This window comes from Ictidomys tridecemlineatus, chromosome 1, assembly GCF_052094955.1.
Source record: "Ictidomys tridecemlineatus isolate mIctTri1 chromosome 1, mIctTri1.hap1, whole genome shotgun sequence".
NCBI lineage: Eukaryota > Metazoa > Chordata > Mammalia > Rodentia > Sciuridae > Ictidomys > Ictidomys tridecemlineatus.
In genome coordinates, this window is record NC_135477.1 from 184,943,051 (window position 1) to 185,087,229 (window position 144,179).

At 42.0% G+C, this 144,179-nt stretch overlaps 4 protein-coding genes and 1 long non-coding RNA gene across 7 annotated transcripts; 3 read left to right on the plus strand and 2 right to left on the minus strand.

The window, feature by feature from the left end:
- Positions 1-39,310: 39,310 nt before the first annotated feature.
- On the minus strand, positions 39,311-40,255 carry LOC144367214 (olfactory receptor 14A16-like). The gene has a single exon (XM_078022782.1). It carries the CDS (start codon positions 40,253-40,255, stop codon positions 39,311-39,313), a length of 945 nt encoding a protein of 314 aa, XP_077878908.1.
- Positions 40,256-42,240: 1,985 nt separating this feature from the next.
- On the plus strand, positions 42,241-43,166 carry LOC144367216 (olfactory receptor 14A16-like). Its single transcript, XM_078022787.1, is given in 2 exon segments — positions 42,241-42,670; positions 42,673-43,166. Coding segments are annotated over 2 exon segments (924 nt in total).
- Positions 43,167-60,495: 17,329 nt separating this feature from the next.
- LOC120888258 (butyrophilin subfamily 1 member A1-like) lies at positions 60,496-88,242 on the plus strand. Its single transcript, XM_078022793.1, has 9 exons — positions 60,496-60,829; positions 61,447-61,632; positions 64,763-65,044; positions 67,576-67,689; positions 79,765-79,785; positions 84,598-84,618; positions 84,707-84,733; positions 84,840-84,866; positions 86,035-88,242. Exons 1-9 carry the CDS (start codon positions 60,496-60,498, stop codon positions 86,589-86,591), a joined length of 1,569 nt encoding a protein of 522 aa, XP_077878919.1. The 3' UTR covers positions 86,592-88,242.
- Positions 88,243-99,644: 11,402 nt separating this feature from the next.
- Positions 99,645-119,274, plus strand: LOC120885692 (butyrophilin subfamily 1 member A1-like). 3 transcript variants are annotated; one of them, XM_078052940.1, is made up of 12 exons: positions 99,645-99,830; positions 102,681-103,025; positions 105,414-105,695; positions 107,761-107,877; positions 109,061-109,081; positions 111,204-111,224; positions 112,495-112,515; positions 114,247-114,267; positions 117,182-117,202; positions 117,287-117,313; positions 117,406-117,432; positions 118,495-119,274. In XM_078052940.1, the coding sequence occupies exons 1-12, from the start codon at positions 99,764-99,766 to the stop codon at positions 119,022-119,024; spliced, it is 1,500 nt and encodes a 499-aa protein (XP_077909066.1). In that variant the 5' UTR covers positions 99,645-99,763; the 3' UTR covers positions 119,025-119,274. The 3 variants fall into 3 exon arrangements, with proteins under 3 accessions (XP_077909066.1, XP_077909068.1, XP_077909071.1); XM_078052942.1 differs by having other exon boundaries at positions 118,498-119,274; XM_078052945.1 differs by lacking the exon at positions 102,681-103,025.
- A 13,143-nt stretch (positions 119,275-132,417) lies between these two features.
- On the minus strand, positions 132,418-138,568 carry LOC144378566 (uncharacterized). Its single transcript, XR_013440375.1, has 2 exons — positions 138,370-138,568; positions 132,418-136,479 (listed from the first exon to the last, which is right to left on the minus strand). It is a non-coding gene; the product is annotated as an uncharacterized LOC144378566 (long non-coding RNA).
- Positions 138,569-144,179: the final 5,611 nt, after the last annotated feature.

Here is a 144,179-nt window from a genome sequence, read left to right on the forward strand (position 1 = left end):
TGACATGATTATCAATTTTACTGCAGATGTGCTTTTAAAAAGGAGGGGCTTTGGCTATAGCTCAGTGTCAGAGCGCTTGCCTATCATGTGTGAGGCACTGGGTTCAATCCTCAGCACCACAAAAAAAATAAATAAACAGAAAAAATAAAGGCATTATTTCCATCTACAACTACAAAAAAAATAAAGTTTTTTTTAAAAAGAAGAGAATAGAATAAATGATTCTCTGGGTTTTTTTACAAAATAAGGACAAATTAAAAGAAAAAGTAAATTAAGATAATAAAGAGATTTTTTAAATGTTAAGGTATAGAGTAAATAGATTTGAAACTAGTTAAATATTTTGTTTAAAAATTTTTCACAATTGCATTTATACCTGTATTTAATAAATATCTTTACTCTTTGAGGATTTTTTTTCTGTCATTTATGCAGTTTAAATTTGAGTAATTCATGTGTGATAAAGATTTATGTGCTTTAATAATCTACTTCTTTTGAATGGTTATTTATTTTGAAGATACCACTGTTAAATAAGCTTTTAGACTTTTTACTCCCTACTGAGATAAGGACAAAACCTACTGAAAAATCTCTAGGTCTCATCAGAACAAAATGACACCTATAGGTAACAGTTTGCCCGAATTTACAAAATGAGATTCCAGCAAAACATCTTTGGAAACAAAAAGTGATAAATATGGCCAAAACTGAAATCAATTGTTTTTCTCTGTTGTTTTCAAGGGTGTCTGTGTGTGTGTGTGTGTGTGTGTGTGTGTGTGTGTGTGTGTGTGTGTGTGAATAGTAACTGTATCCATCATGAAAAACATAAATGTATAACCAACCATAAGGTGCATATTTAGGGAGTGAGGGTGTGGGCATTTTTGTCCCACTAAATTAAGTAATGTTATTATTCAATTCCCTTCGTCTGCAGCACTCCAGTGGTGGTTTTCACAGTGTCCTGTTTCAGAGAAAAGACTTTTAATATTTTTCACAGGATTTGATGATTTTTCTAGGATCTCAAAACCTCGATTCTAACAATAGATTTTCTGGTTTGGGGAAGTGATTTTTCTCCCTTGGTATGTTAATGAGAAGATGTTTTTTTTACTATACCACTTTTAAGTAAGAAGGGAAAATGTGGCTAGCAGAGATCCTGGTTTTTGGATATCATTTCCTCACTTTTGACAAGAGAAATACTTTGCATCAAGTAATCTTCTATTTTATATAGAACACTTTGGTAAATAATCATATACCATGATATGTACACAGTGATAACTTACTGGTATAAGAAAAAACTGTGTCAGTTTATTTTTTCTATTTCCCACTTACTATGTTTCAAACTTCATTAAGGAGAAATAAATAATACTGAGCAGCAACTTAATTATTTTTTTGCCATTAGTATCTTGCAACACAAGCCTTCTCTGATGTTTATACATTCACAGGACAGAATGGTGGATGGGCATTAGAAGCAGAGGTGGAAGGCTTGGATAAAATCTCACAACTTGGGGCTGGGGTTGTGGCTCAGAAATAGAGTGCTCACCTAGCACAGGTGAGGCCCTAGGTTTGCCCCTCAGCACCACATAAGTAAACAAATAGATAGATAAAGGTATTAAAAATCACTACTTGCCTATTATTTTTGGCCCCACCCTGATTTCCAGAACTGTGTTTATTGATAAACATACATATTCTAAGTGCTGACCCTAGTTCTATCATTTATTAATGTGTGCAAATCTCATATCATAACTGGTATCCTGATCTTCCTTCCAAAGGTTTTACAGCTGGAAATGACAACCAGTGACCTAGAAAATGAAAGTGATAATCTCAGAGTAAGGATTTTGGTTTCAGAACAAGAAAAAAGACATACATATGAAAATGAACAAAGAGAAATGAAAGAACACATCAGAAAGCAGCAATCTATTAGAGAGAGGAGAATATGTAGACTCCAAAGTGAAATTACACAGCTTCAACAGGAATTTCATGACATTAAAAACAAAGTTGAAAATCAAATGGATACATTCACTCATAACCAAAACCAATCTTATGACACTATAAGACGATTGCAAGATGAGAATGAAACATACCGACTGTTTCTGGAAAACAGAAATATGAGGTTAATCCATGAAAATAGTCTTTCACAAAAAGATAGCACTATAAAAAGAGAAAGCAGAAAATGAAGTAAGTATCAAGCAAGTAAACTATTTGAATTGTCTTTGAAGGAGCACTCAAAGTGATATTTGTGTATGGCTAAATGTTGCATCTAGGTGAATGTTAAAATTCAAATATTATAAACACATTTTCTGTCTCAACACAGAAACATAACTGATTTCCAGCAAATACAACTTAGACCTCATTGAAGTGATAAGTCTTCCAATTTCCCTGATTTGATTGTTATACAGTGTGTGCCCATTTTGAAATAACACTCTACCTCATAAATGTGTACAGTTATAAGCCAATTAAACACAGAAGACTTAGAGTTACATAGAACTGATTTTAAAATTTAAGAAAGAAAAAATATTGAAAACCTTGGACCTAGTAGATGCTTCATTTTGAGTAAAGAATTGTAAAGTTTTAAGAGGTTGAATTATAGATTTTTAGTAGCTATATATGCTGACATTCATAATACATTCTCAATAATGTTGAAACAATATTTATATTTGTTGCTGATAATTGAAACCCCAAAGCTTTGCACATGGTAATCACAGGATCTACCACTGGAATACACACCATCCCCACGTCTTCCTATTGCCATACTTTAATACCATGAGAAAATAGATAAATGGAAATGCTTATACCTAATTGCAATTAACATTTCATTACAGATTTCCCAGCCTAACTGAAATGCAGATGCTCTATTTCATTATATATTTCCTTCACTAAATGTTATATATTTCTAGTTGGTAGATTTAATTGTATTCATGTCAAATTGATTTAAATAAAAAATAGCTGTCTAGATTTCATTTATCTTCATGACCTCTCAACTATTTAAAAGCATCTAATTCTCATGATCATAAATTGAGACAAATGTGATAAATTGCAGCAAAACCATGGTTGATTAAATCTGTAATTTATTGATTATGTCCACGATATCTTGATCAGACTATTCTTCAAAACTCAATTGCTATCATGAAAAGGATATAGACTCATCCAGTACAAAGATAGTTGTACTCATCTATGATTCATTAATTTGAAACTGAATCTCCATTTCTAGACTATGAGGATGGCAGAATTCAGATACATTAGGAAAAGTATGAGGACAAATGAGATTTTTTTAAAAAAAATGCATGTCATTTAGGAAAAGATTGAAATACTAAATAATTGGCTTGTGTAATCCTCAAAGAATCAAAAAGAGCCTACAGAAGGGTAATGTAATACTAACAGATTCCTGATGGAGAAACAGCAGTGCCAAATGGCATATTGTCCTCTGTGAAAAAGTTCTTTCCCAATGTACCCTTGGATTGCATATTATTGGTTACCTCAAAAAAATTTTATGCAAAGAGAATCCTACCAAAACTGTATAGCTTCATGTCAAAGCATTGAGAATTAGCTGCTGAGATTAGTTACATTATATTTCTCTTTGGGGTTTCAGATTTTATTTCTGGTAATCTTGTTCTGTTTTGATGAAATACTGAGTTGTTAAGTTTTGAATGTTAAGTAAAGGTCATGTTAACCTATATTAAAAAAAATATCTCACATATTTTCTTTAAAAATCACTGGAGGTCTCATTTTCTTTTTTTAACCTCAAATTTATTTATTTTATTAATTTTTAATTGGTGGTTCAAAACATTACAAAGCTCATGACATATCATCTTTCATACATTTGATTCAAGTGGGTTATGAACTCCCATTTTTCAGTTTTTCTCCATACAAATAGCAGAATCCGGTTACCCATTCACATTTTTACATAATGCCATATTAGTGACTGCAGTATTCTGCTACCTTTCCTGTCCCCTACTATCCCCCCTCCACTCCCCTCCCATCTTCTCTCTCTACCTCATCTGCTGTTGATCAATTCTCTCCCTTGGTTCCCCCCCCTTTTCCCCTCACAACCTCTTATATGTAATTTTGTGTAACATTGAGGGTCTCTTTCCATTTCCATACAATTTCTCCTCTCTCTCCCTTTCCCTTTCCCCACTCGTCTCTGTTCAATATTAATCTTTTCCTCATGCTCTTCCTCCCTGCTCTGTTCTTAGTTGCTCTCCTTATATCAAAAAAGACATTAGGCATCTGTTTTTTTAAGGATTGGCTAGCTTCACTTAGCATAATCTGCTCTAATGCCATCCATTTCCCTGAAAATTCCATGATTTTGTCATTTTTTTATTGCAAAGTAATACTCCATTGTGTATAAATGCCACATTTTTTAAATCCATTCATCTATTGAAGGGCGTCTAGGTTGGTTCCACAGTCTAGCTATTGTGAATTGTGCTGTTATGATCATTGATGTGGCAGTATCCCTATAGTACACTCTTTTATAGCTGGGTCAAATGGTAGTTCCATTCCCAGCTTTCCCAGGAATCTCCATACTGCTTTCCAAATTGGCAGCACCAATTTGCAGTCTCACCAGCAATGTACAAGTGTACCCTTTTCCACAAATTTTGCCAGCACTTATTGTTGTTTGACTTCATAATGGCTGCCAATTTTACTGGAGTGAGATGGTATCTTAGGATGGTTTGGATTTGCATTTCTCTGACAGCTAGAGATGGTGAGCAGTTTTTCATGTACTTGTTGATTGATTGTATATCCTCCTCTGAGAAGTGTCTGTTCAGGTCCTTGGCCCATTTGTTGATTGGGTTATTTGTTATCTTATTGTTTAATTTTTTAAGTTATTTGTATATTCTGGATATTAGGGCTCTATCTGAAGCATGAGGGGTAAAAATTTGTTCCCAGGATGTAGGCTCCCTATTTACCTCTCTTATTCTTTCTCTTGCTGAGAAAAAATCTTTTTAGTTTGAGTAAGTCCCAATTGTTTATTCTTGTTATTAACTCTTGGGCAATGGGTGTCCTATTAAGGAATTTGGAGCCCGACCCCACAATATGTAGATCGCAGCCACCTTTTTCTTCTATCAGGTGCAGAGTCTCTGATTTTATATCAAGCTCTTTGATCCATTTTGAGTTAAATTTTGTGCATGGTGAGCGAAAGGGGTTCAGCTTCATTTTGTTGCATATGGATTTCCAGTTTTCCCAGCACCATTTGTTGAAGATGCTATCCTTCCTCCATTGCATGCTTTTAGCCCCATTATCAAATATAAGAAAGTTGTAATTTTGTGGATTGGTCTCTGTGTCCTCTATTCTGTACGATTGGTCCACCTGCTGTTTTGGTACCAGTACCATGCTGTTTTGTTACTGTTGCTCTATAGTACAGAGGAATGAATTTCCATTTTAAAACTGCTTTCATTGTGTCCCATAGATTCCAATATGTTGTGTCTGTATTTTCATTTATCTCTAAGAATTTTTTGATTTCCTCCTTTATGTCTTCTGTAACTCATTGATCATTCAGTAACATATTATGCATTTTTCAGGTGATGTAGGATTTTTCCTTCCTTCTTTTATCATTGATTTCCAGTTTCATTCCACTATGATCAGATAAAATGCATGGTGTTATCTCCACCCCTTTATATTTACTGAGGGTTGCGCTATGGCATAATATATGGTCTATTTTTGAGAAGGATCCCTGTGCTGCTAAGAAAAAAAGTATATCCAGTTGATGATGGTTGATATATTCTATATATGTCAGTTAAGTCTAGGTTATTGAGTGTGATATTAATTTCTATAGTTTCTTTAACTTTTGTTTGGAGAATCTCTCCAATGGTGAGAGAAGTGTGGTGAAGTCACCCATAATTATTGTGTTGTGTCTATTTAATTCTTGAACTTGAGGAGAATTTGTTTTATGAAAGTTGCAGCACCATTATTTGGTGCATAAATATTGATAATTGTTATGTCTTGTTGGTGAATGTTTCCTTTTAACAGTATATAATGTCCTTCCTTATCCCTTTTGATTAACTTAGTCTTGAAGTCAATTTTATTCAATATGAGGATGGCCACCCCTGCTTGCTTATGAGGACTGTGTGCGTGGTATATTTTTCCCAACCTTTCACCTTCAGCCTGTGTATGTCTTTTCCAATCAGATGTGTCTTCTAGAGCCGGCATATTGTTGGATTTGTTTTTTTAATCCATGTTAACAGCCTATGTCGCTTTATTGGAGAGTTTAAACCATTGACGTTTAGAGTTACTATTGATATATGGTTTGTACTTCCAGCCATGTTTGATTATTTATCTTTGTTTTTAAATTTAGTTTGTTTCTCCATGATTAGCTTTCCCCTCACCCTCTGACTTTACTGAGGCACTTCCCACTGATGGTTTTTGTTATTGTTTTTCATTTCTTCCTCATGTAGTGTTTTGCTCAAGATGCTTTGCAATGCTGGTTTTTTGGCTGCAAATTCTTTTAACTTTTGCTTATCATGAAAGATTTTTATTTTGTTGTTGTACCTGAAGCTTAATTTTGCTGGATACAAAATTCTTGGTTGGCATCCATCGTCTTTCAGTGTTTGAAATACGTTGTTCCAGGATCTTCTCGATTTCAGAGTCTGTGATGAGAAATCCATTGTTAACTTTTATTGGTTTACCCCTGAATGTAATCTGACTCCTTTCTCTTGTAGCTTTTAATATTTTCTCTTTGTTCTGTATATTGGATATCTTCATAACAATGTGTCTTGGCATCGGTCTACTGTGATTTTGTATGCTTGGTGTCCTGTATCCATCTACAATTTGTATATCTGTTTCCTTTTTTATTTCTGGAAAGTTTTCTATAATTATTTCATTCAGCAGGTTGCTCATTCCCTTGATTTGGACCTCTATACCTTTCTCTATCCTGATGACTCTTAAGTTTGCTTTTTTTATGTTATCCCATATCTCTTGGATGTTTTTCTCATGATTTTTTACCAGCCTTTATGAGTTGGCTAGACTCTTTTCAAGATGATATATTTTGTCTTCATTATCTGATGTTCTGGCTTCTACTTGCTCCACTCTGTTAGTGATGCTCTCATTTGAATTTTTAATTTGGTTTATAGTTTTCTTCATTTCTAGAATTATTGTTTGATTTTTTTATAATCTCTATCTCCTGATAAAGATGCTTAATTTCTTCTTTTATCTGTTTATGTAATTCATTTTCAATGTGTTCTTTCACTGTTTGAATTTGCTGTCTCATATCCTCTTTAAGGTTCCATTCCATCTGTCTAAGGTATTCCTTGAGTTTTTTATTTGACCATTTTTCTGATGTCTCTAGGTCCAGTGAATATTTAGGCTGTCCTGCATTGTTTGTATTCCTTTTCTTCTTTGCTTTTTCATGCTGCTCATGTTACTTCTTGTTCTGTTTGACTGCTGAGTTACTGTTTACTCCTGTAAATTTATTTGATGCTTGGGAGGAAAGGTATTAGAAGGGAAGGGAAGAAGTCACTAAAGAGAATGAGAGTTAGCAGGTAGAATTCAAGGAATGGGGAATAAGAAAATTGAAAAGACATAAAAAGACAAAAGAAAAAAATAGAAAAGAAAAAAAGAAAAAAATTTAAAAAATAATAAAAAAATTTAAATTTAAATTTAAAAAATAATAAAAAAATACTTTTTAAAAAATTTTAAAAACAACCAAAAAAATGAAAATGAAAAAGAAACAAATTTAAAAAATTAATAAATGCAGTCTTAGAGTTTGATTAACTTCTCTTCCAGTAGGTGGAGCTGTGCCCACCAGGCCAAGCTTCTCCTCTCAATAAGCGGAAACCAATCACTATGCAGCAGCTCCTCCTCCCAGACTGGGCGGTTTCTAGTCCTGAGTGCCTAGGGCCTTCTCTTGGGTCTAGTCACTTCCCCAATTTTCCTCAAGCCAGGCCCTGCTCACCGGTGATACTCAACACAATACTGGCTACACGCCAGGTCTGCTGCTCCCAGGAGCCCTATTTTCATGAATGGACTGGGCACACTTTCCCTGTTTGCCATTCCCTCAGACCCTAAGTTTGTAGAGCTTGGGGCTTAGAACCTTCAGCGAATTTTGCTTGCCCTCTGGTAGCCACGGCCATGGTAGCTGGTGCAAGAGACCTCAGATGTCAGCACTGGTGGGAGCAGTAGCCAGAAGTTCCCCGCTGTGGGTCCCAGGCTACTCCTGATTCCCTTGATCTGGCTATGGAGCTCACAGGAGAGCTGGGAGGGGCCCTTAAGGTTTCCCTGCTGTGTGAGGGAAGGCTAGGGGATTACACACCTGTTGCCAGTGGTTTCAATGAAGTTATCTCCTCCGCTGCATTCTGATGACGTCAGTTCTCTGCCATGGTGGTATCCCATGCAAATAGCAAGAGTTCGTTCCCTTTGCCGGTGACCAATGCAACAGGTGGGTCCTGACTGTCTCTCCCAAGCCCCGTTTCAATCCTGTGGCTACTGCCTATGAAGGCTCCATTGGCATTAACCTCCGTAGGATCAGAAGGGCCTACCAGTTGTTCCAGTGGGATCGTTTAGTGCTGAGTCACAGCAGTTTGTCTGTGAGAAGCAGGCAAACAGGAGCTTGAATTAAGCCGATTCGGGCTCGGTGTGTGTTCTGAGAGGCCCAGACTGTTTTCCCAAGATCCATGTCAGCTCAGCATTTCCTAGTGATCCTGAGCAAACAGCATTTAGACAGTTTACGACTCCCTATGCCCGTGCAGCTGAAGAGGTCAGAGACTTGATCTCTCCGCACCCGCCACCATGTTGGATCCACTAGACAGTTACTTCTTAACTGTATTCTTAACTGTATTTAACTGAACTTATAATTTGGACTTTCCTTAAATTAATTTTTAAAATAAATATCACTGTCCATAATTGAAAAGAAATATTGAAGTGATTGACATCACTTCTGTGTGATTTTAGTTTGTCTGTGCTTTTAAAACTTTTGTTTATCCAGCACCACCCCCAAGGTTTCCACTCAATCAAAAATGCATGATTGATACTCAAGAATTTCACCAATATGGATGTTTTTAATGTAAAGGATTATTAAATAATTTTATAAATTAAATAAGCTTGTAACACTAAAATTATTTGATTTCTGCTTTTGCTAAATTGTTTTGAAAGTTTTTAATAAAAATATATCCTTAGTTGTTTTTACTAACATAATCTTTATCATAGTTATTATAAAATATGTTTATTGCTTCACTGTTACTGCTATTATAATATATTTAAACTAGTTTAATTAAGCATTTATTTAAATTTGTAAAACAAAGAGCCCATAGTTTCATACAGAACTGTCACTGTGGATGAGTATTAGGGCTTCAGATTTTCCATCCCTCTTTATGAATACAATAATCATTTACTAAGGTACTATGGAAAGCACTGGGATGACAAGATGGAGATGATAAAGGCCATTTCTCAACAATCATATACTGGTAATTTTGATACAGGTTAATGGGCAGTATAGCAGTGCTATACTAAGTCCACTTTTATGTATCTAAGAATTTTGATGACTGGAAACAGTCTAAAGTGGCAGTGATATCAAGAGTCTTTGAAAAACAACCATTATAAAACAGAGTCAATTATAACTTTTCTTTCATCTTATGTACATTGAGCACTGATCCCATCTTCCTGGAGTTATAGCAGGAACCTTGCAGTCCCACCATGTGATTTCCTAATACTTCTTGCAAGATTTAAATATTATTCCAAAAATGATGAGCTCTATTTAAGAGTTAATAAGAAAAACAATGTTCAACTATGTTGGACCCATTTTAAGATATTTCTATAATGTTTGACCATTTTTTATTAGGGGGACTCTTACAACAGTGAGATATCTCTTAGAAAATCATATAAATAAAAGATAGCATCTTGTTTTTATTATGACTCATTATTGTTAAAATATCAATTTTATCACACATTGTTTTAGAGCTTCAATGGTATTTTGATGATCTTAACTCCTATGTTAAAAAGAGGCCTCACTTTTTGTTTGGCTTTGAGTTAAAAAAAATTATAGGAATCAAAAAGAGCCTAGAGGAGGGTAATACTAGCAGACTCCTGATAAAGAAACAGCCCATCTAAGTTATATAAGACACCATTGCAGTAGAATACTTGAAAAGGGAACATTGAATACATAAATTAAAGGTCAAAGGTAGGTGATATGTATTTTTTTAACTGTTTCTTAGATTATATGCATACTTTTTTCTGGAAAAATTGAGAGAAATGGGCCTGATTGCTTCAGAGTCATAAAATTGGATGACTGTGTACAAAAAGAGAATAAAAGTTAAATATTTCTGTGATTTATTAAGCACAATGCAAATATAAGGTATCCTCATTAGTTCTTACCAGAAAAATCATGTAATTGTTTTACAAGACAATCATGAATGAGTGTGTAAATGCAGATACAATGCAAAGGAAGATTTTTTGGGGGGGGGGATCAACTATATTTTGTAGAGAAAGTTATGTTTGTTATTTACTTCCTTATAGGCTAGTTTATTTGAAATTCAATCTGGTAGTCTGTAGATTTCCCTGTGGAGGATTAATTTTTCAAATCATGCTCACCTTAATGAGAGGCTTTACAAAGCACTCCTCTATCAAGATAGAGGCACCTCTCCTTAATCACTGCAGAATGCGTCCAAAGGTGAAGGCAGGAGAGGAAAATGGAACTGGGAAGAAAGAGAGATAAAATTATTTTATGTGCATCTTTTAATAGTTCATAATTAATACCACTTCTGTGTATAGTTATACTACAGTAAGAATTTTAAAATACTTTCACTTAAAAAAGAAGGATGGCCTTCAGTGTCACCAGTTGGTGTGTGTGAAGAGGACCAAGCTAGCTCTCAATAAATGCCTCTTTGCTGCTTACATAGATTTATAAAAAAGAAGAAGGATAAGACTAGAAATCTATCAAAATCATTTACTTTCACATGTGAAAAAAATGTAAAGTCATTAAACATCACATCATTATTATCACAAAATAGTACTTATTATGTTTATTAATCTACTTTAGACCCTGTTTGTAGAATTAGCAAGATAATTGATTTTATACAAAAAAAATCCCGCACAAACAAACAAACAAAAAAACTAGATGGCCACACTTAACAAATAGTTGAAAGTATTTCCACATATTTTTAATCAAGTACATAAACTATTGAACTGCATGTTCCAAAAATGTTGCTCCTACCTTATGAGTAAAAATCAATTAAAATGAAAGAGCTATAAATTGTTTCCAAATCTGAGAAATGAACAAATCAGAGTTCTTAGATTTGAAACTGCCTCTTTTTACACTTTTGCCCTACTTTGAAACTGTCAGCCTATACACCAAAAGTATTCTTGAAAAAAAGAAAGGCATCACCCATTTTCTGTGGTTTATGGCAGTTACCCAGACTCATCTAGCAAAACTTGGTCAAGCATTTAAAACACCACCCTGCTCATGACTTTGTCATTGGTTTACCTGTTGCTCTCAAGAAAAGTTTGAAATTTCTAAGCAAGAAGTGAAAATACCCAAACCAAAGAGTTTCTTGTCAAGGTGTTCAACCTTATCTCTTCCCATTCACACTACTGTCACTTTGCTCTAGCTTCTAGTCACACAGGACCACTTACAGTTCCACAAATATTTTTTTCTCATATCTCATTGTCTCTATGCATCCTTTCCCTCTCTGTCATAATTTCCCTGTATCCTTCAGGTGTCAACTCATGTAGAACCTTCATGGAAGGACTTCTAACACTGCCACAAAATTGGAACAGAAATCCCTTCTCTGTGTTCAGTAGTACCTTGTTCTATACATGTCATAGTGCCCGTTAATCTGTATGAAAATTATGATTGTTGAGGAGTGGCCTTTATCATCTCCATCTTGTCATCCCAGTGCTTGCCATAGTACCTTAGTACATGATTGTTATATTCATGAAGAGGGATGGAAAATCTGAAACCCTGCTACTCATTTACAGTGATAATTTTGCACAAAACTATGGGCAAACTATTTCATAGTAACTTTGTATTGTGTTCGTACAAATGTAAAAAAAATTATTTTATGAAAAATAATAATTTTTCAACTTTTTGTTTACTGATTGATGCTTATGAAACCTTTGAGATAAAAAATATAATTATTTTTCTCTCCATTTGCTACAGAATTTGAATCTAGACTAATGGGAGTTTCTTCCATAAGATTTACTAAAAAGCCAAGACAAGATCTATTTGTGGAAGCATCAAAAGGATAACACCGATATTTTTGAAGAAAAATAGATATGAAAGATAGTATTGCATATTTCAAACTATTGCCATGTTATTTTAAAAACTTTATTGAAGAAAATATGTTTGTATTATTCATGTGTAAAATTCTCAAAATATGAGACTATTTCTTTGCATCTATAACAAAATTTGAAGTGCAAGTGCATAACAGTTTTTATTGAGCTCTATGTATCCAAACTATGTAAATTGTTGCATTTAAACATTACCCAATGTTGTCAATACTACTACCTTGGTATAACTAAACATCACATGTTTTAATGCATTACAATTATAGTGCCATCAGACTTATATTCCTTACAAACAAGAAAAAAAATTATTTAAATTTTTATGATTTTAGTATAAAGCACTAACTTATAATTTTTTCATGATGAGAAATACATTTGCTTAAGACATTTTGCATTTTTTCTTTGTTTATTCTTTCTTGAAAAATAATAGTCTAGCTACAACTTCTAGCATAAAGTACATTTTTCCCATGGAATAATTTTAGGGTAAATGGCTGTCATGCCATCATTCATGACTTCTTTAATATTACCTAAAAATCAGAACATGCTGCATAACTGCAATGCAACCTTCATAATGCTTTCATTATTCCGTGGGAAAAATGTACTTTATGCTAGAAGTTGTAGCTAGACTATTATTTTTCAAGAAAGAATAAACAAAGAAAAAAGGCAAAATGTCTTAAGCAAATGTATTTCTCATCATGAAAAAATTATAAGTTAGTGCTTTATACTAAAATCATAAAAATTTAAATTTTTTTTCTTGTTTGTAAGGAAATACTAAAACATTCTATCAAATGCCTTCTACAACTGAAATCTATTTTTTTTCATGTTTTGCAACTTGGCTCACGTTGTCCTTTATAACAAAATAATTTCATTCAGATCTATGAAATGAACTTAATATTGTATTTTGTAGACACCGTTAAATTCAAACATTCCTTAATCTTTCCTTGACTTTAATGGCCTTGAATCTTTTCAAGAATAATATTTGTAGAATGTGCCTAAGATGGATTTTTCTTTATGATTGAGACAAGGTTACATATTTTGGGCAAGAGTATCACAAAAGTTATTCTGTGATTATTCTCTCTAAATCCCAAGATGAAGACCTATATTTTAATTTCTCCATCATTGCTGATTATAACATTAATTACTAAAGGTCTTATCTCCTAGATATATCTTATGTTATATCATATTTTCCCTCTAATTATTTAGTTTTGTGGGGAAGCACTTGGAGACTATACAAATATTATTCATCCAACTTTCAATTTATTCATTTACTTGTACCTATACAGATCCATGATTTATTTAATTGAGTATACTGTTATTTGTTAATATTAGTATAAAAATATTTTTTCAGAAATATTGTGTTTTGACAATTTTAGATTAATAAAAGTTTAATATATTGAAGTACAGAGAAATGTTAACCCAAATGTTAACATTTTATCAACTTTAATAAAATGTTGATCTTTTCTTTCTCTATCTCTTCTCTTTCTCCTCTTTATCTCTTTTCTTTCTCTCTTTCTAGTAAATATAATTATAAGTATATAACAAAGTTTCTTTTTTCTGAACCATTTGTAAGTTGCAAGCATGCTGTTTTTCATTACTGAATATTTGTATTCCTAAAAGCAAGGAGTTACCTTACATACAGTGTAAAGACCAAAATTTTAAAAATGGTTCATTTTAAATATCTAATCTACAAATATTATTCAGAATTTGCCAATTATATCAGCAATGTTATTTATAACCAAAATAAAATTCAGTCTTGGAAAATTTCAGAATCCTTTATTCGTCCTGTTTCTTTCACCTCCTTTAATCTGGGATATTTCTTTAGTCTTTCTGGGCTCTTTATGGCACATAAGTTTTTTAATGGTATACTTCAGTACCTCTGTAGATTTTCCTTTAGTTCAGAATCACATGATATTCCCTCATGAGTGGAATCAGATTATGCCATTAGAGAAGGAATATTATACATGCAATGCTGTGTTCTTTCAATGCAGCATATTCTAGAGGTACTTGTGGACATGTCCAAGAACTGTGAACAGCTTCTAGAAATATTTGACATTGAATAGGATGAATAAATATTATACATACATGAATATGGTCTTGAATGTACATGTTGTAAGTTAAAGATTCCTATTTTTTCACATTTTGAAATGTGTAGGGCTACCCAAATAAAGCAGAATACCAAAACTGAAAGAGTCTGAGAAATTCCCTGTCTGTAGATTAGAGTTCACACCAGAAAAGAAGTTCAAGTGCCTTGGAAAAAAAAGTCATTCATATCTTTTAACATAAAATTTTATGAAAAATAAGTTTTAAAGATACTTTCCCCCCTCTAGTTTAAGCTTATCATGAATAACATTTTCTTCCAAAAAATTCTGCCTTCTAATTTTCAAAATGTTGTCATCATAGTCTAACACCATAGGTCTCAATCATTTCTGAAGATGTTTCTGCTTTCTTCCATTTAAAAGTATTTTCTTCAGATAAGTTTCTGAACTTTCCTATTGCTTTTGCTGGAATGGGGATTGAATCAGTTACCTTTTTTTTGGCCAGTAATGTGATTAACTGAGGCACACTTCTTAGAACCCAGAAGGACTCCTGGGCCAAAAAGTGCTGGATATTTGAAATATGTCCTGTTGCAGGTCAATGAAATTGGTCTTTGTAGACTTTCCTCTCAGGCTGATGGCAAGAAGAAATTCACTGGCCACACATCATTTAAAATTTCCCAGGGCTGGTGTTGGAGATCACTGTTAGAGTGCTTGCCTAGCATGTGTGAAGCACTGTGTTTAATTCTTAGCACCATATAAAAACAAAGGTAAAATAGTTCCATTATTCCATTGTTTATTTAAACTTTTTATATATATGTATATATAAATTAGTTTGAAATGGTAAGAACTTAGGCTACCCATTAATTGCTGTGCTGTAGATATGATGTGTATTTAAAAAGATGCAAGGATGATTAAAACAAATCATGAGGGGGTCTTGGCTAACCATGAAGTTAGCTAACCATGGAGTTGCTTCTTCGTTCTTAAAAGCAGCAAAAGGACATAAGGAACACAGGATATCCTCAGGAGTCTCCTTTCCAATTTGTCATTTGGCAGAATGAGATGTGAAAAATGGGTTGCTCCTGCTAGACTCTGCTTTTTAGTTTTTATTTTTAATTCTAAATGGATTTGGTCATACTTAGGCAGGAGAACATGACTGTCAGCCAAATATTCTTCTTTAGTAGAGATTTATTATAAACAGTATAAATGCAACTTGGTTTCACAATTTTCTTCTCCCTCTGAAGGAAAACATCTCCATTTTATTAACTGGTTTAGTTTATGAGAGGAGAAAGGGCACAGACAGAAAAAGAGGAGGAGAGAAAAAAGAGTTGTGACATCCCATAGCCTTGTCCATCAGTGACTTTATTTCAGTAAACGCCATGGTGTTACCCAAAGCTCAGACTTTATTCCTGATGACAATTCATATCTAAGGACAAGTTCTGGAGAAAAGGGGGGAGGTGTATTGCTTTGCTAGCAAAGTAGAAACACAGGACTATTGTCTCAGTATGTAATTCTGTCAAGTTGAACAGAAGACTTTTAAAGAGGAGGTTTACTCTAAGATATCATCTCACTCTAGTGAGAATGGCAGCTATTATGAAAATTTTTTTTAAAAAGTGTTGACGAGGATGTAGGGGGAAAGGTACATTCATACATTGTGGGTGGAATTGCAAATTGATGCAGCCAATATGGAAAGCAGTTTGGAGGTTCCTTGGAAATCTGGGAATAAAAACACTATTTGACCCAGCTATCCCTCTCCTCAATTGATACCCAAAAGATTTTAAAACATCACACTACAGGGACACAGCCACATCAATGTTTACAGCAGTACAATTCACAATAGCTAAACTATGGAGCCAACCTAGATGTCCTTCAGTGGATGAATGGATAAAAAAAATGTGCCATATATATACAATGGAATTTTACTCAGAAATAAAAGAGAATAAAATCATGGCATTTGCAGGTAGATGGTTGGTGATTGGAGAGATAATGCTAAGTGAAGTTGGCCAATCCCCCCTAAAAAAAATATTTTCTCTGATATAAGGAGGCTGACTCATAATGGGGTAGGGAGAGGGAACATGGGACGAATAGAAGAATTATAGATAGGGACGAGGGAAGGAAGAGTAAAGGAGGAGCAGGGGATTAGCAAGAATGGTGGAATGTGATAGACATCATTATCCAAAGTACATATATGAAGACACAAATTGGGTATCAACCTACTTTATAATACAGAGATATGAAAAATTGTGGTATATATGTGGAATAAGAATTGTAATGCAAAAAAGTACATGTATAAAGACATGAATTGGCATGAACATACTTTATACAAAGATATGTAAAATTGTGCTCTATATGTGTAATAAGAATTATAATACATTCCACCGTCATGTATTTTTAAAAAAATAAAATTAATTAAAAAAACTAAAGAGGTGATTTAAAGGCTACATTATAGCTGTGCCTTTTGAGGGTCATAATTCACTTTTAGTCTTGGGGAGATAGTTGTTTCTTAGAACTTCTAGAACCATGCCTGTAGTCTAAATTCTTTCATTCCTGTGGTATGTGTTTGCTTGAGGATAGATAATTTGGCCTAAGGTGGGAAGAAAGGTAATCTTACTTCTCCCAAATTTAGGAAGTGAGAGAAAAAAAAAGGGAAAAATATTGAGCCCAGGAAAGTTGAAGTTTATGGATGTTGACTTTGCTCTGTATGCTCTTCCATTTTACTCTCTGGCTTCTTGTTTCTTCCTCACCATTATTAATCATTTGACTTCAGATCTGACCAAATCATTTTTGCCCTCTAGTGGTGAAATGATGCAGAAACATAGTAGAAATGTGTTAAGCTCATTGAGGTTCACATTCAGAACTTGGGAGAAACATTTTCTTCATAGGATAATGTTGTGACCCGTGCCCACATAATTATGTAAAATGTCTCAGCACAGTATACTGTTGAAGAGGCATAAAGTATCCCATTCTGGGTGAATCAGATTCACATAGAGGCAGAAAAATCTGTTTAGGAAATATTTTTTCTGTGCTCATATTGAAGTTTCAAAGCAGAAGTAGCTACCTTTAGCTTTTATATTTTTTTCCCTTAGCACAAGTGTGCATGGTAGCACTACTTATAACAGTCATAATCTGGAAATAAGTTAGCTGTCCATCAACAGAAAAATGGATAAAGACCTTGTGATATATTCAGATACACTATAGCACTGAAAAGAATTCACAGCTACATTTGACAAGGAAATTAAACCATACTAAAAGAGTACAGACAGTATGACTCCATTCATAAAAGCTGACAAGTCATAAAAATAAATCTATCAACTGAAGTCAGAATGGTTGTAACTTCAGGATGAAAGAGATACTAAATAGAATGGAACATGAGGGAAGGTATTTTGGTAATGATAACCTTTACTTGATGCAAGTGATAATTTTATAACTTTAACTCAAACTATGCACTGATTAATTTTGCTCAGTTATGCTTTGTTGGTCAATACATGAGAAAGTTCATAAGAAGAAATAAATTAGTAGAAACATAATGTGACCTCATAAATCTATAAATTAAAACTAACAAAAGAGCATAAGAGAAACCATATTCATTTTAGCTGGAACTGGCCATAATTTATGGGACTACCTGAGTTTTGCCAGCAGCTGATGCACAGCATAGTGGGTATGCTGAAAAGAAGGCTGAGCTGACCCGTGGGGTCCTGAATTCCAATCCATCTGTACTGATGATGAACCATATATTTTTGGATTAAACCTGTGGCTCTCAGGTTTGGGGCATTTAGGATAAACACCCTCAACAATAAAATGTGAAATTCTGGTAACATTATTTTTAATTTTTCTCAGCCCTAAAATTTTCTGAGGGTCCAACACCAAACGTTTGTTAAACATCTAATTATTTGAATTTCAAACATTTCTCAAGAGTTGATGGTGAATAAAAAAAAACTAATGGAGTAAATCTAAAACAATTATTACTCTGACAACCATACAATTACCACAAAACAGGAGCATTTTGAGAATGAAATGTGTTTCTAAAACAATTTTAAAAACATAAGAAAGCTTTAGAAATATATATCAAGACTAACCAACTCTTTGTGTTATTTTGATGGACCTAAATTACAGTTATTTTCCAAAAAAAAACAATTTTTAAATATTTTTATGGATTAATGCAATGAAAAACAATTTTTACTTAGCTTGTCTTTATTTCCAAAATAACATAAAGTATTTATTCTTGGTCCATACAAAAGAACTTTAATCATGTTTTAAAATCATATTCTTCTTTAGCACTGTATCACTAATATTTTTCAAAAGAATATATTTCTTATTGCAGCATAGCATATAATTTTTATTTTACAAGAGATTGTGTTCAGTATTATATCCTAGGATTAAAACAACTAATTTTCTTAATAGAAACATTTTTTAACTTTTTTTTACTTTCTTTTAATGTGGTGTTGAGGATCAAACCCAGTGCCTCACATATACTAAGCAAGCACTCTACCACTGAGCCACAACCCCAGCACTGATTTTTTTTTAACATCTGACTCTTTATTTTCTGCAAGTACTACACACACACAGTTTGTTTATTCAGTCACTTACAGAAAAGCATCATATTTTCTCTCATGTTTAGGCAATTACAATTAAATGGAGGTATTAATATTGAAGAATATCAGGGTATTATAAATGTCTAGTTTATAAAAAGTCTTAGCAAATACAAACCAAAAGAATGAGCATACTGTGCACTAAGCATATAAACAAAGTAATCATAATTAATATATAACAATTAGAATTCATTTTTATTTTTATTAGAGATTTCTAGCTATACATGTTTGTTGCTATACAACAACATTGCAACAAACTCATGCATAAATGGAATTTGATTTCAGTTTAATTCACCTCTTTTCCCTCCTACCCTCCCTCTCTTCCCCATTCTCCTTCGTCTACTCCACTAGACTTCCTATCACTCACCTATTCATATTTCACTGGTCCTTTTTGCATAAATATAAAATTCCCTGTGGTATATTTAGATAATAAATGACATAATTTTCTTAAAATCATTTTTTATTGCCTCTAATTACTCATCCTCTCAATCTGTAGATCTCCTTCTACATTACTAATATTTGCATTACCTTTATGTTATTCTATCATTCCTGCCATCTTTTCTTTATTTTCCTCTAGCTTCTGCAAATGAAAGAAAACATCTGACCTTTGTGATTCTGAGTTTGGCTTACTTCACTTAGCTTAATATTCTCCATTTCCACAAATTTACCAGCAAATGCCATAATTTCTTTCTGGGTTGTGGCTGAGAAGAACTCTATCTATCCATCTATCTATCGATCTATCTAATTTATCTACCAAATCTATCAAATCTATCTATCTATATCTCTAATATATCTATCTATATCTATATATGTTATCTCTATCTATCTATATCTATATGCATATATATCTATATTAACCCATTTATCTATTTACAGGCACCTGGTTAATTCCATAGTTTACTATTTTGAATTTTGCTGCTATAGACACTGAAATACCTCTATCATTATTAGTATGTCAATTTAAGATCATTTGGAAAAATACTGAGAAATGGAGTAGCTGGGTCATTTGGTAGTTTCATCCTTAGTTTTTCTGAGGAATTTCCTTCCTGCTCTTCAGAGTGGTTGTACTAGTATGCAGTCTCACCAAAAAAAAATATACAAGTGTACCTTTTTCCCAAACCTCACCATCATTTGTTAATATATGTATTCAATATCCTCCTGACTGGAGTGATAAGGATTCTTAATGTAGCTTTTACTTGCATTTCTCTGCCTTCAAAAGATATTCAAAAATTTTTTTCATATATTTTTTGGTCAATTAAGCTTCTTCTTTTGACAAGTTTCTGTTTAGTTCTTTTGCTCATTTATTGATTGATTATTTGTTGTTAGCCAATGAAGAGTTGTTTTTTTCATTCTGTTGACTCACTTCTCATTTTTAATTATTTTCTTTGTTGTGAAGAAGCTTTATGCTTTACTGATAGCCCATTTATTGATTCCTGGTTTTATTTCTTGCACTTTGGGCATTTTATTAAAGGAAGTTAGTCCTGGAACCTGCTTGAGTTTTGACCACAAGTTTTTCTCCACAATTTGTAATGTTTCTGGCCTAATTTATATTTCTCCAATCCATATGCACAGGGTGAGAAATGGGGATCTATTTTCATTTTTCTACATATAGCTATATATTTTTCCTAGAAACATTTGTTTAAAAGACTTTCTTTTCTCCAAAATATATTTTTGGCACCTCTGTAAAGAACTAGATAGGTACAAGTATGTGAATTTGCCTGTCTCTTCTATTCTCTTCCTTTGGACTTTATATTTTGTTGCCAATATAATATCATGCTGGATTTTTTACTCCTGTTCTGAGGTATAATATCAGATCAGGTTTGACTGCTTCACTTTTCATGCACAGTATCAATTGGCCTATTCTGGGTCTCTCATTTTTCCCAATAAATTAAAGAATTTTTTTTTTCTAAATCTGAAGAATGTCATTGCATTTTGAGGGGATTGCATTGAATCTGTATATTGTTTTTGGTAGCACAGTCATTTTGACAATACTGAGTCTGCTTGTCCAAGAACTTTGCATGTATTTCCATCTGCTAAGAACTTTTACAATTTCTTTCTTCAGTGTTGTATAACCTTCATTGTAAAGTGTTATATAACCTCCATGGTTAGATTAATTCTCAAATATTATTTTAGGTTATCGTGAATGGGATGGCTTTCCTCTTTTCTGTAAAGCTAAATAAATGTTAGAGTACAAGAAATATATTGATATCAATATCTGGGTGTTGGTCTTATAGTCTTCTACTCTGCTGAACTCATTTATAAGCTCTAGAAGTCTTTGGTGGAATTTTTTTAGTCTTCTGGATATAGGATCATGTCATCATCATCTCCTTTTTCGATATGTAATCCTTTGATTTCCTTTTCTTGCCTGATCACTCTGGTTAATGTTTTTTGTCTTTATTTATTCTAGTTTATTATACATAACAGCAATGCATTTCAATTCAGAGTACATATATAGAGCACAATTTTTCATGTCTCTGGTTGTTCACAAAATAGAATCACACCATTTGTGTCTTCAAATATGTACTTAGGGTAATGATGTATGTCTCCCACCATCTTTCCTACTCCTATTCTCCTTCTCTTTGCCTCCTTCCCCTTTGTCATTTCTAAAGTTCCTCCATTCCTTCTATGCTTCCTGCATCCCCATTATGAGTCAACATGCACATATCAGAGAAAACATTCAGCATTTGGTTTTTTTGGATTGACTTACTTCATTTAGCATATTATTCTCCAACTCAATCCATTTAGCTGTAAATGCCAAATTTTATTCTCTTTTAATGCAGAGTAATATTCCATTGTGTATATATACCACAGTTTCTTTATCCACTCATCTAGGTTGGTTCCACAATTTAGCTATTGTGAACTTTGCTGCTGTAAACATTGATGTGGCTGTGTCACCGTAGAATGCTTTTTTAAAGTCTTTTGGGTATAAATTGAGGAGTGGGATTGCTGGGTCAAACTCTAGTTCCATTCCAGGATTTCCAAGAAATATCCATACTGCAGATTGGCTGCACCAATTTGCAGTCTCACTGACAATGTATGAGTGTGCCTTTTTCCCCACATCCTCGACAACACTTATTGTTGTTTTACTTAATAATAGCTGACATTCTGACTGGAGTGAGATACTTAGAGTAGTTTTGACTTTTACTTCTGTTTAGTTCCTTAGCCCATTTAATGATAGGTTATTTGTTGTGGTTTCTTTTTGGTATTAAGTTTTTTGAGTTCTTTATATATCCTAGATATTAGTGCTCTATCTGATGTGCATGTAGTAAAACTTTGCTACCATTCTGTAGGCTATTTACCTCACTTATTCTTTTATTTGCTGAGAAGATTTCAGTTTGAATCCATTCCATTTATAGATTCTTTTTTTGCTCCATTCACTTTCTTTTTTTAATTTTTTATTAGTAGCTCAAAACATTACAATGATCTTGACATATCATACATTTTATTCAAGTGGGATATGAATTCTTTTTCTCCACCTGTGCAGATTGCAGTATCACAATGGTTTTATAGCCACATTTATACATACAGCCATATTATTGTCTATTGTATTTTGCTACCCTTCATATTTCACCCTCCCCTCCCTTCCCCTCCCATCACCTCTCTCTACCCACTCTATGACACTTTTCTCTCTCTCTCTCTCTCTCTCTCTCTCTCTCTCTCTCTCTCTCTCTCTCTCTCTCTCTCTCTCTCTTCCTCAAAACATCTTATATGTAATTTTGCATAACAATGGGGGTCTCCTTCCATCTTCTGTTTGATTCCCCTTCTCTCTCCCATTCCCATGCATCTCTCATCTCTCTTTAATGATAATCTTCTTCTCATGCTCTTCCTCCCTGCTCTGTTTTGAGTCGCCCCCCTTATATCAAAGAAGACATTTGGCACTTGCTCTTTAGGGATTGGCTAGCTTCATTCAGCATAGTCTGCTCTAATGCCATCCATTTCCCTGCAAATGCCATGATTTATTATTTTTTAGTGCTAAGTAATATTCCATTGTGTATAATTTCCACATTTTTTATCCATTCATCTATTGAAGGGCATCGGGATTGGTTCCACAGTCTAGCTATTGTGAATTGTGCTGCTATGAATATTGATGTAGCTGTATCCCTGTAATATGCTCTTTTAAGGTCTTCAGAGAATAGTCTGAGAAGAGGAATAGCAGAGAAAGGACAACCCCGTCTTGTTCCAGATTTTAGAGGGAATGCCTTCAATTTTTCTCCATTCAGAATGATGCTAGCCTGAGGGTTAGCATAGATAGCTCTCAGATAGATAGGGTCAAATGGTGGTTGCATTCCAAGGAATCTCTATACTGCTTTCCAAATTGGCTGCAACAATTTGCAGTCCCACCAGCATTGTACAAGTGTACCCTTTTCCCCACATCCTCACCAGCACTTATTAATGTTTGACTTCACAATGGCTGCTATACTTACTGGAGTGAGATGGTATCTTAGAGTTGCTTAAATTTGAATTTCTCTGATTGCTAGTGATGATGAGCATTTTTTGTGTATTTGTTGATTGATTGTACATCCTCCTCTGAGAAATGTCTGTTTGGATCCTTGGCCCATTTTTTGATTGGGTTATTTGTTTTCTTTTTCTTTAATTTTTGAGTTCTTTGTATACTCTGGAGATTAGAGCTCTATCTGAAGTGTGAGGGGTAAATATTATTTCCTAGAATGTAGGCTCCCTATTTACCTCTCTTATTGTTTCTCTTGCTGAGAAAAAAACTTTTTAGTTTGAGTATGTCCCATTTGTTGATTCTTGATTTTAACTCTTGGGCTATAGGTGTCCTATTAAGGAATTTAGAGCCCGACTCCATGAAATTGAGATTAGAGCCAATTTTTTCTTCTATCAGATGCAGAGTTTCTGGTTTTATCTATACCTCCTTGATCATTTTGAGGTAACTTTTTTTCATGGTGAGAGAAAGGGATTCAGTTTCATTTTGTTGCATATGGATTTCCAGTTTTCCCAGCACCATTTGTTGAAAATGCTATCCTTTCTCCATTGCATGCTTTTAGCACCTTTGTCTAATATAAGGTAGTTGTAATTTTGTGGATTGATCTCAGTCTCCTCAATTCTGTACCATTGGTCTACCTGCCTGTTTGGGTACCAATACCATGCTGTTTTTGTTACTATTGCTCTGTAGTATAGTTTAAAATCTGGTATCAATATACCACCAGTTTCACTCTTCCTGCTTCGAATTGCTTTTGATATTCTAGGTCTTTTTTTCCAGATGAATTTCATGATTGCTTTATATATTTCTGTGAGTAATGCCATTGGGATTTTGATTGGGACTGCATTAAACCTATAGAGGACTTTTGGTGATATGGCCATTTTAATGATGTTAGTTCTGCTTATCCAAGAACAAGGTATATCTTTCCATCTTCTAAGGTCTTCTTCTATTTCTCTCTTTAGTGTTTTGTAGTTTTCTTTGTGTAGGTCTTTCACCTCTTTTGTTAGGTTAATTCCCAAGTATTTTAATTTTTTTTGAGGATATTGTGAATGAAGTGGTTGTTCTCATTTCCATTTAAGAGGATTTGTCACTGATATACAGGAACGTCTTTCATTTATGCATGTTGATTTTATATCCTGCCACTTTTCTGAATTCATTTATTAGCTCTAGAAGTTTCTTTGTAGAACCTTTTGGGTCTGCTAGGTATAGGATCATGTCCTCGGCAAGTACTGCTAATTTAAGTTCTCCTTTTCCTATCTTTATGCCTTTAATTTCCTTTGTCTGTCTAATTGCTCTGGCCAGTATTTTGAGAACTATATTGAATAGAAGTGGTGAGAAAGGACAACCCCGTCTTGTTCCAGATTTTAGAGGGAATGCCTTCAATTTTTCTCCATTCAGAATGATGCTAGCCTGAGGGTTAGCATAGATAGCTCTTACAATGTCGAGGTAAGTTCCTGTAATTCCTAGTTTTTCTAATGTTTTGAACATAAAGGGATGCTGTACTTTGTTGAATGCTTTTTCTGCATCTATCAAGATGATCGTATGGTTCTTATCTTTAAGTCTATTTATGTGGTGAATAACGTTTACTGATTTCCATATATTGAACCAGCCTTGCATACCAGGGATGAATCCTACTTGATCATAGTGACATCTTCCCTTCCCTTCTAATACCTTTCATCCCAAGCATCAAATAAATTTACAGGAGTAAACAGTAACTCAGCAGTCAAACAGAACAAGAAGTAACATGAGCAGCTTGAAAAAGCAAGGAAGAAAAGGAGTACAAACAATGCAGGACAGCCTAAATATTCAGGAGGACCTAGAGTCATCAGAAAAATGGTTATATAAAGAACTCAAGGAATACCTTAGACAGATGGAATGGAACCTCAAAGAGGATACGAGACAGCAAATTCAAGCAGCGAAAGAACACATTGAGAATGAATTACATAAACAGACAAAAGAAGAAGTTAAGCATCTTTATCAGGAGATAGAGATTATAAAAAAGAATCAAACAATAATTCTAGAAATGAAGGAAACGATAAACCAAATTAAAAACTCAATTGAGAGTATCACTAACAGAGTGGAGCAAGTAGAAGCCAGAACGTCAGATAATGAAGACAAAATATATCATCTTGAAAAGAGTCTAGCCAACTCAGAAAGGCTGGTAAAAAATCAAGAGAAAAATATCCAAGAGTTATGGGATAACATAAAAAAAGCAAACTTACATTACATTCAGGGGTAAACCAATAAGGTTAACAACGGATTTTTTATCACAGACGCTGAAAGCAAGAAGGTCATGGAACAATGTATTTCAAACACTGAAAGACAATGGATGCCAACCAAAAATTCTGTATCCAGCAAAATTAAGCTTCAGGTATGACAACAAAATAAAAATGTTTCATGATAAACAAAAGTTAAAAGAATTTGCAGCCAGAAAACCAGCATTGCAAAGGATTTTGAGCAAAACACTACACAAGGAAGAAATGAAAAACAATAACCAAAACCATCAGTGGGAAGTGCCTCGGTAAAGACAGAGGGTGAGGGGAAAGATAATCATGGAGAAAGAAACTAAATTTAACATAAAAGATAAATAATCAAACATGGCTGGAAGTACAAACCATATATCAATAGTAACTCTAAATGTTAATGGCTTAAACTCTCCAATAAAGCGACATAGGCTTGTATCATGGATTAAAAAAAACAAATCCAACAATATGCTGCCTCCAGGAGACACATCTGATTGGAAAAGACATACACAGGCTGAACGTGAAAGGATGGGAAAAAATATACCACGCACACGGTCCTCGGAAGCAAGCACGGGTGGCTATACTCATATCGAATAAAATCGACTTCAAGACTAAGCTAATCAAAAGGGATAAGGAAGGACATTATATACTGTTAAAAGAAACCATTCACCAACAAGACATAACAATTATCAATATTTATGCACCAAATAATGGTGCTGCAACATTCATAAAACAAATTCTCCTCAAGTTCAAGAATCAAATAGACCACAACACAATAATTATGGGTGACTTCAACATACCGCTCTCTCCATTGGACAGATCCTCCAGACAAAAGCTGAATAAAGAAACTATAGAAGTCAATAACACAATCAATAACCTAGACTTAACTAACATATATAGAATATATCAACCATCATCAAGTGGATACACGTTCTTCTCAGCAGCACATGGATCGTTCTCAAAGATAGACCATATATTATGCCATAGGGCAACCCTCAGTAAATATAAAGGGGTGGAAATAATACCATGCATTTTATCTAATCATAATGGAATGAAACTGGAAATCAATGATAAAAGAAGGAAAGAAAAATCCTACATCACATGGAAAATGAACAATATGTTACTGAATGATAAATGGGTTATAGAAGACATAAAGGAGGAAAGAAAAAAATTCTTAGAGATAAATAAAAATACAGACACAACATATCAGAATCTATGGGACACAATGAAAGCAGTTTTAAGAGGGAAATTCATCACCTGGATGTCATACCTCAAAAAAAGAAAAACCCAACAAATAAATGAGCTCACACTTCATCTCAAAGCCCTAGAAAAGGAAGAGCAAAACAACATCAAATGTAGCAGAAGGCAAGAAATAATTAAAATCAGAGGGGAAATCAATGAAATTGGAAAAAAACAAACTATTGAAAAAAGTAACAGGGGAATTGCATGGAAATGGAAAGAGACCCTCATTGTTATAAAAAAAACTACATAAAAGAGGTTGTGAGGGGAATTGGAAGAAAAAACAAGGAGAGAAATGAGTTACAGTAGATGGGATAGAAAGAGAAGAGGGGGGAAGGGGGGTAGTAGAGGATAGGAAAGGTAGCAGAATACAACAGTCACTAGTATGGCATTATGTAAAAATGTGAATGTGTAACCAATGTGATTCTGCAATCTGTATTTGGGGTAAAAATGGGAGTTCATAACTCACTTGAAACTAATGTTTGAAATATTATATGTCAAGAGCTTTGTAAGGTTTTGAACAACCAATAAAAAAATGTGATATGAAAAGAAAATTAACAAAACTAAAAGTTGGTTCTTCGAAAAAATAAATAAGATCGACAGACCTTTAGCCATGCTATCGAAGACAAGAAGAGAGAGAACTCAAATTACTAACATACGGGATGAAAAAGGCAATATCACAACAGATGCTTCAGAAATACAGAAGACAATTAGAAATTATTTTGAAAACCTATATTCCAATAAAATAGAAGATAGTGAAGACATCGATAAATTTCTTAAGTCATATGATTTGCCCAGACTGAGTCAGGATGATACACACAATTTGAACAGACCAATATCAATGGATGAAATTGAAGAAGCAATCAAAAGACTACTAATCAAGAAAAGCCCAGGACCGGATGGGTATACAGTAGAGTTTTACAAAACCTTTAAAGAAGAATTTATATCAATACTTTTCAAGTTACTTCAGGAAATAGAAAAAGAGGGAGCTCTTCCAAATTCATTCTATGAGGCCAACATCACCCTGATTCCGAAACCAGACAAAGACACCTCAAAGAAAGAAAACTACAGACCAATATCTCTAATGAACCTAGATGCAAAAATCCTCAATAAAATTCTGGCGAATCGGATACAAAGGCACATCAAAAAAAATGTGCACCATGATCAAGTAGGATTCATCCCTGGGATGCAAGGCTGGTTCAATATATGGAAATCAATAAATGTTATTCACCACATCAATAGACTTAAAAATAAGAACCATATGATCTTCTCCACCAGGGGAGAGGATCCTCAGTGCTTTTTCTCCCTTGTTCCTGCTAGCATGTATTGTGACATGATAGATTATGTTTGTGTATGGGCATTGAAACTCTTGCATTTAGGGATAAGTGCCAGTTATTTATGCTGTGTAACACTTTCCATGTGCTTTTAAAAAATGAAGCATATTATTAAGCATACTTCAATGTTTTATGAGTACAATTTAGTTATTCCTATGTTGAGGTTTATTATGACATAGTCATACAAGCATGGAACATAATTTACTCTATTACAGTCCCCAGTGCCTCCTCTTTCCCTCCTTTCTTCCCTCCCTCATTTCCCTTCCTCTCCTCTTCTGATGCTCCTTCTATATATGTATCTTTTAAATTGATCTTCATAGATACCCATAAATGTAGAATTCACTGATATACTCATATATGTAGACAGGACAATTTGATAAATTCATTCCACCATTTTTCTCCTTTCCCATTCTTCTTCCCTTTTCCTCAGCCCCTTTCCTCTATTTCACTGATTTTCCTGCTTTGTTGATGGGATTCCTAAAATTTTTCCTAATTCTGCTCTTCCACACATGAGGGAAAGCACTCAACCCTTGATTTCTGAGTCTGTATTCTTCACTTAGCATGATGTTCACTAGTTCCATCCATTTACCTGAAAGGGCCATGATCTCATTCCTCTTTATGACTGAGTCAAACCCCATTGTGTGTTTGTACTGTATTTTCTTAATCCATCATCTACTGACAGGCTTCTGAGCTAGACCATGACTGATCAGAGTGAATTGCTCTGCTATAAACATTGATGAGCCTGTTTCACTTTAGTATGCTGATTTTACTTCTTTTGGATCAATACCAAGGAGTATGATTTTTAAAATACTCACCTGGGAAATCTGTTTTGTGTTTAATATTTTTTTCCTTTGGCTTGGCATAAAGTCATGCTAGTCTCAAAAAATGAGTTAGGATATACTTTCTGTCTTTTATTGTGTAAGAGTTTTGTTAAAGTATTGAACCCGGGCACTTTATCTCTGAGCTCCATCCTCAGGTCTTTAATTTTCATTTTATGTTGAAAAAAAGTTTTGCTGTTTTGCTGAGCATTGATTTTTCTTTGTGATTTTCAATTTAGTTTTTCTTTATTTTTTTTTTCAATCTCTATTACTCCATTCTTTCCTAAGTTTTTGTCTAATTTGTTTTGCTTGTTCTATGTCTTCAATTTGTAAAGTTAATTGACTGCTGTGAAGTCTTTCTTTTTTGAATCTGAGTATATTCAAATACAAATCTCCTTTTCCCACAGGTCTCTTGGCATCCTTTCAGTTTTTGTGTGTTGTGCTTTTATTTTCATTTTTATACAGAAATTTGCTGATAGCGATGGCAATTTCTTCTTTAACTGCCTGTTTTCTCATGAGACAATGTTAATTTACACACATTTGTATTTATCATTTTTCTTCTGTCTTTCGTATGTAGTTGCAATGTGTATTTCAAGTTTATCCCTTCCCTATCACTGGGTGGAGTGCTATAGAGAGGTCTGTTAGGTCCAGGTGGTATGTGGTGCTGTTCTAGTTTTCTATATTCCTATCTGTTTCCTGTTGTAGCTTCTAGTTAAATTCAGTTGGGTTTTGAAGTATATGAATATGAGTTCAGAGCTGTCTCTCCCTTTCCTTTCTGCCATTTTTCTCAAATTATTATGAAGCTCTGATGTGTGGTGAATATGTGCTCATGATTGTTAACCCCACATGTGCATGACCTTTTATCATTATGTAACGACCATTGTATTTTTAAGTTTTTGACTTTGAATTAATTAGCATTCTGATATTTTTATAGCACCCTGGTATCTTTCAGTTGCTTTTTAAATGGAATGCATTTTTTTTATCTTTCTTATTTTGGCCTTTGTGTTTACTAAAATCTGAGTTGCTACTCTAAGATACAGTAAAAGGTTGTATGATTTTTAAAATCCAATTTGCTCACCAAGTGCAGTAACACTCACCTGTAATTCTAGCTGTTTGATAGAGACAGGAGGATCTCAAGAACAAAACTAGCTTCAGCAAAAGTGAGGCACTAAGTAACTCGTTGAGACCCTGTCTCTAATAGGGCTGGAAATGTGGCTCAGTGGTTAAGTGACCCTGTGTTCAATCTTCAGGACCAAAAATATTTAAAAATTCAATTTACTGATGTGTGTACTTTGATTGGAAAACCTAATCCAATTACATTTAATGATGTTAATGAAAAAGGACTTCTACTTGTCACTTGTTGTTTTCTATGTGTCCTTGAGCTCTTTCATTTTTATTTATTTCTTTATTGATGTCCTTTGAGTTTGATGATTATTTGTAGTGACATATTTTGATTCACTTCTTTTTATTAAGTAATATAAATACATGTTGTTTGTGAGTGTGTGAGTGTCTGGTTAGCTTGGGAATGATATCTATCAACCTAAGTTTATCTTGCTTCATAACACTCTGTTTTAAAAAGTCACAAACTTAATTTTGATCATGCACAAAATTTCTACTTTCTTAGATTTCACCTTACTGCATTAACAATGTCACAAATTATATATTAATATGTTATCTCCCAAATAACAAACCTAAAATCATTTGATTCTAAACTGTAAGAAAAGTTAAATGTGGAGAAATCAACTGAAATAACAATATTAATAGCTTTTATATTTTCCTTTATCAGAGAACTTTATTTTTATAAGATTACATATCACTGTCTATTGCCATTTTTATTTTAATTTAACCATTTCTTGTGGGACATGTATAGTGCTAATTAACTTGCTTACTTTTTATTGTTTCTGGAATATCATTATTTCTCTCTTATTTTAAAGAGTAGTTTTGCCATATATAAAATTCTCAGCTGTTAGTTTCTCTTTCCCAATGCTAAATATATCAAACCACTGTTCTCTAGCATGCAAAGTTTCTACTGAGAGACAGACCAGTAATATTCTAGAGGATTCGTTTTATGTCATGAGTTGCTTTTCTCTTGTGCCTTTTAATATTTTTTTGCCTTTGCTTTAGACACTTTGATAATAATGATGCTTGGTCTTCATCTCTTTGGATTTATTTTACTTGGAGTACATTGAGCGTCTTGGATTTGCAGATATATTTACATATATATTTATTTAAGTATGTATAGTTTTTGTATGTTTTTACAAATCTTTCTCTACAATCTGATATCATCTTGTAAGTTTCTAAGAATATTTACTTTTTTTCATTTTCTTTTTGTTAGACTTAATAATTTCAAATTAACTGTCTTCCAGTTTCTTGATTCTTCTTTTGGTGAGTTTGAGTTTGAGATTGAACATTTAAGTACATTTTCAATTCATTTCTGACTTGTGGCTTCAGAATTTTTCCATTTCCTTTACTTTACAATTTCTATATAATTGTTGGTACTTTCACTTTTTCTAGGTATAATTTTTCTCTTTTGCTTTCTTAGTATTTTCCTTTAGCTTTTTGAATGTATTTAAAGCAATGGATATTAAATCATTGTCTAGTAAATCTGGAGTTGGTGTGTTTAGTATTTGGAGATGTGTATTGTTCCTTTAACTAGACACATTTCCCTGTTTCTTTGTGTGTCATATGATCTTTTATTGACAAGGGGGCTTTTTATAAGACATCAACTTTATTCTGCCATTTAAGGCTGGTTCTATGTGTGCTAGAAACATCATTGATCTGAAGGCTCACTGAGACGCATCTTTACTCACCTTGTGTCTTCCCTTCCCTGTACATGTGTCTCCCCACAATCCTCCCAAGGTCATGGATGCTTTTATATGTATTCACTTTCCTGTGATTCTTATCTATTCTTTTTCATAGTGACTGAATGCTCTTTTATGTTCGTTGGCCTAAAATATCTTGCCCCAACATATCTGCAGGTCTCTCTCCTTTGATCTTTCATTCCCATGGTGCCTGCCACAGAAATTGGCAATTTCCAACTTTGGGAAACAATTTTGCTGCTATTGCTCTTTAAAATCTGAGTCAAGTGATATGGAAATAGCTCCTATGATGTCCTACAAATAGGACAGACTGCATCAAATTCTGTCCTTTTTCCTCCATCCCAAGGGAGGAAATTGAGAATAGGACTACTTTCTCTTGTATGTTATGATGTATAAATGTGATAAAGATTTAAAAGGGAAAAAAAAGAATATGAAAAGACGTTACAAATTTCCCTACTAACTGGATGTGAGTTTTTGTTGATTGGACATCCAGAGGGTTCATATGGGTCATTGAAGAATGTCTATAGTTCTCAAAAGACTAACCAATCTATAGATTTTCAATATTTTCATGAGGATTGGTGGTTTGTTACTGCCTAACCCACGATCTTGCTGACTTCCTATAATTTTGGCTAAAGGAGGGTTTTCCTGGTGTTTGTATTCCATAAGAGAATACCTAATTTTGTGTAATGTCTAAAGAAAGAAGAATATTTGACCATTTTGATGGCTGGGAAGTGCAAACATCATGGTACCACCATTGAATATAGTAAAACAATGGAGAATCAAAAAGAGAACTGGCCATGTGAAGAAGGGGCACTGTGTGAGCCAGGAGGCATGAGGACAGGGAGGAAGTCATTGGTCACACTTTACAAAAACTTGGTCTGACAGGAACGGATCTAGTCCTATCAGAGCCACACTAGTCTCTCAGATGGTGCTGCTCCCGTGTGGAGTCATTCAAGGCCTCACCACCTCAGGACTGTTCTTGTTCCATATTTTTTATTGGTGCATTACAGTGGTAAATAATGAAACTCATTGTTCCTATTCATACATGTGCACATACAATATAATATGCCCTCATCACTCCCCACTTTTCCACATTCCCCTCTCCTCCTCTCTCCACTGGACACTTTCCTATACTCAACTGTCTCTCTGTGATTTTTCTGAGGTCCACCCCACACACATTTTTGTCCTTTGTAGCTTTCACATCTGAGATCATATATATGACTCTGGACTTTATGCGTTTGGCTTATTTTTCTCCATCTAATTTTCTCAAGCTCCATTTATTTTTCTGCAAATGACATAATTTCATGCTTCTTTATGACTGAATAAAAAATGTGTATTACCACATATTCTGTATCCATTCATCCATGGACAGACATCTGCATTGTTTGCATAGTTTGGCTATTATGAATTGTGCTACTAAGAACATGGGTATGCATCTATCAGTACAGTATGCTGACTTTAATGCTTTAGGGTAAACACCAACCATACTGTTAAACTGGGGACCTTCCTATAGCACATAAAACCTTAAAGGAAATACTCAAAAGACATTCAAAACAGAGCATTATATGTGTTTAATTATAATATGGAAATGAATAAAAAGTAACAGCAATGTAGATGGTATTTGATAAGCACAAGACAAACCCAGCATCTTTCATTTTTAAAAAAATTTTAATTCCACATAAGAGTTTTACTTGTGCATTGTTGAATATAAAGAATGGTCATTGTGGTGTGTAGCTGGTAAAGCAAGTGAATATGAAGATGTTAACCTGAGATAAACCCATATGGAGATTGTAGTCTGAGCTTTAATTCTGCTCACTGTTGTTCCCACAACTTCCCGCAACACATCTTCTGGATGCAATATCTAAATGTCTTTTTTTTTCTGGAATTCATACATATATGTTCAAAGGAGCTGGAAGTTCAATTGAGATTGTAGCCCTCTCAGTCTTTGCCCTTAGTAATTCCTGTGATCTCATCCTCAGGGTGAAGAGAGATTGCTGTTCCAGTCCTGGGGAAACTGGGCATGTGGAAGACAGGCACTGTCTTAGAATCCCAGGTACACATTGTATTGGGCTCTATATTCAGTCATCTCTTCTTTTTGCAGATTAATCTCCAATTTGCTGTTGTGTGTGTGTGTGTGTGTGTGTGTGTGTGTAGTCATTTATCTGTATATGAGTCATTGTGGATCCCCCATTTTATTTAGAAGTTTGGTAGAATATTCTACTGATGTTCGTAAGTGAGTTTCTTCCCTGTATACTTTTATATATTGGATGTCATCTGGTCTCATTGGGATATCAGGATTCTATAGTCACATTTAATGTGTGAAGAAAGCTTTCCAATATACTGTCATGTGCAACAACACACCTAGTGCCTGTAATTTTTGAAGGAAAATCATTTGATGAAGCTCTATCACCACTGGACTGGAGCCATGGACTTAGGACATGGGATACTTCTGGCTGTCAGTCATTATCTTCAGTTGCTTTTTCTCCTGTTTTCATCTGTTGTTGCACCAGATGGATTTTTCCAGTAAAAATATAGTTTACTTTTTAAAAATCTTAGTCTGAACAATTTTGTAGTTTTCTTCTATGAACTTTTGTCTCTACTCTTTGGTTACACATGATAATTTTTTTCCACTTAATTTCCATTAGTCCTTTAATTTTCATGTATTTTTGCAAAGGTAATATTTAATATAATTGCACATTCTTTAAGGGTATAAAATGCTGTCATTTTAAATATTTGATTTTTCCAAATTTATTTCACTGTTTGAAAATATAAACATAAGTGTCAAATGGAATATGTAGTTAATGACTGGGCTATATGTGAAAATAGAGCCCTGATCACTGGTGCACATGAAGCCAGCCTGCTGAAGACCAGTCCTGTAGAGAGACACCACCACTATAGGGGTGTGGGCACTCAGCACAGGGCCTCACCTTCCCCTGCTCCCTGGGACCATGCTTTCTCACAGGAGTGCTCCAGGAGCTCCTATTTTTCTTTAGTTTTTATTTTTTGCTCAGGGAGATTATGTGGGAAGACATTAATTAAAACCACACAGAGCACCCAGAGAAGAATCTGCATAAATCTATTCAGTGCAACGGTGGCTTCAGCTGCAGTGTCTGCACAACAGTAGGTCCCCAGTCAATGACAGTTGAGGGGTGACTAACATCATTTGCTGAGGGCCCCTTCCTGGCACTTGAATTATTGATATAAGATTTATAGAGACACTGGGCTTGCTTGTTTCTAAACACTGGGGCATGAGTTTGTCACTTGGACCTCTGGGTAAAATGAGAGGCCAAGAGTAAATGGTGACCCCTATAAAATCAAGCAACCTGCGCAGTCTCAAACCACTGCTTAGAAATTTGCTTAGTGGAGATTTAGACACCAAGAAAGTCTAGGCCAATGCCAAGCTCATGCCCCATTCTGTTCATCATCAGGGTGTGCACTTTCCTCTGGGGAGGGGCAGCTCCTCATGCTTGTCAGTGGGTTACAAGGGCCTTGGTTGATGCAGGTTTGAGGATAGGACTTCTGCTTTTCTTCAAATTTTCTGGGTAAACAAATTCTGAATCCTTTGAATTCAGGATACACATGCTCATCGTCATTTATATGATCAACATATTTGCTGCAATCTTTACATCCTAGGCATTGTGTAGGTAGGGAAATTATAACATGCATTAATATTAAAAAATTATTTCAAAAAGTAAAATAAAATTTCAGTCACTTAAAAGAGAAATTTGCAATATGAGAAAAAATGTCAACATAAAATTTTTAAAAATCAAGATTTTGTTATTGTACCTATAGGTTCATGAGTGGACTTCACATGAACATTATAGTCTACATCAAAATCAGTATTTAGCTGCAAGGAAGTTTAAAGTTTCACAACGGTGTCATGGAATGGATTGCTTGAGAAGGAATTAGTATTATGTGCAATGTATTATAAATGCAATTTATTATAGGTTATTTGGCAGAGATTTTTCAGATATTTAGAAACAGGAGATAGGAAGAGATGTCTTGGACCATGCAGCATGAGGCCAGCTCTGGTCAGGATGGGCCACACTAGTGGTGCCAATGGGTGCCCACTTGCAGCTGACACTGTGTAGGAAATGGTTAGTAAGGAGGAAGCATATTTTCCTCAACTTTAGTGGGGAGCAGGCTGGAGCTCAACTTTAGTTCTTTCTTCATATTATTTAAAAGATCTGAAGTCTACATTGATCAAAAGTTTATTTTGTATGTAACTCACAGTTTTCTCCTTGTAAAATATTGAAGATAAAAAGTATATGCTTTATATTCAATTTATCATCTTAAATAACTCAAACAAGATGCTATACTTAGGATCCACATGTTCTGTGTAATTGAACTAGGGTAACACATGGAAGCTTTTTTTAAAAAAAAATTTACTTGGACACAATATCTTTATTTACTTATTTTTATGTGGTGCTGATGATCAAACCCAGGGCCTCGCATGTGCTAGGCGAGCACTCTACGGCTTAGCCACAACTCCAGCCCCCACATGGAAGCTTAAAGTGTAATGCTGTGTCTTGAATAAGCATAATGGAAACATGATGTAATGTAATATATATTAATTTCTGTTTAATACCTTAAATTACTTAGTTTCTCTTATTTGCTATAAAATGCATCATCATTTGATACATTTTATTCATACAGCGTGTGTCTTCGTAGGGAATTTCACAACCGTGCATACTTATTGTTGGCTTCCAAAATGCAATAAATGTATGTCTCAAAGTAATGATAGGATTTCCATGGGATTTTTCTAAACTATTAAATTGAAAGCCTAAACTATGATCTTATGTACATCTCATCTGGAAAACCTGCTAGGGTTAAAAGATTTTCAGACTCTATAGATCACTAGCTCACCCCTATGCACAACACTGGTAAGATGTGCTGACTGAGTAACCTGAGGTCCCTGAGGTCCGTGCTGCCCCTTGGTGAGTGGCCAGGTGCCCAGGGACACAGTGCATGGAGACAGGAAGAGTCCAGCCCTACAAACCCTGGGACCGAGGCTGCAGTGAATCAGAACTGACCTGAGCACCGAGGCTTAGAGCAACCTGTGGCATCTCCAGAGAGACAAAGTGAGGAGGCAGCAGGAGGGAAAGAAAACAGACCCTCGGGTCCTCATTGGCTTCCATTTGACACTGAGTGAGCAAAGGATCGAGTGCTGAAGATGGACACAGAGAGATACTAGGGTGTGTTAACACACACTGTGTTCAGCAGCATTGAATATGATTCCACGATGAGCATGAGCAGCTGTACATATGATAATGAACCAACATCTGAGGTGCAATGTGAAGCCTACAATGAATCCAGTAATGACCAAACCGCGCCTAAACTGACCTACTACGGATCTAAAGACGATGAAGTTCTCCATCTATGTTTAACTTTCTGCACCAAGGATATGAGTGACTGATAATAGAGGTTAAAAGTGGCCTACAGCACCACTCAAAGTCAAAGTAAACAATATTCTGCTATTTTGTGTAGTTGAATTAAATTTACTTTGGTTGATACATTAAAAGGACATTGTACATATTCTGAGGCACCATGTGATGTGTGCATTCCTTAACATTGCATAATGTTTAATCAGGATGGACACATCTATTCCTGAAATATTTGCCATTTGTTTGTAGTGAAAACTTCCAAAATCTTTCTTCCAGGTTTTAGAAATAGACCCTCCAGCGCTGTCATCGATAGTCACTGCAGAGTAGCAGGGCAGATCTTTGCTCCTGTGTAACGGCACCCACTGACCACCCTGGGCCACCCTCCTTCCTCCCACCCGACTCTCCATCCTCTGCTGACCACCCTGCAGCTCTGCACTCAGTGAAGCAGCTGTTTTTATTCCAAGTGTGAGGGCGCTGGGCAGCGCTCGCTTCTCTGGGTCTGGCTACTTCACCAAGCACAATGACCTCCAGCTTTACCCATGCTGCCACAGACTGCAGATTCTTGTCTTTCTGAGGCTCAGTTTTATTCTGTATATAAATGTACCAGCACTGTCATCCACTCATCATACATTTGGTGACACTGAGGACTGAACTTGAGTGCACTCTCCACTGAGCTGTGCAACAGGCCCCCAACCTTTGCATTTTTAATTGTGACTCAAGGTCTTACTAGGTTTCCCAGGCTGGCCTTGTGTCTTCTATCCTCATTCCTCAACTTACCTGGATGTTGGAATTGGAGGCCGCACCTCCTTGGCCTGCCCATGTCTCAAGTGTTTGGTGGACACTCTGGCATCCATTTCTAGGATGCCCTGAATGGAACTGCAGGACAGTGGTCCTGCTGACCTCCTTCTGCACCCTCATATCATTTCCTTTGCGTAGGTACTCAGCAGCAAGTCTGCTACAATAAATGGTAGTTTTATGTAAAAATAGAATGTTGATAAGATAATAAAAGCAAAAAGATAACATGATATCTTAAGATAATAAAAGGTAAAACAGAAGGCATGCTTCAACCTTCCCTTCTTCTCCAATGAACACTTATGAAGATGTTTCCTTGAAGAATTTTGTTGCCGCACATCGTTATTTATCTTAAGTCATCAGACAGAAAATGAAGAAGGTCAGTTATAATCAATCTCTCTCTCTCTCTCTCTCTCTCTCTCTCTCTCTCTCTCTCTCTCTCTCTCTCTCTCTCTCTCTCTTTCTGTCTCTCCCCATACACCCTCCTTCTCCCCTCCCATCTCTCTCTTGGCAGGTAGGAGCTGGGAGTAACTCAGCTTGGTTTGAAGCATATTTTCCCTGCAGGTAAATGGAAAGATATGAATGTTCAGTGATGAAAGAGAGATTAATGAGCACATATTTAACAATGTCACTTGGTGCAGTGGTTAATGGAATAAAATAAATATATTTGCAAAGTGTTAAGAAAAGTGAATTGTTTTAATATAGCCATTACTTTTGCACAAAAATTTTTAAAGAAATTCTTCTAATTTACCACAACACAAAATTGTGTATTGTTGTGACCAGGGGGCATTGCCAGTGCACATGCCCCCTATAGTGGTGGGAAAGCTGCCTGTGTGTGAAGAACGTGACTCCAGGTCACACCTGCCTCCTGCTCAATTGGTATTTAACATATGCTCTTCAGCTGGAGAGATACTTTATTTACTAGGTGTTGTTTTGCATCTTAAGGTACAAGAAATGACTCAGGAAACAATTGCTACAAAGGCAAAGATACAACACAACAGCATCAAGAATGTCCTTCCGTGTGAGCGAGGTCCAGACCTCCTGCCCATTTACCAGGAGACTTTGAGGTCACCCAGGGCACGTTTCCTCTTTGGCTTTCAATCAGTGACACAAGAGAGTCCACAGCCTTAGTTGAGTAAGACATTTAAACAACTAACTTGAAAATATCTGAACCCAAGATATATGATTTCATCCAAGAAGCGGAAGACAAGAGAGCATGATGGGAAGAGGGGCAGACCCCCAGTACCCCCCTGGCAGTTCTCCTGGACTGCAGTGTGTCAGACCAGGCCCCCCTTCAGTGATAACCCATCAGTGTCTTTCACTCCAGTTGGATCACGATCAGCACCAAGGTTGCAGGAACCCTGAGACAAGAACAGGCCAGCTTAGAGCAGCCTGAGACATGCACAAACATGGAGAGGGGTCTGCTCTATCCGTGGAGGAACAGGAGGATGTACTGCTTTGTCAGGAGCTTCCCGGTGACCAGCTTCTCCAATCCTGCCTTCATGGCCTTGTTCCTCAGGCTGTAGATGATGGGGTTGAGGGATGGGAGCAGCACAACATAGACCACAGAGAGCACCAGGTGAGTGGAGGAGGAGGGCCCTAGGAGAGGCTTCAGGTAAGTAGTGAAGGCAGTGGAGAGGAGAAGCACTACCACTGCCAGGTGGGGGAGGCAGGTGGAGTAGGCTTTGGCCCTCCCTGCTGTGGACGGGATCTGCCTGACGGTGGAGAAGATGAAGACATAGGAGACGACAATGCAGGCAAAGCAGCCAGTGTCCAGGATGGCACTTATGAAGATGAGCACGACTTCTGCAGTCACGTTCTGGGAGCAAGAAATAGCCAACGGCTGCGGAATGTCACAGAAGAACTGTTGAATTTGACAGTTTTCGCAGTAAGAAAAGGAAAAGGTGCTCACAGTGTGCATGGCACATACAAAGCCACTGCTGAGCCAGGACAGAGTGACCATCTGCACACAGGTGACCCTGCTCATGATGGCTTCATAGTGCAGGGGATGGCAGATGGCAGCATAGCGGTCCATGGACATCACTGTGAGGAGACTCAGCTCTGCAAATGCAGAGAAAGGAACCAGGAAGACCTGGACTACACAGCCGAGAAAAGAGATGGAGTGGCAGCGGGTGACAGAGTTGGTGACAGCTTGGGGCACCACAGCAGAAATGAGGCAGATATTCCTCAGGAAGAAGTACATGGGCAAATGGAGGCCCAAGTCCAGGGAGGTGATGGTGATGGTGAGGCCATTCCCCACCAGGGCAGCCAGGTAGGCTGCGGCAAGAGCCCCAGCTTGGAGGAGCTGAAGGCTGCATGGGCCAGGGAAACCCAGGAGAAGGAAGCCCATGAGCCCTGACGTTCTGTTCATTCTTGATGAAATGTTCTGCAATAAAAGGGCAAGTTGAGTGGAAAGATCAGGCTTGATATTTGTTTCTATTTAATGTGTGTGTGTGTGTGTGTGTGTGTGTGTGTGTGTGTGTGTGTGACAGAGAGAGAGAGAGAGAGAGAGAGAGAGAGAGAGATTGGCAGGAAAGGGGATTCAATGTTGGCTTTAACAATAAAGTTTTTCTATAAAATTCCAGTTGATTGATCACATTTTCCATGGTGTCTTATCATGTTTTCTGAGTTTTTCTTCACAAAGTCTGAATGTCCTAATGGAATGCAGCAGCACACAGACACTGTCACAGGAGCAGGGCCAAGCAGCCCGGGCCTCCAGAGAATGGTCCTGCTGAAGTGTGAGGAGTGAAGACAAGGATGTGCACTGTCCACTACTCACGTGTCCACTACTCACGTGTCCACTACTCACGTGTGAGGAGTGAAGACAAGGATGTGCACTGTCTGCTACTCACGTGCACACTTATTTCCCAGTCAATGGACTTTGATTCCAAATATTCTTCCACTGTGTCAGTTTCTGTAACAATGTGTGTGTTTCTGTCTTCTCTGTGTGAATGTGCTTTCCTCCTCCTTTAACTTTCCCGAGTCCATTTGGTCACCTTGGTGACTGATTAAATGTCTTAACCCAGATCCTGCCCTTGGCTTTTGTTTCCTCACCTTTCTTCTCATGTTTCATGTTCTTTTATTTTCCTGATTTTTGTTTCTTTCTTTTTTTCTTTGGAGAGACAGCTGTAGCCTGCATTTTGAGACTTATATTTCTACAAAAATATGTAGGCGATAGAGGCAGAAATTCCTGCCAGGCTTTAATTTAAATGCTGATTCCCAGCATCCTAATCTGTCACAAAACCAACAATAATAACTGTTCATGAATGATACTGTACCACTTAAGGTCACTGTTACTTGGTTCTTTTTAGTGGTCACATATTGGCAATTTAAACAAATATTATTAACCTCACCATTATTTTCTATCATGTCTTACTCTCTTCCTCATAAGTGAATTAAACTTTCCCTTATATTTTCAATAATCTATTCATTGATTACAGTGTTGTCAGTATCCTGTTTTGCATGATGAGATTGTTGATATTTGCTTTGAATATTGCTGTATCCTTAAGCCAAAATTCTACAATAAAGCGGAGTATTTGAAATACATCCTGAGTTCATGTTTCAGAAATTAGCATAGAAAATATTGTTTTATGCCCTGTCATCTGTATTAAGGAGACTAGGTTTAGAGCTACTGCACTACATGAGAATTTGAATCAGTTATGTTTCTATGAACAAGAATGATCTTCATAGTTGACAACATCCTAAAACCTCCAGCACTGTAAAGTAGCTCAAAGTAATAACATGCAACTAGATGCAACACTCAGTATTTTTTCTATTGTTTTCACATTTTCAATGTTTTTTCTGACTTTGCCATAATGAAGGAAGGCTGAATCCATATGGAAGTAGTATGGGTTAAAGACCTTCTTGTTCACAAACTGTTAGATATTTTATGTGCATTATTCACTTGGATCAGAGACCAGGTGGAAAAATTTACACTGTAAATTGAGGGAAATGATATTTGGATAATTTATTTGGGGTCTCAGTGTTAATAAGTGCCTCAATGAAAATTTGTATTTGGAACTGATGGCTCCAAAGCCCCTGCCTCTTCTATTTTAGTGTCAAGTATGTGGCATTTGAGTCAGGTATGGATTGTAGACCTTCGTGCAGATTGGATGACAGCCTCATGATTTGGACTAGGCTGACTTCCCTCTTCCATCATGCACACAATGTGGATATGGTGCTCAAATAGCCTCATGGAGGCTTGCTGGTGTCAGTTTCAGGTCATCTCACATTTCCTGATCCATGCACGGATGAGTAAGAGGAAGGGAATCAGGAAAACAGAAGAGTGAAGCCTTTGGGTGAAGCCTGAGGTCACACTCTCTATTTTTCATAGTAAATGCTGGGACATCCAGAGAGATGGACAACCTCACCTCTGGGAGCTCCTTCCTCCTCATGGGCTTCTCTAACATCCGGGAGCTCCAGATCCTGCACGCTGCACTCTTCCTGATGGCTTACCTGGCTGCCCTCCTTGGGAACCTCCTCCTCATCACCCTCATCACCAAGGACCATGGGCTGCACACCCCCATGTACTTCTTCCTAAAGAATTTGTCCTTCCTGGATCTTTGCCTCATCTCCATCACTGTTCCCAAACCCATTAAAAACTCTCTGACAAATTGTAACACCATTTCATTCCCTGGGTGTGTTTCCCAGGTATTTTTCTTCTTCCACTTTGCCACAATGGAAGTAGCCCTATTCACAGTCATGTTCTATGACCGCTACGTGGCCATCTGTCACCCACTCAGGTATGAGATCCTCATGAGCCGTGGAGTTTGTATGCAGATGGCGCCTCCTCCTGGGTCAGTGGAGGTGTCAATGTAATCCTGCACACAGCGGCTACCTTCTCTGTACCCAGGTCTCCTGATGTTCACCAGTTCTTCTGTGACGTCCCACAGCTGCTAGCCCTGGCCTGCTCCTACAACATTGGGGAGCTAACGGTCATTGGGCTGAGCCTGCTGTTGGACTCTGTCTGCTTTGTGTTCATGGATATTTCTTACATTCACATCTTCTCCACTGTGCTGAGGATGCCTTCCAGAGCGGGCAGGTCCAAAGCCTTCTCCACGTGCCTTCCTCACATCCTTGTGGTGACTCTATTCCTCTCTTCTGGCTTTTTTGCCTATTTACGGCCCCTGCCGCAATCTCCATCAACTCTGGATTTGCTAGTTTCGGTATTCTATACTGTAGTGCCACCCACAATGAACCCCCTCATCTATAGTCTGAGGAACAAGGATATGAAGGTGGTGCTGAGGAAGCTGCTGGAGAACAGGCATCCTCCTTCCAGTTAGAAGGGTTGATCTCACAACATCACCATCTTTTGCCCTCTGACTTAATCACCTGCACCTCTGGTAACATATTTGGCCATGATTTTGGACATTTACAGTTAGGAGCTGATGAGAATCAGGTCGTACTCATTACAGTGACACTGAGAAGCATCTCTGTGCCCAGATCAAATGGGTGGGGACCGAGGCCTCCGCTGGTGAGTGGACTGAGGTATGCTGGTCTTTCTCTTGTCATCCCAGTGGAGCTCCTTGGTCTGTGACAAGTGGCACTGGACAGGATGGTGGGACATAGAGATAGAGAAGGCCTCTCCCAGGAAAAGTGTGGTGGTCCCTGGCAAGGGTGGGGTTTGGAACACCATGTTGATGGTGTAATTTATTACCATCCTAAAGGGACTGTGTTGGAGTTGACGGCTACAGGGACATAAGGATGTAGGAAATGGCCAAGCTAAAATGCCAGTTAAAACCCCTGATTTTATGTCTAGTGAAGATTGCCCTCTTTGGTCTTCCAGCCCCGATCCATGCTGGTTTCTGCACAGTTGGTGTGGTTGCAGTCTCAAGAGAGGAGAAAGACATTAAAATTTAAATTTCCTATATACCAATACATATGCCTATAGAAATATCCAAAGGAGGCTTTGGGTCCAGGAAATAAAATCAACAAACCAGAGACTTCACAAGAGATGAGGTGAAGGAAGGCCATTGTACTTTTTTGAAAAGGGGGATATCTGGGCTTTTTTTTTTCAGGGATGAAGAGGCATGAATCCGTAGGGGAGGAAGGCAGACCAGAAAGACCAAAGTGCAAGCAGAGGCTGGAGGACAAGAAGGCCCACACAGCAGAGCTGGGAAAGGAAGAGAGTCAAGTCCCCTGGGGGAACTGCAGTGAGTTGTCTTCAAAGATTGCCAGGATTGCTGAGGAAAGAGGCTTGGGGACCCCGGGTGCAGAGAGCACCGTGAACCTGTTGCTGCCCTTCGGGAAAGCTCCACAGGCCTTTCAACCCTAGGTCACAGAGATAGGTTTTCCAAGGGAAAGTCGGATGCTTATCACCCCTGCTGGAACCTCCTCTCCAACCTGATGCCTGAGTGAGCACGCCTTCCTCCGCTGGTCCAGAGATGGTCCGTGTGATTCTGCCTCCTCGGATCCCTTCACAGGGTCACTTTGTCCAGTCAGATGCCTCTGGGCACCGCCAGCCACTGCTTCTGGGCGGTTACTTCGGTTGTCATTTGACATTTCACAAAGCTTTTGACTTCCTCTTTAGACTGTGTTATTCTTGCAGTTCACCCACATCTGCAGAGTCCTGTGTGGTAGGCATTTGGCACGTGTTTCCGTAACAAGTAAATTATTAATGCACACGATCTACATCCTTTATGTTCACACAAAACTTTGTATTGCCTCTGTTTTAAAAGTTTTTAATGTCTTGTTCACGATGTCAATCTTGAGTGTATTCTTGTGGAACAGAGTTTTTTGGTTTTTGTTTTTTTAAGATAGTGGGCAGTCTGAAAGTTTCAAATTCCTTCAAGAAAACAAGTCAAAACCTATACATTGCTAAAATTAAAATTGATTTAAAGTGCATTTACAGAGTCAATTTAATTCTCAACAGACTGAGTCTAAAAATGTTCCTACAATTGCCATGAGGTGCCTTCTAATTTGTTCTGGGAGCAATGGACCATGATAACCCTTCTGCAATAGCTCTAACCAAAGTACAAGTAGCTTTATCATGGGCAGCTGAATTTCCACAGTGACAATTAATCAAAAATTGATGGATATGTGAAATTCTATGACTAAAAAATGTGCACACATTTCTTTAAAGAATGCTTTGTGTGATTGGCTCATTCTCAATTGTTTGGTGTGTGTCACACAGATGTTAGCATTTGAGAGGATCCCCAGGACTAACATATACCCATCATTTCTCCATGTATGACATTTTTCTTTTATAGTTGTGCCTCTTTTTCCTTCAAAACCAAGTAAACCTCAATTTTGTGTGTATTGAAATTGTCGGGGATTTGCACATTCAGGGTAGTTTTCCTAGAAACTTGTGAATATGTTGCTATCTATGAAAAAAGACTTTGCAGATATGATTTAGGTAGAAGACCTTGAGATTGACCATCCTAGATGAAACAGAGTGGCCCAAATTCTCTACATAAATCCTTCAAAGCAGCAAGTATTTCTCACCTGCAGTCTGAGAAGCACAGAGATGACAACATAACCTACCAATACTGCCCTTTGAAGATAAGCAAGGAGCCCATGATCCAAGGAATGCAGAAAGCCTCTAGAAACTGGAGAAGAAAAGAGTTTGTCTCCTGGGACATACAGAAAGGAAGGTAGCCCTACTGATACCAGTTTAAAAAAAAACTATTCTAAAAGCCTTTTTCAGGACCATTGAGAGGTGTAAAGACTATCCCATCCAGGGAGGTAGATCAGGCCCAACTTTCAATAAGGGAGGATAAGTGAGGTTTATAGCCCAAGGGAGGTGGGCATAGAGCAGTTCTGTGCATAGAAAATTACTGGGATGAAATATCAGTGGTCGGGGGATTCTTGTTGGCCCAAGGGAAGATGATCTTTGCTTAAGACAGGCAGAGTGACAAGCTACCAAGGGTTGAGGATGAGAAATTTATATACACAATGGAATATTATTCAGCATTAAAAGAAAATAAAATTATGACATTTGTAGGTAAATGGATGGAGGTGGAGACTATCATTCTAAGCGAAAGTAAGCCAATCGCAAAAAACCAAAACCAAAGGCCACTCACTGATAAGTAGATGCTGAACCATATTGGGGAGGGGTGCATGGGAAAAATGGAGGAACTTTGACTGGGCAAAAGGGAGGGAGCATGAGGAGGGGGCATTGGTGCAGGAAAGATGGTAGAATGAGATGGACATTATACCCTAGGGACATGGATGACTGCACATGTGGTACTACATTGTGTACAACCGGAAACATGAAAAGTTGTGCTGTAATTGTGTACAATGAATCAAAATGCATTCTGCTGCCATACATACTAATTAAAATAAATTAATTAATTTTAAAAATGATGGTATTGGAGGAAAAAATGGGGAAAAACTGATGTGCAAGAGTACCATTGATTTTTAATATATAATAATATTTATAGTACTATTAATTTAAACACCGATGCTTTGTTAGTGTAAGTTAATGTTGTGACCCTAATAATAAGCAAATATCTAACAATTCTAACCATTTGGATTTCTGACCAGATATTGAAAAAATAAAACTTCAAATCTCTGGGGAAAAAAAAGAGTGAGAGGATAACAGGAGGGGTTGAGTTCTCTCTGTGTTAACTCAGCAGCAGAATTTTTAGGAAACCTGGGCTCTGCAGTTGTGCCAAGGATGGGCCCAGTCAAGGAAAGGGCCGTGGGAAGTGAACCAGGGCTGTGGGAAGTGAACCAGAGACTGGTCAAAGAGATCACCTATGACATCCTCTTCATCATTCAGAAGGGGGAACACACATCTTCTTTTTCTAAAGAAGATGGGCTGAAGATGTAATTCAGTGGTAGAGCGCTTGCCTAGCATACATGAGGCACTGGGTTCGATCCTCAGCATCACATAAAAATAAAAATAGATGTGTCCATATACAACTAAAAAATATTTTTTTAAAAAAAATAGGAAAGACTTTCTTATTACAACAACATAAGATCATTTATTTGGCCTCCTTTGGTTCATCAAGCATTTGGTGACCCATCTGTCGAGACTTGGCAGTAGAGGGCATTTGCTGAATGTTATGTTTTAGAGATGAACTCTCCCCCAAAATCTCATGTGCAAGGTAATGCAAGGAATTTCAGAGGTGAATGATTAGATTATGAGAGGTGCTACTTAACTGGTGGATTAATCCACTGATATGGATTACCTGCAGTAACTATAGGCAGGTGGAGTGTGGCTGGAGGATCCACCTTTGGGGTTTATATTTATATTTATATTCCTGGTGAGCAAAGCACACTTTCTCTTCTCTCTGCTCCCGGTTTCCTGAGGAAGCCACTGCCCAGGTCCTTTCATCTTTTCTCCCAGAGCCCCCTTGGCTTTCTCACCCCTTCCCCACAACCTCCTCACATGCTGTGAGGACCACATTCCCCATGTTCTAACCTCCTGGGAGTCCAGGAGTTCCCCAGAGGCAAAGGCTGCTTACTCACATGAGTGACTTTGAGATGGAGCAGGGGAGTGTGGCCCATGGACATCCTTGGGCTAACTTTCCCAGGCTATGTTCCTGACACCATTTCCACCAAGACTGATGTTTGCCTGGTGAGCAGCAGGGGGCACTGTGGCTCTTTTCAAGGTCTGTGCACTGGGGCTGCTGCTGCTGTGCAACCCTCCCAAATCCCCAGGGCTGGAATGTGGGTGCCTGACTCTGCTGACAGGGACTCACAGCTGTGCCTCTCTGGACTGAATAGTCTCCTGCTCACAGTTGTGCAAGGTCCCAGCAGCTGCTACTCCTTGACCTTCCCATGGGAAAGCTCTAGAACTAACCCATCAGCACCCTGTATGTAGACACTCAGTCTCAGCATGGAGCAGAGATCTCCAAGAGTGGAAATCAGTTGGCATGCCCAGTTCCTCTTCTTTCAGGCCACTGGGGAAGATGAGACTTCAGCCAAGCATCCCTGCTCTGGGGCTCCAGGGGGCTGATTTCACGATGGCCTGGACTCCTTCTTCCTGTGTTCCTCTTACACTGACAAGTAGGGACAGACCCCAGAGATAGGAACAGCCTCAGCCTGTGTCAGCCCCTCTGCCTCAGACCACCAAGCAGTTTACCTCTGGCCTCCATTCCATCACTCCTGAGTGTCTTTCTGCAGGTCCCTCCCCAGCCTGTGCTGGCCCATCACCTTTGAGTGTCTATCTGCAGGTCCTTCCCTAGCCTGTGCTACCCGTTACTCTGAGGTCTGCAGGTCCCTCCCAGCCTGTGCTGGCCCATCACCCCTAAGTGTCCGTCTGCAGGTCCCTCTCCAGCCTGTGCTGGCCCATCACCCTTGAGTATCTATCTGCAGGTCCTTCCCTAGCCTGTGCTCCCCATCACTCTGAAGTCTGCAGATCCCCTCCCCAGCCTGTGCTGGCTCATCACCCCTGAGGTCTGCAGTTCCCTCCCCAGCCTGTGCTGGCTCAGCCCTCCTCCCTGTCTGCATCCCCTGGAGCATGGGCCAGACTCACCTGCACCTGAGCAGTGGCCTCAGTCCTGGTGACTGAAGGACATGCAGGTTCCAGAGAAAGCCACAGAGCCCTCCCAGGTACCTCTTCAACTACACACAAGCAGACAAGGCACTTCTCTGAAGTAGTGCAGGTGAGCTCAGGTGTTGTGTCAACCTCTGGGCTCTAGATGGAGGATGAGGCCACTGTTTCTGTAGCCCTCCAAGCTGTGCTCCTAGGACGTCATGGTGCTCCAGAGCCACGGGGAGTGGGACCAGCCGCCCTGCACTCTCCTCGTCTGCAGCAGGCAGCCTTCATCGGGCTCTAAGGAGGTGATTTCTGTGACCTGGTTTCCTTGGCAGAGTAGATCTGATGACATCACAGTCCTTTAGCTCAAAATCTGGACTGTTCTATCTCCAGCACCTGCCTGATTTGAGACTTCACAGGCAGGAATTTCATCCTTGGAGATCAAAATCTCCCAAAGGACACTTTGGAGTAAAACAAAAAGAGGTGATTCCACCTACTCCTCAGTCAGCCTCGAGGAATAACCCCAAAAATTCTCTAAGTGCTTCAACTGGTTTGGGGGAAAAAATGTCAACATGAAGAAAGAAACTGTTTCCTAGAAATAAGCCACCAGCTAGTCAAAATTAAGGCTGTGTTCTCTCCAGTGTCATTGGCACCTTTGTTGGGACCCACTTGGCTGTCCATGTGGGCTTGGTTCTGGAACTCAGTTCCACTGGTCTGTGTACCTGCTGTTTGGTTGGCTCTGCTGTGTCTGGAAATGAGAGATTGTGATATTTCCCACATTCTTATTTTTTTAATTGATTTTATTTTTTTAATACACAACAGTGGAATGCATTACAATTCTTATTACACATATATACCATGATTTTTCATATCGCCATTTGTATATAAAGTATGTTGACACCCAATTCGTGTCTTCATACATGTACTTTGGATAATGATGTCTATCACATTCCACCATCCTTGCTAATCCCTGGCCCCCTCCCTTCCTCTCCTACCCCTCTGCCCTATCTAGAATTTATCTATTCCTTCCATGCTCCCCCTCCCTATCCCTCTATGAGTCAGCCTCCTTATATAAGAGAAAACATTCAGCATTTGTTTTTTGGAGGGGGATTGGCTAACTTCATTTAGCATTATCTTCTCCAATGCCATCCATTTACCTGCAAATACCATGATTTTATTCTCTTTTATTGCTGAGTAATATTCCATTGTGTATATATGCCACATTTTTTTTATCTGTTCATCTACTGAAGGGCATCTAGGTTGGTCCCACAGTTTAGCTATTGTGGATTGTGCTGCTATAAACATTGATGTGGCTGTGTCCCTTTTTAATCCAAATTGCTTTGGCTATTTGGGGTCTTTTTTGAGCTTGTATAGGAATCCTTTTTTCATATTCTGTGAAGAATGTAATTGAATAAAATAAGAAATATTTAAGAAGAAAAAACTGGAAAAAAAAGAAAGTCTCAAACATGGAAAACTAATACAAACTCACTGAGAACAATGCAAGGAGTGTTAAATAAATGCAGAGGCTGCTGTGTCAGCACAGGGCGTGGCCCGGGAAGGTGGGGGGTCCCCCTTGAGTTTCTGAACCCTGCTTGGTCTGCAGTGTGACTGAGGAGCTCGTGCTGGACCTGGAGTCCCCTGGGCTTCTGTGCCTGGGTCTTGTGCTCTGAGCTGGCCCAGACTGTCAGGACTGGCACCAGAACCGAACTCCTCGTCTCCACTCTGTGGCATGAGGGCAGTGCCCGGTCATGTTTTATTGCCAAGAGCAGAGTTTCTGCCCCGTATCCACCCTGCTGAGGGATGGGCTGAAGGCCCTGGTCCTGTGCTGCTGGGGAGGGTCTTGGAGAGGCAGGTTAGGCAGTGCCCCATTCCTTGATCCCCAAGGAAGATGGGGAGTGGGTGGCTGGACTGCGAGAGGTCTGCTGACCCCCCAGGGATTCATGTCCATCCCAGCGGGGGTGAGGTGAGACCAGCTCACATTCCACTGATGCGACACAGCACACTTCTTGGAGCCTATTTATTTTGTATTTATTTGAACAGAGTTATGTCCTATTTTTATAGATTTTTTTAATTAATAGCTCATCATTTTCAAGTTCATCTTTTATTCATTTTTATGTTCCTAGTTGATTGTACCTTTCCATCTCCACCTGTGGGGGTGGGGGAGAAGAGGGAAGGGCCTTGGGAGTGACCCTTCCTGGGCCCACACCAGCGTCCTGTCTGGTCTGTCCAAAGAAGTTTCTCTCAGGACTGGAGACAGGAAGAAGAGGGGAGAAACCTCACCATGGAGAATGCACCCCTTAGGGGGTCAGCAGCTTGTCCCCAGGAGGCCTGAGACCTGGAGGGGGAGGGGCAAGGGGAAAAATCCCGGCCATGGGTGGATGACAGTCCCAACCTTGCCTGGATGGGGAGGAGTTCTTTATTTCATCCTTTTTGAAGGACAGGGTAGTGAGATGCTCATCGTGAGCTTGTGACAAGGGGGTAGAGCTGGAGGACAGGGTGGCCACTTCCCCACCCCAGCCAGAAAGTGGGCTCTTCCCTCACAACCCACAGCTGCCCTTGCTTGGTAATGCTGGTCAGCTGGCCACTTGACATTTGCACCTGCATTCCCCAGAATGGCCTGATGAGGGCAATTTAAATAAGATGCAAAGATCAATGCAAATATTGTCATATATAAATATATAGTTATAACTGGAATTTGTCAAAAGCAGATTAAATAATTAGAAGCTGTCATTCAAAACAGCCTTCTAATAAAGTTGTTTCAAAGCTGCTGATGGAAAAATAAATAAATAAATAAATAAATAAATAAATGCAGAGGCCTGCTAGTTTATGGTTCAGGACACTAAGTGTGGTCATGATAAGGATCCACAAAACGTGAGGCCCCCTGTTCCCCCACAGAGGTCCCTGCCCAGCTTTGCCAGCTCCATTGATGTGGACCTACAGCTGAGTCCTCCCGGGTCCCAGGACCAGCCTTCTCAGGTCCTACCTCCAGAAAGGAAGCACATCTCTGTCAGAGGGAGGAAGCTGGTGGTGGGGAGCCATGAGCTCATAGTGTCCCAGGGAGCGAGGCTGTCCTGCCTTCTAGTTACTTGGGGATGCCCCGTCTTGAGGACTTAGTGCCGATGCCTGAATCTGACAAGCTTCATCGCTGAATATAAGACATTGCACTGACTTCGGGAAATGGGGAGAAAAATTTCAAATTCTTTTTTTTTCCTACTGAGAAGGAAAAAAGGGAGCGCAGAGGAGAGTGGGTGTTCAGGAGGACCCAGTGGACCTCTTCTCTTGCAGGTAATTAGTTGCCAATCCCAAAATGCTGCAAAGACCTTGAGAATGAAAAAAAAGTGCCTTTTTATTTTTGGTAAATGACTTGAGTCATCCCTTAGCAGGTTTTAGTTGATTTTTAAATGCAAACCTCCACCTGCCATTTCTGTGTGGCGAGAAGACTGTCTTCTAGCTATCTGAAATGCATGATATATTCACCCCTGAGTGCAGCAGCCCAGAACTTACTCATTCTCTGTGTCTGGAACAGTGCGCCCACTGCCCAACCTCTCTCCTCTGCCCCACCTCCCCCGCCTCTGCTCATCCTGGTTCTGCTCTCAACATCTGTGAGATCAAGTGTTTCAGCTTTCAGATAGGAGTAGATCCAGAGGTCCTCGTGATTCTGTCTCTCTGTGCCTGGCTTATTGCACTTCACATCATGTCCTCCAAGTTCATACTGTGGTCACATGTGGGAGGGCCTCCGCCTGTGACTGTGAGGCTGAGTGGGGATGTGGCTCAGTGGGGATGTGGCTCAGTGGGGATTGTTTTTGCCAGTTATGTTGTAAATTTCCACTCAGAATGACATGGGAATTGAAGTTTTTTGTCATTTAGGGGGCACAGTTACCAAAAGAAAATTCTCCTTTTGCAGGAAGACATGGTACATTTTTAGAAACAATTTGTTTTCTCAATAGGCAATCTTGTTTCACATTTCATATCTGATATGTACTTGCAAGAGTCTCACTTTCTTTATAAAAACAAATCTGAATTTCAGAGAGAAAGGATAATGCAGAACATAAGAAGGAGAATCAGAATTTGAACTTAGATAATTTAATATCCTGTACTTTTTGGTTTTTGGAACCTTAGTGTGTAATTAAACCCCGTGTATGCTGACACCATGTGCCATTCAATCATCTATTCAGAAGTTGTCTATTTAGCCTTATATGAATACTTGAGCATAGGCATTATGTACTCAGTTTACTACATTTTTCTATACATCTGGCAGGTTTAAAGCCCATTCTACATGCACATGAAACTTACTTACTGTAGAGTTGTTTCGTAATTGTTTATCTCTGCATACACCAATAGCTTCAAAGTTTAAAGAAATATGTGTCTGAAATATTAGCATCAAATTAGCCTTCTGACTCTGAGACTATTCCATTTCCTCTGAGTGTCCTGCCTCCAGAGACGGGGCTGCGTGGAGGCCAGGGGCAGGAGTAGAATATAACAGAGAAGAGCATTTGGCTAGTAGTTGTAGAGCTCCAGTCCAAGATTCTCTTTGCTTCCAACTTGGTCAAGATGCTCAAGTGTCTGAAGATCAGTTGCTCTGAAACCAATATGCAGCACTTTAATACAAGGTCCAGTGATCAATCTTCACATTTACAGCCAATGATTGTTCACAAGGCATCAAGAACTCATTGCTTAAAAAGCACCAACTTCTCCATGAATTGTGCTGGGAAAACTGGATATTCACCTGCTCAAGACTGAAATGGGGTCCTTGGGTAGAAATTCAGCTTGAAATGGGATGAAGACTTAAACATAAGACAACCAATCACAAAACTAGTAAAAGAAAGTGTAAGAGAAATACTCCAAGGAATTAGTTTTGGCAGTTTTTCAGGGGGAGGTGAGGAGGAGGATTTAATTCAAAAGCAAAGGCAGGACTAAAAACAAGAAAGAGACCAAAGAAATTGTATAGAATTAAAAAAACTTCTGCATATGAAAAGAAACAACGTGGTGAAAAGACACTACAGAGAGGGAGAACATATTTAATACAAGGCTTCGGCCCAGGATGATTGGGGGTGGTAGTACTGTGGGCCTTTGATGGGACCAGCTGGGCTCCTGGGAGTACAAGGAACAGGTCCTTGGAGACTGTGAACCTCCTCTGTCTGTCTCTGCTGTGGTTCAAGACACGACCATCTACACTCCTATTTGATAGCCCTCCTTGACAGCTCTCACCAGGAGCCAAACAAATGCAGCCAACTGACCTTGGCCTTTGTTCCTCTTAACTGTGGGCTGTAAGAGCCTTGTCCCTTCATAAGCTACTGTCAAGGTGTTTTGTATTGTAGTAATTCCAGGTTGGCCAACCCAGTTCAGACCCAAAACACACAATCATGGAAAACAATGACTCACTTGAAGTGTGGGCTGAACAGGGATCAGGAGTCCAAGTCTATATGATGAGTTCAGGGTCAAAGGTGTTGGGCAGGTGGCTTTGCTCCACCTGTTCTCTATCACCAGGTATTTCAGCATGGAATCCGAGGCCCTGCCTTATGTTGCTGCATTTGAAAGGGCAAGTCAGCAGCTCAAAGTCCCCTAGCTCCTTGGTTTCATTTTCCATCATGGGCAGAGTGGCCTCCAGCTCTCCCTCTGACGGTCCTGTCATCAGTGCTGCTGCAGAGGTGTGGCGTGAGCCAGACACCAGGGCTGCCGGTGCCATGCAAGGACGGGGTCTGACTCTCAGACACAGAGGCACCTCTTGGGATGCAGCTCTGGAAAGCAGGCCTCGGGACCCTCCTGCTCTCACTCCTGCTTACCTGGCCAGGTGCAGGTGAGTGGCAAGGGGGACATATGTTCTGTGCTTTGTCCTGGACAGTAGCCTGGAAAGAACTGTATTCAACAGGACATGGCCAGGGCTTCAGTGCTCATGTCCTCTCCCTGACACTCAGGAACTCATCTCTGTCTGTCTTCTGTTTTCCTGTGCCTTCCACCTTTTCTGCTTTTCTTTAATTTTAATTTTCAACTGGCACATCATGGCCATATGTCTTTATGAGGCACATTGCAATGATGTAATACAGGTATGTGAACGTGATGAGCAAACTCTGATGATTAGCATATTCTTTACCTAAAACATCACTTCTTCATGGTGACAGCATGCAGAGCATCTTTTCTAGCAATCTTGACACAGACCCTCAACACTTCTCACGTACTCCCCCCACTGGGCAGCAGAACACAGAACTCACTCTCCCTAATTCGTGCTTGCCTGGCAGTGTCTCCCTGTCACTTGGTCCCCACAGTCCCCGGGGCTCTGCTGAAGCCACACTGCTTTGCACTGCCCAGCGACCATCTCCTCACACCCCTCAGAGAGTGCCACCCTGTGGGGTCCATGGTCCTGTGCCTGGCTTTCCTCACTTAGGGGAACGCCCAGATTCATCCTGCGCCTACACTGCAGGATCCCCTTACCTCACTGTGGAGCCATGTCTCTGTATACACACACCACAGTTGCTGTCTGTGTCTACTTATTGATGGAGACTGAGGCTGGTCCCATGTCTAGGCCATTGGGAGTCGTGCAGCCATAAACATAGGAGCAGGCTGCCCCTCCACCATGCTGCTTTCATCTCCTTTGGTTGTGTACCTGGCATCAGGATTGCTGGATAGGAGGGACAGGATCTCACTAAATTGCCCTGGCTGGTCTGGAACTGCCATCCTCCTGCTTCAGCTGCTAAGTAGCTGGAATTACAAGCAAGCACCATTGCACCTGGCTGAGTTCATGTCTTAAATGTGAATTCATGCCAGGTGTAGTGGCGCCCACCTGTGATTCCAGCAACTTGGGAGGATCACAAGTTCAACCATCCCTAGCAACTTATTGAGACCTTAAGCAACTTAGTGAGACCCTGCTCAAAATAAAATATAAAAAGTGGGGGGAAGTTGCACAGAGGATAAGCACCCTTGGGTTCAACCCCTGCTAACAAGAACAATCAAACAAAAGTATCCCATTCAATATAAAAACTGAACATTCACAAAGGTTGTGTGGAAGTTGGATCAATTGAGGTCACATGCAAAGGGCAATGTCAACATAACTTAAAAAATATTCAACTTAAATAGAAAATTAAATAAGAAGGTGAAATATGGTACATCTTACCAGAGAAAATCCATGTTGATTTTAATGAAATACATGCTATCAAATACCAAGATGAATTTCATTCATTGCTAGCAAATGAGAAAGACAATTATAAACAAGAAAATTAACTTTGTAATAAATTTATTTCTAGTTGATACCTGGTTATTTTGTGGTGTTAAATATTTTAAAATGTATGGGTCCCTGCATAGTGAAGTGGTTAAATCAAGCTAATTAACATAAGAATTAACCCACGTGCTCATTACATTGTGAGTGTGTGGTCATTGCTATTAAATGGACTCAGGGGGTCGTACAGTGGATCTCTTGCGCTGATTTCTCCTGGGCAACCAAAGCTGCCTCCTTTGACCGACACCTCCCAGCCTCCGACCCCAGCCCCTGGAGACCCATGTTCTACTCTGGGTCTTCATGGGCTCCCCTTCTTTATGGTCCACAGGTGAGTGAGAGTCTGTGGCATCTTTCTTTTAGGTTCTGGATTATTTTACTTGCGATAATGTCTTCCAGGTTATCCGTGTTGTTGGGAATGAAACAATTTCCTTTCTAAAAGACAAGACTTAGTTGTCCCTTGTGTGTCTACACCATATTTTAACCTGCTCATTCATGGATGGGCACTGAGGCTGAGTGCACTGTGGACCCTGGGGGACTTCAGTGATTGAGGACTTCAGGTGTCCATCAGACACATGGCTTTGCTGTCCCTACCAGTGTAACTGGTAGCAGGAGTGCAGAATCACATGGTAGTTCCAGTTCTAATTTTTTGGGCACTTTGTCTTGTTACCAAGTAGCTGTGCCAGCTCAGAACCCCCTACAGTTTACCAGGGCCCATCTCCCCCGGCCTCACCAGCACCCACCTCCTGCCCTTCTGAGGACAGCCCTTTGACAGGCCAAGGTGCCTTGTGTTCAAGCATGCATTTCCTGGATCATTGTGGGTAGCGAGCAGCTTCCTAAACCTGTCAGCCCTGCCCAGAGCTTCCTCTGAGATGCTTGTTCAGGTCCTGTTCTAACTTCACATTGGGTTGTGTCCTTGCATGCTATCGACTTGAGTGGCTGTTCCTTTATTATGTCACCCCCTTACCAGATGTGTAGTTTTCAGGTTGCCTCCTTCCCATGGTCTCTCCCTTCCCTCTGTTGACCTCTATCATGGGAAGAATCCTTTTATGTGATGCAACCTCATTTTGCTTTTATCCTCTGTGCCTGGGGTCCTGTGCTGGAAATCAGTACCCAGGGGAGTGTGGGGAGCAACATTGTAAGTGTCCCTCTTCTGTTTCACAGTGTTAAGTTTTATGTCTCTTTATGGTCTGCTTGGGTTGATTTCTGCATGTGGTTGAAATAAAGGTCCAGTTCTGTACTTCTGCCTGTGTTTATAGTTGCTTTTGAAGAGACTGACTTTCCTCATGATGTGTTGTTGGAAGCTTTGTGGAAGCTCAATGGTCTGTGACCGTGTGGAGTACTTCAACTTAGATTCTGTTCCACGAATCAGCCTATGTGGTTTTGTACCAGTGCTATGCTGTGGTGTCAACTTTAGCTTGGTAATATATTTTGAAATCAGGCTCTGTGGTCCCTCTAACTTTCTTCTTTTTTGCTCATAATAAATTGGCTCCTTGGGTCTTTTGCATTTTTATGTGAATTTACATATCTTTCTCTTCATTTTTGTGGAAAGTGACATTGAAGTTTCCATAGTGGCTGCATTGACTCTGTGGATCACTCTGGGAACTATGGTCATTTTAAGAGTATTTTCCAATGGATGGCCTAGGGACCATAGTGTGATGAGAAATAAAGTCAAACTCAGAAGGTGAAGGGTCATGTTTCCTCTAACAGGCTGAAGCTAGAGAGGAAAGGGGAAAAGAAAGGTGGGGGTGGATCTCCTAAAACTCTAAAGAATAGCAATAGAGAAAAGGGACCAAGTAGGGGGAGGGAGGGGGAGTTCTGGGGAGTGATATTGGCCATACTGTGTTGTCATATTGTGTGCACATATGAACATGAACCAACACGTCCCATCAGTGTGTACAACTACAGTGCACCAATAAAAACTGTGGGAAAAGAAAAAGAATTGATACAACAAAAAATATTTTCTAATCCATGGCCACAGGATATTTTTTAAAGAGTTTTATGGCTATACATATTAGCTGGGTTCATCTTGACAAGCTCATGCATGCATGGAAATGGATTTTGGTTCATGATCCCACCTTTTCCCTCCCACCCTCCCCTCTCTCATTCTCCTTCCTCTCTCTCATTCTCCTTCCTGTACTCTACTAGACTTCCTTTAGCTTGTCTATTAATTTATATTTGATTTGGTTTTCATATCTTCCTATCCTTCTCTCCCTCTTTTCTTTATTTACTGTAGCTTCTACATATGAGAGAAAACACTCCACATCTGAGTCTCTGAGTCGGGCTTCACTAAGTTCACTTAGCATATTCTTCATTTCCATCCATTTACCAGCAAATGGCCTAATTTCATTCTTTCAGTGACTGAGCAGAACTCCATTGTGTGTACATACCACAATGTCTCAATCTATTCATCTATTGATGGGTATCTGTGTTGATTCCATAATTTACTATTGTGAATTGTGTTGCTATAAACATTGATATATTTTATTTATGTGTGAGTTTGTTGTTCAGTTTCCTTCATCATTGTTTGTAGTTTTCATTATGTACATATTTCACCTTTTTGACAAATTCACCCCTAAGAATTTTATTGTGATTTTTATGCTACTGAAACTAAGATTGCTTTCTTTATGTATTTTTTCAGGCAGCTTGCTGTTGAGAGTCTGTGTGGGAATGCACACAGTGCTAGTTGTCTCACATTGCATGAGCTTTTGTAAACTCTGGCTAGTTTATGGGAAATTCCAGCCCAATATGGCATGTGCCAAGTGTTTCACATATGGCTAGGTGTCTCTCCAAGCTCTGGTTGATCCAGAAACAGTTTGGCAGTTCAGCGACCCCTGTACTGTGAGCCTCCTAAACTATGTGATGACCATGTCCTAGCCCCGTCAATGCTGCTCTTACAGGGTGGCATGTCTAGTCCTCTTCTGGGGGTGCTGAATGACCATGGTGCAGCCCAGGTTCCATGCAGACTCAAGTTAACTATGTCATAGAAGTGTCCCCTACAGTAACAGGCAAGGCGTGTCCTGCACCTATCCCCATGTACCTTGCCCAGGTCAGAGGCCTCTGCCTTTTATGGATTAACTATCACGGTGTCCAGGTGACAGTCACGTAGGAAGCTGAGCAGCCTGGGGAATTCACAGGAGATGTGGCTTTGGGCACATAGCAATTCCTTGGGGAATGAAATGGAGGACTTCCTGGCTCAGGGTGCTGAGGGACCTCAGTCCCAAGGCAGGGTGCTCGGTCAGCATGACCATATCAGGGGCTTTCAAGGGTGCTGTGCCTTGTGCTGCTTCTCAGACCTTGAGCTCTGTGTGCAGCCTGTGGAGTGCTTAGTGCTGTTCTCCTACCTGCACTGGCTGTTTCCTTCCTAGGCCTCAGCACAACCTGCAGACTGGGGTCCCCACTCCTGGATCAAGCATCTCCTCCAAGTCTGTAAGGCAGGTTCCGCAGGTGTGGAATCCAGGCCTCCTGTCCTTCATTCTCGTTAGAAGCTTCCTGAAGTACTGAACACCTTAATGCCACCAAGACGGTCTCACCTTGCTCACTAAGAAGAAAAGACATCAGCTATTTAGAAAGAAGAAATTTCATGTTAATAACAGGAGCTTCCCCTCATGTTTATAAGAAAGGGTTAATGTTTTAAAAAATGGAGGCTGAAAGTTGTGAGTTGGCACTTGATGTGCAAGGGGGTTATCTGCACACAAAAGGCCATAAAGAAAAATATTATACTTACATAAAATCATATAACAGGGAAATAATTTAAAATGAAATATCCAACAATCTCAAAACTTCTCTTTAATGCCATAGAAAAGTATTCAGAGAGCAATGAGCCTCTCAGACCACAGACCAGTTTCACTGACTGTAACACAATTTACTCTCTGACACAAGAGCAATTCAGAAAGTAGCCTGTCCACTGATTTAGTCCAGCCAACGTGGTGCAATAATCTCACATTCTCCAACAGGAAGGCCCCTTGTCCTAAGTCAGGGTGTGTGACAGCACCACGTCCCACATCTTGTTCATCTCAAGTTCCTTGGCCAGTGGCTGTCCCCTGTGCTTCCTGACTACAGAGTTGCTCCTAACTCCCTGACAATCAGGGACCATGCTGAAAGGTGACAGAGACAAGGGTGCAGCCTCCCTCCCTGCCCACACCGCAAGGTCCCCCTCCAGGTCCCCATGCTGTCAAAGTCCAGGAGGCTGAGGCAGTTTTTAAAAAAAACACACCTGCCAAAGAGAAAGAGAAAGGGTTTACATTTCCAGAATTCTTCAAGCGAATCTCAGGGGAAAGGGAGGGAGGAAAAGACACTTTTGATTTTGCCACCAGGCAGATCAAACATTGTCTGAATACTTACATTTACATTTATCTTTTCACTTTTCAAAATTCCTAACCTTAGATATAAGCTGTGGCAATGTCTTAGACTGTTTTTGTAAAGATGCTCTCATGCCTGTTTTCTAAAATGCAATAACATTGTACATAGTGTTCCCTTTATTCGTCACACAAAATCATGGCATTTAGTTCTTTCACAGTACACATCGTTGTACGTGCTATGTATTGTATATTGAGTAGTTCAAGGTTTAAACAGAGACCTTCAGATTGCTGGTGCTAGAACACTCTCTGAGCCTGGGTCATGACAATTGGGGACAAGTCCCTCATGCATTCATTGACTCAGTTTATGCCAATGTAAAATGAGAACCACACTCTGTAACTTTGCAGGTTCTGTTAGACCAAAATTGATGCACACGGATTTGAATTCAGTTCTTAGCCCCTGGGAAAGCACACCGAAGGACCAGGTCTTTGCACCCACCCTCACATTCCGTGTTAGCTCCTGAACTCACCTTGCCTTCCAGCGTCCCCTGCTCACAAGCTGGCCATGGCTCGGTGTGTCCATGAGCTGATCTTCTGCTCTCATCACACAGTCGCAGCCCTGCCTGCCGGCCCTTGGCCATGACGCTTTATCTTCCTGATTACCAGGACAATTCCACGTGATGGGACCTCGGTCACCAGTCATCGCCGTAGTGGGAGCAGGGGCCGAGTTCCCCTGCCACCTCAGCCCCTCCACAGATGCCCAGCACATGGAAGTCAGGTGGTTCCATGGCAACCACTCGGGCCTGGTGCACTACTACAGGGACTCCAAGGACTACCTGGAGCAGCAGCGGCCAGAGTACCATGGGAGGACCGAGCTCCTAAGGGAGAACATCACCAGAGGGCAGGTGGCCCTGAGGATCCACCCCATCCGCCCTGCAGATGAAGGGGACTACAGGTGTTTATTTGTAAGCTCCACCTACCACAATGAAGCACGGTTCCACGTGGAGGTCACAGGTGAGCCTGTCAAACAGAAGCTCTGGTTGAGTTTTTATTGATATTCTGTTTTATCAAGAGCCAGATTGATGCCATCATGTATGAACAGAGTTGGGCAAAGCTACACAAATGCTAGATATGATTCCAAGAAAGGTAGAGATGTGAGGCTCTATTTTTGTCTTTCTTACGTTTTAATAGGAATCTATTTGCATCTCCGCATGGTCAACATAATTCCAGGGAGGGAAGTGGAGGGATTCTAGTGTGCCTCGTTTCTGATGGGTCCCAGAAGCCCACAGCCTGGGCTTCCAAACCCCACAAGGAGCCAGATAGAGGAAGAGAGACTCCACAACCCACCATCAGGCCTGAGTTCAGTGCACCTCACTTCCATGCACATCCAGCACAATCCTGGGTGGTCTAATGTGGTGCTGCCCACCCTTGCCTTCTGGTTTACTTGGGTCCTGCATAAGTTCATGCCTTTCTGTATTGCTCCTGCTCAGATATGAACCCCAGGAAAGTATCTGTCCTGCCAGGTGAAGGAGGAAGGAAGGGTCCAGCTTCAGTGAGAGGCTGAGCCTGGATTAGCCCCCTTCACACACATCTTAAGGCCTCAGAAAGAGTTTGTATCTCCCTCCTCACAGGGGGCCTCATGAGAAACAAGCCGCCACCATCAGAGGGCGTTGAGCATACTGAGCTTCTGAAGCCAGGGCAGTTTGGACCTGCTCATCTCCTGTATCAAACAGGGGACAGCCCCAATGATCCACCCCCACAGCTTCCCCAAGTCAGGGCAAGTGCAACTGAGCTTTCCACTCAAGCACAAAGAGCGGGTAGAATGCTGAGGAAAACGAGGTGGAACTCATGTCAGCCTCCCCTAGGGCGCTGTTGGCATGGAGCACTAGCTATAGCAATGAGCTCCACTGGGCTCCTTATCATGCTCTGGGTCCCCACTGTGCCCAAAGGGGGTTACTGACTTCCTCGTGTTCTCTGCAGGTGGAGTGTTTGGTATTTCAGTAGGTATAGAGTTTAGGATGCAACTTTCACAGCACGCACATGGTGAAGCCAGAATTCATGGAGGGCCAGGCCTTCCCAAATTATCACAGGCCTTCAGGGCCGTCACAGTTTAAATACTGGAATAGTAAATGACAAAATGTGTTTCTAAACATGAGATGCTCCTCCAAAGAAAGGCTTCTCTGCTGCCTACTTGAGGCAGCGACCCTTGGCACACCTCCAGGCAGGCTGCAGTTTCCCTCATGTCCTGGTGATGACAGTGGGAACCATCACTCTGAGAACCTGCTGTTCTCTTTACTTAAGCCAGGAAAATGAAATAGCCTGTTTCTTCACCTCCTCCCAGTGAGCATGTCCTTTAGCCTGTCTAGACCAGGTGTTCTGGGTTGAGCCCTCTGGGTCACACCCACTGGACTCCACACCATGCAGCGTGGTGGTGGCTGCTGCGCCAGGTTAGGAGGCCTCACCAGAGCCCAGCTCCAGGTGAACTGCAGGTCCTTGGATTGAGCCTGTGGCCCTCTTCTCCAGAAGGCCTCAGTGTCCTGTGGTGGTCTATGTTGTGTGGTTTCTGGCTCACATATCTTCACCTGTTCCTCCCTCCTAGAGGAGTGAAGTTTGGTTCAAGGTCATAAATCAGTGCCTGCTGGAAATGTCATCCATTTGGGCAGCCCCAGTGTACTGTTTGTCTTAGAGAAAAGGTTCTCCCACACCTTGAGTTTAGTGAGACCCCACCGGGTCCCCCATCTTTAACCATTAGTGGGTGCTGCAGGTGCAAATCTTTGCAGAACCCCAGCCTTCAGTGAATTCTGAAGCTGAGTTCTTAAAGCTAAGGCTCATCCCTATCCCACTCCCCAGCCAGCTTCACAGGAGCACAGATCCATGGACTAACATGTTGCAGGAGCCGCAGGCAGATGTTGAAATTCACCTCTAGGAGAGAGGAAATACCACTTAAAGCCTTGGTGTCAAGTCATATCCTCAGTCTCTTTGCACTAGAAAAAACCATGGGTTTTCCCCCAGGATGGTCTCAGATTCTCAAAATAGGTAACACAGGGGACAGTGGCCTGACTCAGAGCACCACCTTACTCTCTTATCCCCAGAAAATCTGGCACCTTGATGCCATGTTTCTATAAAGTCCTGCTAACTGAGCTCTGTATTTTTAGAATATATGAAACACAAGCCCATCTTTATTGAACTCATGAGGACACAGCCAGTGATGAGACACAGAGGGACATGTTTTCAAGTGGAAGGGCCAGGAGGGACAAGTGGAAACTATCCTCTGTTTCCTTCACTGAGCAGCCCTGTATGCTGAGCTGTATGTTCTTATTATAGAGCCCCAGCTATTCCCTGGCTTCTCCAGCCCCTGAGCTGAGAGTGTCACCCATGTCCTAGGGAAAGGGAGCTGCTGTCCTGAGAGCTGAAGCCACTGGCTCTGCTGTGCTGCTCCATGTCAGCACAGGAAATGGGGCCACTGGGCCAAGCAGGCGTTGCCCACTGCTTCTCAAAGCCCTCAGCTTCTGAAATGACCCTTTCCTGTTCAGACACTGAGGTCCCTGCTGTGCAGGACACAATGGGCTTGAACATTCAATCTTCACTCCAGATGCTTGTTTAGGGCCCAATTAGCAAGGCCAATTAGCAAGGAGGTTTAGGGCCAATTAGCAAGGAGGTGACATGAGAGAGTCATCAATAGACTCTCAGGACTTCCATTAACAAATCACCACAAAGGAGTTTTCTTGAAACAACAGAAGCTGTTTATTTATCTAGATTTATTTACATTTCTGGAGGCCCCAAGGCTCCTGGGGAGAGCTTCCCTTTCTGATCCAGCTTTTGGCAGCCCAGCTGTCCCTGGGCTTGTAGCTTCACCACCCAATCTCCAACTCCACATCTGCATGGCTAATGTCCCTGTGTCCCTGGGTCTAACTTTTTTCTCTTGTTAAAAAGTTGCCAGTCATATGGGATCAGGACCCACCATAATCCAACTCAACCTAGTTTTTACCAATTATCTGAAAAGATCGTATTACCAAAAAATGTTACATTCACAGGTATTAGGGTGAGGACTTGACCATGTCTTTATAGGAAACGAAACTCAACCCACAACAGGCAGGTTGGCCCCAGTACATTTGTTTGTATCTTATTATTTCTGTTAGCTAAGATTGTGATTATTCACTAACCTGCAAACGAGTGTCCTATAGCAGAGCTTCCTACCTCAAGTGCAGGGGTGTTGGGCACAGGTCTGCCGCAGCAGCTGACCTGTGAGGTTCCACAGTACATTGTTGACCTTGCACCCACCATGGCATGGACTCCTTCTCCACCACCAGGGATGATTTTCAGTCTCCCTGCACTGCAGCCACAGCTAGGCTTACCTTGCCCAGGTCTGCATGGTTCAGAGTGGTGGCTGCTGGGTGCAAACTGCTTTTCACATTTAAACCTAATTGACACTAAGTGACAGGCAAGTCCGTGCTACAATTCAGCCAGGCACGTAGTGCTCCGCAGCCTGTTCAGCAAGGGATGGCCATGCTGATAGAGGGCCCCGACCATGTCCAGGAATATAGTGGTGAGCTCCTCTGAGAAGGGCCAGGATGGAGGCCTGGAGGCCAGATGTGGGGCTCCTGCTGGGTCCTCAGCACCACCAAGGGCAGCTGCACAGGCTGCTCTTGGATTGATAACGTGTTTGGTGTCCAGTTTTCAAAATAACCAGATAAAATGATTAGTATGGCTTCAAAGGGTGGAGAGGAAAATAAAAAAGAAGATAGGGACTCGTATGTTAAATGTTGACATGGGTGATTTACTTTATTCCCTCTAAAGTCTTTTGTGGTCAGTATTTATTCATTGATTGATTGATTGATTATTTTTAGTCCCACTCCCAGTTTACAAGGATGAACAGCAGACGTAAGTTCACACCACTTGAAGTGGCTCAGAACTTGAAGAAGCTGTGTCTGCCTCTTCACTTTCCAGGCTTGGGGTCAACCCCTCATATTCATGTTGAAACTGACGATGCTGATGGCCTGAAGCTGACCTGCACATCCACAGGGTGGTATCCAGAGCCCGAGGTACACTGGGAGGACTCTCTGCAGCAGCACGTGACCCCAGCCTCCGAAACCAAGACGACAGATGGAGACGGCTTGTTTGAAGTGCAAACCTCCATCATGGTGGACAAGAGCTTGAGTGCAAATGTGTCCTGCTTCATAAGGAACCCGGTCCTCAGCTCTCAGAAGGGAGTGTGTGTCTCCTTAGCAGGTCAGTGCCCTCTGCATCATATTCTTGAGATCTGGCCATTGAGAGAGAGGGTGTGGCTAGCAAAGGCCCACCATGGACAACCCAGAAGGATGCAGCCATCCACCAGTTTGCAACTCCTCCTACCCAGAGAGCTAGGAAAACATGTCTTCTGTCCTGTTTTATAATTCTCTCCATGGCAAAGAAATGCCATTAGTTTATTTTACAAGAATATGAATGCCTGCATGTGTGAAGGCATTCAGAGAGTAAGGGAGAATTGTAGGACACTGCCAGTTCTCTCCTCTGACCATCCAGCCCACTGCCCATGGAAACGACTGCCAACAAGTGCAGTGCACTTGACATTGATGAATTGAGGGAATCCTCTCCGTGTCGTTTTCCAGCTTTGCAGATTTGGGTGAACCTGACCTTCCTGTTCCCAGTGCCCAGGTGTTAGGGAGCAGGAATGAGAAGGTCTCCCCATAGAGTGTTATGAGGTTAGCTGATGCAGTCATGCCACCGGCACAGAAAGACCCCACAGGCTCTACACCCTCCCACAGTGACTTTGCAGGCATGAAGTCTGCCCAGATAGTTCAGTGCACAGTCCTTTAATAGGAAATGTCTGGATTTGAGATCTGCAAGTCTGCAGAGGTGCCTGACACCCCCATCTGCTTTGGCTCCTGCGGGGTCACCTTTTGCTACCTCCTCTCTGCCCATCTGCAGGTCCACAGCAGGGCTCTGGACATTCACCCCCCTGTTCCATCCTCCTCCCTGTACCCAGCTGGATATCACAACTGCATGTTCAGAAATTAGCATCGTCCCCTCTGAGAAGCCATGCCTGAGGCATTTTACCAAGTTTCCCACTCAGTGTGCATGACTTTGGTCATGCACTTCATTGTGGGAGGGTAAGCCCCTTAAGACACTGGGCTTATTTCATATTCCTCCTCCTTATTCCTCTTTTGTATTCCTCCTTCTTAGAACAGTACTAAGGAAGGACTTTGGGTCAACACTCTTTTATGCCTTAGTCTGGGAAGTCACATTTGTTTGAAAAGTTGGAATCATGAAGAAGACAAGCACTAATGTCAGAGGAGTATTTACTTTTTTAAAAAAGTATTAATCTTAATAACATAAGCTCAGAGGAGAGCAAAGGGATGGAGCCTCCTTCTCAGTGGAGAAAGTAATAGACATTTAACAGGAAATGATGAGCTGGGATTACAGCAGCAAAAATTATAGTAATACAGAGTTTTTGAAAACGAAAATGTAGAAGATAAAACAGAAAAAGAATATAGTTCTTCATATTTATGTTTGAAGCAATTACTATATAAGTAATAATTTCCCAATTGATTCATTTATAAGCCTTTTGCTAAGATTTTTGGATCAAAGTAATCCATCAACAATAGTGTCCTAAGGCCTGTTTTGAACAAATCTTATTAAGTAAAAGGTGTTGGCAGTAAAGGTCCCCTATGTAAGGTACGATAGGTGACATCAATATGCACATGCATTGTGAAGTATTGCCTTAATCAAGCTAATTAACATTCATCAACTCACATATTTATTACATTTGGTGTACATTTTAGTGATGTACTCTCTTACAGAATTCCAAGTATACAGTGCTTTATAGTTAAATATAGTCCTTCAATGAGTGGCCTTGATGCCTCTCTTGAACCAACCCATTGTTAAAATATTTCCCAATAGTCACTTTGACCTGCTGGCCATGGCCATTCCAGAAGAGGCCCTGAGGGAAAGTAGAATTCTGTTTCTAGAACCTTGAACAGGAAACCTGTTTGCCAAAACATCACAACCCCTCCCTGATCCTAGAGAAGCTCCCAGGACTCCTCTGCACTATTACTAGGATCACAAATACATATATGTAAAAGTTAATTGCATAGAGAGGCCTCGTGACAAAGTCCCTTAGGAATGTCCTAGTAGGGGGGAGAAGTGGACAGAAGAAGAAACGTGGTACTTTTAAAGATATTACTTATTAAAAAAATAATTACAAGTCACAAATACAGAGATGCTAATGTTAGTTAAATAATAATGGAAAGGTGGTCAATGGGGAAGAAGTCAGAAAGAAGGAATTGGTCTGGGTGTTCTGTTGTCCAGTAGAGTGATGATAGATGATAATGAAGTACACCACAGTTTTTAAAAGCTAGCAGAAAGGTTTTTGTATGTTTTCACCAAGAAGAAATACTATTTGAAGAGAGATGAATGTTAACCCAATTTGAACACTAAACACTGCATATGTGTATCAAAACTTCACATGGCACCCCATAGATATGTAGAATTTTGTGTTGATTTTAAGAAATGTTCTTAGTACATAGGTGGCTGAAGAATTGGTTTTGTAACTTCACTGTGTTTAAAATGCCTTAACAATTTTTAAAATAAATCCTCTGTGTCTCCATACCTCTGGAGTTGCAGGGCAGCAGGAATCTCTTCAGGGTCCCTGTTTCCTCGGATTACCAGGAGAGGGGCCCGGACTGGGAAACTGGGCCCTTCCTGACAGTGTCCCCAGAAGAACACGTGGTCCAGGGACCCTGAGAGAGTGTCCTGTTTTGCAGAGGGCTTGTTCCCCAGCTCCTGCACCTGGATGGTGGTGCTGGCAGTGCTCGTCTCTGTCCTGGTCCTCGCTGCAGCCATCTGTGCTGTGTTCCTGCTTGCCAGGAAAGACAAAGGTGAGTGGGGACAGTCTGAAGGACTGCTGTGCAAGAAAGTCAGGAGTGGATGAGGGGCAGTCTTCAGAATTAAAACTGAGAAAGAATAACCTGAACAGGAAACAGAATTCACCTTCACCTTCTGGCCTACATCTTTCTCAGATAACAGGTTTCCTGGTTGAGGCAGCCACCTCGTCATGAGAAGTATGTATGTGTCTGTAGGATTGTTTTCAGATCTGTCACTTAAGTAGTTGCATTCAAAAACTAGAACCTCCTATGGATATATGTGTCTGTCTGTCTATTTATCTGTCTCTCCATCCAAAGATGGCCAAAGGCTGTGGTGTTTTCTCTTAGCAGAACCCCTTAGTCAGCTTTAGGAGATCTTCTCCTGTCCTCAGAGTGCCAGTGTTTTCTAACTTTGAAAGGTGCATGCTGGATCAGGCTCAGGTACAGTCACAGGATTTTGACAGATTTAAACTACACTCAGGCCAGGGCTGCAAGTGCCTGCCTACCTTCTCCCAGTCTCCAAAGAAAGCATCTCCTGAGAGAATTCATTTCCATGCCCCGATTCTCACTCCAGGTGCGCAGTGCTGGGATTGAAGCCAGCTGTTGGAAACCTGGGTAGCCCAGGGAACTGTGCAGGATGGGAACCAACTGCTCATCTGTGGGCAGTGAAGGGAAAATGCTTCTCAGAAAGAATCACTCCCAGGAGGGCTGGAAGAAGAGCTGAGGCCTTGCCTTCCAGCATGTCCCCCAGTTTGTTGGAAGGTTTCCCTCCATCAGCATCAATGCCAGTGCTGTCCAGGCCCTGACCAGCCCTCCTGTAGGACCAGGATGTGGCTGGCTTAGACCCCTCTATTGACGGATGCTCACCCCATTGCAGTATCTTGAAGAGCCAGCTGCACGATTTACTTCCCCTACTCCTGCAAAGGGAGTACTCATACAGGGTGGACAGAAACCAGGGTGGGAAGAGATGCCTGCCCTGTGCACGTGCTGCTCTTGGGCCTCCAGTCCCTGCAAGGGACATTTGACAGAGCCCTGCCCAGAGTGTCACATGGCTTGTCCCAAAACATGATGTTACTAATGTTGTGCAACTTTAGAAGACAGGTTTCTTTTTAATATGGAGAGACATTTGAAGGAACCAAAAATAGTATTTGGAAGCCAGAAAAGAATCCAATAGAAAAATATAAGAAGAATGTTGCTTATTGATCAAATAATTTGACAACATGTCTGATAATTTGGAAAATTTTTCAAAATGTACTACTTCAATGTCACCAATCATCCTTTATTCAAAATATCTCATTCAAATTACGGTCTTCACTGTTTCCCTTTTATAATATTTTAATTCGATAATTATATTAGCTTGAACTACAGAAAAAATATCAAATAGTGTGTGTGAGTGTGTATATCAGAGTATATATCCAAAACAATTGTTTAACTGCACTGAATAAGCTCTTTTCTTAAAATACATTGTTTTGGGTCCACATATGCACTCTTTCAGCTCAAACAAAATTAAACCCAAAAGTGTGTGGAATAGGCTTATCACATTGATTGATCATATAAAGAGGGAAAAGGAATATATACTCTTATTAAGCTGATTCTACATAAACCAAATTTGAAGAAAGTATAGAAAGTGGTTAAATGTAGAGAGTGTAACTACATAATATTTGTCTAAATTAAACATATTTTTTAGAATGAAAGAGATCCCTGTTAGTATTCATACCAAAAATGAAATAAAATGAGGACACCCTGGGGTTTCCCAAATTGTTTTCTATCACCTCTCTACTCAGGAAGGGCTTCTGGTTTTGGGGTTAGAGTAGCTGGGCACAGGTTTGAGGGAACCTCACAAAGTGTATCTTATTATGTATCCCTTTGATTTGGGAGTCACACACATGCATTACCTATTGAAAACAATCAGAAATAAAACTTAGAGAATAAAAAAAAAAAAGAATGATTTGAGCCAGGTGTGGTGGTGCACGCCTATGGTCCCAGCTTGGCAGGCTAAGGATGGAGGATGGCTCCACCAACCTGGCAACACAGTGAGACCCTCAAGTCAAAAATGACTGATTTATCAAGGAATGTCTATATTCATGCTGAAATGTGGGCATTTATCCGTTAGCGTGCATTAATTGAGAAGTGCCCATGTGTCAAGGTGTCTGGAGAAGTCAAGGGCACAGGCGGCACAGGTGTGACTCTAGTTCCCATGGGGAAGTAACATTTCCCACTTTCTAAATTTCCTGGTGGCTGGCGTGAGGTCCAGTCCAGGGATGGTGTAGTGGTTGGGACCTGGTGTTCTGCTTGGTCCCCAGGGTTGTACAACAGAAAGGTGGTCAGACTCCTTAGCTGGGCTAATGGGAGGACCTTAGGTTACTGAGGGTGTAAAGTGGTTCTCACGCCACCCATTGCTAGTTCCCTTGAGGAGTTTGCTAAAGAGGGAGCAGGTCTGGGTCCTCCTCCTCCTTCTGTGTCCTGCACATTGCTAATGGGATTTAAAATGCTGCAGTCTTGGTGAAAAGCAGCCTGGCATTTTCTCAAAAAGCTGTGCACAGAATTATCCTAGGACTAAGCACCCCCCTCAGGTGTGTGCCCACAGAGTCAACAACAGGGGTCACCTGCCCTTGAGCATCCATTGTGCCATTACTCACAAGAGCCACAGGCATCAACATTCCAGGTATCCATGGTCATATGAATGGATGAACAAATATGTCATAGATTCAGACACAAAAAACAAGTTCTGTTATATTCTCTAATAGAGATAAACTTTCAAAATACTACATAGAAAAATAAGCCAAACATAAACAGACAAACAGTGTGTGGCTCATTAATATGCAACATTGTCAGATGTGAGTTCCCAGAAGGAAGAAGTGGATTAGGGAATAGCTGGAGCTGGGGTGGAGGAATAGGATCCTCTGCCTAATGCTTAGGTTCCATTTGGTGTGAAGCAGAGCCTGGAAGCAGAGGTGAGGAAGGCACAGCTGTGGAATAGAGCTGTTGACACTGGGCCACTCACTTCACAATGGTTAAAGCACTAAAGAATCTGCACCAGAGCAGGCAAAGTTGCTTTCCTCATAACATTGGGCTTGGAGGTAAAAGTCCTGAACTCCACTCCTGGATTAAAGCATTGCTTTTTTTTTTTTTTTCCTGCACCCTGCTCTCTATAGTTGGGGAAGACAGGAATGTGGACATTTCTGGGCTCCTTCAACTACAGATAGGAACTCTGTGGGGACCTGATATCTAACTGGATCTACAGAGCTCTTGTGAGCTGAAAGGCAGCTCCCCCAGGCCCCAGTGAGTCTTACCAATCAATCCATTTTTCTTTTCTTTTCTTAGGTCTACTCAAGACAAAGCACGGTGAGTTGGCTTAGTTTTAACTCACAGAACCTCATCTCCCCATTAGGTCTCTGGAACACATTGTCCAGCATGAGAAGGTGTGGGAAGTGGGAGAGCTCAGCAAGTTCCAAGGAACTCAGGCCATCCGTCTTAGCAGCAGATCAGGGAAAAGCATAGGTGAGGACAGGCCACCTGCCCAGCTTAACATGCCTGTGTGCACACTTTCAGCAACATCTCCAAGGGGCAGCTGTGCTTTGGCAGTTCCAGAGAACCCAGGCAGAATCACCATACCACACTGCCTAGCAAGTCTTCTATGAGGACCCCATAGAGCATAGGGTCTCCAACTTGGGGGTGCCACAGGTTCAGCTGTTAAAAGTGCAGAGATCTGAGCCTTATGCCAACTTCTGGTTCAGCAGGTCCGGGCTGGTCCTAAAAATGAGGACTCTACAAGCTAATGTGTGACGCTGACACTGCAGGGCCAGGGACCACACTGATGGTTTAGGAAGATATTGAGAAGCATTTAAACATCAGAGTTTAAAGTCGATGTATTAAAACTCGATGTAGGAGAATAGTCCAAGGTTGAACACAGGAGGAATGGGTCAAATCCAGCAAGAAGACAAGCAGTTACCAAGTATGTCCACACCTGGGTCTTACCTACCTGTGGGCCTTACAAATAGAGAAGAAGATGTAAGAAGGAGAAATAGACTGAGATTTATTTCTGAGAGGAGGACAATTTATTCTGCTTTGATTTTAAAATCAAAAGAGCCATTTGGAAACTCCAGTTTCACTCACTTGGTCTATTTGGACCAGGTAAGTGCACCTGCTTCATCCCAAGGATTATGATTAAGATGCTACAAGCTGAAGATGAGGACCTTTGGTCCTGCTGCTGTTGCAAAGACGTCCCTGGCAGAGCAGGCTGGCCCTGGGGGAGGCACTAGGCTTACAGGGTAAAGCAGTTCTGAGGGAATTAGAGAGGGGCAGCACTGCCCTGTGTCCTAGTCCAGGGCTCTGGAGGGCAGATGCTGAGCTTGATCAGAAAAGCAGGCTCCAGGTCTCCAGAGCAGGCAGAGATTCCCAACAGAGTTGAGGTGCAAGTGTGATCTCTGCAGGCCTCTTCTCAGGTGAAGAGCGCCTCCAGGTGCGTAATCATGGGTAAGAATCATGGACACTACCTGAGCTTCGAAACACGATGTTGGAGGTAAATCTCCTTTGGGTCTGGACTGTTCCTCTATCTCCAACTAGTTAATAATATCAGAGAAATTATCCTTCAAACAGTTTAAAATTATTTAAATAGAAAATACCTAATGCCTGTGGCAGTGTTTCCCCCAGGGAGCCCCATAACCCAGAGAACGCTCCTGTACCATAACCCATAACTCTCTCCTGTACCATGGTGGGCACCCAGAGAAGGGGTGAGGGAGAGGGTGCTCAGGCAAACCCATCTGACCCATCCCAATCTGACATGGATGGAATCACAAGCCGAGATCATCTGTCCCTGTCAACTGTGACTCTGAGCACAGCCACATCTCTGAGCTCATACACATCGAAAACGTAAATCCCAACTTACACAAGTCATAGACTTTGGTGGCCTGTGGAATAATGAACTGTCGGGATTTTACTGCCCAGGGACAAGTAACTTTTAACTTGGGCACATATTTGTTTTTAAGATAAGCTCAAGGGACACATGGTGAGTCATTCATAAATTCCTCTCTCCTAAAGTATTTGGCTACAATTTAAAGGCCAGGTGATTTTGAAGGACAGATTTGAGGAAGGAAATATCAATAAATATCAATGGAGAGTTTGGGATTCTTAGTATCCCTAATGAGCTTGATCAAGCATCCCTTTACTTTGTTGGATTATTATCTCTGTTATTCCTTCCAGGTTGTAAATATGTCTTTGATTCCGAGGAATAAAGAAACTGGTTGTAGAAACTGGGCAGAATGCTAAAGGAAAGGTTGCAGTAAATCCATAAAATCCTAGAAAAGGAGCCAATCTGAAAACAGCCCCCCCCCCCGCCGTCCACCATCAAGAGCTCTACCAATGCCTGCTGTTACCACTTTTTATTTCTTGCTCATTATTTTGCTGGTTTTGTTTGCTTACTCCTTTCCCTGTGTTTGAGAAGAAGGAAGGCTCCCTAATTGTATGCGAAGTGCCTTCTTTGCATTTGCCTCTCTGTGCCTGGAGGATCCTCTCTAACCCTCTGGGGTTTAGAATCCTTCCCCATGCCCACACACCAATAACCAAAGAATCATTGCTCTTTATTATCACCAAGCCACACCCTATGAAGTGCTCAAGGACAACAACATCTTTGCAATGCCCAGGATTTCTTCCAGTTGTGGCCCTGGAGATGGACTGGCTTGTCCAGGGCATCCTGACTCTTTCCACTCTTTCCACACCTACTCCTGCCCAGGGCCTGGGACCCTGTCCCTGTCCCTTAGTGCTCAGGTTCTCACAGAAGAACGAGATGAGTTCTTTGAGGAATATCTTACAGGGAGCCCCACAGAAAAGAGCTGAAACCTGAGGCAGGGGTGGACACAGGCCACAGGTCCCTGGTCGCACCCCACTTGGCTGACACATGTAGCTGCAGCCCTTCTCTATCAGCCTCTCCACAGTGCTTTGCAAGTCTCAGAAAACCACCTGGGGATGATGAGGAAACACATCTCAGCATCTCTTCTGCCTCGTCCTCATTCTTATCTCATATCTGGCTAATCTTTTACAAAGTCAGGGCTTGAAAGAATCGAGCCAAGATTGCTTCTCTAGCAAGTCTCCCAGACTTTGATAGCTGTGGACTTATCTTTGTTTATTACTTATCTCATTTCATACAGAACAGCTAATTAAGCAGAAAGGTGAGTACGATTTCTTTACATTTTGGAGGCAAACATACTGTGGAAAAATGTTTGATATATTAAAGTTATGTTACAATTAATTTAGACATAATAATCATCAATTATTTTAAAGTGTATTTATGTCATTTATCTGCTGAAATTATCATTGATAATATTATGAATTGTAGTCACACAGACATTTTAATTTTAAGATTATCACACTGAAGCATATTCACTGTGAATATCTCAGCTTATTAAATTATTTTATTTTTTTAAGGCCACATAAAGCATAACCCTAATCCTAACCATAACCCTAAACCTGGATGCATATTCTTGGTTGGCCTTTTCTATGATTGTTTCTAGGTTAATACATCATCAACAAAATTCTGATTAATTTTCACCTTGATTTTTCTTGTGATTCAGTTTTAAATTTTTCCCTTAAATTATTTTTGCTTTATTATGTTGGGAAATACTAACCAAATGTATCAGAATCAACTCTGAACTTTTTTAAAGGTTTTTTCCTGATCTTATGTAATAAAATTTAAAAAAGAAAATATCTGAAACTATTGATCCATTTATCCATATTTTAATGATTTTTCTCACAATATATTTTAATTTAATTTATTTTTTTGTCTCTTTCAACCTTGTTATTTTTAGCTTTGTTGAGGTATCAGGACAAATAAAGCTTGCATATATTCCAGCTGTACAAGGTGGTATACACCTATAGAGCTTTAGTTCTCCCTGCTATATCAACATGTCATGGCTAATGTTCTTCTCTGTCTCGCCACATGGTTTTGAGTTAAAGTCCATATTAGTCTAGGTGACTCGGTTCTTTCTTAGTTTCACTGGCATGAGACGGTTTCCATCACTTCACTTTGGGTGTATCTGTCTTTATGGGTGAAGTGACTTTCCTGTGGTTTGTGTACAGCTGCGACTTGTTTCCAATGCCTCCAGCCACTCTGTCTTCTAATGAGAGGATTCAACCCCCTTGCATTCAGGCAGTCAATGGCAACAGGGCTTGCTACTGCCATGGGCCTGTTTTCTTACTGGTTTCTCCCTTTTCTCCTCCTAGCATCTGTGATTAAATGATTTTCTCCCACAGTATCCTAACTCCTCACTGTTCGATTTTTGTGCATCTCTTATAAGTTTTGCTTTGTGGTCCTTGTGAGGCTTACAGAAAACATAGTTTTAACAAACTATTTTAAGCAAACAGGAACCTAAATGACCACAAAGAAATGAACTGGGCAGAATGAAACTCAACATCTTAACTCCATTAACCAACACACCTCTTGAAAGCCTATGTCACAATTTTTATCTTTTTATATTATGTGTCCCTTGACCATTTGCTGTGGCTATGCCCTTACTTTTAATCTGTGTCTTGGCTTTGTATTAAGACTATAGAGGAATTCCATACGTGGTTACTATGTCTGCACACTGTCAACACAGACCTCGGGGTCCCTGGTCGCACCCCACTTGGCTGACACATGTAGCTGCAGCCCTTCTCCATCAGCCTCTCCATACATCTCAAGTGTGTTGATTTTTCCTGGTGATCTTTCCTTTGGAGTTATCATTTGCTGGGTCCCCTGAAGAGCTATTCCTGTTTGGGAATAGCCACCTCACTGCTTGTGAGGAAAGGTGGGGCCTGGTGCCTCCTACTTCTCCATCTGGCCAGTGTCTCTCACTGTCAGCTTTGTCCTTTATAATATTTGCCCTCTTGTAGGTCTTTCGACTTGCTTTTTTCCCATCTGGAACTTGTGTGTCCTCAGTCACCTCCAGGTTAGCCCTGCCTTCCCTCCAGGAGAGTGGCGACTCTTTGTTCCCCCTGGGGTGGGACAGAGCCCTCCCTGGGATCCCATTCTCTTGCTTGCCCTGTCACCTTACATATTGGTCTGTACAGGTGACAAGGTGGGGCTACCTCTCCTTCACTGCTAGACCTGGTGGCCTGCTGAGTTTCTGGCCCTTGGATGACATATAACTAACTGTTGAGTGGAAGAATGAATCTTTTTTTTTTTTGAGGCAGATATTGATTAGCATGTTTTTTAATCTATAGACATATTTAAGGAGAAATGACATATAATCAATCACTTAATGTTTCTCAAAATTATTTTGTGTCTGGCTGATGAATTTCATGGAATGATTTTTAAAATTCATTTTTAAAGTGATTATTGATTTATATATTTTTATTCATTCTTTTTAGTTATACATGACAGTAGAGTGTATTTTGACATATTACACATACATGGAGAATAACTGTCCATTCTTGTGGTTGTATATGATGTGGAATTTCACTGGTCATGTGTTCATATATGAACATAGGAAAGTGATGACTGTCTAATTCATTCTACTGCCTTTCCAGTCCTCTCTCCCCTCCCTCCCACCCACTAATCATGGCCCTCCTCCCACCCCTGCCTACTGTGAGTCAGCAACTGCATATTGGAGAGAACACTAGACCTTTGGTTTGGGGGTATTGGCTTCTTTCAATTAGCATGATAGCCTCCATTTCCATCCATCAAATCAGATAGGATAATAGAAATATGAAATCCATTCTTTTTATTAATCTCAGGTTTGAATACTCTTTAACACCTAATTTTTCATATAATCTGTTATTCCTGGCAATTAATATTTTATAGTGACTTGGTCATACATTGGTATGAGCAATTTGGTACGTGCATTTGTCAAGCTTCCTCTGGGCCACAGAGAATCCCATCTGAACAGTCAGGTCAGGAGCTGCCTAGAAAAGTGCCTGCCCATGGGGGACCAGCCAGACTGTACAGGGCCTAAGAAGGAAAAAGTGGTGGTTCCAAAGGGAGTCTTTAAGTTGTCCATCTTGCCATAAAGGGACATATTGGGACTGGCCAGTGGTTGCAAGGGCACTTTAAGAATGTCAACACAGAGCCAGGCAGATGAATGGAAGAGCAGGGAATGGAAGAGCCAGGTGTGGGGGTGCACACCTATAACCCCAGAAGCTCAGGAGACTGGGGCAGGAGGATCTCGAGTTCAAAGCCTGCCTCAGCAAAAGTGAGGCACTAACCAAGTCAGTGAGACCACATCTCTAAATAAAATACAAACTAAGGCTGAACATGTCGCTCACTGTTTACATGCCCCTGATTTCAAGCACCAGTACCCATAAAGAAGAAGAAGAAATTAGAGGAGGAGGAGGAGGAGGAGGAGGCGGAGAAGGAGGAGGAGGAGGAAGTCATCAATACAGAGATGTCCTCTGCTGAGTCAGGGTCTTCTTCTTTATCTTTTCAAATCTGCACCTGACCTGTCTTCAGTGCTTTTGTGCTGGGTAAATCAGAGGCTTTGAGGAGATGTGAGAAGATGTCCCCTGGGTGCAGAGTGGGAGGCTGCATTTCCTAGACAAATTATGACCCCAGATCTCTATTAATAAATGGTTCTGGAAGCCTTTCTGAAGGACTTAGAGTGAGATCAAATGAGAGTGATTCCTGCCTAAAGCAAGTGGGTTGTATGTCTTCCTAAAGCCAGCAGCAAAGGTGTAAGTGACCGTGTGTTATGTGGCCACATTTGGTCAAATGCTTAACTGCTGTTTTGAGAAAACATGAACTAGGTATTACGAAACAGAGATTATTATTGTGACGCTTCCGAAGAAGCTTCTGAGGATCTGTTTACCCTTGATGTCTGAAATACTCCAAATGTGAGGCAGATGAATGGAAGAGCAGGGAAATTCCAGACACCTTCAACTGTTTATGTAGGATAATCAGCACAAGGTGGAGCCTGAGGTAAGGTCCAGCCTGGAAGACCCCAGGCTTCAGGACGGCTAAAGAGCCAGGACTTTAAAACACTAAGGTGTGCATCTGGAAACACTCTTGCTATTTCTGGATCTCCCTAAGACATGTTGTTTACGTGGAATGCAAGAGGCATCCTCCTTCTTGATCCACAGAATAAAGCAAGCCCTTCTGGAAACACCATCCAGGGCAGGCTCTGCCCTGAGTTTTTTTATTTGCTCCTGGTCACTTGACAGGTCTTCTTCTCTTTAATGCTTTGGTGATGAGTTGAGTACCTGAAAGTTAGTTGAGGATGTAGAGTTTGTGACTAATTGTTGCCTGTTTTCTCAGCAGGAGAACCTCACCCAAAAATTTAAGGCATAAAGGGAAACTTTTTAATATTCTGTTCCATATAAATATATTCACAGGTTAAAAAGTGTTTTTCAGTTTGTGTTGTGATTTCTTACTCAGGTAATATGAGTTCCTCTCTGTGTCACACACACTAGAACACCCAGCTTTGGTCTCAAGTTCTCTGTTGTCAAATAGAGACCAAATCCTGGGATGGACTGTCTGTGGTTAAGAACAAGAGGAAATTTGTTAATATTGTTTTTTTGTGTGTGCTTTTTCATATATAGAAGAAATAGAACAAGAGAAAGGTAAGTGACATTTATTTTTTACCTATGCAATAGTTTAACATATACACAATTGATCTTTGTGATTGTTGCAACAAAACCAAAATCCATTAGCAATTCCTTTAATCACCTAAAAATAATGTTTGGGGACAATTAAACCAATATCATGGTAACTTGAAAGGTCCGTATTGAGCATTCATAGAAGGTAGACAGTCCTCGGCAGGGATGGGGGAAGGCATGGTGTGGGGCTTCAGCCCTTCCACCTCCCTTGCGCCCCCCAGTGTTGACGAGTGACTCCACCCACAGCAAGAGGAGTGAGCCCACGGGTCTGCTGAGGAGGGGCCAGCCAGGCCAAGGAGCTGAAGAGCAGGGACGGGGAGTGAGAGGCGGTGGTGAGGAAGGAGAAGGCTGGCAGCAGGGACCTCCACAAGCACTGCTGTCCAGAGCGTGCCAGCAGGTGGCCTGGTCAGAGGAGAGGGACATCAGCCCTGGGACTCTCTTTCCCAAGCCCAGGCAGAGCCAAGCCCAGGCGGCCAGCACGCAGATCTTGTTCCAGGAGAGAATGTTACCTGAACGCTGGCCAAGAATTGAGAGGCCAAAGGGATCTGCGCTCAGGTGGTGCTGCACATGTCACATTTTCTTGAGGGCAGAGAATGCATTATATGGTTAGGTGGGATGTTTTCTGGAAGAAAGCTAAGAAGGAATCCACTCAGAGACGCTCCAATAAGCAAACAGCCTAAACGTCAGCCGATTATTTGGTATTCAGTATTTGGTATTAAAATTCACAAATCAGATTTATTCCTGAGCCATTATACATATCTAACAGTGCCTAATCTATTGAATAAAAACTGTTTCATTGAAGGAAATAAATTCTGTGTGATTTCTGTGGTTCCTTTTAATTTATTCATCCATTCATTAATGTTGGTTCACACAGGAGATAAATAAGTGATGATTAGACTTTAATGTGTATTAATAGGATCTGAAATCAGACTGTCCTATTTAAAATTATTTCAGTACTTAAGATTTCCAAGATCTTGCAGAAGTTTTTTAATCTCACTCAGCTGCATTTTTCATTTGCAATTTACCTATGATAATGCTATCGAGGTGATATCATTCACACTCAAGATTAAAATTTTGCATATTTAAATACCTGAACACATATTACAGATAATGTTATTCTTACTACTACCAGAATCATAGCTATTAATTTCCAGAGAAAGCATGATTTTATCTGCTTTACCAAATTCTGAGATCCCATGAAATCAAAATGAATCTATCGCGTCTATTTAATCCTCACTCAATTATTTCTGTGAAATATTAAATGAGCTTAAAAATTAGTTTAAATTATCATGTAGGCAACAATGTATCCTGGGCCTGAATATTCTCCTCTCACATGCTCACTGCTCTTTCACTGACAGAGCTGGTCTAAGGCCCAATATATTCATAAAGTATTTCACTACATTGAGCCTCACATGACCAGGGAGTGTTGACCTGTGCATGGTGATAATGAGTTAAGGGTCATTAGTTAGGTGAATTTGCATTTTCACCTATTTCAGCTAATTTTTTTTCCACTTGTTTGTTTTTCAGCTGCACTCCTGGAGAAATGTGGTAAGTTTTAGTTAGCCATTGCATACTAAAACCCACCATTCTGTTTTAGGAAGATAAATCTCTTGATGTGCTCATGAATATGATGATTTCACCATTATCCAGGATATGGTCGCAGAAAGGCTGAATTCATGAACCTGGGAGAAGTAGGAATCTAGTCCTTAAATTATGTTGGGTTCTAGTGAGAGTTTCTTCTTTGTCCACTCCAGTGTCCATTGCCCCAAGTCTCTGTAACACTGTTTTGCTCTCCCAAGTCCACACTCCATCCAAATGCAGCCTACCACTGCACACACACACAGCCAAGTGCCCTGCCATTGCACATCCTAGAGCCACAGAATGGTCATTGTCTCTGGAGGGACTGGGCCTGCTCCACTGCACACAGTGCCACTGCCAAGATTCACAGCCCCATTAGAGGAGACAAGCCATAGGGTCCCAAATGTAAGAGGCTCTGCCTGTTCCTAGGGACTCTGAGCCTCAAAACTTACCAAAAATATCCTGCTTCAGCTTGGGATGGCTGTGTGGGTGCCATGCCCAGGGGTGAGGAGCCTGCTCCTGGGCTTGTACCAGGGCCTGTCAACTCTCCCACAGGGGGCTCTCCATGCTGCCAACACATAGAGATTTGTGTGAAAGCAAAGAAACAAGAACAGCATGGTGGGACTGTTTCAAAGCATCCCACGCTGCCGCCTCCCCTTAGGCACCAGACAAAATGCCACCAGGTTTGCCAGGAGTTGTTCACAATGGTATTTGCAAAGTTGTCCCTGCTTCATCTGACTTTGGAGGGAACTCAGAGGCAGATTCTCTGCCTAGCAAAATCTTCTTCCATAAGGTAAGCTACTAAGTACAGCAGTGCTTCAAATGGGCCTGTGCAAAGAAACCCCTCATTGGATTTAGGATGACTTCAGACATATCCTATACTTTAAGCCTTTATTTATTTGTTTGTTTATGTTTTCCAATAATTGTGACCAACTCATTCATACAGGGTAAATTAATACTTGATTTTAATTTAAAATAAAAACAAATGCATTTTTTTGGTTTTGGTACCAAGGACAGAACCCAGGGGTGCCTAAACACTGAGCCACATTCCCAGTCTTTTCTTTATGGTTTATTTTAAGACAGGCTCTCACAAAGTTTCTTGGGGCCTCCCTAAGTTGCTGAGCCTGGCTTTGAACTTGCTATCCTCTTGCCTCTCCCTCCAAAACCACTGGGATAACAGGTGTGCACTACTGTGCCAGGCTCAAATGCATTTTTAAAACAATGCAAACAAACTGTCCTTGTATAAGGAAAAGAAAAGCATCATGCATGGAAGAAGAAAAGCTCATAACTATAGTTTATGTTACTTAAATTGGTCATATTATATTAATCTGTTTTATGCTCCTATAATAGAATTCCAGAGACTGGTATTTCATGTGTACCTTGATTTATTTAAAGCACAGATTTACTTCTTACAGTGGTCCAAGGTCATGGCACCAGCATCCTGTGAGGGCCAACTTGCTGCACCATTTCATGGTGGAAGGTGGAAAGGCAGAAGAGTTCATGTGCAGCAGAGAGAGGGGAAGGTGCCTCACCCACTCCTTTATCAGGAAAACTCCCAAGAGAACCAGCCCACACCATGATTGTGGCACTAACTCCTTCATGAGGACGGTTCTCCCATTACAGAATTGCCCAGTAATAGTTCTGTCTTCCAACACAGCTGCATAGCAGATTATTTCTTCCACATGCACTTCCAGGGACATTCAGACCACAGCTTTCCATGGTGAAAATTTCTGGTCCCCCACATCTATGTCATTCTCCCATGCAAAATATATTTATTCCATCTCAATATCCTCAAAGTCCTAATTTTTTCTATCACCAAAGGAAAAGTCTAAGGACCAGAGTCTCCTCTTAATCAGACACAGGGAAGTCTCCAGGTATGAGTCACATGGGGACAATTCTTCTCTAGCCCAGAGCCTGTGAAATCAGCAAGGTTCATGATTCCAAATATAAGGAAAGACATGGGACAGGTATACTTTTTCCCAGTTATTATATAAGAGGGAAAAAGGAACAAAGGAGTAACAGATACCAAGCCTAAAACTTCACGGATAAAATAACATCTAGCTGGGCACAGTGGTGCACACCTATAATCCTAGCAGCTCAGGAGGCTGAGAAAGGAGGGTTGTGAGTTCAAAGTCAGCCTCAGCAATTTAGCAAGGCATTACTCAACTCAGTGAGACCATGATTAGAAATAAAATAGAAAATAGGGCTGGTGATGTGGCTCAGTGTTTGATTGCCCCTGACTTCAATTTCTGGTACCAAATAGTAATAATAAATAACAACAACTACAACATTAAGATTTAAAGCTGGAAGATAACATAATTTCTACTGCAGATTGATGGAGCACATTGATGTGCTTCCTCATGCCATTATCTTCATGTGTCTATTATTGTGCTTTGATTTTCTCTGTCCTATCTCTACCCTGGCTTCTCCTTCCTTCTCTTCCCCCTCCAGAATACTTCCTCTTCTACTTTAAGCTCATCTTTTTACATACAAGGCATTAAGATCTTTTTTTCTCCACACACTCACCACGATGCTTTGCTCTGTCTCGATCACAGCCATTCTAACTGGGGTGAAATGGTTTCTCGTGGTGGTATCGACCTGCAGTTACTGATGGCTAATGATATTGAATGGTTTTTTTATTTTGTTTTTTGTTTTAAAAACTTGAAAAGGAACTTTGATCATCTACTCTGGAAAGATGTGGGGACCCATGTCCTTAGCCCTGTCTTCAGGGCTGACAAGGACTTTGAGGGTTTACAGAAAAAGGACTGAGGTCCAATGTGAAGAGCTCACACAGCTGGAGGCTTTGCACAGCTGCCAATACAGAAGGTCTTAGTCAGGTGTGCCCTTCCCATCCTTATCTCAGGCTGGTCCCACAGGGCCTCATCCAATAAGGAAGTTGCTGTTGCCTGAGCTGGGGAAGGTGGGGTGGACTCTACTCTTCACATGAGGTCCATCCATCATCCCTTTGTCCTGGAATTTAGGATGACTTTGGAGCAAAGAAGGTTGGTGTAAAATGCAAGCAGAAAAGCTGAATCTTTAGTCCCCCTTTTAGCCCCCCACAGATATTTACAGGACAAAGTAAAGAATCTAAGTCCTTGTCACCATCTTTCCTGTCCTCTGCCCATTCCTCAGTCCTGAGGGACCTCGAGTGTTGGCCAGTCTGGTCAGTAGGTTCCTTGTCCCAGTGCTAAACTGGTCTTTAAACAATAGCTGGAACATAAAAGCAAAAAGGATCAGAAGTTAAGCCTGAAAGTAGAAGCACCATGATAAATTATAAAGTGGAATACAAGTGAGCCAAAGTCTGAAGTTGCCAGTTAGGCTTCTCTCTCCTTTTAAATGGTTCCACAAATATGAGCTACTAAAAATATATAGTTGGGATCATATTTTCTTGTCTTTGTCTAAGTACAGGGCCCCTATCCAAGCTATTTGCTCCACTTTCTCTGTGCAGGAGTCTGGTGGAAGGGGTTTGGTGCCAGGCAACCGTCCGTGAGAATTCCTTCTCAGTGACTTGGGGGCTTTACTTAACTTCTGCTAGAGCTTCCACAACTGCACATAGCATCACATTAAAAGGGCTTCTGTCTTCCTCTCAAGTCTCCCTGCATCCCTGTTGTCCGACTTTTCATTCCTCCTTATGTTATTACATTGTTGAACTTCCCTGCTGAGTGTTTAAGACCAAGTAGGTGATGCCTGTGCTGACCCCTCTCCTTCTACTGCTCAGTAAGCTGAGACTTTTCAGGCCTACCCTTAGAAACTTTTGAGAAGGCTCTTGGCCCCTTCAGTCTCTTCCTCTACTAGTTGTGTCATCTGCCAGAATGGGTCAAAGTCTTGCTGACCACATGGGGCTTGCCTTGAACTGTTAGGGACATTTTCCTCCCCAAAGACACTCCTCTGCAAAATGTTTGCAGATAGCTTCCTGGCCTCCAGGGTCCTCTTGGTCCCCCCCTGACTGGTAGGGTAGGTGACTCACTCAAGTGCGAGGCCCTTAGAGAGAGTCCTGGCTGACCTTGTAAAGCAAGACCAAAAATATTTGTTATTTTTCTTAGCCTTTATAATCTCACAGATGAGAAATATAAATAATATTTACTTGTGTGTCTCCTTTGATCCAAAATAAGAAAAAAATTAAATCCATAACAGAAAAGACTAGGCCACTAGTCATTATTTACAAAAATAAATAATATTCAGGCATTAAACTATGCTTGTTACTTTCATGGAAAATATGAAATAAAGTTTAAATGAACAGAAAAGATGATGAAGAGGCATTATTGGATGGTCTTTTTTGCTGTTATGAATTAAAATATAAGTAAAAAGATATTTTAACATCTTGTATCTAACTATTGAAAATGTAATAGGATTCTCTCTCTCTCTCTCTCTCTCTCTCTCTCTCTCTCTCTCTCTCCCCCCTCCCTCTCCCTCTCCCTCTCTCCCTTTTTCTCTCTAATAATATGAATACATACTAAACCAAAATAATTGCCATGAAGAGCAATGAACCAGTGCATGGCAGTTTCTGACACTAGATCTAAGGAGCAGATTAAGTGACCTCCAGGGCAGACGAGCTCTGGCTCTCTGTGTGCCCTGCACGTGTTCTGGGCAGCCAGCCCATGCAGTCCTGAGCCCAGAGATGCCCTGTGTGGTCTGAGGCAGCTAGTTTCTTCAATCTCTGAGCCCAGAAATATGTTCCACATATCCAGTAATGCCACACAAGTCATATAAAATTAAAGCTAAGGATCAAATGTCTCAGAATTTTGTAAATTAATATCTTTCTACCTGTTTTATTTGTTTTAGATAAAATTAACAAAGAGCTTGGTAAGTCCTGTGTCTCTATCATAAGGTAAATTATAAATGTGTCCTGTGACCACTTAGAACACTTACCTCTTCCTATTTACTGTTGCAGAAGAAAGAAAATTCCTTGGAGAACAGGGTAAGTGAAGCCAGGATTCCCAATTGATGTGCCATGTGCCATTACCTAAAACAGCCCTGTCCTTCCCTATCACTCAGTTAACCTTGAATGTCTTCATCAATTGCAGGTCTGAATAAAATCCGAAAATTTGCAGGTAAGTGCAAAGTGATTACTCTGTGGGGAATTCTGACTTTGTGCTTGCAATGCCATTTGCAGTTCCATCAGTCCCTCTGTGAAAAAAGAGAAGTGTTTTCCCTCCCCATCTCTAGCACACATTTGAACTGTCAACATAATCTGATTTGGGGCTTATGTTCTGTCCAATGAGCACCAATTTGCTGACTGGGAAAGGTTTCATTTTAGAAAAGACCACAGTGCATTAGCTGTGTAAACAGAGGTAGCATGGTGTAACCTGACCTGAAATAACTTTCTAGGTAAGTGAGAAATCAGTCCTCTCTCTGTCCTGACCTCAGCAATTTCACAGCCACAAGACTGTCTAGATCAAGCGGACTGGTGAGACGAGCTGGTTTCCTTTTCTCTCTTCTCCTGAAGTCTCAGAGCTCTCACACCTCTCAGGTTCCCCTGATCAACCTGCACAAACACCACCATTTCTCCTTTTAGAAAAGAGAAGGTGGAGAGGGCTGCCTCTGTAGATCCAGTCCCTGCCACCCCCACCGTGGGTACCCTCTCATCTGTCCAACTGTCAACCCTCCACAAGGAGCTGCCTCTGAACATGCCCTCTCATCTCTCTTCCTTGCCCTCCACTTTGTCCAGAGGCCCCATTCCTGAAGACAGGCTCTGGTGGGGCCTCCCTCCCTCTGAGTGCTGCCTTTCTGGCTGGGTCCTCTGCCTGCTCACATGCTGCTGTCCACCGCCCACCTCCCGCTGCTTGAGCCCTCAGGCATGCTCTGTCTCTCTGCTCTGCATGTAAGGGCCTCCACAGCCACCTCTATCCCTTTGCATCCACCCAGGTGGGCAGGGTAGACCTTGCTTAAATATTGAAGAACTATCCTGAGATCTGTACTGTTGTTACCTATGTCAAGGCCCTAACCATGGTCGTCCCAACCTATCACCAGTTCCTTTGGAGCCTGTGATGAAACAGGTTCATCTCTACACATTTGTTGTAGAGATGAAATAGTTCATGGATAGTTCACACTGAGTCAGAACCGTTTTGTGTTTGGATGTGGAATGGCCTCATGGGAAATAGCATACGGATCCTGTCCTTACTTATGGAAAGAACCTCAAGTGTGACCTGTTTTTGCCTTGTCTTACAATCTGGATGGTTCTAGTGGAAGTCCTACCATTAATTCTCCTTCCTTCTGCAGAAGACATAATACTGGATAAAGACACTGCTCACCCTTACCTTGCCGTGTCACCTGATGGAAAGTGTGTGAAATCTGTGACCAAAAAGCAGGACGTGCCCGACAAACCTGAGCGATTTGATACAATGCCAGCCGTGCTGGGTCAGAACCGTTTCTCCAGTGGCAGCCACTACTGGGAGGTGGAAGTAGCAGGGAACAGCAAGTGGACCCTTGGGATCTGTGTGGAGTCAGTGAACCGCAAAGGACAGTACATCTCTGCTAAGACCCAGAGCGGGTTCTGGACCCTGTGCCTGAAAGATGGCACGTACAAGGCCCTCTCCGTCTCCCACCACGTTCTCCAGGTCACAGGGCCCCTCCTGAGGGTGGGCATTTTTCTGCAGTATAAAGAAGGGTTGATCTCGTTCTACAATGTGACTGAATGTACCATTCTCCACACTTTCAAAAGCGAGTTCACTGAGCCCCTGAGGCCGTACTTCTACCCCGAGCCTGCTGGTGAGAAAAGTACAAATGGCCTTACCATTGTCAAGGTGCCGGCCTCAGACCCCGCTGTCCCTCTCTAGAGCATAGTGGTTACGTCCTTATGGGTCGTAATGACAGTCTGGGTCACCATTCCCACAGCAGAGAGCTGCAAGCCACAAGAAGCCAGGCTCCCTGCAGACATTTAGGAAGACTCAGGATGCCTTCAGGTGCTCCGGCTGCTGTCCCTCTCCCCTCAATGAATGTGCTTCATTCCGTCCCCTTCCCTGCAGAAAGACAAAGCTCTGCCATCCTTCTTAGACTCTGAAAGTGCTTTAGGACTGTCCTTGGTAGGTCACTGTCACATTGCCTAATGTGCTTTACCAGCTGACAGACTGTTTCTGTATGAGCAGGAAGTGGTGAGGTTTCCCAGGCGAGAGACCAACTGTCTTCACTGTAAAAATCGTCACTTTTCTTGAGCAAATACAGCACTGAACGCCACAGAATGGAGTAGAATTGAATCGCCCAGAAGGACACATGCTCTCCAGGCATTTCTGTGCAGCTCTGTGTGTAATCCCGGGGCCTTTAGGTCGCATGATCATGCACTCAGATGCAGGCCATGATGTCTGCCTCCAATCGAAACCCTTGAGCATCTGCTGTATTTGTTGCCTGTCAGAAAAGACACAAAGCCTTGCTCACAGAAGAGCTAGAAATAACAGAAAATGAGTTTAGAGCAACTCGAATTTGCATACTTTGCTGACTGAAGAATCCATTTGAAGAAAGATTTGGTTATTTCTCATAATGTTAAATGTGTTAAATTATTACTACTATAATCAGTAATTTTACTGCTGGGTGTTATTCTATAGCAATAGACACTAGAGAAAGAACCAAAGATCTTCAAGAATGTTCTCAGCAGCTATATTACAAACAACTGAAAACTAGAAATTAATGTCCTACTTGAGAATCTGTAAGAAAACTTAAATCCATTCATAGCCTAAAATAGTGTTTGGTACTGAAAAAAAATGAGACACTGAAATATGAAATATGTAGATGATTCCCAGATATATTTTGCTAATCAAAAAAAGGCAGACAGAAAAAAATAGTGCACATCTCCATCTGTATAAAGTTCTTCAGCAGGTAAAATAAATATCTTGTAAAAAAAAAATAAGTAGATGGTTTTGGAGGTGACTGAGTGGGAAGGGGCAGAACTTGGGTTTCTTCATTTCACTGTGTTTTCACTGTTTCCAGTGTGGTCAGAAGTGATCCTTGCTCCTGTTATTGGTACCCTTGCATAGATCTTCCTCAGTGAGTAACAGCCATGCTCCCAGAATCCAGTGCAGTCAGTAGCATCCCAAGTCACATCCTGCAGTGGACAGCAGGTGTCCCCTTGACCTGCTGGATAACTCACTGTGAAACACCATAGCGCCATGCCTTGAGGGCACTCAAGCAGTCCCGTGGAGAGGCCCCGTGGAGGGAATTTTAGGCCTCCTGCTTATATCCATGTGGATGAACCAATTTGAAGTGGACAGTCTGGCCCCTGTAAAACCAGCAGCATCCAGAACTTCACAAGAGACTAAGAGCCACAGCTACTCAACCATCCTCAAATTCCTGAAATACAGAAATGACAAAAATCTTGTATGAGAAACTATCTCTGTTAATGGACTAAACTTTAGGATAATTTATAATTCTGCAATCTATACAACTATTAACTGAAGAAAAATGAATTTTAAATTATAATAAAAAATCCTTTTAGCAGGTTTGCTTTACAGTGTCATGGCTTAGCCCATTTACACACACACACACACACACACACACACACACACACACACATACACATATGTACATGTATATTTAAGGCTTACTTTAAATAAAAATGAATAAATAAGAATGAAGCAAAATGGCAACTGAAACTCCAAGTTGAACAGATATCCATTATTTTGGTCAGTTTTTCATCACTGTAAGCAAAAGACCTGAGAACAATGTAAAGGAGGAAAAGTTTATGTGGCTCTCATGGATTTCAGAGGTTCGGTCCATGTTCAGAGGACTTTGTAGGTCTGGGCCTGTGGAGAGGTAAGCATCATGGCAGACGGGCACAGCAGAGGAAATCAGCTCAGGACATGACAGCCTGGAAGCAGGCGCACATGCGCAAGCACGCGCGCGTACACACACACACACACACACACACACACACACACAGCGCTTCCCACCAGGGCTGAAGTATAGATCCACTGCTTAGGTGAGGCTCTCTAACCTAATCATTCCAACTCTGAATGTTCTTGCATTGTATCACACATGAGTTTTGGGAGAACACCACATATTCAACCCATAATATTCATGTGCCAAACTATCTTCAAAAGAGCTAAAAAGAAAACAAGTGAGAGAAGGTGGTGCTCTTTTTTAGTATAACAGAAATACTTCTTGAAGTGGGCAGGAAGGAACGAGTTGCCCAAGTCACCTGCCCCAACTCCTAGAAGCCCAGCTTGGAGAGAGATGCCTCCCCTTTCAGGGAGGAAGAGAGAATAAAGTTTGGGGCTTAGACATGAAACCCAGGCCCAGGCCCACTACAGTAACACCCTGTGTAGGCAAGGCTCCACCCCTTCTGACAGGCCATTCCCATGGACTTAGTCTGGAACTTCACTAGGCCAGGCAGCTGAAGGCCTGTACCCCTCCACCAACCTCAGAGGCTGACCTGGGAGCAAGACTCCACTCAGTGATCAGCTAGGCATGAAAGACAGCAAAAGCTTTGTCTAAGATTCTAGTGCCAGCCCTGTCTCAGTGAGACAAAGCACAGAAGGCCCTGTAAACAGGCCAGAGTGCAGATGGAGCCTCTAGACCCGTTTAAGACTGAGATCTGCTGTTATCGCTTAGTTATGAGCTGTCTCCGGAAAGGTCATGTGTCAGAAGATGCAAGAAAGTTTGGAGGAGAGATGATAGGGTTATGAGGGTCTTAACCTAATCAGTGCATTAATTCTCTTGAATGGATTAACTGGGTGGTGACTATAGGCAGGAAGGTGTGGCTGGAAGAGGAAGGTCACTGCCTTTGGGGTTTATATTTTGTCCCTGGTGAGCCAAGCTTAGTCTCTCTGCTTCCTGAAACCCATGTTCTGGCTTGCTTTCCTGTGACACTCTTCTGCACTGATGTTCTGCTCATCTTGCATACAGAGCAATGGAGCTGGCTGTCTATGGACTGAGACCTCTGAAACTGTAAGGGTCAAACTTTCCTCCTCTAAAAAGTTCTTGTCAGGTCTTTTGGTCACAGCAGCCAAAGAGCACATGCCACTTGAGCATTACTGGCACAGACTCACAGTTCAGTGTGCATTGCTCCCAGCCTCAGAGGGGGCCCAGGTCATACCACCTCCTCCTAAGTCTGTGCAGGCCTCTGTGGCTGGGAGACTTGGCATATCCCAGTTAAGCACCAGTGTTGGTGGCCAAGGCCAACCTTGGGCAACACAGATCTCAACAGACAACTGCTCAGACATAGGACTCTAGAGTCACTCTGGCACAAGGTGGGAACTGTGGGATGGACTCATGTGTGAGCCTGCACCACATCAGCTTCAGTGTGGGCTCACCGCACTCCTGAGACTTCACAGGTCATTGCCAATCTGAGAGGCAGGTGTGACCTAGCTCAGCATCCACCTGGGTAGCCAAGTGACTGCCTTCACCAACATTATCCCAACCTCAGGCAGCAGGGTAGGAGAAGACCCATCTTCTGGGTAACAGGAAAGTGTGGTAAGTGTAAGACTTTGCCCTGGAACTCAGTGTTGCCCAGGTGAAAACTAAAACTGGGCAGGTCCTAAGTGCCTCCACACCCAGGCTTGCCTATAAATGGAGACTGTGGAACAGCCCCAGTTTCAGGAAAGACAGGCAACTCCAGTCTATAGACATGGTTTCAGCCAATAGCACCTGTGTTTTGTTGCTATGGTCTTGGGTCACAAGTCCACCTCAGCAAGAGGTAGCCAATAGCAGTGTGAGGGTTTTTTTTCTTACCCCAGTGTTGTGCTGCTTTTGGTGGACTGTGTGCAAAGAATGTAACATAGATTGACAGATTGACAGAATTGTTGGCCACAGGCTGGTATCTGTGGACAAAGCATCCGAGTCTCTCCTGGCCCCAGGGAAAGACTTGTAGATACAGACTACTCTTTCACGGCACTTTCCTGTTTCTTTTGAACAACCCACCAACAGTGTGCATTTGGGAAAACCCAGGGCTTGGATTTATCTCTACTATTGAAATAGTGGCAACAGACCAACAACAGACCACCATAAAATCTGGACCTGAGTGCCAAACAGGGCTGAAACAATGGAAGTGACTACAGTCTCAGAGAAAATAGATAGCCTGGTCAGAATTTTTATAAACAAGGCAAAATCAAAGCCAAATTAGGAGACTGAAATAAATGCCAAAATTCTTTAACACAAAAACAATAAGCAAAGAATAAACATCAGCTGGAGATAATCACCAAACCACAAAGGTCAGACCATAAGAGAGACAGAGTGAGTCACCTTTGTATTGCTGAGATCAAAACAGCTAATAAAAAAGAAGACAGAGGAGGAAAAGCTTGTTTTAGCTCACAGTTCCAGAGGTTTAATCCACAGTCAGCCATGTCCATTGCTCTGGGTCCAAAGTAAGTCAGCCCAAGTGACCCTTTAGGTTACAGCTCTCATAATCAAATCATTTCCCCCCCCCGAATATTCCTCATTAGCACAAATTTTGGGGGACACCTCACATCCATACTATAGCAGGGAGGAAGACCAAAAGGAACTATAATAAAATAAAGCCCAGGTTGCACAATGGTTGTAGCAAGACCTTACCTACCAACAATCACCTCAAAGGTAGATGAATTAAACTCTGAAATTAAATGCACTCACTAGATTTTCGTAAGCTATTTGCACATTGCTTCATGTCTATGGCTTTGCCCACTGTTAGGCAAATAGAAGAACTTTGAGCTTAGCTATGTATGCTAAAGTACTCTCCATGGGCTGGCTGCATCTGTATTTAAAAGCCTGGCATTCAGAACCCAGTGAAAATTGAAAGAATGCTGCAATTGGAAAAATCATATTGAAAATGAATAAAGAACTCCTACAACTCAGTATTAAAGCACTAAAAGACATCAAAAATATGAAAATTATTTGAATGAACATTTCTCATGAAAGGACATATAAATGGATGACAACTGCATAAGCTGCACTCAACAACACTAATCAGGAAATTGCCAGTCGAAGCTCATGTGATGTCACCACATGCCTGTTAGGATGTGGTCTTAGTTGTTCATTGCTATAACCTGAGGCTGTGCAATGCAGGATGAAGAAGTAATTATTTAGCTCATAGTTTTAAAGGCTGCAAGTCCAAGATCAGTTCTTCCCACAGGATTGTCCTCTGCTAAGGGCCTCATGGTGGATGGCATTACTGCAGGAACCCAGGAGAAATCACATGAGAGAGAAAGGTGGAGAGTGGGAGAGTCCTATCCTTCTCTGTTCATAACAATGCAATCTCACACACACACACACACAAAAAAAAAAAAAAACTCATTCTGGGAGATCATCATCCCTTCCAGGACCAGTGCCTAAGTGACCCAATTGCCTTTCATCAGACTCCATCTCCTAAAGGTTCCACCAACTCCAACATCACCACCTGAGGACCACAGTCCAAACAGGTGGGCTGCTGGAAGCATGATCAAAGCATATTCAAACCATAGCACTCAACCCAGGCCTGCAGGGCCTATCCTGCCTCACAATGAAAACTGCATTTATGTGAAGCTCAGTCTCAAAGTCTTAATTTTGTGGTGGGGAGTGGGCCCATAGGGCCTTGGGCAACACCACACCCACAGCTTTGCTGTCTGAAATACCAAAAAGATGCTCCCTGAGACTTCGAACTGACACTTGGGACTTCCCAGGTCTGCCAGTGCATGCTGCTGGTGGCCTTACTCAAGCTTAGTCCTGGTGATGGTCCCATCCCCATTGATATACCAGGCATCACCACACTGGGTGATCTCAAGGACACATCCTCCTGCAGCCAACGTTAGCCTGGCATCCCAGGCTGACCTTCAGAATTTTACATGAAGCTGCCATGACTCTATCGTTGGTGCCTACACAACCAGCATCATGTAGATGCCACTGAGTTCTACTGTCAATATGACCAGGACCTGGGTGTACTTGTGCCCTGGAAGCAGCCATGGAGTGCTTTACCAGAAAGTAGGAAGCACAATTCTGAAAAGGGCCTGGGCAGCCAGTCTGTGGAGAGCACCAGGTGCCTTCTCTGAGACATACTCCCTTTCAGGCCTCTGCTCCTATGGAGAGGGCCAGCCCTGCCAACCTCTGCACTGCCTTCTGTGATGTTTCCTTATTGTCTTCTTGTTAGCACAGGGGTCCCTTTCATCTGCACAAATCGCTTCAGCAAGTGATTGCTCACTGACCTTTCCTTCATTTTATTCTCCTGGAAAGTTCTTTATTTTTTCTCTAGCCAGGCTATAAATGTTTTTTTGCAGGGGAAGTGTACCGGGGATTGAACTCAGGGGCACTCGACCACTGAGCCACAAGGTACAGGTGGCCTGAGCCAGAAATACTTGTAACCACGGGAGGTCAGACTCACGCATGCTCCTCAAGGTTAGAGGCAAGGTGGGAGTTCATCTCCTGGAGCAGTGCCAGGGAAGACCCCTCACAGGGATGCTGAGGACTGGACATCTGTGCTGTCCTTGCACTTCTGCACACAGCTCCTGACCACACTGACGTTGGAGGTGATGACCTTGCACTGCACAAATAAAAATGTGATGGCCATTTTTATTATTATTTTATTATTTATTATTATTAAAATATATTGAAAAATCAAATACATGGAGCTCTAAAACCAAAATCAAAACAAAAATAAAACTAAATGGCCAAGCATAAAAAAATGTTCAACATCTTCAGGAATCATAAAAATGCAAATTAAAACTGCACCAAGAGTCCATCCTACTATAGTTAAAAGGGCAAGCATCATGAACACACATAATCATAAATGCTGGCAAGGATGTGGGGGTAAATAAACTCATACACTGTTGGTGATATTGTACTTTAGTACAGTCATTCTGGAAATCCATGTGGAAGTTCTTCCAATCACTAGGCATGGAAGCATCATCTGACCCAGCTATACTACTAATCAGTATTTATCCCAAAAAATTAAATTCAACATGCTATAGCAATACATGCATATCCATGTTTACAGCTGTGTAATTCACAGTAGCCGAACTATGACACTAGCCTAGGTGTCTGTCAACAGATGAATATGTGGTGCATATATACAAAGAGTCTTATTCAACTATAAAGAAGAATTAAGTTATGTCAATTTCAAGAAAATAGATAGCTGTTGCGTCTTACAACTAAACCAATCTGGGTCACTCCAAGTGAATTTGTGGAATAAATAAAGACACAGACTCAGAAAGTACCTTTTCTTTGGGTTCACTGACCACTCCTCAGCTGCAGCTCCCACAGGGGAGCAAGGCAGGCAAGAAAGAGTGAAGAGCATGTGCTGAACCCTTTCATTGGGGAGAAGCCATTCAAATGGGGCAAGGTGTAGGGTTACAAATAGGTAAGTGTAACTCAACCCCAGCAAGGTGTCGCCTACACCTGGAGTCATGCTTTGTTTTCTGAGCAGGGGCAATGCCCAAGTTACTTCGACCTGGCACTGCTGTGAAGGACTGAAGACAGTAATTGGTCAGAACCCGGTGCATCAGGACTTAAAGGCACCTGCATCCAGAGCAGCTCGAAACTTATTCTCCCTTTCTTAATATATTTTTTTAAAAAAAAGGCAACTGGAGAATTGTATATTTTAGTCATTGGATTCTTGGTCAAAGGTTGTCATGATCTACTATTGAAACACAAAAAGAATTAGTTGAAAACATATCATTTCAATAACATAACTTTGGAAGATCTAGGTTATTATTAATATTCTGTCAAATACTCATCAGAAGATTCTTAATCATTTCCCAATTTTATTGGGAAGCATTGTGTTTGACCATAGTACATAGACATTTTTATTTGGCATGACATTCAAGCCTTTTCACAAAACATAGAGCAGAGGGGTCATTCACATTATTCATTACAATGGTTTATAGAGGATTTTAACTTAGTTTCAATTCTTCCATCAGCACTTATCTGACTATGAGGGATCTTGCAGGAAATTTAAGTAAAATTATTTTTTAAAAATCACATATTGTTTTAAAACATAGCCACAAATGCTGTATTGTAGAAACAATGAATAATGTTTTAAGTATTCACTTCAAGGATCATGAAATCAAGAGCTTGCCTAGGTCTGGTTAAATGACATGCACCTGTTTCAAAGCCTGAATGTTAACTTCTGCTTGCTAGCTGGCAATAGGATGAAGGAAAGTTGATGAAGAATCAATGTCCTTTTCCACTACTATAACTAGGGATGGAATGAGGCAAGTTGTACCTTTTATAGGCTACAGGATTTTTTAACCTTCCTTTCTCTCAATTATCACATTAAGGAGTCTTTTAGGTCAGTAATGCAAAAATTCTGGAGGCAGAAGCACCAGACATTCTGTTGGATGCCAACTCACTGAGGGTTAAGTCTTCTGCGATTGTCCTTGTCAATTCTAGGAGATCAGTCTGTAAATGCCTGGCCTATATAGGAAAGTTCTATTTCAATAGTCATTCTATTTTGACAATTGTCCAGATATATAGTCTTAATTTCTAAGGACCAGCATGATTGGCTGGTTTAGTTTTCTCATATGCTGTCTTTTTCTCAAAAGATACTCCCAGACAGCCTGTTTACACAGGATCAACATATAGGTGTAACTGACCATTACAGTCAGGACAATTAATCTGATTATATAGGTGGACTTTCCTTTCCCCAGCACAAAGCATATTAAAGGTGGACCTGAGAAATGGGCCTATAGAAGTTTGATCCTAATTTTTACTTACCTGACAAGCTCATGAAGCTGCATGGATGTAAACTCTGCAGTTGGGAGATTTACCTTTCTGTGTCAGGGTTTTAACCTTTCCATGATAACCAGGTTAAACTCTATTTTTTGAAATTTCATTTAATATACTGAATCATGTTCAGCAGCAGTAAGACTCAATACTACAATTAAGAATATTTTTTAAAAATATTTTGTAAGATTTATTGTGACCCTGTGGGGTCCTGTTTCCCCCTGTTTTAATATATTAACATTGAATGAAATACTGACATATATCATAATATCATTAGTATAAATTATTGACAATAGTACAAGTATTTACATGATAAAGATTTATTATCTTCAGCTGGTCGTGAGGCTTGACAAAAGTCAATTTAGGAGGCATGGTAAATAGAAATTTAGCCTTTACTAAATGTATGACTTGATTTTGACTTTAACTGAATTATCAAAAATGAAGAATACAATAAGTTGTATGCAAAAATTTATATTTTGAAATTAGCTCTAGATTAACTTAATCAATTATCTTAATTTGGAATAAAGGTAGAGACAGAGTTTTTAAATTAGGAGTGGTGGTGGGCTTTACTAGGGGCATGAAAAATTATGTAAACATCTATCCAAAATAGAAAGTCAAATGCTAAATAAGCCTAGAGAAGATATTTTGTTTTTACCATTACTAAAAAATGAAATAGAGAAAAGAAATTAATAGTCTTTTATCTATGAATCTAAAAAAAGCTGTCATTATCATTATCAAACTTAGTGTAGACTTAAGTATGGAGAGTTAGTATCTCAAATATTAATAGGTAAAAATAAGTCAATAGTGTGATTTAAAACAATGACTGAATTTAGAATTTGTATAAAACTGACTAGCAATGACATCTTGAGGGATTATTGTCAAAACAATTGTGTATAAAGAAACATATGCATGAACATCTTTAATAACTCCACTTAATGTAGCAAAATTAGCTCCAGTAACCATGCATAATCCATGACTTTACTAATTTCAAAAATATTAATTTATGTAGGATATCATCTCAGAGCACTAAAATTGAAAAAGAGCTCTATTATGTTAAAATTATTACTAAAATTAGTTATTGGCTATGGAGCTGATTTATTTATGGCTGTCTAATATTTTAGGAGTAACTATTTTTAGGGCTATTTTCCACAGTGACAAACTGTTGACAGGGCCAAGACTCCATTTTAATGTTTAGAGGCTCTCAAAAGCTGTTTTTAATTAGGAGTAAAATTTTTAACTAAGAATCTTATTTTTCTTGTGGTAAGATTACAACTTTAATCTCTTTTTGTCTGTATGTTTGCCTTTATTTTTCTTCTTCACTTGGGCTCCATTTAACTATGGTGCAACACCTAAACTTGGCTAGAATTATGTAAATCCTTTGTAATATTGATGACTAACTGAATAATAGACTCATCTTTTGCAAATAGGTGACCCCTTATAAGTTTAGGTGCTGTATTGTCCCTTTAAGTATCTCTATGAAAATAGTAGAATTTTTCTAAAGGCTTACTAAAATTCTTTTTTAGGCATTTTGTTTATATGGTGGATATCTGTTTTGGAGGGTTGTCTGTACTTCAGTTAGACTATCAGATTTGTCCCTATTCTGTGTTACTGGGACATGGTTAAGATAAATCTCCCTTAAATCTAGTTTTATTTTTTTAATTATTAGTTGTTCAAAACATTACAAAGCTCAATTGCCTTCTATTTCAAAATTTAGCTAAGTAATAGCATAATGTTTCTCTAGGTAAGATTAGACATTTGGCATAAATTTTGAAATAATACATGAATTTGGATTTCTTGAAAATCTTCCTGAATTTGTTTTGGTCTATATTAAGTTTGAAAAGTTCCCTTCGATCTTTCTTTCTAGTAGGCAATGTTTAAGGCCTTCTTTGATGATAGAGTTGAGGCTAGATAAGAAAATGAGATATCATTTGATTATTGTAATCTCCCAGTATATAGACTAGTTGATTCATTCTAACAATTCAAAAAGATCCCTCAATCTCTTTTTGAGAGAAGGTCTCAAAATATCTCCATATCTCAGAATATTATCCTTTAAAGAGGTGTCTCTTAATTGTCTTTTTAAAAATATGATTAAGGTTACTTCCCAGTGTAGGGAGTAGTATATGAGTCTTACCATATTATTTATGGATAATAGGTTCAGTCAGACAACTTATATAATACCAATGAATTTCCAACAAAGTTTGCAACTTTTATTGTTCAAAACTAATGTACAACATTAATTTGGAGAACACCCATCCTAATTAAATGTTCTTCAAAATCTCATAAACATCCAACAGATACAAGTAATATGCAAGAATCAAATTTAGTCTCCAAGGAGAAATGTCAAAGTTAGAATTTAGTCAGCATTTTAAAACATTGATTGTTTTAATTAAGGATGTGAATTTATTCACTAAAATTAATTCTTAAACATTAAGAATCACTAGGTAAATAAAAACCTTAGTTAAAGAAAATAAACTTAACATTTTAATAAGTCTTTATTATGTCAAAATATGGATAAAATCTTAGCTCACACCAACATAATAAGGTCAGGGAAATAGCCTAAAATATACTAGAATTGATTAGTTTATATTTACAGTCAGTCCAGTTATACATAAATCAGTTTCTCAATCATTTTAAATTTCTCCATTATCTGTCTAGATAATAGATAATGATGTAAGGATTTCCTTATGTAAAAAAATCTAGAATATAACAACCTTATATTTCCCAAAGAGGATTTCTTTCCTCTTTGTAGGACCTCCAATTTATGTTTCCTCTCTGTGGAAGTATCTTCTTCTCCATTTAGAATTCTTTATTTTGGTTATAATTTGGAAGAATTTCCATAAGTCTTAGAATCTAAACAAATTATTGTACCTTGATATGAAAAAATATCTCAATGAAAATATATTGAAATATGGATATTTCTGTAGACAAAATTATATTTGTTTATTATCTTATAAAAGTTTGTACAATAATTTGAGAATTAGAGATTACTTGATGGTTGTATTATCTCTTGAAAGGAAAAATTTTTATAGTGAAATACATTTCTCAAATATCTGTAACTATAAAAAGCAGAGCATCTGATAAATGCATGTATAAGGAATATAAATTATGTGTTTTCTGTTGAAAGAAAATTATAAGAAGCAAATACATATATATTAATTAAATAAACACATATATATGTTAAATATTCTGTGAATTAAGGACTATAGATTATTCAAATAACTGAGAAAATATTCATTAAGAATAAAGGCATAGCTTATAATTATGTAAACCTTATGAAGCCATGTGTTTTTTTTTTAATATTTGGATCCATTTTAGCTTGCTTTTAACTAGAGGTACACCCTTACCTCTATGTGACATCACAAAATTTCTGTGCACATATCTGTTCATCTTCTGTATTTACATAGTTAGAGAACAAGAAGAATAAGGTCCATCATGAGAGGTTTTGAGAAAACTATCTCAGATTGTCCATCTTTTATTATCTCCTGAAGACCAAAGGTATTCTTATAATTCTTAAATAAAACACAAGCAAACATATGCATCACTCATAAATGTAATGTTATCTTTGCAATTTCTCTTAATAATACAGCTATAAAGAATTTCTAAAGGAACCCGTCAAAGGACAAAAATCAGATTATTTAACTTTGAGTACACATTAGGATTAGGGCAGCAATGTAGAAGTCTGTGAACCATATTTTGTCTGAAAAGGAAATCTTTTTTTAGTGCAAAGGTATTAAATAGGATTGGAGAATAGTATATTCAGTGAAATAATTCAGCCTCAGAGAGTCAAAGTGTGTGTTCTCTCTCCTATGGAAGCTCTAGAGGAAAATGTAAAACAAAACAAAACAAAAAGGATCTCATAGAAATAGAAGAGATACCAGTAGACTAGAGGAAGGCAATTAGGGAGAGGGAAGAAGGGAGGGTAAAGGGTGGTACTGGGGAAAGAAATGAAGCAAATCATAATATGTGTATGTTCAAACATGTCACAGTGAATCCCAACATTGTGTATTATTATAATGTACCAATAAAAAATGTCTCCACAAGCAAACCAATCAAAAACAGAAAAAAAAAAGTCTGGAAAAAAGAGTCCGTTTCCTTGGTGCTGGGAGGGGTTTTACCATATCATAATGACTTCTGTGTATCTCTTCTCTTTCCTTATTTGGTCCTTTAACATGCAAAAGAATAACTCAACTTGATCAAAGTCCACTTGCATGACACTTTACTTTCATTTCCAGTATTCAGTGATGTTGTAAGTTGGTTTTCTGTTTAGCAATTGTTTATGGAGAGGGATGTAGGTACTGTATCTCAGGACTGTGCTCTGTGACAGTCCCACAGGCACTGGAACCTTCCAGCTAGGATGCAGTTCTTCTGTGTGGGCAGCTGGACATGCTTGCTCTCCCTCCTTCTTCCCTGGCCAGGTGCAGGTGAGTGAGAAGGAAGAAGACTGCTTTCCTTTACACTGGAGACTTGTTGAGAGGACATCTTATTCCATACTACAATTCCAGGCCTCAGTTATTTCATGTTTTCTACAACTAAAGATCTTAGGGCTATTCTCAAGTTTCTGTCTTTAATTCTATTGGGGGAGGTACTTTTTCTTTTCTATTTTATCTTTGACTTATGTTCACACAACATGCAAAATATCTAGTTGACAGCCATCAATTTCTGCAAAATACTTGACCTCCAATTTCCAGAAGGATAAAATAATATAATTTATAAAAAAGATGATTATAACTTATAAATAATAAAAAATTGATATTTTAGATTTTTTCCAGTCTTTCACTTTCTGTGCATATTCATTTTTAAAGTGAGTTTCTCATAGGCAGCAAATGTTGGTCTTGTTTTTATAGCCATTCAGCCAATCATTATCTTTTAGTTGGAGCATTTAGTCTACTTAAACTCAAGGTTAGTTTTTAAAAATAATGGCTTATGCCTGCACTTTTAAAATCTTCTTCCTCCTCCTCCTCCTCCTCCTCCTCCTCCTCCTCCTCCTCCTCTTCTTCTTCTTCTTCTTCTTCTTCTTCTTCTTCTTCTTCTTCTTCTTCTTCTTCTTCTTCTTCTTCTTTTGCAAATATTCTTTGTTTTTCCTTCTCATTCATCTCTGGGATTTGAGGTTTTACTGTATTGGTAAATTTACTGTTTCAATGGGGTTTGTTTTGTTGAGGTTGGATCTTTGTTCTAGTTCTCTTCTGTGTACTTAACTGTCTAGGGATTTTTATATTTCACATGCTTTCACAATGTTTATCATCTTTCTTTCATTTTCATTTGTAGGAGATTTTTAGGCATGGTTTGTTAGCTATGTGGTTTTCACATGGGCAAGAGAAAGAAGGGATCAGACAAAAGCAAGATCAAAATCCAGAATCCTTTAGTTCCATGTTTGGCATCCAGGGCACATGGGAGCAGTGTGTGAAGTCCAAAGGGCTTGGCAAGCTGTGTGACCTTGCTAGTTGTATCCCACATGATCACTGTATTGGGCTGGCTCCTTTTATTGCCTGCTGCTTTTCTTGACTAACATCCCAAATTCCCGGCATCTCCAACTTCCTGTGGTCAACATAACAGCTTTGGCGTCCCTCCTTATTCTCATCAGTTAACACATTAACCCTCAGGGAAGCTGAGACTGTCCCACCAAGCCTGGCTTATGGGTCTCCCTTTTAAATCTCAGTGGAAACCCCCATGATCCCATAGTTCTTGCATTCTCCATTCCTCCAGAACCAGCACCCCATAAATGATGCCAAGAACTGCTGCCAGCTCAAGCATTAGCTGGACCCACTGGGACTATGGCTGCAGTGACTTCTGAATCCCTAGTTAGTTGAGCATGCTGACATGAATCCTGGGGAAAGCAGTTTCCTAGAAGGTCCTTTTGGAACAGGGTATTCCTACCTCTTTTCTCAAAGCAGTCTTTCAAGTGAGTTTGTTCTTTGACATCATTGAGTTTGTGTTGTGTGTTGTCTGTACAATTCTTGATACCCTGGAGACATCTTTCCAAGTGTCCCAATGAGAAGCACTTATATATTTTTTTTTATAGACTCTGATATCTTCAGCAATCACATCCTCCTTGACCACAAACTTAAACATGTTTCCTTTCTGCCCAAATTGAAAGTTTTTCAAATCTTTCTGCTCTGCTTTTGACTCCCAGAATTGAACCTGACTAAAAGCTGCCAACAATACACTGTCATTGCCTTAGTGCTGTGAGTTGTAAATTCTCTCTCCTGGATCAATAAATCCATCATATTTAAACTCAACCTCACACATAGTCTCTGAGCATAGGTAAAATTTAGACAGGTTATTTTCTAGAATGTAACAGATGTGACTGCTAATCCAGTTCCCCACATCGTGCTCATTCCCAGACATGAATTGGTATGAACATACTTTATATACAAACAGAGATATGAAAAAAATGTTCTCTATGTGTGTAATAAGAATTTAAATGCATTCTGGAATCATGTATTTAAAAAATAAAGTCAATTAAAAAATAAACATAGATATGTACATAAAAAAAGCCTAATGAATGAAGTCTTTATTGTCCATATGCCTTTTGGCATTTCAATCTTCCAAGTCCCTATCAGAAGAGTCCTTCATTAAGTTCCTCTTTCAACATTATAGGACTTCTATAGAAACTTTCAACCTTTTCCAACCTTCTTCCAACAACCAATTTCAAAGGATTTTGGACTATCTGTTCAGGTATAGTCACAGCAATAACCCCCCTTCTCAGTACTTATTTTCTGAGTTAGTTCATTTTTTAATTTATTTGCTGTTATAAGATGCCTGAGAAAATCAACTTATGAGAAAGAAGATTTTTTTTTGACTCATAGTTTCAGAGGTTTCAGTTCATGATCAGCCAGTTCCATTGAATGGGCTGGTGGTGAGGCAGAGACCCACAGCAGAGAGGGCATTAATTGCTACTCAATTAATGGCAGCAAAAAAGCAGAGTGATAGCAAGAGGCTGAAGACAGGATAGAACCACTCCCTTCAACTAGGTGCCAGCTCCTATAGTTTCTGTTACCTCCCTATAGCACCACCATCTTGGGACCAAGTCTTTAATACGTGAGATTTTGGGTACCATTGGAGATTCAAATTTTAACAAGCACTGCAACTGATGCTATAGGTGTAAATTTCTTCAGCTCATGTGATTATCCAAGTGTGAAATTCCCTGCCTGAACTCATTGGATGGATTTTAATCAAAATACAGGTGCACTAAAAATGTTCTATCAAATTAGCTTCAGGCTATGTGCCACACTGTATGCAAAGGCTCTATCATTTTTCTTGATCACTTTCAGGGCAGTTCCTCGTGATTGGACCAAGCTCACCCATCACTGTCATAGTGGGAGAAGAGGCCATGTTTTCCTGTCACCTCAGCCCTTCCATGGATGCTCAGAACATGGAGGTGACATGGCGCCATACAAACAAATCAGGCCTGGTACATAACTATAGGAATTCCCATGACAAGGACCAGCAGCACCCAGAGAACCAAGGGAAGGCAGAGATCCTGAGGGAGAACATCACCAGGGGGCAGGTGGCCCTGAGGATCCACAACATTCACCCTGCAGATGAAGGGGACTACAGATGTTTCTTTTTAAGCTCCACCTACCACAATGAAGCACATTTCAAAGTGTTGGTCACAGGTGAACTTCTCTGGAATGAAAACTCTTTATATTCTGTAGAACGTTAACTCTGTTTTTTGTTCTGCCAATACTTTGTTTGGATAAATACTGGGTTTAGTGGACAGTGGAGGTTTAGTCTAGGCAAATCCTATGACAGAATTTCAAGAGTGTTAGAGAGGAAGAAAACATCTGACCAGTCTATTCCAATGGTCTCAGGCTGTAAGAGAAATATAGTCGCAACCCATTTCTTTGTCAACATAATTAAGAAGAGGAGAAAGGAGAGAATCTAGTATATCTCATTCTTTCATTCCCCTTCCTTCCTCCTCCTCCCCTCCTCCTCCTCTTCCTCCTCCTCCTCCTCCTCCTCTTCCTTTTTCTTCTTTTTCTTCTCTCTCTCTCTCTCCTTTCCTTTCTTCTCTTTCTTTTTTCTTTCCTTCCTTCTAGGGATTGAACCCAGGCTCTCAATCATGCTGGGCACATTTTCTGTCATTTAGCTGCATCCCAGCCATTATATTTCCAAGGAGTCCCAGAAGCACATCTCAGTCTAACATATCACTCTAGAATTTCTAAAATCCAGAAGGAGATGGAAGGAGACAGGAAAGATCAGATGCACCGATCATCAGGAACTGCTCTTGCCCAGTCCAACATGGTTGTGTCCATCTTCCTATGACACTCTTGTCTGCTTGGATCCCTGCACTCAGATACCAGCTCTGCCCAGACACTGTGCCCACAGCACTGCCAGTTCTGCCAGGGTGAGCAGGTGTGGAGGGTTCCAGGCTTCAGGCTCACACTGAGCTTGAACAGCTTTGCCTCTGCTCTTGTCATGGGACCTTGTGACAATCTCAGGCAATGAGTTTCTCCATTGCCATCCTCACAATTGGCCTTCAGAGAGGACTACCCAGTCTGTTACAGGGAGCCCAAGAGGATGACCTTTCAGAGGAGGAGATCTCTTCCTGCAGTGTGCCTTGACAGGCCATGTCCTTGCCCTATATTCAGTGACAGTTTTGGACAGGCCATGAACACACTTGAACTCACGCTTGCACAGTGAAAAGTGGGTACTTATTGATTCTTCCCAAATTAAAGAAGACTAGGAGAAAAAATTACTGACCATTTGAAAACAGATTTTTCTGCTAAATTTTCTCCTAACTAGATACTTTTGTGCACACATATTCTGAAAACATTTCCAGGGTGAAGACATCCAAACTCAAGGTGTCATCCTCCTGTAATCCAGCAGAGAGGCCTGTGCCTTCCAACTTCCAGACACTTCCTGCACTGTGACCACTCCATTCTGAGATCTGCTTCCATCTCACCATGCCATCTTGGCTCTGTGTGAATGTCCCACCTGTCCAATAAGACCTATGTGGGCTCATTTTTAGGAATTACATCTAAAACAACACTATTTCCACTCACAGCAATCTTCACAGACATTGGGTTTAGGAATTGAACATATCCTCTGAGGAACATGATTCAGCCCACAAAAGTTATTGTTTAATACCAGTAAATTTACTTTAGTTTTTGTTATACACTGTGATGGTTTGGATAAGTTAGTGTTAGTATACACTAAGCTGCAAAACACTATGCACAAGTGACAGCTGCTTGTCATACCAAATCCTGGGAGGAGGGACAAAGGCAGGAGGAGTGGGGCTCACTGTGTGTGTCCACCTTCCTTTACTCCTGATCCTCAGCCTTCCCCCAGTGCAGCCTTCATCTTCACATTGGGAGATGAGTCACTGCTGCCCCTGTACCCCTGTCCTTGAAGAGAGAGACAGTGAGGGAAGGATGAGCCAGTTCCTATGGCAATGTGATGACCAAGACACACAGATCATGTCCAGGCACAACACTCTGGCCAGCCTCTAGGACACTCCCAATAGCAAAAGCACTGAGGCAGGCAGCCCCCCTCTGAGCAGGTGTATCCATGGATGCAGTTCAGGGGGGTAGCTACTAATCAGGGGGGTGCATAGACATCTTTCAAGGCATATTGGCCCAAGGCCATACGAAGTTCCATCTGAGGTAGTTGTATAGGAGAAGGGTGGTAGAAATTGTGTGGACAACTTGCAACTGACATCTGAAGCCACCAGCTCATGTGTGTCCACTGGCTGAAAATGGACTAATGGGTTTTACTAACTACATGTAGTTCTCAAAGGGGAACAAGGGAAAGAAACACAGCAGGAAGGGACCTGGTAGGTAGGAATTGGAGTACTCTAGTAAAGGCCAAATTTCGGTCTTAATCTGTTCCTCATCCAAACCCTTTGTGTGACTTTACCCCATTGTTACAAAAACAAAACACACAAACAAAACACAGAGTTGAGGTTCACAGAGGTTAATGAGCAATCGAAGTTTCACTGGTCCGTGTGAAACAGGGGGACATTTCTGGAACAGTGTGCTCTCTCTGCCTCCTTCCCTCTCCAGGCACCGGCATGGCTCCTCATGTTCACGTGGAACCTGACGCAGCCTGGGGCATCAGGCTGACCTGCACGTCCACGGGGTGGTACCCTGAGCCCCAGGTGCAGTGGAAGGGCAGGCAGGGACTGCACTTCACACAAGCCTATGAGACAGTGAAAACGGAAGAGACTGGCACATTTCAGGTGCAGGCATCCATCACAGTGGACGAGAGGTCAACAGGAAACTTGTCCTGTGTTGTAAGGAACCCGCTCCTCGGCGAGCAGAAGGAAGCATATGTGTCCCTGGCAGGTGAGTTCCCTCCACAGACCACACTGTCCTTGCAGCTGATCAGGTGTGATGGGCAAAGACCTGGGCAGTCACCTGGGCCAGGTTCTGGTCCATTCCTCTGTGACTTCCATGTGAGGAATCTTAGTAAAAACAGCTCATCCTCAGCTCCCATTTATTGGCAAAGAAATGATTTTACTTATGAAAATGAATTTACGGATATGCAAAAGCCTTCAAAGCCCATGCAACATGGGAGAGAATCTCCCAGATTCTCCTCAAGATGTTTTTTAACTATTGCCCAGGAGAAAATCACTTCAACATTTTGTTCTGCCACCAACTAATTAGTGTGAATCCTGGCAGTGCCATCCACCATCTCTGGGATCTTGGGTGAGTACTGACCTTCCCTGCCAGTTCCCAAAGGAGAAATAGGGCTCCCGATGGTGTGCATGCCATGAGAAGGCTGAGGAGTGACTGATGGAACTCACCTGGGCAGCACAGATCCAGAGTGGGCATTCCACAAGAGTTGGTCCCCGACTACTCTCCTGTGGCTCTCTGTCCCTCTGCCCAGTCAGGGCGTGACAGTGACTCAGGTCCACAGGCTCTTCTTCTAGTCTGCCTTCTCATGACCTCTGTTTCAACTCTGCACTTCCTTTCTCTATCCCATCCCAACCACAGGGTACCCCACACTCCTGTCCTCTGGGAGCCTTCACCAAGCTTCCCCACTGGTCCTTCAAGTCCCAGCCCAGGGACCTGTCTTCCAGGAATCCACTCCAGCCCCTGTGCACTGCGGTCCCCCTGTTGACTCTTACACCATGGTGGACTGCATCCCACTAGCTGAGGTGGTATGGCACCCAGGGGGACTTGTGTCTTAATTCTCCTGTCCCCATCACTTCCCAAGGGCTCAGCTCAGGTGTGGCACTGCCTGTTCACTGATGAAGGCTCCTAAGAATCCCATCAACTAAAATGCCCTTCCTCGGGTGCTTCAGTTTAAGCACCCACATTTGTTTGACATAATGGAAGAAAATTCCAGGTTCAAAAGGAGAATGTGACAAAAGCATATATCAGAGCAGTAGAGTTGTATTTTCTGTTTTTTTTTTTTATTGCAATTTCAGTAAAGCAAAATTAGAGAAGGAAAAATCAACCAAGTCTCCCAGTTAGAGTTTCTTAGTGAAGAAAGCAGCTGAGGTAGCTCACTGTGAGTGGGAAGTGACAGAGGCAAACTCACCAACGCTCAGGTCACCATACTAGAACTCTCTTCAAAATAAAATGGAAAATGAAAATTTAAAAAGTGTCTTCAGATAATAGTAAAAATGCTTCTATATGGAACTTAAAATCATTGATAATAACTAAAAGTCATTGATTGATTAGATCCAGAGCATCTTACTGACATGAGTGCAATCCCTGAGTGAGGAGGTCTTCGGGACCTCTTTTCAGGGAAGGTTATTGCACAGACAGGTGTGGATGGCTCGGCCAGGGCTGCTTATTTAAAGGACCAGTGGTCATTCCTCTCAGAAGGATTGCTGGGCATGTAAGGGTTTTGTCTCTGGGACTTGGTTCATGCGACCCATTGGATTTACCCCTCTGAAAGGATCAAACTTCCTCATTTGCCCTCAGAGGAGCTCCCCCTACCCCTCAGCAACATGTTGTTGGGCTCACTCATGTGCATACATGTGTGAAAACAACCAGGTAAAGAGGACTTGGCCACATCAGGGCTTGAGAGGAAGGAGAAAGAAGATCCACCTGGAAGGAGAAAACTGTGTTCTATTAGTAACATTTTATTATAAAATAATTATATGTCACAAATATAATTGTAAGCACTATTAAATCTAGATGATACCCTGTGTTGATATCATAACATGTTGGACATGTCTCAACATCTTCATAAGTCCCTTACATGACCTCTGGTCTCTGCCCCATGCTGTGAAGGAGGAGCACCTTCAGGATTCCTGACTCCCTGGAGTGGAGCAGAGGGCCCGGGTGCTCAGAGTCTCTGAGCTCCTCCTGTCTGGAGAAAGCTCCTGGAGAGTCACCCCACAGCCAGGTCCCCCACTCTCCAACTGGACTCCAGTCTGATGATTGTGTGTTTCAGGTGCCTTGTTTCCCAAGGACTGGTCCTGGACGATGGGGCTGTGTGTGTTCCTGGTCTTCCTGGAAGTCAGCCTGGTGGTCACCTGTGCTCTGCTGATGCGGGCCAGAAGAGCCAAAAGTAACAGGGAAGTGCATGGGGAGGGGTGGCTCAGGTTCCTGGGAAGCAGAGGGCACTCGTCACCACAAGTCAGGAGTGGACTGTGGGTCCCCTATATCACTGAGAACTGGCAAGAAAAGCCGTAAAAAGGAAGTTAGTCCATCTTCACCTTATCGCCTCACATAGTTACTAGAACATGAAGTTTGGGGGTCAAGATCAGCTCTTTCATAAAAACAGCATATATTCTTAGAACTTTTGTGATCTACCCTTAAATTGGTTGATTTGGAGACCAGTTTATTTATTGAGTTATTCATCAGTGTGCCCAGGGATGATGAAATGCTCTGTGCATGTCCTGGGATGGAAACCCTGGCTTATCACAGTCATATACCCTCCTGAAATGGCAATGGGAGGGCCCTGCTACTGCTTTCTGTGTGTCCTGGGGACTCATAGAAGACTGCAGTTGACCATGAGCACCAAGACTACCAGTAACCACTGTCACCCAGGGCCTGGCCTGCCTGAGGCACCACCTCTCTCCAGGGTATATACTCTCCAAGCAGGGCCACTCACTAGGGTCTCCTGCTCTGCTGCCTCTAACTTCTGAATGTGTCTTGGGAGTTACTTGGAGCACAGCTGAAGCCAGCCATTTCCAACGGCTCCTGGAGGGATGGTCTGTGATTCTATCTAGTCCTTTTCTCAGTTGGCTGGATTAGTGTTTGTGTGTCCTGCTTGTTGAGGGTAACTCCCTTGCCAGCAGGACTTAGGAAGGGCCAGGGCGCTAATCCAAGTGAGCAAAGCCAGGGAGGGAAGAGGCGCCCTCCTGAGAAGGTGCTTGCTGCTGTCTGGGGGGGTTGTCAGCATCCCAGACGCCCCAGAATTACCAGGCAGCCTCCTCTGTCCATGGGTCACAGGAAACTTTGTGAAAACAGGGCTTTTTGTCTGTTTGTTTGTTGTTTATATGGGAACTTTCCTTGTGTCAAGGCATATTTGGGTTTAGGAAATAATGTTTAGGAGACAGTAAAAATGGGAATATACAAAGCCAAGACTGGAAGTGCATAGAACAACAGAAAAAAATGGACTAATCATTTAGAAAATTTGTCCAATTAATATAATATAAATTAGCCAATCTAATATGATCAACCGCCATCCACTCAGAAGATTTAGTGCAAACAAGTCTCACTGATGGGTCTGTTTGTGTCTGTTGCAGGTTTGCTCAAGGAGCAGCACGGTGAGTGGGTCCAGCTGCTAGGCAGAGAGCCTTGTACTCAATGTAGTGACAGGGCCACAGTGCAGGGCACCCTGCAGGGTCCCTCAGGAGGCTGAGTGCCTGGAGAGGTCTTGATCATGCATCTGAGGATTAGTATTCAGTGGGAGATGGTGGAAGAGGGTCTATGCCTTCCAAGGTGTCCCCAGGCTACTGCAGTATAGGTGACTCACAATCACCCCCACACATCCAACAAGTCACATTGGGCTCCCTCAGGATGCAGCACTGCTCACACTGTTGGAGGGGCTTTTTTTGGGGGGGGTCCCTGCCTCTGACCTCTGAATCACAGTGTGGACTCACAGTTTGGAAGAATTGGCCTCCTATTTCTCTGCCAGTGACCCTGCCTTAAATCTCTTGGCTCTCACATGTCAAATAGGTAATTTTCAGTTCATTTTAGTCATAGTCTACACTGCTGTGGGGCAATGAACCAAAGAAGTTTTGGACATTTAATCTTTTAATGTCTACTTTGGGGTTTGAAAGTGAACTCCAGCAACAATATGAGAAGTCATTCATGTGTTTTCTCTCATGCAAAGATTGATAATTATATAAAAGATCAGGCAATTTTGAAGGAGAGAGGAAAGGAAAAGATTCTGAGTCTCTTTTTTTTTCTTTTTTATTGGTGCATCACAGTGATACATAATAATGGGGATTGTTGTTACTTTTTCATACATGCACAGAGTTTCTCTTGTTTAACTAGTAGATGCCACTTTTCCTGAATGTTGTTGGATCATTATCTCCACAATATACCAAATTTTGATTACACAGAGAAGTGTGTGTAATCAAAGTGCCAAATGCTGCAGTAAACTCATAAAAATACAGGAAAGGAACATGGTGCATCATTTAAAATTCAGAACACAGCCAGGTGTGGTGGCACATGCCTGTAATCCCAGTGAATGGGGAGGCTGAGGCAGTTTTGCAGTTTTGAGGCCAGCCTCACAACTTAGAGAGACTCTAAGCAATTTAGTGAGTCCCTGTCTCGAAATAAAAAATAAAGAATGCTGGAGAAATGGCTCAATGATGAAGCATCCCTGAGTTCAATCCTCAGTACCAAAAAATGAAAACTAAAAATAAGATTTGGAGCTGAGCCTTGGCTGCCACCCAGAGCTCCACTAAAGCTGGCCTGTGGTGTGTTGCTCTGCTCCTGGGCCTGTGGCCACCTTCCCAGCAACAGGGGGGAGAGCCGGTGCAGATGCGCTGGCAGTGCCTCCCTCTCCCTGGGCTTTGCAGGTTTCTTTCTGGCCCAGCTGGACCCTCAACCTTGTGGGGCTGATGTTTGTGTTGTCATCAGACTGATCCATGAAAAGTGTTCAGGAACGACTCTGCAAAGCCTAGGGTTTCTTCTTGCAGCAGGCGGGGAAGGCTGGTCTCTTTAGACCCCTGCCTCAGCCTACGAGCCCTGGCCCTGTCCATGTCTCCACTGCACACACCCTGCAGAGAGCCAGGCTGAACTCTGCTCCCTGATGAGCTCTGCACAATTACCAAGTGGGACTTACTCAGACTTAGACCAGGTGGAGTGGTACTGCTGCCGTGGACTAGTCCAGCTACTCTAGAGTCACTGGTGACCACCAGGCTCAGCCCACAACAGATCTCTGACATGTTCCTCAGACTCCCGAGGTAGTCACCTTACCAGCAGAAAAGGATGCTTCAGGTCCACAGAATGGAAGGGGTCAGTCCACACTTGGGCAGCTGCCTTTGTGTTGGCCTGTGGCAAAGCAGCACCTCATGGCAAGACTGCCCACCTGGTGGCCATGTGCCTGTCCCACACTCCCCATTGGGGCACACCAGGGGGCCTGAGGACTTCACTGGGCCCACCTCTTAAGGACCCACCACCACATGCCACATTGCGCCAGGCTGGCAACAAAGGCTCTACACGTGGGCTTTAGGGACACTGGGATCAACCTCAGCACCTATCTCCCGGGTGAGCCCTCATCCCCATCTGTGACGACTGGCTAGTACTTTACTGAGACACCTTGGAAGATATTAGGCAGAAAAGCTTCCTGGGTAATTTCTCCTGACTGATTTTGAAAGGTATGCATTTATTTTTGCATATTATTTATCATTTTTTGTTTTTGTTTTTGTTTTATAGAGTTGTTGAAAAAACAAAGAGGTGAGTGGTGTTTGCTTTCATTTTGGCGAAAAATGTCATAGAAAAGTATATTTGATCTACTGAAAACTATATTCATGATTGATTTCCATAGAATAAACTATCAATATTCTAAACTAGTCTTTATATAATTACTTATCAGCTAAAATTCATATTTGGTAGTATAATCATTTATACACTACACAAACTTTTTCCATTTTAAATTAGTTACAGTGACACACATTTGTTCTAACTTTTATCAGGTTTGTAAATGTGTTGTTATTTTCAAAGTTCTTATTAATTTTAATGTTTTTATATTGGTTTATTTTCATGAATAAATGATAATTGTGTATACTTATGAGTTTTTGTTCTACCATTTCTTCTGTTTATAAACTAACTCCAGAATTTGATTAATTTTCACACTTCTTCTAACTCTTCATTGCTATTTTATGATATTTAATCATAACTGGTGTTGTATTTTGTGACAAGCTGTCAACCCACATACACAGACAGCATTTGATTTCTCCAAGGATCTCTTGTTTCTTGGCAGAACATGTTGACTTGTACTAAGAACATGTCTTGTACTAAGACACTAAGACATGCATAACTTTGACAGTTTCTCTGTATTCGGGGACTTTTTTTTTCTTTGCACTTGCCTTTGTTTTGCTTGGTTTTTGATGTCTCTCAACCTTGTTCTTCCAGAGGGTGTTTGTCTAGTGAGCCAGTGCCCTCCAGGACTTTGCACTTGCTACTTGTTCTCTTTCCCAGGAGATGCCCTTTTGTGGTCATTTCCACGTGCACTCTGCTCCCCCATGATGCTAGCCCTTTCTAGCTAAGGGAGGGGTCTGAGTGTCCTCCAGGCCCTGAGCTGTGTGGACACTGGACTTCCACTGCATGCAGCTCTGCACCTGTGGAAGATGGGACCCCTCTCCTCTTCATGTGAGTCCCAGTGAGCACCCTGCTCAGGATGCCTGGTGCACAGCCCTCAGCAGAAGGAAGAGTGGCCTTCTCTGCAGCATGTGCTGTGTTTGCTTTCCTTTGTTCTTTATTTTTCAGAACAGCAAGAAGAATACCAAGGAGACTTGAGCTCTTTTAAATTTCCTGGTCCAGGGCTAACCTGTCTTACAACATCTGAACTTAACAGAACTTCAGGGTTCATGATCATTCCTTTATGTTCACTAATCTCCTATTGACCTGCACTTCATGCCACTGGCTGAGGTAGATTATCTGAGAATAGGAGCCAAGGACCCTTTCTAACATAGCATTGTTTTGTGTGTTTTGTTGCTTTGTACAGAGAAAACAGAAGATGAGAATGGTAAGTGACAGCTCCATTTAACTCATAAATTGTGGAATATTAGAATATACCACACTTGATGTTCTTTTATTATAGCAAGAAAGCCTTATGTGCAGACACACCAAATGACCTAAAATAGTATTTTAAGACAACCACAAGATCTTTCTTCCATATTTCAAAAAATACATATAAGTATGTGCAGGATGATGAAAGTTGTTAGGTGTAGATGGAGAAAGGGGGATAGCACATGAACTGAAGCAAGGTGTGGTGGAGCCTGTGATTCTTCCAGTGCAAACCAGAAGTGGCCAAGGGATCCTGCTGCAGGGACCCAGGTCAGGCCGTGAGGAGGACAGGTGAGCCTGGTGATCTCACTGCAGAGACCCAGGGCAGACTGTGAGGAGGACAGGTGAGCCAGGTGATCTCACTGCAGAGACCCAGGGCAGGCTGTGAGGAAGACAGGTGAGCCAGGGGATCTGGCTGCAGAGACCCAGGGCAGGCTGTGAGGAGGACAGGTGAGCCAGGGGATCTGACTGCAGAGACCCAGGGCAGGCTGTGAGGAGGACAGGTGAGCTAGGTGACCTGCTGGCCAGGTGATCTCACTGCAGAGACCCAGGACAGGCTGTGAGAAATACTGTTGAGCCAGGTGATCTGGCTGCAGAGACCCAGGGCAGGCTCTAAGGAGGGTAGTGGTTGGAAACAGCACCTGCTGGCCACGTGTAAAAGTGCTCAAGGAATGGAATTTTGAACATTGGCTTTGAAAATGAGCAAATCATTGACGTTCTCACGTGCAAATGTTATCACAAGTAGATATTGAATTCTAAACATATTTTTTCTTGTTGGTAGAGAACAAGTTAGATGTTGAACAGCTACAATCTTAAAGAAAAAAGAAGGAACCCAATTAGGGACATGCTCTCATCTAAATAAATAGCTCTAGAGAGTCAACAAATAATAATGTAGCTTTGGTGTTTCATCTTCAAAATCTCAATACATTCATTTTTATTATTTTTAGAAATCTAATAGTTTAGTATTTCATAATGAAAACAGTTCCAGTACAAGGGAGAATTTCTGTGTGACCCAAGTTTTCTTTTTTTAACTTCAACTCCTTATTCATTCACTCACTCTTTCATTTACTCTCACTCAGAGCGAGAGAAGTAATTGATAGTTAGGCTCTTGCTTTCTTTTTAGATGAATTATGGTGTCAAAATATACAGGTTTAAATTATGTCTCCATATCTAATCAGTTCCAAGACCGTGCAGATGCTTAGCCTCCTGGGGCACAGTTTCCACCTGTATCGTGGCTGTAATAATGTCAACTGTGACCTAGGGTCATTCTCAGTGTTGGATGGGTGCCTCAAAACACCTCCACAGTGTTCCAGACACTGTGGTTGCTATGGCCAGCCTCAGTGGTGTGGTGGCTGAGCTGAGAGAAGAGGTTCTTGTCCTGGGCAGTATCTGGACCCTGAGAACCAAAATGAACCTACTGAGTTTTCTGTGAAAAGCGCAGAGCTGCCCTGTTCAGACTGTCACGAGACCACAAGGCACCATCAGCCTGGTGGCCTCTTCCCATCTTCCTGCTCTAGTTACACCGACCCAGCCAGAACCTGAAATAGTCATAAAATATTATATTTGGCTGCCACAAATGTCATATGACCAAAGCCTTAACTTATCATGTAGACTAATAAAAGCATCATTTGATATTAAAGTTACATTATCAGTATTGTCTGCCAATTCTCTTTTCTTGTTTTATTTTCAGCTAAATTAGAAGAGGAATGCGGTAAGTCTTCTTCGGCATTTTATGTCTCACTGGCTCATTGTCTTTAGGAAGGTACCTCCATAGGTAAGCCATGAACGTGAACAGTCTCAGGTTTACCCAGGAAATTGGCTGATCTGATGAACCCGGATGAACTGTACTTCTGCCCTCAGTGGCCGATTCACAGTTCTGGGGACATCACAGTTTAAGGGAAGAGTAGCTCCAGGCGCAGCATCCCTTCACTAGAGCCCCTGGGGCAAGACATTTTCCCTTCAGTGGATGCCCTGCCCAAACAGAGAGCTGGCCTCTCCCTAGGTACCCACCCCATGGACATAAGAGGGAAGAGACTGCCCACCAGGTCTCCACCCCATTGAGGAAAGAGGCTGCCCATCAGGTTCCCACCCTACGGATGGCAGATACTGCCCTCCAGGCTACCACCCCATGGAGGGAAGAGGCTGTCCACCCAGTTTGTGCCATGCTCAACTTTCCCAGAGCTGTGCTTCTCATGTCCTCCAGCCCTTGAGGGCACTTCTGAATTACAAAGAGCACAAGACATTCCTGAGGGCTCACACACAGTGTTTCTCATCTTGGACTTGAGGAGAAATTAATATTAAATGACTTTGGCCTGGATGTTTTCCCAGCTCACCTCACTCTGGCTGCAAAGTCATGTTCAGGTTTTTCTTTTTTACTAAGAGAAGATATCTGTCAAATGAAGTTCATCACATGTGCCTAAGCCCCAAGCCCCCCTGGTGCAACATACACCTCAGGCCCCCAATCCAGAAACAACTCCACATCCATTTATATTTCCAGTCTGTCTGCTCAACTGATCTGAGCAGAAATGAATTAATATTTAGTTTAAATAAGGAAAATATTTTAATGGATTTTGCCAACAATGCAAAGAACCAGATCTTCTGCTATCACAAAACAAGAAACCTGACCACTAAAGAGGCAAAGCATTTAACTTTAGTGCTTAACTGTAATTGGGCCACAGGGCTAGGTTGTAGCTCCGTGGTACAGCTCTTTCTTGCCTGACATGCACAAGACCCTGGCTTTCATCCCCAGCACTGAAAAACATAATGATAAAAAAAAATCAAGCAAAGATATTGCTAAAGAAGTAGTAGAAGGGATGAGTCAGGAGAGGTGGACAGCACTCAGGGCATGAAGTCCTCATATTTTCCCCCTGGACGGTGAACAAAAGGAAGAATTCTGAATAAAGAGAGACTGAATCTGCTGAAATCACAGGAATTCCATTTCCACCATTGGGGTGATGATCATGGAAAATACATAACAATTTTGGGGTAGTGTGGAGACAGGGAGCTCCCCCCACTGCTGGTTTGGCCATTGTGAGGACACCATGGAGATTCCAATAGGTAAGTGGGGGTCTAGTGTGTGACCATGATGTCCCTCCTCTGTGTCTGTACCCTAAGGAGGTAACATCACCACCTTCCAAGGCTATCCCATGATTCAAAACAGCCAGAATATGGTGACTATTTGGGTGTTCATTAGCAGAGGATGTGACCATTCCCCGTGTGCTGGCACATATGCACAGTGAAATATTCAGCCTTGAAAGAGGAGAATCTGCTGCTCATGACCCAGGTGGACTGCAGTACCAGGGGACTTTAGGCTGTGTGGAGTAGACAGAAGGAAAATGCTATCTGGTCTCATTTCTATGTGGAATCTAAAGCAGAGACATCAACTACACAGACAGAGAACCAAACAGGTTTTGAGGGGCAGGGAAAAGAGAGGAGGGGGGATGTTTGTAAAAGGAAAAGAAGCAGGTGAGCAGAGCCCACATGTCTAGAGATGTGGCCTGCAGTGAGGGAGCTCCGGCTGGTAAAATCAAACTGCTAGCAATGTTCACCAAACGGCTTGATTTCAGTTGTTGCTCTCACAAGTGACTGTTTGCAATATGTCTGCTAATTTGCTTCACCTCAAAAACTCCTTAATTGTCAAAATGTATTTCATAGCATCACATTGTAAACCTAAAATACAGAAAATGGAATTTTTTAGAAAAATCAAAATGCAGACTCTTGGGTATATAATACACTGTCACAAGCAAGAGAGGACATCAGAAGACCAGAGGAGTATCCTCCACAGAGATGAGGGAGACTGGCAGGAGGTGAAGTGTTGGGAGGGGTTGCCAGCCTCTGAGACCCAGGACCCAGGCAGGCCAGGAGGCCCCAGGCAACCAAGTGAGGGCCAGGGAGGCCAGGAGGAGGAGCTGCTGGATTCCCCTCCTGCTGCACAACCAGATGTTGTGTCCACAGAGATGGTGAAGAGATCCCTCATGGAGCGCGATTCATTAATCTCTGGATGCATTTACACCCACACATTTTAACATGGTTGTGTCTGGGTGATGGCTACCTCATGGGATTGCCTTAACTTTCTGTCTAATTTTTTGATGAAATAAGCACTTGTTGCTTTAGCAATACTACACTGTATTTATAATTAATCAAGAAGTAAAACCTGTGCAGAAGTGCTGGAGAGGCCGCCTCTGTTCCCCCAAGCACCCGCCTCTGGCATGAAGTTACAACTGGCACCTTGCAGGACACCTGTGCCTGGACACATGGTCACCCTCATCCCAGTGATCCTAGTACAGGAAATCGCTCTCAATCTAATGCAGAGACTCAGGAAAACATGCTGGTTAAGCAGGAAACTTTTGGAATCAACTCAGGAATCCATGACTAGAAACAGAACCAAGGCAGCTGTCACTGAAGGCTGATAAGAGGAGGCCTCGCTACGTAAGCTTTAGGAGCAAGTGGTGAGATGAGGTGCAGCCAGAGATCCCACACATGGTGGGCTTTCAGTCCTTGGGCCTCACACTCCAGAGCTCTCACCTGATGTCCACCAACATCCTCCAAGACCCAGAGAGCCAAGACCTAGGATTAAACATCCGGGAATTTCAGAAATTCATATTTTTTACCTCTTTCTTTTTTAGGTAGAGTCAAAAAAGAACTTGGTAAGTTGTGTTTCTCTGGTGGGTCGAATTTAGAACGAGCCAGCATCCCTCAGGATATTGACCTTGCTCTGTTATTTCTTGCAGCACATAGAAAACGCCTTGCGGAAGCTGGTAAGTAAGACCAGTGACCTCACTGCTGACCTGCTGTACCCCCACCCTGCCCAGTGGCTCAACTAACTGTGCATGTCTCTATCTCATTTTAGAACTAAAGAAGATTCAAAGATTTGCAGGTAAATATGATGGGGGAAAAAATGTGTGGCCAGGATGACTTTTGCCTTGCCATCTAACCTCTCTGAATTACCTCAGAAGATAAAAAGATTTTGCTCAAATAATCCATAAGACACATTTCAACTCTCAAATAACTTGATTCTGGAAATATGAACTTGATGGTAAGTAAGCAAATTACTGTCTGGGAAAGATCAATTTAGGAAACTGCCTTAAACGAATGCACCAGGTGTGCCCAGCAGAGCTGCGGTGGGACCTCCTCATTCTGAAATGCAGCTTCTAGATCTGGGCAAGAAAAAGTCCTTGCTGTCCTGATCCCACCCACACCACCACTGCAGATCGTTCAGAGCCAGAGATTATTGATGCAGTGGGGATTTGGTCGCTGTCCCCTCTGCTCTGAAAGCCTCCGCCTGTCATGTCCACACCCCCTCTGCCACATCCTCATATGCCATTTCCTCCTGTCTGCAAACAAACACACGCAGGATATTCGCCCATGATCTCTCCTGATGCAACACCTTGGTGCCTCCTGTCACATTTCCTTTCCTTTACAGTCACACTTCTCTGAATAGTTGTGAATACACGCTGTCTCCATTTTCCACTCTCTGATTTCTCTCCCAAGATCCCGAGCATGATCTCTCCTCCAGAGGCAAGGGCCAGTGTCCTGCTCTTTGGGCTTTCTCCTGGCATTGTCCCTCTGAAACATCCCTATTCTTCTGCTTTGCTTTGCCTACACCCCTGCCAGGCATAATAGTCCTGGGGCAGACATGGCAGAGGCACTCTGAGGTTGCTAAAGACCAGTCCCAAGGTGAGGGCAGTGTCCAGGCTCAGCCATGCCCTTGCACCTGAGGATAACCCTGCAAATCTCTTTCAGGTTGGGGTCTCTGGAGATGTCATCTCCCAGGAGATTTGGGGATGGAAGGCACCAAGGGCAAGTGTGTACTGTTGGGGTCTGTGTTGTCTCTTTGGATCTCTAAAGGACCCTCCGAGGCCATGCGCTTGGCCCTTTCACAGACACACTGTTCTCTGAGTTGCCTGACAGTTAATGGGTACACTTTCTTCCCCTACAGCAGACATAACACTGGATGCAGCCACCGCTCACCCTTACCTGGCCGTGACAGATGATGGGAAATGTGTGACATACGTGCCCGAGAGGCAGGACGTACCCGACAACCCTGAGCGATTTGACACACTGGTGGGCGTGCTGGGTCTAAACCGCTTCTCTGGTGGAGATCACTACTGGGAGGTGGGAGTGGCAGGCAAAAGCATGTGGGCCGTCGGGCTATGCTTGGAGTCCGTCAGGCGGAAGGGCCAGTACACCAAGGCCTGTCCTGAAACCGGCTTCTGGATTCTTCGCCTGCAGAACGGCGAGTGCTCGGCTTTTGCCACACCCCGCACAGTGGTTACCCGAGAACCCCTCTCACGGCTGGGGGTTTTTCTGGAGTACGAAAAAGGGTTGATCTCTTTCTACAATGTCACCGAGTTTGTCATTCTCTTCACCTTCAAGAGCAACTTCAAAAGCGAGCCACTGAGACCCTATTTCTACCCTGGGACTGTCAGTGCCGAAAAGACGAATGGTCTTAGCATCCTGAAGGTGTGAGCAGACACCTGCAGGTCCCCACAGCACAACTGCACCAGGCCACAGCGGCCAGCCACAGGGACCACGGTGGTGCACTGGCATGCCCCTCCTGGACTCTGAAGAGCAGGGTGCTGGCGGTGTCCTGCATGCTCACTCTCAGCTTTGTGGGAGACTAGAGGCAATCTTCATTGCTCCTCTCGGTCCCCAGGCCTTCCTGAGCCCCTTTCCTGTGATTTCTTTGGGCTTTAATAAATAACAAGTTCTCCACTTCTTCCTGGATTTGAGTTTGAAGTTCTGAAAATAGTTGGCGGATTCCTTAGCAGAATCAGTGCTGTGCACTTCTCATCACACAACACACAGACTGGCAGGGGTTTCTCTGTCACTGAGGATAAGCTGTGGACTTTTCAATACCACATGCTAATGACTTTGATTGCCATCACCACACCAGAATCAGTATCTTGAACATGACATCACATTTAATGTTACCGAGTAAAACCGAGTACTGTCAACAACAGACTAACCCATTTGCAGGTGGCCTGCGGTGCTGTAGGTGGTCTTCCCTGTGGGGCTGTAGGTGGTCTCCCCTGTGGGGATGTAGGTGGTCTCCCTGTTTGCAAATGTCCTATGGTGCTGTAGGTGGTCTCCCCTGCGATGCTGTAGGTGGTCTCCCTATTTGCAGGTGAACTGTGGTGCTGTAGGTGGTCTCCTCATTTGTAGGTGGCCTGAACTGTTGTGGGTGGTCTCCCTGTTTGCGGGTGGCCTGTGGTGCTGTATGTGGTCTCTCCTGCGCTGCTATAAGTGATCTCCCCATTTGCAGGCTGCCTGTGGTGCTGTTGGTGGTATCCTCTCAGATCCTCTGTCACATGGCTCTGAAGTGTGCATCCCAAATGCAGCCGATGCCTCTCTGCCTGGTCCATGCTGTGAAGCATGTGTCACCACACATACACAGCCTTGCACAATCTGGCTAATTAAAGGTAAAGAATATGAGGCAGTAAAGGAAACTAAACCCACATCTCTGGTACAGTGGCTTTGGGAAAATGTCATTTCTTTACAACTATGATCAACAGTGTCACTCTGAGAGACATCCTCTACAGGACTGAGTGTACAGGTGTCTAGTGTCTTGCACATGAGTGTTTATAGGAACTTTATAAAGAATAATGAAAAACGGAAATCAACCTAAGTGTGGTTTATGAGAACACAACTTCAAGGAGAAAAATGCATACATAGACCATGTGTGTTTATATAGTGGATGGTGTTTGACAGCTAAAAAGAACCATTGACACGAAAATATGAATGAGGGTCCAAGATGTGCTCAGCAAAAGAAAGTGGACACTAAAGAGTGCATAGTGTTGACCTCTCTGTGAAATTCTTGAGGAGGAAAAGCAGGTCTGTGGTAAAGAAATCAGGTGATGTGCAAAGCACTGACTTTGATTCTCAGCACCACATATAAGTAAATAAATGTCCATCAAAAACTAATAAAATATTTTTTAAAAGCTTGAAAAAAAACAAATCAGGTGACCTCCTACTGTTGAGGGGGCTTGCTAAGCGGACACCCTGAATTTAGGGAAATGTTCAGCTGTCTCTGGGGGAGGTCTTGAGAACCTATTGGTGGGATGAAATCACTCTGTGCACCTCTTTCACCAGCTCCTGCTGCCTGGCTGCCTTCCTCCAGGGTAGCTCCCAGGCTTCTGCCTTCCTTCTGCATCATTCTCTTGCATGGATGTCTCCTGCTGGATGACAGGCTGTGGCTTAGAGACTGCAGGAGAGAAGTGCACAGCATCCAAGGCCTGTCCCAGACCTCGTCCTGGCTTCATGAGGACCTGTAGGTGGTCCTGCACAGAGGACTAGAAGGACAGTAGCAGAGGCCTCCTGCTGGGCACGGGGATGTGACCCTCTAAAGTGGATATTCCACTCCAAACAACCCTATGAGACTCAGCTAGTCCCCAGCCATACTCCTCAACCCTGAGCCACAGAAAGTTGGCAGAAAGCGGGGGTGGTCTCTGAAGTTTGGTGATGCAGCATTGATCAAATAATACCAGATTCATGTCCATCGTATGTGAATGGTGTGAGCTCACAGCAGATCTAGGAGCTCCCCTTAGTAGATGTGCTCATTGCTCTGTTGAGGCGAGCATTCTGAAATGCGTTTCATGCATTCTAGTCTTTAAACTATGAGTGAATAGATGATAGGAACAAGGAGAGACCCAGGCTTCTCACAGTGAGAAAGAGTGGCTGCCCGTGTGTACAGCAGGAAGGGGCTGCGCTGCCCACAACCCGCAGCTCTGCGAGGAGAGCCAGGCAGGGTGTAAAGGCCACACATGCACACACACAGTGCTCCCGCCTTGCACTGGGATTTTGTGCCAACAGCCGTCACAGACTAACACGTGGTAAGTGCAAGGTGCTCTGGATGCACAGCCCTCTGAGCCCCCCTGCTCAGCAGCAGAAAGCACCATGGGGCGTGGGGGGCTCGCCTGCCTGGCCCTGGACTGACCGAGGGGCGGCTCACCCCCTGCCTAGTGCTGGGAGAGGGCATGGATCACATATTGCTCGCCCAGAAAGAACCAAAACTCAAATATAAACTACAGACCAGTGGGCCTAAGTATAAACACACGCGCTCCTGTGTGTGTGTGTGTGTGTGTGTGTGTGTGTGTGTGTGTGTGTGTGTGTGTGTGTGTATTATAGTGTACGGGCCTATCGTCTGATCCGAAGGTCTGGAAGCACAAACATCTGGATGCAATGCTTGCTCTCGGTCACCAGGTCTGGATTTCTAAATGTATTTCTCCACTAGAGGAAACAGGAGTCTTTGGAGGAGAGGAAGCTTCTGGGAGGGAGAGGTCAAGCTTAACATGATCCTACCCGCTTTCTTCCTCCAAAAATCAAGCTGGCAGGGTATGACAGGGACATGGCTAAAGAACCCACTGGATAGGCCTCTGTCTTCACCCACTCACACCACCCTAGTAACATGGCTCAGACTGGATGATTTATCTAGACATATAAGTGTATTTCTCGCAGTTCAGGAGGCAGGAAGTCCAAGGAGCCCACAGGTTGGGTATCTGATAAGGGCCTGGTCTCTGCTCTCTGGTGGTGCCTTGTGCCTGTGTCTTCCAGACTGTAAGAACACTGTGTGCTCATATCTAAAGAGGGGGCAAAGGTCATTTAGAAGGAGGGGGCCCAAGGTCCTGTTTATCCCATTGCCAGTCACTCACCAAAGCCCCACCCTTGAAACGGACAGTGTGTATTAAATTCTAACATGTGTGTTCATGGGGATGAAACTGTCCAAACCACTGTATTCCACCCCTGGGCCCCAAAACGGACATCCTTCTCATATGCAAAATACCTCATCTCTTTCCAATGGTCTCCCAAGGTCAACTTGTCCCAGCACCAACTTCAAGTCCAAAATCTCCTTTAAATGTCCTCTGAATGGCAGATGCATAAGGCTCAAGATGTGGTTCATCCTGGGCAGACTCCTCTGCAGCAGTGACCCTGTGGGAGGGAGAGGACTGCAGGCTCACCCAGCGCGGAAGTCTTTTTTGGGACAACACAGGGCACACAGAGTCAGAGGCAGAAATCAACAGGTCAGAGGTGGGATCTGGAGGCTAGACTTAGTTGGGAAACTTCTGGACACACTTTGTGGGCTTTGGGTCCCCCATGCCAAAGGCAAGAAAAAACAAAATTGTAAGATACTAAATTCCAATCACAAAAACAAGAAAAACAGTAAAGTCAAAAATAGAAGCAAAGAGCAAGAAATAGAGACACTGCTAACTACTGTAGACATTGCCAACTATGCCCACAGTCACCTCAAACATCAATGTGTTCTGATTACATCAATTAAGAGACAAAAATGCCCAGATGACCATCAACAGATGAATAGATAAAGAAATGTCATTTATATACACACTGGAGTTCTACTCAGCCCTGAAGAAGAATGAAACCATGGTATTTGCTGGTACATGGAACTGGAGACATCAACCTACGTAAAATAAGGGAGACTTGGAATGTCAAGGGTCAGATGTTGTCCCTCATTCATGGAAGCCAGAGAAAAGTAAGGGGTTGAAAGGGGTGACCCATGAAAATAGAAGAGATCAGTAAGTAGAGGAAGGGGACTGAGGTGGAGGGGCCGATGGGAAAAGGGAGGAACAGGGCCATGAAATCCAACAAACTGTCCTAAAAAAATATACATCACAGTGCATTCACCTTCATATAAAACACAGAAGTAAGTAAAAGGAAGACCAAGGGAGTAGAGGAAGGGAATTGGAAAGGGAGGAGAGGAGGGAAAAGGAAGTACTCGGGACTGAGTTGGGGCAAATTATATTTCATGCTTGAATATTTATGTCAAAATAAATCCTAATGTTAAGTGTAACTATAATGCATGGCTAATAAAAGAAAAGAAAAAAAATACAGCCCAGAAAGAGGCTATCCAAATGGTGGCAAGAAATACATACAGACAACAGAAAACTCTAAAACAACAAAATAAACATACACACACAAAAAAAAAAAGAGAAAGAAAGAAAGAAAAAATCCACAAAAAAAAATTATCAGAATGGATCAGAAAGCAAGATCTAAGTGTATGTTGGGAAGAAGTCCATTTACAATGTAAATCTCATGCAGCTCAAATCAAAGGGTGGAGAAAGACTCATGATGCTGACACCAATCAGAAGCATCAACACCTACTTTGGTTTCAGACGTAGCAGACCTCAAAGCGAGGCAAGATGGAAGGGGCCAGAAGAGCCATGCATAGTGACCAGAGGCTCCGCTCTCTAAGACACAGAAAAAGCTGACAGAGTGCAAGGAAAAGTCGATACCCCCACAATTATAGTTGGAAACTTTACCACCCCTCTATAGAAAGACCTGTTAATTTTGAAAATTTTGTGGATTTTCCTCTTACCAGGAATAGAACCCAAGGGTGCTTAACCACTGAGCCACATCCTCAGCCCTTTTTATGTTTTACTTTGAGACAGGGTCTCACTAAGTTGCTTAGGGTCAGACTAAGCTGCTGAGGCTGGCTTTGAACTCGTGATCCTCTTGCCAGAGCCTCATGTGATGCTGGGACTACACCCACCATTGCTCCCAACTTATCATCGATTTCTAACTTTAAAAGGTTGTATTAGTAGAAGATACTTTGTGTATTTAATATCTTTTAAAATCTATGGACACCCAATTTGTGGTCTAACATACACTCTGTCCCAGGAATTATCCCAAGCACACTTGAAAAGAATGAAAATTGTGTCATAACTCATTCATTTCCTGTGCTGCCCAAGTCCACTGCTTCTCAACTTTTCTGCTGTGAAGCTATCCTGTCCATTATTGAGATGAGATGCTGAAGTCTGCAGCTATTATTGTAGAACCTTTTGTTCCTTCCATCGTTTTGGTCTTCTTTGTTTTATATATTTTGGTGGTCTGTGTTATGGGGTGCCTAAATGTCTATGACTCTTATGCATTCTTGCTTTATGGAAACCTGTGTTAATATGCAGTTTTGTTGTTGATGTTGTTGTTGTTGTTTGTAACTGGTTCTGAATGATTGGCCTGGTGCTAGGGGTTCTTTGGTCCTTACCTTTTACTGGGTTTCACTGCATGGGCCTGGTACTGAGTATTGAGTCTAACGTGTGGACAGAATTCCATTGTTCTCCCCCAGATGAGAAGCCTCTGTGCCCTGGGGTTATGGAGCTGGGGCAGGGGGCTCATTGCCACCACTTGCAATGCATTTTTTCATTGTGCTCTACTAAAAGCAGGCATTATGATCTCTTGCCTAATTTTCTAAGCTCTTGTACTAATAGTTGGGTGCATGAAAACTGTTCATCTTAGTGGTCTATGGGGAGAGGTAGCTGAAGGATCTCACTCTGTCATCATTTAGTTATTTATTCTCAAAATAAATGTATTAGATCTATGTTATCAGCAACATTTTACAGATAAGAATATTGGAAAGAAACCAGTCTCCACATGGAAGCTACACCTGAGATTGTGAGTCAGGTTATGACCTCTTAGTCCTTTTACCTGGGAGCCAAAGTCCCCATGCACCTTCCCCACACAGACTTACCATGGCTCTTATTCCACCCCAGTTCAAAGTGTTTCTGTATAGACTTTGCCCTTGGGAATGTTTGTTCTTGATGCCCAGGTCAATGCACCTGTTTGGCAGAACCTGCAGATCAACTTCCTCATAGCTGAGCATGGCCACGTGGGGTGTGTGCACCCACACTACCCTTACCATTAATCATTGCCAGGAATGTTGTCAGCACTCCTGAGGTCACAAGTGGCTCCGGGCAAATTCCACTGAAAACCTTTATGAGGAAATGTAGTTTCCCTGCTATTTCATCCCACTCTATTTCCAGGTGCCTCAGAAAAATCTTGTAGAGACAGAGAGGGTTCACTCAAGTGAGATTAACTCCCCTGAAAAAATAACAGTACACACCAGCATCAGCTCCCCATGGCCTGTGGTGGTTGATGTTGGCAGGGATTGGTTTTTGCAAAGTAATCTTTGAATCACAGCAACAAATGTGTTATAAAAAGCTGAAGCTCAAGGTGGAAATTTCACAAAGACTTGCTGAAATGAATGGAATTAGGATTTCTGGTTTCTGTTATTTCACTTTGAAAGGCAAATACACTCTGATTAAAGCACTAATAGCTTATTACAGAAAAGAACTGGGTGGGTTTTTGCCACAGTCAGAATGTCACTACAATGAAGCAAATTGTTCCAATATTAGCATCCCCTTATTTCTTTAAGTAGGTGAGTAATTGAAACTGATGCCGAAGAATGCTTTTGAGAGTTCTGAGAGGTTTAAAGTCTCAGTGCTCATGTTATTTATGGAATCTCTACAGAACCTTAAACCATATCCAAATAACAACATAGGGATTGTAAATGTCATAAAACAATTAGAAGATATTGGCCCTTAAATGGAACCTTGAACCTAATGCTGATGACCAGATGACCAGGCCTGAGGGCTGGGGATATAGCTCAGTTGATAGAATGATTGCCTCACATCACATGCACAAGGCCCTGGGTTCAATCCCCAGCAATACACACACACACACACACACAAAAAAAAAAAGGACTGCTAGTGACCCCAAAATAGAAAATAGTGGGTAACCAGTAATTGAGGGGTGACAGAGGCCTCCCAAGGCATTTTGCAAGTTGACCTCTACAGGAGGAATGCCCTTCAGGGAGCTGTGGCTCATGGGAGGGTGTTCTGGAACTCTGAGTAACTGGAGTGGAGACAGACAGGCATGCTCCAGTACACCCTCCCTGGCTCCTGTGTACTGAGTGCCTTCTAAGTGAGAAACTTTGGGAATTTAACTATATTTACAAAGAGATGCTTGTTCCCTAGAGGGAGGGCTTACGTGATGAAGGAATTTGGTGGACAGGAAAGATTTGTACCTAAGCATCATGGATATGGCATTTTAGGAGAAGAAAAAAGGAAAATGTCATGAAGGTTTCCAAGCTGACCACACTTCGAAATGTGTCTTGAGATGCAAACATAAGAGGTCATTGAGGGATTTTAAAGGAGGGAGTGATATACTGAGAGGAATTTTAGGAATGCTCCTCTGGCAGGATTAGGAGAGATAAACCAGAATGAGGATATGTGTGAAGGAATGTCAGCCAGGCATATCTGCAAACCCTCGGTGCTCATTTACTGTAACAGAAAAGGAGTGGAAAAAATTAGGCTCTGGGAGTTGAGTAGAGTGCTAGTAAAAATAAATAAATAAAGATAAGCCACAGAGACTTGAAGGCAGGTGCTGTTCACCGTCTTCCAGGGTGCTCTCCTCTCCACTCCTTGGACGCTCCCCTGCAGCCAGTGTGGTCACCAGGGAATCCCAGGCAAGAGCTGTGGGCAGGAGACCTGAAGTGCAGAAGGCCTAAATGCTTTGCATTCTGGTCACACCGACTTTACTGGGCTTTACTCATCCTGGTGCTCCCCCTCTAGAAATTGCTCCAAATAAATGTCAGCTAAGAGAATCCCGATTCCTGGACTCCTAGATTTCTTTCTTATCTAGCACCACGTGCAGTCTACGTTTTCATCTCCACCAAGCTTAGAAATCTCCACCTGTGACCTCAAACAGGGCCTTGTGAAAACTAGCAGGTGTTTTGCTCTTTCTTCAGAACTGAAGGCAAATCCTTAACCCTGGGTGAGCTGTGGGCTTGCCTTTTCCTACAAGCAGATTTTCAGGTACTGATGGAGAATACAAGGCCCATAGGGATATGGAACACCATTCATTCCAGTGACATCAGAGTTTTCAGTTATTTCTGATAAGCATTCTCTATTTCCCTATCCACATTCCTTCCCACCATTCGCCATGTGAAACTCTGTCCGTTAATGCCTTTCTTGATGTCACCACATAACCTCTCATTAAGTGACCTCACTTCCTCCCAGACACAATCAACAATTTCTTGATCCTTCTATCTTATGGTTAAGTGGAATAAATAGTGTCCTTCCTCCTAGCCACCTCCCTGTCTGCCTCATTGATGTATCCCCTCTGGCCTCATTTTTAGCAGGATTTCACATCATCCATTAGCTCATCACTCACCTGACACTTCCCCTTATATTATAAAAATGTGCCCAATTCCTTTCTTTATTTTTTATATATTTAAAATTCTGCTCTAGAACTGTTGTCATAAGCCTCCTGGATATATTTTTGTAGAATTCTCTCCCTAATGCCTCACAATCTGGTCATGATTTCTGTAAGATCCATAAATTACTACATTGCTGCTACATCCACTCCTACTTTTTAAAAATCTTGGATTTTCAGTAATTGTGCCATTGTGGTCCCCTAGCATACGGCCTGGGGTGGTGGGGGGACTCTCCTGGCATGACCTAACAGGGGGGCTGCTCATGGGCTTCTGCCATCACACAGGTGTGCCCTCTGCCCATGAGGTCTTCTCTACCTTGTACCTTCTGGCTAACTCACAATGTAAATTTACATTAGATGTAACATGGCTTATTCATTTCTTTGTGCACAGAGTTATTTTACACATTTCTATTGATCACTTCTATGTACCAGGAACTGGGATTAGGCAGCTTTACAGAAAGAAAGTCATCTTTGGAGGTATCCAGGCTAATTTGCCTCCACTTCACTGCTGCTATCAATGTGCATCCATATTTTTATATGAATCTTAAAAAACAATAATATTTATATTTTATACTTTCACTAAATACACAAGTCCTCAAGATTACTGTTGCGTTTTGACCCTTGAATCTTCCCCAGTGGCTGATGTGCTAAACATTTCATTCCTAGCATTTGGAGTTACTGAGAGGTGATGGACGCTTTAGGATATGGGCAGGACATGGGACCTATTGGAGGAAGAATGTCACGTGGTGCCCACCCTTGAGGGGCATTTCTCATTCCTGGGTCCCCTTCTCTTGCTCCAGGCTGCCATGAGGGAAGTGTTTTTCCTCTCCCACGTGCTCCCCATCATGATGCCCCTGTCCTAGAAACAACAGAGCCCAATGACTATGCACAGAAGGCTCTGGAACTGAAGTGGCACCCCCTTTCTCCACAAAAAAGCCCTCTTCACCATGGCTAATTTTAGGACTGTCAGCAAAAGAGTCCATTGTAGATAAACTTCCTATTTTCGTGTCACCCTGTTTACTTGGCCACTGGACCAGAAGATAGCAGCACTCCAGGTGCTGAACACCCCCTTACTAGTTTTCCAAACATATTCAGTATAGTACTTTGAAGAAATGTGCAAACAAGGCCTCTGGCCTTGAGCTAGGCTTCACAGAGATGTCTACATTTTTAAGATAAATTACAAATGGGCTCCATGGTAACAGCTGGCAGGGGGAGGAAAGAAAGGGGAGAAGAAGCTCTCCTCTTCTCAGGAGTTGTCCTTGAAGAGTTAACTTGCCTAGAACAGTGAAAGAAAAAGCTGCTTTTAAGTGAACTTCTGCAGACTGTGAACTTCTGAGCCCCTCTCCTTACATGCTGGGTATAAAACACTGAAACTCCCTGAACTCGGGGTTCAGGGGATTGATTGATTACAGCAAAGGCTGTACTCTCCGAACCTGGCTGCAGCCAAATAAAACTGTTTCCTGCTGTCTTCGGTGCCTTGCCTCATTTGTCCCTACAACAGAACCATGAGGGAATCTTTGCTCCTTTAGGCTGGTTTTCCTAGGTACTTTTCACAGTGACAAAAAGTTGACTAACAGTAAATTGTTTATGAAAAATTCTGTATCTGATGGTGTGGCTCAGAAGCTTCCAGAACTGCTTTGTAAGAAGAATTTGGAATGGTTTAAAGAGTATCTCTGTCCCAACTAAGAAAGGCACCAAAGAAAAATCTTCAGATGGCAAATTTGAATAGGACTGATAGGTCCCTGGTCCAAATGAGAATAAAATTTCAAGAAACAAAAGGAAACTAGAGTTTTATTTGTGAGTACAGAACCTAGATAATCAAGCAAATGAAAACAGGCATGTTTGGGTGAGTGGTACAGGAGGAGCCTCTTAGCTGTGCCCTCTGTGATGTCTGATAGGTCTTCAGTGCACAGTAGAGAAGCACACCATGCCAGTGCTGTAACAGCCCTCCCCACGGATGTACCTGTGTCTGGTCTTTTTAGACCAGGACGCAAGAAAAGACCACTGACTCCAATTAAAATCAAATTAAAGCAAGCTTATTATTTCGACCTGCTGGGCTGCCTCTCACTCCCAAAACCGCGGGAACAAAACAGCAGCCCAGCTTTATAGCCCAGAAAGTTACACAAAGGGGGGGTTACAGATAACAGAACTCTGACAAGCATCACACTAATGGTAGTTTACATTTTTTGCTGGCCCCAACATCAGAATTTATGAGGACCATTAGAGTCTCAGAGAGGGTCATTGTCTGGCCAGGGAAGGCCAATATTTATGAGGTGTCACTAAAGTTTCAGAGAGAGCTGCTATCTGGTCAGAGAGCCAGGCATGGGTGAGTTCAAGGCATGGGCAGGCATTCCAAGCAGGTTCAGAATTCACAGTAATTTATAGTAAAGCCAAAATTATCTTTTCATGGCTTTGTGGCAAGATGGCTCCCAATTTTAAGAAAAGATCAGGTTGAGTCTATCAGTCTCTCTTCAGCTGCTACCTGGGCTGAATCACATGACGCAGTTTAGATGCAGAAGAGAAACAACAGGAAAAAGGTTGCTTTGGTTCTTGAGAAGGTAACATGGTTTTTATTGGGGTTCGTGTAGGAATTCTGTGACCTGGCTTGGTTTAGTCTTATTAAAGCCAAGTTATTCATCCTGTCAAATCTTAATCAGGTAAATAAATAATTCTATACATTTTTTTCTCTAAGTATCTAGTTTTGCTGTCTCATAATTTATAATTTGACAATTGTTTATCTTCACTTATTACTAGTATTATACAGTTTTGGTAAAATTTTTGTGGACGTTTGACCTTGAAAGTATTCTCTAAATGCACTATTTCTTCCACAAAGGTCCTTGGGCCTAAGTCTGTCCTTCTTGCTGCAGAATTTTTAGGTTTGTTGGGTCACATAATGTCCATGCAGTTTTACTACATATCGCCAAAGTCCTCTCAAAGGTGCAGAATCTCACTTTCCCAGCCACACGCAGTGGCAGTGTGAGCACAGCCACATGAACAGACAGATGCGAGACTCTGGAAACTTTACCTCTGGGAGATGAGAACTGGTATCTCAGCTCAGTGTCAATTTTAAAATATTTTAGAGTGAGCTTAAAGCTCTTTCCTTCCCCTAACTGTTTCTCCACAGCTGATGTGGGCCTATGGGATTGCTGGTGGTCTTTTACTTCCTATTTTCATGGACTTCTGTACGGAACAGGCTAAAACTTATGTGATACAATAGTCAAAAGGGTTTTTCTGGTTTCTGTTTTATAAATTTCTCTTGTTCACTGAATTTTACATCATGCAAAAATCCTCTGTTTTCCTATGACGATACTCATCTCCATGCTTTCTTAGAAATGGCTAAATAGAGAGACTGGTGCTGCATTGTAAAGGAACTTCAAGGTCTATTGAAAGCACAGCTCTGTCTTACTGTCTTGCTGTGCTCTGCTGAGATTTCTTTGTTGCAGGTACTCCTGAGGGATCCCAAGGCGGCTCAGGAAGCCCACCTCCCATCACAAAGGCAAGGCCGCCAGCTGACCTGAGCCAGAAGCTGATGGACATGACCATAAGCCGCATAGAAGACAGTGAGGAGCACCAAGCTACCCTCCCCTGGCTGGTGGCTCTCATCCATGGGGAATTTGCATGAAGTCTTACCTTAGTCACTGAGGGAATTTATTAAGCATAGAATAATTTTATTGTTTTACTTTTATAGATATAGTTGTTTCAAATGTTGTATGTTGATCATTTTCTTTGTGAAAAGCCAGTAAAATGCCCTGCATGTGCACATAAAATGGGAACTCTGAGCCCGAGAGCCCCTCGGGAAGGTCATCTTGCACTGCAGTTGCTCTCGGCAGTTGGCAGAGACCCATAGGTAGAAGGAGCACCTCTCCCAGCTTGGCCCACCCACCAACCCTCTCAGCCACAAAACAGTGGCTTTATGTTTTCCTTACATCTTTGACTGGATTCAAGCCTTTTAGAGAGAGAAGAAAAATATGAACAGATAGGATTGGTGAGCTCTGGAGATGCCAGCTGGAATTCTGTCTCAGGAACCCTGTGAAAAATCAATCATCCCACTTAAAATGAATGAAGCCACCCAGGCTCAACTCCAGAACTGCAGGCAGTGTTGAGCTGCACCATGGAGATGTCACTCTTAGCCACCAAGTCCCATGTCCACAACATGTCCCAGGGTCCCCAAGGTGTTCACAGAGTAGTGCAAAAATTGCAATTTAATATCAGTCACTGACATAATTTGTATACCCTATTAAATATTAGGTAGAAATAAATATCTTATTATCATGTTAATATGTTATACATGTCTATGTCTTTATTGTTCTAATTTGTTTTGCCATTCTGAATGATGATTTTATATAGATTTATATAAAGTTATAACTTTTTAAAAAATGAATAAATGATAATATTTTAATATATTAATAAAATCAAATAATTGTCTTCTAATTAAAGAAATTCATAAGTGTTTTGAAATTAAGTAATCTATCATCACCCCTCTTGTCTGTGCCCACTTACACTTTTATAGAAATATAGTTTATATTTATAAGACAGCAAACTCTCATTAAAATATGTACTCTAAATCATGTGTAGTGAACAAGAAAATAACAATAATACAAATAATTGCAAGAGTGTAATCATGTTGATATCCAATCCCTCACTCATATTCCAACAAATATTGTAAAAGTAAAGTATGTTTCTCTGGCATGCAGATGCTCCAGGGATTTGATACAGAGGACACACAATTGTGCTGCTCCACTGGGTCAGGAGATTCATGATACCAAATATGATAAAGAACTGGCAACTGAAACCTAAACTCCTCTAAAGGATGTGGCCAAAGTCCAGTTCCAAACAGGCATGATCATGAAACACAGACTAAAGTTTAAAAACTATGCTTTTTTAATGGGAACTCCACAGAATTGTAAGGACAGGATCACCATTATTTGAGACCAGTATGCTTCCATTAGAGAGAAGGGACAGTGCTTCCCAATAAAGTTGACCTTTGGAGACAAAGGAAGGGAAGAATAGGGTGGTCCCCAGAACCTGTCCTGGGGTGAGGTCTCAGGCTAAGGCTGCTGATCCCTCCAGGAGAAGATTGGGCTGTGTCTCCTGCCACTTAGGGGTCTCAGGAGAGATGAGAGTGTGCAGACACACCTATGGTGAGGAAGAAGTGAGCAGGGCACACTCAGAGCAGCTACAGCCTGTGTCTATCAACAGCAGGACTTGGTCCAGGCTGCAGAGACAGCTCTCAATCCAGGTTAAGTGACACAGTGAGGACCACAGACCTACTTCAGTAGCCACAGAAACTTCAGCCCAGTGACATTTATGGAGAAGTCACCAGGAACTGCTTGCCCAGCCTTTTCAGTTGAAGGGAAGTGACTCTTGGCAGTGACAGTTGGTTTGGAATGTCCTGTGTTCTAATTCAGTTGGAGCCCGGTGGACACTGGTCCTCCAAGTGCTGTCCTCATCACCAAGAAGGTCCACCATGAGGCAGCTGGCACTGTGAACTGGTCCTCCAGGGGAGCTTCCATTAATGTATGCATCCCATTTGGGTCAGAGACTGAAAACAGAAATACAGGCTATTCAAGGACCTGAGCCCTCATGGCTCAGCCACCTATTCTAAGGTGTCAGCTGTTGTCCCTGCAGAAATCTTTGGTCACAATGTTTGAATGAGTAGGGGGAGCTGATGGCAAGACAAAAGGAGTCTCGGGTTTGGGGGTTTCTCACGCCAGGGAAGCAAAAACTTAACTGTCTCAGATCCATTGCTTATTAATGTTGTTACTGTACCATGTCACTTCTTTCCTCTAAATATCACTGTGCTTAACTATAAGGCAGGTGTCAGCATTTCTACCCAGACCATGTCACAGGTCGACTTGGGGATCACAAGCCATGATGCAAAAGCTCCCAGAAGCTGCAGATCACCACACCCAACAGTGAAGGAGAGGAGCCCTGCCCCCTCCCCTGCCTTTAACCACCCACTCCCTCCCTGGAGGCAGCCACTAGCCAGTGTGTGGCTTCTCCTTCCAGATATTTAAAATTGAAAGGCCATGCATGTTTATGCTGAGCCAGCCATTTTATGCTAAAGCTTTACCTGCATCTGGTTACATTCAGCCTTAGGTTACCAATGAGGAGGCACATTTCAGTGCTCAAATGACAGTGCAGAGGATCCAGGACACAGAATTGCATGACATACCAAGGTTTACGTGGCTCCAAGCTGCTCTGAGCCCAGGCCCTCTGAACCAGCACCCAGGCACTCAGCTACTAAGGCCCTCTGCTCTTCTTCTGGCTCTGTACTGACTCATCTACATGAACATGGTCCCCACAAACCCCATCTGCAGGTATGTTGAGGGTCCCTCTCCACGACCTCCCTGAAGCCCCACTCTGACTCAGGAGGCTCTATGGGGCACCAGTGAACACTGGCATCCGAATTTGAACTCTCAATCTCAGCAGCAATTCCACCCTGGACTAGGAACTTTGTATGAGCCACCAGGAGGAATGGAAGCCATGAGTGTCCAGGAAAACACAGCTCACAGGCCAGCGCCATCTGTGGACTCAACATTTCAGGCTGACCTGAGTGTCCTTCAGCTGCACAGCTGAGGACCTGAGCCCCATTCCTGTCCTCTCCTTCCTCTCCAGGGTTTCTCTACCTAGGACGATGGCCCAGCAGCAGCTCAGTCCAGGCTGGTGAAGCAAACTCCTCCGTCCACTCTGGTCCTGTGTCTTCATGGAGCCAACTCCCGAGGAGTTCATAAGCAGCCCCACCAATGTACTTGCTGACAGGTACTCTGTGTCCTCCTGGCCTCCTGGGGCCCTGCTGCAGGAAGAGGCCCCTCTAATGCTGAGGTAAGATGGGAAATAGTTTCTTGGTTTATCTTATTTTCAAATGAACTCGTATGGAAATCTGACATCACACATGACAGATGACATAGAGGTTTCCTTGGTGAGGTGGGGGATGGATTGTCTCTCTCAGCATGTGACACTGGGCCAAGGGGGCACGTCAATGGCAGCACCAGCCTGTCAGCTGTGTGGAAGGGACGTGTCCTCAGCCCCCATCTTCTTCCTGGATCAAGAGGCTTGTAATTTTCCATCAAGACACATGAGAATTGGTGACTCCAAGAACATCCCTGTCTTTCCTTGGGTGGGCCGCACCTGCCTTGGGCCCTTTAACTGGACAGGAGAACACAGGCCTAGGTTCACAGAGCAACCTGGATCCTAGGTTCCCAGGGGCACTGAGTGGGGCCCTGCTATGTGGGATTGACATGTAAATGGGGGCATCTGCAGGCAGCCCCTGGCCTTGGGCTTCAGAGGGAGGATTTCTAGGGGCAGCAGGAAGACAGCAAGACACCTGGCCTGGGAGGGGAGGGGGGTTCCCTGTGCTAAGAGGAGGAGATGAGCACAGCATGGCCTGCCCCAGCCCAGGCTGTTGGTGCCTGGACATTCTGTCCCTCCCTGGGCACAGGGAGCAGGGGCAGCCCTGTGTCTGCTGTGAGCACTTGTGCAAGTCTCCCTTGAAGCCTGGAGGCTGGAGCTTGCTTCCTGCTCCTCCCCCCAGGGTCACTGGCAGAGGCAGGGGATGCAGGTCAGGTCAGCAGTTTAGGAGGAACTGGCCTCATCTCCCAGAGTGTGGGGATCTGGTCACAGAAGTCACCTCCTTCAGGGTAACTTGGGCTCCTCTTATCAACATTATTTGGGGCCTGCATTTCCTCTCCAGTGAACAGGTAGTTTGCTAAGGAATGTGACATATCCTGTCCACTTAGGCCAGGCAGGGCTGCAGCTAAATTGCTTCTTGGAAAAGAAAGCATGTGGGGGTCAGCATGGTGGGCCCATTTGATAGAATCATTCTCTTAACCTCGTGGTCCCACCATTCACATCTGACTGTCCCCTAACAGAGAGACCCTGGCCATGCTGGTCAATGCAAGGGCAGGCACTGTGTCCTCATTGTTCCTCCCCAACCAGAGCTCAGCCCTGAATAGCCCATCTTGGGCTCAGGGCATCTCTGATGATACACCCTGTAAACATCTGGTCCAGCTCAGGTGAGGAAAGAACCCTCCTAAGCTAATCCAGGGTCCTGCTCAGGGTGTGACCCAGCATAAGGCATGGTGAGAAGGCTCCTGGACAGAGTAATGTGACCCCTTCCCTGCCCCTGCTGCCCTGCTTCTGTCCATCACAGGCGTGGCTGTGCCCCTCACCACTGTTTGAAATCCCTCTAGGACCCTGATATTGGCCTTTGTGTCCCTGGGTCTCAGAGAGAGGCAGACAATTCTGCACATGCAGGCTATTGATAAATACCTGTAAGGAGCCAGAGAAGGAGAGGCCCCATCTTTCTTAAGTGTCATCTCCAGAGGAGCCCTCCCCTGAGTGATGGACAGGAGGCAAATATGCCTGCTGAATTTCCATTAATTACCATGAAACAAAGTAACCTTCCCAGTCCTTCCCCACTCTAAACTCAGTCCAGGGTCCCAACAGTGCTGTTCCCATGCAGAGGAAACTCCCACCCTCTCAGAACTGTCTGATGGGCAGAGGTCTGTGCCTGGCCTGGGTCCCTTCCTTGGAGTCCTTAACACAGTGTGTCCATTGCAGCTGCAGCTCACAGGACTGGCTCTGAGGGCTGCAATGATCATAGGCATGTGGGAGTGATACCTTGAGTTGTGAGATTTTGCAGGTGTGAGCCTTGACTGCTGAATCTCTGACCACACAGAGCCCAGGTGAGTTCTGAGAAGCCAGGGGAGGAGCAGGGTGAGGTGTGGACAGTGTGTCCTCCCTGCAGCTAACGACTTCCCACTGTGTCTCTAAAGGTCCTCTGTCAATAGAAGATATGATTCCAGTAGTAACCATGAAGAAACTCCAGGTAGATTCCAACAGTGAGACAGGACCCAAGGGAAGGGAGTTCCTGGGAGTCACTGAAGCATAACTGCTCAGCTGGAGACAGAGCAAGGGGCTGTGAAATCAGAAAGAAAAAAGAAATGTGACTTTTCACCTTCAGCAACTAATGGTGCAATAAAAGAGCTGTGATGTCTATGGGCTCTGAGTGCTTGACTCCCAGCCATCTTGCTCTGCTGTCAAGGTGTCTTTCCCACCAGATCAGCTGTCTCCTGAATCTGCCTCTGACAAGCCTCAGCCCTGGGGTTGCCTGGGTAATGCCTGTTGAGAATGGAGCACAAAGTCTTTGGGTGGGGTCTGGTACTGACCCCCAGTGCAGGTGTCTGGATCTCTCATGGCTTCCCAGACCCTGGATGTGGAGGGGATGCTGTCCAAGGGAGCTCAGGTGCAGGGTGGTAAGGAGCCCTCTCCTCTGCTGGACTTCAGGTCTTGCTCAGCAACCTCGGGGTTGTGTCCTGCTGTTTACTCCTGGTGCACTGATGCCCTCGTGATCAGGTTACCTGAAGAATCCCCTAAGTGTGGTGAGGTTGTAGCAAACTCAGCCACGTGCAAAGTGAGCCCTGGAGCTGGTGTGGCCCACAGGTCTTGGAGAGTGTGCCAGAGCTGGAGCTTCTGAGCTGTGCTCACCTCAGACACATATTTCATAAGTTAGCCACTTTTTTTAATGCTTATGTGCTTTGGTTTGCTTCAGAATTTCTCAAAGGTCAATGGAAGAGATACATAATTTCCGATTTCTAACATTGTTTTTTTTTTTAGTTTTTCTTTACATTTTGCTGTTATGTTAATATTTTCATATAAAATCAGTGGTTTTATATCATTATTTTATCAAATATTTTGTGTGGTAACTGATCACTGGCTGACATGAATTCAGACACACTTGTGTGTGTGTGGTCACCTTGTCCTTTAATTTGTACAATTGGTGACATATTGTTGCACTGACTTCAACATCACATTTTTAGCATAAACTTAAATAAAAAGAAGCAAAACTCAGGAGTAGGGTGTTGGCCTCTTCCCCCAAGGTGGTGATCAGCCTCATGAGCCCTGGGGCTACACACAGCCTCTAGTAAGAAGGCAGGAGGTGTTAGACCAGGATGTAAGAAAAGACCACTGACTCCAATTAAAATCAAATTAAAGCAAGCTTATTTTTTCCGACCTGCCCGGCTGCCTCTCCCTCTCAAAACCGCAGGAACAAGACAGCAGCCCAGCTTTATAGCCCAGAAAGTTACACAAAGGAGGTTACAGATAACAGAACTCTGACAAACATCACACTAATGGTAATTTACATTTTTGCTGGCCCCAACATCAGAATTTATGAGGACCATTAGAGCCTCAGAGAGGGTCATTGTCTGGTCAGGGAAGGCCAATATTTATGAGGTCTCACTAAAGTTTCAGAGAGGGCTGCTATCTGGTCAGAGAGCCAGGCATGGAGTTCAAGGCATGGGCAGGCATTCCAAGCAGGTTCAGAATTTGCGGTAATTTAAAGCCAAAATTATCTTTTCATGGCTTTGTGATGAGATAGCTCCCAATTTTGAGAGAAAATCAGGTTGGGTCTATCAGAGGGTCCTAGGAGCAAAAGGTGAGGCTGAGCCAGGATGTGTGTGTCACTCAGCAGGCTGTGTCCCTGTGGAAGTGGCTGCTGCTCCCCAGAGCACAGGAAGAGTAGGCTCTGAGCTCAGGCTGGCCCCCTGCGCTGGTGCAGGCAGCCTGTCTCTAGCCAGGGAGGCTGAGAATCTGTCAGGGCTCTGGATCCCAGAGCCAGTGACCTGTTAGGCCTGGAGGTTCGGGGAAGTGGTGACGCTGGACCCAGCTGGCCGTGGCCCTGGGCTACAGGGGAGGGTGATGGTCCCCCAGAAGTCACTGGGCAGAGAAGCGGCCCCCAGAAACGGGCGAGGGGCGAAGCTTCAGCGGTGCCCTCCCCACCCAGCCCAGCTGTTCCCCACACAGTCACCTGGGCAGGGAGCAGGAGAGGAGCCCCTGCCTGCTGCATCCAGCCCAGCCGGGCTGCTCTACAGGACGGCGCTGGGCAGCCTCAGCTCTCAGGTCACTCCAACACCGGGGGCGCGGCTCTCATGCAGGTGAGCTGCCACCTGATGCAGCGACCACGGATTAAGGGGACCCAGGGCCCAAGCTGTGCTTCCCAGCAGATCTTCTCTTCCGAAGCCCGACCCACGGCGCCCTCTAGTGTCCTAGAGTGATATCGTGGTTTCAAGTTTCACTGCAGCTACTTTCTCCATTCGCACCTGGGAGACAAGGTCAAAACCAGGCCAGTATAAGACTCAACAAACCAGGCAGGTTATGTTCGCTGGCCATCCCTGCGACTGGGAAGCTGAGGCAGGAAGATTGCAAGTTTGAGACCAGCCTCAGCAACTTAAATTAGACCTTGTCTCAAGATAAAAAGTAAAAGAATAGTTTGGAGATGTAGCTCAGTGGTAGTGTGTGCCCCTGGGCTCATTCTGCAGTGTCTCACACACACACACACACAAAAAAAAAAAAAAAAAAAAAAAAAATTAAAAGATTTAAGAGAAAAATGAGAAGCAAGGCAATTAAAGTGGCCCAGGATTATTGAATTAAAGAAGAAAATATACTTTGTCACTTAAAAAAATTCATTACATCATCAAAGAAAATATGTAAATAGCTAATAAACACACTGATAAATTTAATATCATGACTCTAAAAAATGCAAAATTAGATCGTCATATTATCCTATGCCACAAAAAAAAAAAAAGAAAAAGAAAAAAAACACAACTGAGTGCATGGGGTGACCTACCACCTACTGGCAGCATATAAAGTAGGTGGGCTCTGACACAATCCTGGAAGAAGGCAGCCACTTTGTAAGCGGATTTGCCATCCTGTTAGCATACAAAGTTAACATGTATGTTGAGTGAGGTATCGTTAGTGAATTGTCCAAGAGAATTACACAGTAATTCATAAATGAAAATGCATCACAGGATTGTTCATCACACAGCCTAAACATCTGATAGTAAGCCAACAGAATTTCAAAATCATTCTGCTTACATTAGAAGACCCACAGGACACAGTGTAGGTGACACGTCTTGTGCAGATGAAATTCTGTGAAAGAAAAATCTCTAGTGACACAGACAAGGTAAAAGGGTCCTGGGGGCCAAGGTTAATGGAATGTTGACTGAAAATTACCATAAAATCATGGTTGATAGAAAAATTTTGATCTTCATTTTGAATTCATGAAAAATATTAATATATCAATATGAGGACTGGGGATGTGATGTGGCTCAAGCGGTAGCGCGCTTGCCTGGCATGTGTACCCCCGGGTTCGATCCTCAGCACCACATACAAAAAACAAAGATGTGTGTCCGCCGAAAACTAAAAATAAATATTAAAATTCTCTCTCTCTTTCTCTCTCTCTCTCTCTCTCTCTCTCTCTCTCTCTCTCTCTCTCTTTAAAAAATATATCAATATAAATGTGTATTTCTTAAATAATTATAAACACAATACATCTGAAATATATATATTTTTTCAATACTCACCAAACGGCTTAAATGGATACATATTATTTCATATGAATTCCACCTTTAGTTTAAAACAATGATCACAGTATTTTGAGACGAAATTATAAACACTTTTACGAACTACTTTTCAAAAAATTGTGCTCCTTTAAAGAGAATATTATTGGTGGGAAAAAGAAAGCTTAAAAGATTGAAAAATAGTTGAATACTCATGCCCCTGTCCTTAGTTACAGATGAAGTGATATTTCCCTAAGACACCGCTGCTTTTGGAGTCACGGGTTTCACATCGTGGATCTGGTCCTGTGGTAGGAAAGCCTAGGTAACTAAGGTGGCAGAGGCCACGCAAGACTTGCCTGGTACAGGGAGGGTCTCAGTCCCCTCGAGAGAGAAAAGAAAGAAGAAAGAAATCGGTGGCCTCTGTGTGCAAACACCAGTAGTACAAATGTGTCAACTTCACAAAATATGATTAGTAGTGTTGTCACATTAAAAGACTGAATGAGGGTGAGGTGACCAGAAATCTAGGGATGGGGACGAGAAGAAGAGCGGCGGCCAAGCAGGTCTGAGTCCTGGTGGGGGTCCTCCCCTGGGCGGAGTCCTGGTGGGCGCCCTCACCTATGTGCTTTTGTAGAAGGGAAGGGGCAGCCAGAGCGCGTGCGCGGGTCCCTATGCAGCTCAGCGCAGAGGTGAGTGGAGGGAGACACGACCTTCCAGAGGGAGGTAGACGTCAGGGGACGCCTGAGGATGTCATCAGTGAGTCTGCAGGCATCCACTGGACACGTGGGCTGGCTCCAGGGGAGGACTGTGAGGCCCCTAGTCGGCGATGAACGAGTCACTAGGAACACGGGGTTCGCAGTTTACAGACCAGGACGATGAAGTCGCTTCGCGGGTGTAGGTGGCTGCACTGTTAGGTGCCTTCTTGCTGGTACCTGGCAGCCGCGCCACTCTGGCTGATTCGCTCCAGGCGCTGTGGGATGCACCCGGCTGGTTCCCTAACAGCTCCTGCCCGCGGTGGCTCAGCTTTCAGGCACCGCCGTGTGTTTCCTTCCCTTCAAGCCTGGATTTGCCCTGCTGCAGGGCAATTCGCCTACTGGTGCCTCCCAGAAATGTATCAGTGGAAAGGAGCTCAGAGCAAGGTCTGCGGGCCAGGGTTTCCTTGTCTCCCTACCAGTCACAGCTGCCTGTGAAGAAGGTAGCTGCTGCCACCGCGGGGTGGGGAGGTGGGGGACAGCACAGTAGTCATTGGCTTCACCTCTGGTGGCAGCCCAGCCAGGAGCAAGACCAGTGCATCAGCGGGACCTCCTGGGATCCAGAGAAGCAGCAGGGGGCGCTAGAGACCTGGTGCTTGAGGCTGACGGTGGTATCAGGGCTACCTTGGAGGGCACCCAGCTGCTGCTGGAACGGGGATATGCCAGTCACCAACGCTGAGGCCACTGCTCAGGGTGCAGGGGAGTCTGGGGATGCCTCCAGGTAATACAGAGAGGGCAGCTGCTGAACCTCATGGGTGCAGAGAGGGAACCTGCAGACACAGGAGACATGGGTTCCGGGCACCTACCGGTTGAGAGCTGCTGGTGAGATCTGAAACGACTTCTGGCACATGTTGGAGAGTTAGCTATGGTGGAAGAGACCAGTCCCCGCCCATGCAGTGAGAGAGCAGCAGGAGGGGCAGTCCAGGGCCCATTGGACATCGCCTTCCAGGGTCCAGGGTGCACCCAGGCTTCCCTAGGACTATCTTATCACCACCCCACTGACCTCATAGAGGAGGCCACGCCTCTCTCTCTCCACCATGCAGTTGGTCAGGGTCAGTGCACCCTTCAGCCCAGCCACCACTGATGCTACCTGTGCAGAAGGACCAGGAGCAGGAAGGTTCTGGACCACAGGGAGCAACACAGCTCTGGGGCTGCATTAGAGGAGCTGGCAGAGCTGGGGAAGGGTCTCTGCTGGAAATGTAGAGCCTTTGACTTTGTAGATTCCCAGCATGACCACACTCAGTGTCCCTCTGCATTCGCTCAACACTTCTTGTATTGTCCTCAGTGAGGTTTTATTAGTTTCCAGAGCATTCAACTTTCCACTTTTGTCAGTTTTTCCTCAAGTATTTCATATTGTATGCAATTATCAATTGCAATGATATTCTTCACAGAGATAAAAGAAAATAATACTAAAATTCAAAAGCTAGCACACATACACACACACACACACACACACCCCTCCAAATAACCAAAGCAATCTTGAACAAAAATCAGAAAGTAGGAGTCATCACAATCTCTGATTTCCAGATGTTGCAGAACAGCATAGTACCACCATAAAAACAGGCACAGACCAGTGGAACAGAACTGAGTTCCAGAACTACTCCCACATGGACATCCAAGTGGCTCCCAATAGAGGTGCCAAGGACATATGCTGGAGAGAACACAGCCTTATTTTTGACTAGCTGGTGGCTTATTTCTAGGAAACAGTTTCTTTCTTCATGTTATTTTTTTCCCCCTAAAACCACTTGAAGCACTTAGAGGACTTTTGGAGTCATTCCTCGAGGCTGACTGTGGAGTAGATGGAATCACCTCTTTTTGTTTTACTCCAAAGTGTCTATTGGGAGATTTTGATCTCCAAGGATGAAATTTCTGCCTGTGAAGTTTGGAATCAAGCAGGTGCTGGTGATTGAACAGTCCACATTTTGAGCTAAAGGTCTGTGACATCATCGGATCTACTCTGCCAAGGAAATCAAGGTCTAGTGTGACACAGAAATCACCTCCTTAGAGCCCGCTAAGAGCTGCCTGCAACAGACCAGGAGAGTGCAGGGCAGCTGGTCCCACGCCCCCATGGCTCTGAAGCACCATGACATCCTAGGTGCACAGCTTGGAGGGCTACAGGAACAGTGGCCTCATCCTCCATATAGAGCCCAGAGGTCGACACAACACCTGAGTTCACCTGCACATCTTTGGATTCAGAGAAGTGCCTTGTCTGCATCTGTGTAGTTGAAGAGGTATCTGGGAGGACTCCCTGGCTTCTGCTGGAACCTGCTTGTCCTTCAGTCACCAGGACTGAGGCCACTGCTCGGGTGCAGGAGAGTCTGGCCCATGCTCCAGGGGATGCAGTGGGGGAGGAGGGCTGAGCCAGCACAGGCTGGGGAGGGACCTGCAGACCTCAGGGGTGATGGGCTAGCACAGGCTTGTGGGGGGGGGACACTTGCAGACAGACACTCAGGCATGATGGGCCAACAGAGATTGGGGATGGACCTACAGACCTTAGGGGTGATGGGCCAGCAGAGACTGGGGAGGGACCTGCAGACAGACACTCAAGAGTGATGGGCCAGAGGTCAGGGGTAAACTGCTTGGTGGTCTGAGGCAGAGGGACTGACACAGGCTAAGGCTGTCCCTGTCTCTAAGGCCTGTCCCTATCTATCAATGCAAGAGGAGCACAGGAGGAGGGAGTCCAGGCCATAGTGGAATCATCCCCTTGGAGTCCCAGACCAGGGCTGTTTGGCTGAAGTCTCCCTCATCTTCCCCAGTGGCCTGAAAGAAGAAAGGCTGTGCATGCCAACTGATTTCCACTCTTGGTGATCTCTGCTCCATGCTGAGACTGAGTGTCTATACACAGGATGCTGATGGGTTAGTTCAGAGGTTGGCCATGGGAAGGCCAAGGTGGAGCAGCTGCTGGGACCTTACACAACTGTGAGCAGCAGATGATCCAGTCCAGAGGAGCACAGCAGGTGAAAGCCCATCAGCAGATGCAGGCACCTACACCCCAGCCCTGAGAAGTTTGGGGGTTTGCTGCTGTTTGCAGCAGCAGCCATGCGGCAGACCCTGAGGTCATAGTGATTCTGGTCTTCCTCCCATGCATCATGTGAGCCAGCATCTCCTTCTTGCTCTCTAGAGATTTCTGTGAGAGCAGTGGGCACCTGGGTCCCTACAAGGCACAAGTCTCTCCCTCTCACTGTTCCTCTCCTCCTTTGGGAAACCTGGGCCATGTCCTAGATCAGCAGGCAGGCAGCTAAAGTAGGGGTGAAGGTAACCCTTGGAGTTCCCAGCCAGAGAGTGAACAAGCAGGGAATGTGCTGGTAATTTCTTAGATCACCACTGGCGGCTTCTTTCTGTATAGGAGTTCTTCCTTTAGTGTGTCTTTCCTCACAGTTTTCCTATGAAGAATCATGCCACTATTTAAAGAATGAGGTTATACTTGATATTCTGCTTGGAAATCTCAGCTGAATCTCCAAGTTTGCTTCTTGGCAGTGCTTTTTTTTCCCAGACTTTGTTTATATAATTCAAACTTCAGCATTCAAATT

Bases quoted from the DNA above. Each gene is read 5' to 3' on its own strand.
- LOC144367214 (XM_078022782.1), bottom strand. From the start codon at position 40,255: ATGAACAGAACGTCAGGGCTCATGGGCTTCCTTCTCCTGGGTTTCCCT.
- LOC120888258 (XM_078022793.1), top strand. From the start codon at position 60,496: ATGGGACCTCGGTCACCAGTCATCGCCGTAGTGGGAGCAGGGGCCGAG. The intron at 60,830-61,446 runs GTGAGCCTGTCA...CCCTCCTCACAG, and splicing joins GTTCCACGTGGAGGTCACAG to GGGGCCTCATGAGAAACAAG. The intron at 61,633-64,762 runs GTAGAATGCTGA...TTCACTTTCCAG, and splicing joins CACTCAAGCACAAAGAGCGG to GCTTGGGGTCAACCCCTCAT.
- LOC120885692 (XM_078052940.1), top strand. From the start codon at position 99,764: ATGCAGTTCTTCTGTGTGGGCAGCTGGACATGCTTGCTCTCCCTCCTT. The intron at 103,026-105,413 runs GTGAACTTCTCT...TTCCCTCTCCAG, and splicing joins TTTCAAAGTGTTGGTCACAG to GCACCGGCATGGCTCCTCAT. The intron at 105,696-107,760 runs GTGAGTTCCCTC...TGTGTGTTTCAG, and splicing joins AGCATATGTGTCCCTGGCAG to GTGCCTTGTTTCCCAAGGAC.